The sequence below is a fragment of the Acomys minous genome (assembly GCF_964271855.1).
Source record: "Acomys minous genome assembly, chromosome: 1".
Taxonomy (NCBI): domain Eukaryota; kingdom Metazoa; phylum Chordata; class Mammalia; order Rodentia; family Muridae; genus Acomys; species Acomys minous.
Window position 1 is genome coordinate 28,264,586 of NC_140483.1, and position 135,415 is coordinate 28,400,000.

Here is a 135,415-nt window from a genome sequence, read left to right on the forward strand (position 1 = left end):
ATTTTTGCATTTAACAGCCATGAGGAAAACCATGAGCAGACTCAGGTTGAGCTTAGATCCCATTCTCTTCTTCATTACCATTTGGCCTCTACAATAAAGAACTGAGCACACTTACAATGTGAGTTCATAGAAAGCCTGTAGCGGGCTGATTATAGAAATAATTTTTTTTCCAGTTTGAATTCTTGGCTGTAAACAACCTACACTTCAGTCAGGAATAATTGCCAAGCTGCACTGAGGGGTCTCTCTGTGGATCCTCACTACACTCACCAGAGGCACAAGTTTGAATTCTTTATAGTATAGAAGCCATGTAGTCTAGGATTCTTACCACACCCACTTTAACAGATTCCATGTACTTAGGACAGTGAAAGAATAGACAAACACAGAGGAACAAACTAGGGAGTCCAGAACTAGCCTTACCCAAGTGTATTCAATTGATCCTTGACTAACAAATGAAAACATTCATTGGGGAATGGATAGTTTCTTCAATAAATGTCACGTTAAAAAGGCAAAAACATATACATAAATAAACAGGACACCTTCTACAGAAATTACCTCAAAATAGAACACAGAACTGAGTGTGAAGTGAAACCGCTGAGCTCCTAGGAGAAAACAGAAATCAAGGTGGTTTGGGTTTGGAGATGACTTTGCAGATGATACCAAATGCACCATCCATGGAAGAAGACTAGAAAGGACAGTAAAGTTGATACAACTGTGGTGAATTATGGTAGAATATTGATTCAGACCCATGGGAAAACATTATGAACAAAAGGAGAATTAATAGCAAAACCAAGAGACTCCCAAAAATCTAGTTAAAAATGAGTAAAGGACTTGGACAGACACCTCTTCAAAGGCAACATACAGATGGCCAACAGATACATAAAAAGATGGTCAACATTACCATGCATCCAAGAAATGTAAGTGAAAACCTCAAAGAGGTACCACTTCTCACCTCATAGGATAGTCATTATCAAAACAAAAGGCAGCAAGTTTGAGGATGTACAATGACACAATCATTGTGAGAAACAGAATGGAGTCTTCTCAGGAACAAAACAAAGCAAAACAACAACAACAACAACCTGAAAAAAAATACCGGGTGATTTTATTTGGAGAACATATTCCAAAGAATCAAAGACAAGGTTTTGAGGTGTCTTTATATTCCCAGGCCTCTATAGCACCAGTCATGATCTTGAAGGTACGGGAACAACTTAAGTGTTCCCGGGGCTTGTGAACAAATGTTGAGAGTGTTGTATACACGGCAGCAATTACTCCGCCTCGAACAGAAGGAAACCCTGCAATAAGGGGTAATATGGGAAATTATGCCAATCATAGGAGGATAAATATTACACGATTCTACTTGTAATTGGCATCTAAGATAGACTTGTAGAGAGTCAGCGGGATTGATCAGTGGGTAAAGATGCTTGACACCTGATGATGCAACTCGGATGACCTGAGTGCATCCCCATAGTCCATGGAAAGGCAGAATGAGAGAACTGTCGTCACAAAGCTATCCTCTGCCTCTAGATGCTCCATGGGAAGCACCCGCACAGACTATACAAAAGATAGAATAAAAACAGAAAGTTCAATGGTTGCCAAGGGCAATTGGAGGTATAGTGGAGAACATATAAGATGAATAAATTATAGATTTTTTCCAAAATATAGTGTCTATCTTTAATATTACTGTTTATGCACTACTTTTGATTGAGAGAGCAGATATCATATGAAATATCATCACACTTAACCAAAAGGCATAGCATATATATGAAGTATATAACATATACTACATAGCACATGATAAAATATGTATATAATGGATATAAAGCATATAATATATTCTCAATATCATATATATCATATATAAGAACAGCATGGATAAAACCTGAGGACACTATGCTACATGAAGTAAGTTAGCACATGTAGTAGTATTATATATAGCATGTATATATAAACATATATGTGGAGAGAGAGAGAGAGAGAGAGAAAGAGAGAGAGAGAGAGACTTGTGAATCCTAAGCAGCTAAGAGGATTATAATACTTTAAAAGGTCTTGTCAGGAAGCAGGTATGACTATATATTTACATTTATGGTTCATTATGAGAGACATTAAATACCTTGTGATAAATTATGGTAATTAAACAGAATTCTTAAAAGGAAGATAGTGACCAACACTTTGAATATTTGAAAAGCTACTCCCATAATGTCATTTCCAATTGGCAGGGAGTAGATAATGCTGGCTATCCCAGGCTCAGTGCACCCTGGCATTTGACTTACTTTGAGGTCTGTCGTGGCCAAGGGCATTGACGTAAGGGGACAACTAGACAGAAGGAAACTGAAGAGGTTTCCTTTCATTTTAAATTTAATTCAGTTTAATATTTTTATAGAGATCAAATCTAAGACTTTGTGCATGCTTAACAAGCAGTCTTCTGGTGAGCGTCCCTCTATCAGGGAGTCTGAAGGCGCTGGCGTAAACAGATAGTCCATGTCCACTGATCTTTTCCTTTACCCTTTTAAAGAGTGGGTTCTGTCTTCTGTGGCTGGGGGCGGACAGAGAACAGAGGCATTAATCTTCTCGTGGCCTAGAGATCACGTTTGGTGGAGGTAGCTTGTCCTGTTTTGCACTGAGCCCTGCTGATGGATGTGACAAGGCAGGCCTTTGTTTCAGGACACTGCCCACAGCTCTGTTTTGTTTACCCATTGATTAAAGCACAGTGAATTATCTGGGTAACTTCAAGGGCTATTGTAGCTCATATGCTCTGTCCCCCTTCTCCCCTTATAGCTTTTGGTGTGTGGAAAATACATGTGCAAATGATCAGTAAGTTAAAAACGCATAGTGTTTTGAACAGTGCTTCTGTGTCCGTTCTTAGGAGAAAGAAGAAAAAGGCAAGAAAATAGGTTTGCTTGCATCTAGTCAGTTTATATTTACTATGGCCCTGTACATGAAAGATGCGAGGAATTAGTGACGAATAATGTCTTGCTTCTCATAGACTTCAAAATTGTGTAGAGAGAGAACAGAAATCTATCAAACACAAACACAAGCTGTCAGCTGTGGATAGTAAGATCTGTGAGGTACATCAGAGCAGTTAGTAACCTTAGGGGTGGCACAGGGGCCACAGTTACTCTGGAAGGGTGGGTTCTGAGCTGGAGTGTGTTGGGGTCCCATTCAAATTCATTCAAGTGTCATATACTCTTCAAGGTAATTTATGTGCTCTCAGAATCCTAGGCTCTGTGGAACAGGTTATTGGTCTGGGGGCAACTAAGAAAACATCTGCCACCTGTGTTTACTATTTTTATTATGGGCTAGTGGGGGAAAACACTGAAATTTCTATCAAGATACAGGTGGAAGTGATTTAATTAATCTGAAAATTGGGTAATCCATGATATTTCATGGACTCATTATTCTACTGTAGAAAAACATCTTGTCTTTGTGACTGACCCTTTCGTTGGGAAGATGAAAATGTCCCTCAGCTTGAGGTCAAAAGTGTCCAGTGAGTGACACGCATTCTTAGTCTTCTTGGTATTTCAGAGATGGCAGGAAGTCATGTATGGGGAATTAGAAAGTCAAAGGGCTGGCCAAGACCAAACCATCAATCATTATTATTCAATAAGATAAAATCATAACCCCCAGTAAAAACCGCATGCCACACCCTTGTCACTGATGTCCCCATTTCAGAGTCTAATGGCTTCAGTGTCTATCTTTTTATTTTAATCACTGCTATTTGTGGAAGCCTTCCTAGAAATTAGACACATGGCATGTTCCATTCTTACGTGTGAGCTCTGAGACTGAATAATTTTATATTCTTCTGGGTACCACTTTTTCTAGCTGAGCCAGAAGAATACAGAACTCTGGTTTCACAGCTTTTGAGTCCCGAGATAATATGACTTCTCAAGCAAGGATATTGAGCACACTGTGTTAGTAACCAAGAACTCCAGCTCAGGTCCTGGTTGGTGCATTTGCTTTCCACAGACATACTGAGTGGGTTTGATTCCCAGATTAGGAAATCTAGAAATGGCTTTACTTATGTACCACAGTAGTTTTTTAAGTTTATGTGGCTGGAAAGATGGCTCAGTTCTTAAGAACACATGCTGCCTTTTCAGAGGACCAGTGGTTCCAAGAAACGATATCTGGTGACTATAAACTATGTAACTCTCGTTTTAGGGGGAGCCTCTACTTCTGGCATCCATGGGCACCTGTACTCAGGTATAGATACACAGACACGGATATATGCATATTATTAAAAATAAATAAGGAGGCTGGGCTGTAGGTAGTGGCCAATCTCAGCACTTGGGAGGCAGAGGCAGGCAGATCTCTGTAAGTTCGAGGACAGCCTGGTCTACAGAGTGAGTTCCAGGACATCCAGGGCTACACAGAGAAACCATGTCTTGAAAAGCCAACAAATCAATGAATGAATAAATAAGTAAATAAATAGAAAATCTAAAAGAAGCCCCACTTGTCTTCTTAATAGTATTAATTTCTTGATACCTGGTTGGCTTGGGGTGATAGAGACAAGCTGCCTTTCTTCCTCCACCCTAGTTTTCCCTAGATACAGTTGCATCAATCCTATTTGCTTCCCTTTCTGTCCAGACTCTCTATTGACCCCCAAACAGTAGACAGTGTAACCAACCCTGCTGTAAGCATCTTCTGGGTGGTGGATGCACAGCATTCCTTCCTTCTGTTCTCCTGAAATTGCTGGTTCCTGGTGCCAAGTAGTTGATGCCTACACAGGCAGAACAGTGTTTTCATACCCTCATAACCCGAATTGGTTTTTGGTAGCTGTTTATCTTTTATCAAGAAGTCAAGGTGAATATGAGCCCGTCCCATCAGCTAGGAGCTGCATGTTAATATTACATCTATTCACTAATGACAAGCAAATAATTTGGTAACAAATATACAAATAAATAAGTGCTAATAAGGAGGTCTGAAATGTGAGTGACTGCCTCTTGCTGAGTTTCTCATTCACCTTCCCTGCTCCATCACACACTTCCTTGTCTATTTCCTCAGCCATTTTCTTCTTTTTATGTATCTCACATCAGAGCTATGGGAAATTTTCTCTTTTATAGAAGTTCTTGGTCTAGCTCTCAGGCAAGAAACAAACAAACAAACAAACAAACAAACAAACAAAAATCTATATTTTAAGGCTGAACTTTTTGGTTAGAACAGACATTATTGAAGTTTGTTTTAAGAAACGTACAGTCTCGCTATTATGTGGTTGTGGGTTAAATAAAAAGGAACAGTGCGAGGACCCTTCAAACAGGGATGTGCTGTGTCAGAGATTATCTGGGCATACAGTATAACTTAGTAGGTTGGCACTGGAGTCTGGTGGGCCTGGGTTGATCTTCACTCTGCCTTCTTGAACTTTGCAGCGGTGTGTGGGTGACTTGGTCTCCTAACTTCTACAGGCTGCAGCTTCTCATCTATAAAACACAGATAGGAATTCAACTTAAGGCATCAAACTGCTTGGAGAATAAAACAGACTAATACCCTGAGCACAACGTCCCACACCCTGTGTGCATATGATAAATCTAGGGCCATTGAATGCTGTAGAGAGAATCGGATGAGCCATACCCAGGCATACTTAGCTAAGAGAAGTTTAGAGGAAGGTCCATACGTAATGGTAATGTGGTAACCTCTAGGAAATGTGATTTGGGTCAATGTTACTTAAAATCAAGGAAAAGAAATTCAAAAACTTTTTTTAGGGTTTGAGAGTTGGCTCAGTGGTTAAGAACACTTGTTTCTCTTTCTTCCAAGAGGACCTGGCTTCAATTCCCAACATCCAGGTTAGGTAGTTCACACCACCTGTAATTTCAACTCCAGGCAACCTGGAGTTGCACATGTTCAGCCTCTGCAGGCACCCCCACACACATGTTGCACACACACACATGCACATGCACACACACATGCATGCACAAGAGTGTGCGCACAACTTCTATTGTGTCTAAACTTTCTTCATAGTAATCATACTATATTTAGCAGAAAAGACAAAATCAGACTTGTGAGGAGTGCAACTAGCTATAATTTAATTGCTATCATACAGGGGTGTGTTTCAAAGAAAATAATGACCACGGTCATCTTTGTTTTTCATTTTTGCTCTTAAAAAAATAAACTTTAAGCACCCAGTTGAATTAATCATGTCGTGTGTGTGGAGAGCACAACAGACTATTTCCTCTTTGCTCAGGGCATAACTCTTGACTACAATTCCCAGCGACAACTCTTGACTACAATTCCCAGAGACACCCACGTTGCCCCTTCTCCTCTTCTGTCCGTATTTCTAGATGGCACCAGGTGAGCTCTTCTCACTAATGAAGTGTAACCAAGGACTGCATCCCACTTCCTGGTGGTTAAGATACGTGTGTTTTTACTCTGCTACCTTGATCTTTCAGGCAGCAAGAGATGCCACAGCCTAAGAGTAGAAGCAACCCGGCTTCCTGCACCTCTTCTTTTGGTGAGCCTTCACGGCAGACAACTGATGAGGAGAACTTGCTTTGCTGTTTGTGCCAGCTAATCTGAATTACACAACTCTATATACATCATCACCACTGGCCTCTCTGTGGCTTTACTTATTTTATTCAAGTAATGACATTGCACGGTGTACTGCCCGTTAATATATTTCCAATCAGAGCACTTGAACATTCAACATATTTTAGTGTGTTTCAACTTCAGAACCAGAAGCAGAATTTTGTATCTTGTAATACATGAATATTTGGCTTTAGGTGACAATAGTGAATCTCTCTCTTCAACTAGTATGCCAGTTTCTTTTTTTCCCCAGTGCATTATAAAAACATGTATCAATTTCTAATGCCCTAAGTGACATGCTGCTCCATATCTCTGGCATCATAGTGTGTCATGACTCCTCCAGTGGAGTCTGTGTGACAAACATTACTACAGAACCCGAGGCGATGATCCCTACCCAAGGGAGAGCCTCCTGGAAATGGGCGTGATGTCCCTGCCAGGAGTAACTGATTACAGCTCTTCTGTTTTCTCATTGTTTTTGAACACCCTGACTGTTTTCTCTTTCTGCCTTTGTTTTCACTTTCTTATCAAGAACTTTTCAGACGTAACTGTGTTGCTAGGAGACCCTTAACTTGACACTGCAGCCAAGGGTCATTCAGGTAAGTTTACCACTAAGTTCTGTTCCACTTGTTAAGAAAAACATGGCTAAGAATTAGTCATTGTTCATATTATGACTTACAAATAAAGTGTTAACGTTAAGCTCCAGATAGTGGCGAAAGAGCTAAGAAAAAAAAAAACCTGTCTTGACTCACAGATGTTTGACAAAGAGGGCACATGCACTGATACCAATCTAATGACTTATAAATGATTATTCAAGATTGATGACAACATTATTACTCTGCACCCTGTATTTTGAATTGTATGGAAATAATGTAACCATGAAAAAAACACCCCCGTTTCAAAATGTATATAAAAACCTAGCTCACTTGCCTGCAAAATATAACTCAGATTCAAACCTCTGGCTTTCTCTCTGTTTGTCACTCACCTATCTTCTGCCCACCGACGCTTCGAGAACTCCCGGCCCCAAGGACCTATACCCGACTGAGATGGTCCGCGACAATAGTGCTATTATAAATTTTTGACACTTGCATAGGATGATATGGGGCCACACTGTCACCTTGATTTCCGTTTTCATGACTGCTCTTGACAAGATGCTCCTTAAGTTTGATGCTTCCTTTGCACCCGGCTGCTGCTGTCTTGCTGGCTTCTCAGTTATTCTGTACTAGAGAACTGACGTCATGGCTTGGCAAGCAGCAAATGAAAAAATCATATCGAGAGCTTAACGAATTCCATTTTAATACGTTAAAGAAAAGTTCAGCCACTAGTCACGTTATCTATTTTTATTTTAAGAAGTGTGAAGCCACAGAATAATCTTTACACTTTGTTCCCATTTTTATTTACTTTTTTAACTTATGTTTTAAAGTGAAAGATACAGTTGCATATATTTGCCTTATGCAACATGGTTTTGAAGTTATACACTTCTTATGGACTGACTGCCTCAGTTAATTACGACATGTATTGCCTCATACAGTTATTTTTAGGTGAGAACACTGTATATTCCTGCTCAGGATTATTCAAGAATACAATACATTGTTGCCGTGCTCATCACGTTGTACAACAGATTGCCTGAAGTCCTTTCTCCTGTCAGCTGATAGTGGGTGTCCCATGACTAGTGTCACTCCAGTTCTTCTCAGTCCTTGTCAACCATCATTCTATGCTGTTTCTATAACTTTAAAAAATATCCAGCCTGTGAGTGAGGTCATAGAGTATTTGTCTTTCGGTGCCAGGCTTATATCACTTAACATTATACATTATTGCTCATTTATCCCATTTTCTTTTATTTTATTAATTTATTCATATTACATCTCAATGGTTATCCCCTCCCTTGTATCCTCCCAATCCTCCCTCCCTCCCATTTTCCCTCTACTCCCCTCCCCTATGACTGTGACTGAGGGGGACCTCCTCCCCCTGTATATGCTCATAGGGTATCCCATTTTCTAGATCAGCTCATGTACTGATAGACGTGGAGGGTGATTCCATGTCTTGGTTATTTCTAATCATGCTAAAATAAATGTTGAAGTGCAGATCCTCCCTCACAAATTATTTTTATTTCTTTTGAGAGCAATGGAATTGCAGGATTACACAGTAGTTTTATTTTTAAGTTTTCTGAGAGCCAAACACAGCATTCTGTATAATGATTATGCAGTAGTTCTACCTATCTACCTATCTATCATCTATCTCTCTATCTATCTTGGTTTTTTGGGGACAGAATTTCTCTGTGTAGCATTGGCTGTCCTGGAACTCTCTCTTGTAGACTAAGCTGGCTTTGAACTCAGAGATTCTCTTGCCTCTGCCTCCCCAGTGCTGGCATTAAAGGCATGGGACACTACCACTTGGCTCAGTAGTTTTATTTTTAAGTTTTCTGAGGGGCCTGGCACTGTTCTCCATAATAGTTCTACTAACCACCACTCCTATTAACAATGTGTGAGTCTAAGATGGCTTTACATGTTTATATTTGGAATTTGGAACAGAACACTAATTAGTTCATGTGAAGGAGAAGAAGCAGTTTAAATGGCAAATGTGTTCAGAGTTTAAGTGGTACAGTTGTGGAAATAGTTTGAAATACATTCTGAACGTTCAGAGTGAACTCTGCCTAGATTGAATGCTATTAATGAAAAATTTCTTAAAGATTAACTTATGATGTTTGTGGAAATATAAATTTATTTCCATATTTCCAATATTAATAACAAAACCTTATAGTACACACAGTATTAATAAATGCATTTTATTGATAGCCATATAAAATAAGAAGCAAACCCAAAGCGGAGTACCAGAAAGGTTGGTGTAACTGATATACTCAAGTTCTGCTGAAGATATTGCAAATGAAAACTATATTTTGGGAAGATTATACAAAGAAAACAAAAATTATAAATACAGTGATATGATTTCACCAAATATTTTATCTTCAAATTGTTAAAGGGATAGATCAGATTATATTACTGAAAAATAACCTTACAGATATATCTTAGTCACAGTGACAGAAGAGTGTTTAATGTGTGAATGTGCTTGCTCAAAGTAGAAAAGTGAAGACCCGAGAAACAAGAGAAGCTATTTAAATTGATGCCAAGACAGCAAATGTAATGATAGCAATTGTGTAAACATATTATACCAATAAAAGGAAAGCTACTGGAATTTTCATTTCATATATATGTATGTATGTACACACACACACACACACACACACACACACACACACACACACGAGTCTACCTGCACCTGTGCTCTGGTACTCATGGAGGTAGGGAAGAGGGCATCAGATTCTCCAGAGCTGGAGTTTTAAGTGGGTGTGGAGAGCAAGGCATGGGTGCCGGGAATGACGCTCTGATCCTGGTAAGAGCAGCAAACACTCTGAACCACGGACCCGTCTCTCCAGCCCCTCGAAGGGTACAATTCTCTCATGTTTTTTAAAGATAAGATTGCCGAGCAATCTTTCAATAAACTTTACTACAGCTCTGTGAGTTTGCCTCAAACAGCAAACATGCCTAGAGAGAGATGTGCTGCTGCCGTTTGTCCTCAATAAACGTAACTATCTCTGTGTGTGCTTCAAAGAGCAAACACACGTAGAGATAATGCTGTTGTTCCTCCTCCAGGAGTTTGCAGAAATAGGAATACAGGGAGAGAGGAGGAATGAGAAGAAAAGGAAGGAGAAAGCTGAGCAGCAGCTGTGGTGCTTTGGTTTCCTGGGCAGTCAGGCAGGAGTTTCAGGGGCTGAGCTGTGGTAGTGGAAGGCTTCTGTCACAGGAGGCAGGTGGGACAGACCACAATGGCCACACCACCTCATTTCCCTTGCCCAGTTATCACACTGAACCGTGACACTCACTGGCCTTCGGGACGGAAGATCTGACTTTAGACTCACAGCTGTAAAGGAGGCAACTACATTTCGTTTCATGCACACAGCCTCACTGACACATTAACCACAGCGGGGGGAGAGGGAAAGGCCACAAGGCCTCATGTCGGTATGAACACGGCAAAGGAACTTGTGCTTAAATAAAAAAAAAAAGTCATCACCATTGCAAAGACTTTCCATGGTTCCTCACCCACCTGAAAGCCCCCTCTCAACACAGGAAGTGTGCTGACCAGTAGGGGAAATAAAAAGGGGCTGCTGAGGAGGCTGGTCCACACTCTTTCTTGCACAGCTCAGGAAGATCTCAACCATGAGACTTCTCCTCCTGACGTTGCTGGGAATCTGCTGCCTCACCACGTACATTGTAGCAGGTAAGCCAAGCGCCTTTCAGCAGGATAAAGCACAGTTGGGCTCATATACTGGGGTTGACTTGGGTTTTGATTACAATGACCTGCTCGCCCCAGGGAAGCCTCAGACTTCCCACACGCAGAATGGGAAGACCAGTTCCAGCTCTCAGCCATTCGGTACTCATGCTGATTTATTTAAAATTGAATGTTATATTATGTCTATAAATGCAACACTGTGAGGAGAATTAAAATGGACTAAATCTGATTTTTTTATGATGACTATTTAATTACATTAGCTATTCTTATGATAATATTTTTTTTTTTAATTCTGGCAGTGATTTTAAATGGGTGGTTTGCTTTTGTTTACTTAATTTTGATTTGATAAGTTTTCAGACTCTTAGAGTTTTATCACAGTGGGATAGGAGCCCAAGGACGTATGATTGGAAGCAAATCAATGTTTTCTACTTGAAAAAGTCAAACAAGAAATGACCACAAGCTCATATATATTCCTATCAGGGAAATCAATATTACTCTCAGCTAAATAGAGGAGTTGGCCGATATTGCCGTGAATATCATGGTTTATGACAGGCATCTTGGGTTTGTACGACAGCCTTTGATAATGTGTAACAGACAGTCTGCACTCCTGACAAATGAACCTGGGTGATATTCCCAGGTGAGATGCAGAAGCGCTGTGCCATGGCTGACTGTTCAGTCAGTGTTTCCTACAAGGTCACCTTTTCCTACTGGCTAGAGCTAATTTATAGACCTATTTGTCTTCTGTTCTCTGCACTTAAGACTGTAATACCATAACTTTATCATACAAAGGCGTAAGGGACACAGTCTGGTGATCCTTGACATTGGGTAAAAGAAGAAATATGGATGAAGAAAAAAAACCTTCAAGAATAGTCAGTTAGGTCTCATGCTGCTAGAGGAATGGCATTTAGCTGAGCTGACAGGGGTACTGTCTGGAGGGGATCGGATCGGCCATAGCGGCGGTCTGCAGGAGCTGGAGAACTGTGGTCTTTGCTCAGGTTTCCAAATTTCCTACTTAAAGGAGTTTTGTAAACCTTGGTGGTGTTTTAGCGTGTGTCAAGTGGGGCAAAAGCTAATCTTTGCTTTGGCTTAATTTTGCAAATGCTTTAAACAGCAAATTTTTAGATGTGGAGGACAGTAGAGTTCTGCCGGCCTTGGGCAACAGTGTACACCTGACACAGAGAAATAGTGTTCCTAAGCAGTGAAGGAACGCTAGCAGAGGCCAGATTCTTTCTTTCTACTGAGTCCAGAGGAGCTCAGCATAAAATGATACTGGCAGGGTAGGGAACACGCAGAAAGGCATCCAGAACAAAGGAAAGGAGCCATGAAGAAGTGTGGTGAGCAAACAGCTTTTAGTTGTAGACAAATGGCTTCCTGTGGTGCCAACACTACGGCTCCAATTTGATTGTTATCGATGAAGACGAGCTCTTCTGCAGCCGTGAAGCACACAGCAGCGGCTCCAGCTACGTGGGGATTGACCACTTAGACACTTTGCATAGTTAGATTTTTACCAACTCCTTAATCTCATTGACTCTCCTAGTGCTTCCTTGTGCGTTGGAAGGTAGTGCTATAAATGTAAGAATTCAGCTGTCTGCCTTGGTCCACTCCTTTGGGGATGAATCCTGAGAAACTCTTTCCTTCCATGTTTCACAATGGACTATTAAAAATGAGAACATGTCTATTTGTTCAGTCAAAAGTGAACTGTGTTCTTCCCTTGAATATTAGCTGGCTCAAATCATTATCACACCACTTTTTTTTTTATCTAAGTTTCCTGACTACCTCGCTATTACACGTGCTCCATAAACAGGGTCGATGCCCATCTCTGAATTAGTGCCTTTGACATTTGGGACACAAAAGGACACCTAATCAAGTAGCTATTGAGAGTGTCCCTGCAAATTCTGCTGTCATGGTTGTATTAACGAAAATATGTAAAGATGGATATTACCTTGTTATTATTTGTTTGTTTTGGGGACAATGTCTCATTTACACTGTCCTGGCAGGCCCCAAACTCACTCTGTAGACCAGGCTGGCTCAGAAGTCAGAGTCACCCGCCTCTGATCTCTAATGCCAGGATTAAAGCAATGCACCACCATGCCGGGCCACCTTGTTAGTTTTACTATGAAATTCCTGAAACAATACTACTGATATAACTTTTAAAATTAGACAGACATTTACCACAATATAGAATACATAAGAGACTTGGGAGCTGGGCATGGTGGTGCATGCCTATAATCCCAGCACTCAGGGAAGCAGAGGCCAGTGCATCTCTGTGTGTTCGAGGCAAGCCTGGTCTGTAAAGTGAGTCCAGGATAGTGAAGGCTGCACAGAGAAACTCTGTCTTGGAGGAAGGGAGGGAGAGATGGCGGCGGAGGGGGGGGGGGCGGGAGACTTGGGGTGCCAATGTGAATTATTTCTTCCCCAAAGAAGCAAGTAGTTTTATACTCGTGTCACATTTTAGAGTCATTTAATAAGAGACTTTGAACTTGTTACTTGTCGAGTTACAGTTTTATTTATGTTTCCTTTTCCTTTTCCTAGGTGTGGGGACTGAAGTCTTAGAAGAGAGCATCTGTGTGAGCTTCAAATCCCGGCCGCTGCCAGTTCAAATCATCAAGACCTATTCCACCAGGGAGGGCATTGTGAAAGCGATAATGTGAGTGTCTGCTCTAAACTGCGGTTTCCACCTGGAAGCACAGTAGCTGCCCACCTCAACAAAAGTGGCTCAACTTGGAGGGCAGCTGAGCTTAGCCGATAGCCCATTCTGTCTATAGTAATCTTGTCTTCTTACTGTCCTACCTAATGACGATTGTTAAGAAACTATAACCCCCTTTTCTTCACTTGCTCAATTGATGAGTCTGCATAGAAAAATAGATGGACAGCCCAGGCTAGGACTTGCCTAAACAGCCACACTAATGTAGGAGGCTTACTGCATAGAGTGGCACACCTTATATGTGGCTATATGTGAAGGGAACACATCCAGAACTCCCTCACATGGTACCACTGTCTTCCGGAAGGAAAAAAAAATCTCTCTGTGATGCAAACCTACAGAGTACCACTTTTAGAAGTTCACCCAGGTCATCTCTGATTCTCCCACAGGGATGAGTGGCACTAGATTGGAAGGGGAAGGAGGTATGGAACAGGTGAACTAGATGGTCCTAAGAATTCAGGTTAGCTCCAGGTTTTGATATACTGGTGAACTGCAGCCACCAAGAGCTGGCTGTCACCCGGGGACTTCTCTCCCTTACTAAAGTAGACAGCAGAAGGAAGGAGCTCACGGATGGTTCTGAGAGGTGGTGTCTTCTGCTAACTTATGTATACATTCTCTTTCGTTGGACAGTGTGGCTAATGCTATCTTTTCCTTGCATTACAGTTTTGTCACCAAAGGAGGACGAAAATACTGTGCTGATCCACAAGTGAAATGGGTGAAAGACGCAGTGAAAAGCGTGGACAGCAGGTCCAGGGTCAGAAAGAGAATGGGTAAAACCATCCCCACGAGAGCCCAGAGGACCAGCAGCACAGCTACATCCCTGGCTGGGAAATAGCCTCCAGGACTAGCCGAGCAGCTCAGCTCAGCTCACAAGCTCAAGGACTAATTATGCGAGACTTACCTTTAATGAAAGTGTTGCATGAATAAAGTTATCATTATTTTAATGGCATCCACACTCATTTTAAATATAAGTAATAAATATTTATTATTGAGGATTGTTTTATGTTTGATTTATTATACAAAGGGAAAAGTAATAAATATATCACTTGTTTTATTTCTGTTTCATTGATCTCTCTCTCTCTCTCTCTCTCTCTCTCTCTCTCTCTCTCTCTCTCTCTCTGTCCCCCTGCTGTGCTTCTAGTGTCCACAATAGGAGACCCTTGGACCAATGTTCATTAAAGATGAAAGCTGCCTTCATCACTCTGAAGCTCAGCTTGTAACAGTTCTTTAAAAGTGAGCTGCAAATTATACCTGTGCCTGTGCCAATTCATGATTCATCTCAGTTTCATAGCAGAGTATTATTTATAAAAGCGGTGAGAGATCATCCAGTTGTCCTTCCATTCTCGTCCTGAGAGACAATAGCTCAGTAAGTGGCTCCACTCAGGCCTGACTTCAAGAGAATTCTCTTACCTCATGGTAGATTGTTCAAGTAAAAGCCAATATGTTGTCAATGAAGCAGTCATCACACTTCCTGGGGATGGATTCTACTGTTGGCAACACTCTACTTACCATTGTCTAAGCTCCACATTACTCGCTATGTGTTCTCAATACTCCTAAACATTCCCACATGGAAACTCTCCCAAGGAAATAAGAATTTACAGTACAGTTTTATTTGAATATTTGTTTGGTCACTCAACACCCCAAACTTATACTTTCTTGTGTTCTCATTAAATGGCTGATTTGACTCTATTTTATGGGTCTAGTATCCAATAAGCTGATGATATACACCTGCTTGTTGAGCTGGCTGAAGAGCACGAACTGGCCTTATCTTTGTAGTTGAGTTGAAGAATTCCTAAGGGGACAATGAGAAATATTAAGAACCACTGGGCATCTGTTGAACAGGTTCACTCCTGTCTGTGCAGAGAACCAGAGTAGAAACCACTAAAACATCACCTCCCAGCTAAAGGTCGGACCGCCTGTTCTTCCCCGTTGCCATTTGTCCACAGTGGGTTTCAAAGATATGTTAATGAGGACAAGAGCTTAATAAGCAGCAACACTTCCCTTAAGGGTGGAAAACTAACAAAGTCACAGAAGATGAGGAGTGATTTCTTGATTTTTAAAAATAATTTATTAACTCACTTTTAATGTATGTATGTGCACCTTTGTGAGTTTACGTGTAGCACATGTATACAAATGCCTAAGGAGATCAGAAAGCATCAGATCCTGTGGAAGTGGAGTTATAGGCAGTAGCAAGACACCTGATGTGTGTGCTGGCAAGTGAGCCAGGGTCCTCTGGAAGAACAGCTGGGGCTCTACCACACTGCATCATTTCTTGACCCCTGATTTTATGGTTTAATTATATATTGTGCTTTCCAAATGACTCACAGACCCTAGGGGATCATAATGACAATAAGATGAACAATGAGCTAAATATTATGATTTCTCAGTTTTAAAGAATTTTGCTTAACAAATATTTTATTTATTTGTTTTGTTTATTATTTATACAGTATTCTGCCTGCACGTGAGCCAGCAGGCCAGAAAAGGGTACCAGATCTCATTATAGATGGCTATGAGCCACCGTGTGGTTGCTGGGAATTGAACTCAGGACCTTTGGTAGAACAGCTGGTGCTCTTAAGCTCTGAGCCATCTCTCCAGTCCCATGTTTTATTCTTGTTAAATAGTTAAGGCTACTTTCTTGCTTAGCTAACAATGATTCACTTGATCACATGACAAATTTCAATTAAGGACAAAATAGAAGAGATAAAAAAGTGTTCATTAGCTTTCTCAAAGGCTGTTGATCATTGATAGGCAGAATTCGGGTTGAATAGTTGGAAATGGAGCTCCATGTTTGAACCGTTATTCAGTTGCACTCTCTTCAGAAGTCAGCTCCCCCAAGAACTTCTATTTGAGAAAAGCATAATGACCAGATGACTCAAGTAGACACAATATTCTTATGTAACCCCCTTAATCACTCTATAATTAAGCGTACTGAGGGGCTGATAAGTACTAGAGCTGAAAAACCTAGCAGCGAGCAGAACACATTTCTCTTCACTCTGATAAATTCTCTCCTTTTACTTTACTCAGGATTTGGAGGCTTCCTTCACCGACCCCTCCAGCCTGTGCATTCCCAGGGCTTCGCAGAACACAGCAAGGCAGAGGTGAAACCAGGCATCTTGTCTTTCATCCCATAAGTACAGGAAGCTTGCAGTGGAGATGACACAAACGTATGCAGGGTGACATGTGAGCTTCTAAGGAATGCAGAGCCTCGGGTGCGCAGGAGCAAATTTGCTTAGCTCTTAGCACATAGGCAAGGTCAGAGCAGCTTTCATTTGGAAGAGAATCCAAGACCAGAAGAATGAGTCGGGGTTGTCCAGTTCCAGTACATTCCATATATAAAAGATTGCTGGGGGGAAAGACCTTGACGTGTGAAGGAAGTCCCTAGCGGGGCAGGTTTGGATTCACCAGCAGATGAATAAAGACCCGGAGGTGTGTTGCTCTATATCTGGGCAGATTCTTAGCTTTTCTGACCCAGCAAATCCTGGTCTACATCCCGCCACAGGCCTGTTACCTCTCTCTCATTCAGTCCTAGCACCTGCCCTCTCTATGTCACACTGGTAAATCCCCATGTCTGAGTCTTCCCACAGAGACCCCTTCTCTGCCTGGAAGTCCCTCCTTTCCTCTCCTGCCTAGTTATTGACCATCAGCTCTTTATTAAACAAATCAAAAGGTGAGGGAAGAAGAGTGTTTACAAAACAGGTGTCAGGGGATCATGTATAAAAATCACAGTACTGAAGTCCGGACAGTACTCAGCCCTCTGCCGGGTTAGCAGTCAACGATTGCATATACAGAGAAAATCTTCCCACAGTGCACAAAAAGATTATCCCAACAAAATGCAAGCATTTACTCTATCTGAGGAACAAAATGGAGGCTACAAGCAATGCAAAGGGACAAAAGGGAGGCTGGGGAGATACTGGAGACACAGGAAGGCCCTGTCTCCCATCCTATTGAGCGTGTGCTTCATTTTAAAGTCTCTCTCTGTGTGTGTGATTCTACTGGTTGGTTGGTGAGAAGTGTAGCATAGAGAGCAAGACAAGGGATAAGAAGACAATAGCAGGTGACTCTGAGCTTATTGACTTTTGAGCTTGACCTGGTGGGCTCAGCTGTCCATGCCAAGTGTCCAGGTCATCAACTCCTCTCCAGTTTGCTCTGATGATGAGAACCAGGACCAGCATACAAGCAAATCACATTTACGGGTTTTTATCTTAAGATGTCCATTATTTGCTGGCTAGGCTAAGATCAGATCTGCAGACAAAAATCGGAGCTAACTGCCTTCAGGAAGTAGCCGTTATGAATGAGAAGGAATACGCCCAACATTAATGTACTTATAGAGAATCCTAACCCAAGCCTGTCTTGATTCATTCAGTACCCGAGTACTTGTTGAGAGCTCCTGCAAAGTATGTAAGAATAGGATTTTACTCAGCTGTCACAAAGCCTTCGACAGCCATCAAAGTTATTCAAGGCAGGCAAACTAAGGGCTTCTCTCATCTGATGCCATGTGTCCAGATGAGGTCCCTCCCAAGTGCCTGATTGACTCCTGGGCTTATCTCTGTTATTGCTTACATTTCCCAGAAGTATCATTTGACTTGATTTGTCTTAGTAGTTGAAGCTGGGGCTGTGAACTTGATATATACCTACTATCTACTATGTGGTATAATACTGGAACATGATAGGCTTCTAATGAGTTTTTATGAATATAAACACATGTGTGTGCACCCCCACACCTATCTAATAAATACTCAATGTTGAGTAGCTGAAAAACACAAAGATCTGGGGGCCTAAGTCAGGAACTTGTAATATGGCTCAGATTTTATTTACTTAGAAAATGACATAGGTAAGATCTGTAGAATAATAACTTATAGGAAGTTGTTTGATGGATGCACTTAAAGGCACTCTTGGAAAGTTAAAAAAAAGTTCTGCAGAAGAGCTGACATGAGAACTATGCCTTTAGCAGATGTGCAGCATGGTCTCCCTGTGGCTCCCCTAACTATGGGAACGGGGGCTGTCTCTGACTCTGTGGCCTGTCTTTGGATCCCTTTCCCCCTAGTTGGGCTGCCTTGTCTGGCTTCAGTGGGGACCAGAGAAGTGATCATTGCATTGGTCTGAGTTGGAGCAGGGAGAGGTGTGGGAATATGCAGAAGGAGGCAGGGGTCTGGCTACCTACTGGATGTGGAATGGACCTGAGAGATAAACTGAGGCTGCTCTGAGGTTTTCAGCTGGTGTGATTGGTTAAGAAACAACACCATGGACTAGCAAGATTTTGGTCTAACTTCTGCTGTGGGATCTGGTAAATCCATTGGAAGGTATAATCACCAGGAAGAGAGAGACAAGAAGGAAAGAGTCATGGGCAGAGAAACACTGTGTATCAGCTTGATATGCGAGTAATTAGGACAAAACCCAACCTACATTTTTATTCCCCTATGACGGGCAATCCTTTTTAGAAGAACAGGGTTAGAAATAGGCCAAATATCTGTGAAACTCTTTATGCCCTTTGGGAGGTTGGGGGAAAGGGACATATAAACGGGGAAAAAAAAGTATCCACTGGTGAGTCATCTGTGTTATTTTAGAAGGGATTTGTCATACAGCAGTGGGAGGCAAACAGGAGCCAAGAGAAGAATCTGTAATGAGGGAAAAGAGAAATGAGGTGAAAGCAAAGGTTCAGAAGGGACATCAGGAATGCTGGGGTTTGATCATGGGAGGGAGAGGCCACAGGACTTTCTAGCCCTGGGAGCTGGTATACATTAAAATGGAGACCCGGAGACCTGAGGGTGAAAGGCAGGGCATGTGTCTTGAATTCCTGTCAGACTGTGTTGCATGGCATAATTATTGAGACTGCACAATTATCTGTCTCTTTGACTCTGATATGCCCTCCTCAGCCTCCACAGGAAGGCTTGGTTGTTAGCTGGTAAGTTTTGGGGAAGTGATTGCATCCAGAGCGTTTTGACCAATGAATGGATTAACTCCTTGGTGATGTCGTACTATGATGACATTGGAAGATGTTTATAACTAAAGGATACATCTTGTGCCCTGACCCTTGTTTCTGTTTGCTTCCGGATCACCATGACATGATCAGTTCTGTCACTGCATTCCATTCCTGTACTACTCTATCTTACCTCAGACACCAGGTACCAGAGCCATGGATGATGTTCCAAGACCATGAGACAAAATAGTCTTCGCACTACATTATTTCTTTCAAGTATTTGGTTCTAAGAATTAAAAAAAAAATAGTAGCACACTCCTGAAGCTTGGGACATGGCTTGGGAGGGTTGTTTTTGACAAGATGGGCAAAAGAAATCTCTCATTGTAATATGAAGAAATAAAGATCTTGTGGCCAGAGTGAGGCAATAATTAGTCTCACTAAATGTGGTCAGAAGGAAGAGTGGAACTTTTCTCTGAGGACTGAACAGAGGGGATGAGTAGAGGAGAGGGGGATGGGAAAATTGGACAAGCTATATCATAGTCATAGGCATTGGTTTTTCCTCAACTTCCAGACCTATCTTTAGCATTCACTTTATTCTGTCCTGAATTATAGATATTTGTCGAGTTTTCATACTTCAGATAATTGGAAGTTCTTGGTTTAGTAATTTATACTTACAACAAGGCCTTTCCAATGGTCTTTGCTCAAACTATTGTTATCTCAGAGATATTAAAAGGACCATCAGTATGACCTCTGATAGCCATTTAGGTAGTAGCTGATTTGTGCGGAGACCTAAGGGCAAAATAGACGAAGGACACTGATAATCATATAGTAAGTGGAATGGACTAAGGATGATGGTAGATTTTTCAAAGACTCTGTTCATCTTGGTTGGTAGTGGATGTCTGGCTCTCTGTGTTGCCTGAGATCTTGTAGTTACTTTCTGGCTTGGTAGGAAGAATTCTGTGATCAATTGCTGATATCTGTCTTGAGCTGTGAGTTGCCTGTGGTGGTTGGCACTTAGATATTTCTTTGACTGATGTATGGGGCTCTGCAAAGGTTCAGGTCACTGGGGGATAGCTGGGTTGGTCAGCGTAACTTTGGATAATGAGATTTCCAGCTGGGTCATAGAAGATAAGTAAGATTTGAACCTAAGCAAATGAAAGAAAACAAAACAAAATGGTAGACATTGTGGAGTTAAAAAAGACCAAGACAGGTTTGTTGTTCATTTGATCACTCTGCCTCTCACACTATAACCTTCATAAAGGCAGGGCTCAATTTTTAAATCTGCTCATGGTACAATGTAAATATGTAAATATGCATTCAAGAGGGCATATGGCCAGCAGAATTAAGATGACAACTAAGAAGTCATTTTAAAAAAAGGACAAGTATTAATAGAACCAAGAGTTGCTTAGGGAAATATTTCTGAGACTTAAGTTAGCTTTACCTCATAAGCACTCTAAATATTACTTTTGAAAGCATGTGTGCACATGTGAGATTGCATGAGTTTATGTGTACCATGTGGGTGCCCAAACTCAACTTCTTTGCAAAGAGCAAGACGTGCTCTTAACTGCTAGCCACCTCTCCAGCAACTCCAAAGAGTTGAAACATTTTAGGAGGAAAACTTCAGGTTTTGACGTCAGTGGCAGCTGAACGGTCAGTCTTACAGCTGAAGTAGGAGAGGGATTTGGAATCACGTTATGTGCTTGGCTTCATCACAGAACCTCGTGTCTTTGTCTTCGTCAGTAAGACCCATGGTTGGAAGGAGTTGTGGTAAACTTTTGTAGATGTTCAGTGAGGCTGATATTCCGGGTACCTGAGGGAAATCATGTCTCAGATAAGCAGGCCGTTGTCTGGTGGTCTACAGACCTCAGCCATGCATTCATCAACAGAGAAACCTGGGGCTTGAATCCCATTTGCTGCCCTCACTGACAAAGATGCTGCTGTCTACTTTGGGAAGGAGGTTCAGCTTGCACTTCAGGGCAACTTGATACAAGAGCTATACTGGCGGGCTTCGAGGGGGACATCACTGCCTTAGTTCAAGTTGCTATTGCAGTGACGAAACACCATGACAGAGAGCAAGGCGGCGAGGAAAGGATTTATTTGGCTTATATTTCCACGTTGTTGCACATCACTGAAGGAAGTCAGGACAGGAGCTCAAGCAGGGCTGGGGCTTGGAGGCAGGAGCTGATGCAGAGGCCATGGAGGAGTGCTGCTTACTGGCTTGCTCCTCATGCCTTGCTCAGCCTGCCTTCATATAGAACCGGGACCAGCAGTCCAGGGATAGCACCACTCACAGTGGGCTGGGCCCTCCTCTATCCATCTCTAATTAAGACAGTAACCTCCAGGTTTGCTTATAGCTGGGTCTTCTGGAGACATTTTCTTAATTGAGATCCCCTCATCTCAAATGACTTTAGGTTGTGTCAAGTTGACATAAAACTATCCAGGACTATTACTAAACAGACAGAGAAGATAAAATGCTTGTTTAGACATGGTGCCATTAACTTGACACCTGGAGTGGAAAAAGTCCTGATGTTGTCACTTAACTTGTAGGATAGGAAAGTTGATGATTAGCTCAATGGCACAATTATTTTAGTTATTTTTGTGGTTCTTCTTACTATTCTTCTTTGACTGAGATTTCTCTAAGTTATTAGCATATTATAATACATTGTACGCCATGTTTATTTGGAAGAAGTTGTTTTGAGTCTCAAGGAATGAGAATCACTTTGATTGTCAACAGCAGAAGTATCTCGTGGCTGCAGCTATGCAGACCAGCAATCCTTCCGTATTTGCCAGTGGAGTTGTGCTTATTTGCATATTTGGTTTGTAACTTGTATTTACATGATCAAAATAAATATAGTGTTCCGTTTTGTAGCTGAAATGACTCTCAAATCTTGCACTGGGGGTACTAAAGTGAGTGAATCCTGGTCCCTAATGCAGCTGTGTTTGGAGATGACACCTTTTAGAGGGTGATGGATCCTGACGGCTCTGATCCCATCAGTAGATTAGTCCACTAATAAATAATCAAATGGGCCATTGAGAGGTGGTAGAAACACTGGGAGATGGGACTAGATGGAGGAAGTAGGGAATTGGAAGTATGCCTTTGCAGGGTGTATTTTATCCTGGTCTCTTCCTTTTGCCTTTCTTGGCTTCTTGTTCCTGTGAGATGGACAGCTTTGTTCCACCGAGCACTTCCCACCTTGATGTTTTGCCATATTGCAAGTCCAGAAAACGAGGCCCAATAGCCATGGACTGAGCCCTCTGACACCGTGAGACAGATAAACTTTCTTCCTCCAAGTTGATTTTCTCAGATATGTTGTCATAGTGACAGAAAACTGACTGGCACAACTACATAAGCTTGGGTTTTGTAGGTTTGTGTTAGTTGATACAGGAGATGATGAATGTCCAATTTGTTAGCAGATTGCATGGTGTGGTTTGAGTGTTGTGCATGATCTGAAGCTACTTGCACAGCCTGTTAACATCATACAATTCACCCATTTATGATGTATGTATGCTTTCTAACACGTGTGCTGTATTTTAACAAAAAGTTGAAAGGGATTCATTGCGTAACTCACTGTATTTTTTATTATGTTCAAGACTGGCATTCGTGAAGGACACAGGAGAGTTGAAGTTGACATAATTGAGGGGGTAGGCCAATTATTTTCAGGGTTTAGGGTGGTTAGAAATGTAGAGAGCTCATTTTGAGTCATGTTACTTTGAAAAAATGATTTCAAGGCATTAGCACACTATTAATCATAATCACCTGTGTGCTTCAGATAAAACACAGAATCATGGGGAAAGATGAAAGATTACGAGTATTTTTCATTTTACTTGCTGATGTATTTCTCCACCTGTCTTGTCAATATAGATCAAGGTCAGTATGCCAAAGAAAATTGCACACATCGGAAAAAGTCCCAGCACACCATACAGATACATTATCTTGATGCCCTAAAAATAAGAAATATCAAGTGCCCTTGCCTATAAGTGTCTGTTGGACTTGGATTAATACACCAAAGTGTCACAGCAAAAGGTAGGAAAGAGGAGGTGGGAGGAGCAGCAAAGGTTATGTTACAGATAAGGACAAAAGGACGTGATCAGCCTGTCTCAGGCGTTAGTGTTGAGATAAAAACTCACCCATGATGTATGTTTGGGAATGTATACTGCACCATGTATGTGCAGGCCAGGCCAGGGAGTAACATCTCCTACAACCTTTACACCAGTTTGGATGATAGAACTCATGTCATTAGGCTTGCAAGTGGCAAGTACCTCTCCCCACATCCATCTTGCTAGTCAATAGAGTTTTGACTATACTGCATTAAGTACTTAATGTGTTTTAAAGACTTATTTATTTTTTTTTTTGTGTAAGTGTTTTGTCTGCCTGTATGTAGTGCCTGGTGCTCATGGAATCCAGAGAGGGCATTGGGTCTCCTGGAACTGGAGTTACTGCTGTTTGAGTACTGGAACCAAACTCAAGCTTTCTGCAAGAACAGCATGTGATCTTAACTGCTGAGACATCTATCTCTGTATTTATTATTATTTTTTTAAGCAGAAAGGATGTGAATAAGAGTTTAGTAACATAACACACCATGTGCCTATGTTGAGTTGCCACTGTTTACAAAGCAGAATGCCAGGTGCCTTGGGCTGATTTGTGATCTCTTCTCTGTGTTAACGTTCTCAGAAATCGGGGTGGGATAGGCTTTGCTGGCTGGAAGAAGACCTACAACAGTTCTTGCGTTATGCTTTCTCTTGAGATACTGGGAAATGATTCTGTTTGAAGATTTGATGACCCTAAGCACGGAAGTTCATGTGCGGTGATGGGGAAGTCCCCCCACCCCGACAGATACCATAGCCAGACAAGGGCTGTGAGCCAATTAGGGCTAACCCAGGTGATATGAAGAGGCAATGAGTTCTGACAACAGGTACTACCAAGGCTGAATTCTTGCTCTCTGTCAGAAGGTAGCTTCTTTTACTCTCTTGTTTGGAAAGAACGCATGGCACAGCCTTTGCCTTCTTCATGGCAGTGAGACTCTGAGGTGTCCTGGGAGAAGAACCCTAGAGACTCCACATGAATATTCTGCAAAGAGCTTAAATTATTTTATAAAGATAGTTGTAGGTTAAGAACAGGAAGAATGATCTCTTTTGGCAGAGAGTCCCACAACTCTGAAATACATAACCAGCTTTTCTTTATGATTATGGCACGATGCACATGTATATTAAGCATCATGTTAGATTTGTGCCAAGCTCCTACTTAGGCTAGGTTTAATTGGTTGAAGGATGCTTACTCTTACTCCAGAGGTAACCATAGTGATGACTTTCAGCTACAGCTCCATTATCTTATTCCCTCCTTTCTAGAATTCAGAAGGTGGGTTGAAGGAAGATGATTTACCTATGTTTCTATGGAGTTGGTAAGATCCTGGCAACAGCACCATCTTCAGTATAGGACTGTCTCCGTAGATTCAAGGACAGCCTTTCCACAGAGGTGGCTTCCTAAGTGACTTTTCGGAGGTAGATCATGCTGTCATTGCCATGGGAGTTGTCCTTTTTTTTTCCCTTCATCACTAAAATGGTCAGGATGTCTTAAGGCCACTGTGCCTATGGTATATCAATATGTTGTTGCTATTGACTGGGGAGGCAGCTTACCATGCAATCAAGAAGGCTGAATTCAATCTCAGAACCGATCTAAGAAAGCCACGCATGGGAGTGATCTTGTAATCCCAGCACAGAGGAGAAGGAGACAGGAGGAGCTTTGAGGCTTTCTGGCTAGACAGCTTAGTCTACTCAGTGAGCACCAGGCTAAACAGAGAACTCATCTCCATAAGAATTGTGGTTCCTGAGAGGCATGAGCACACACCACACACATATACATACCTGCACACATATGAACAATATAAGTCAGAAGACACTGAAGAAAGGAAACCCAGAGCAGGCCCCTTCACATGTAACAAGAGCAGGTTTAAATAACACCATAATTTTCTTGATGACATTTTGTGCTTACAAATTTGAGCAAAGATACACTTTTAAAAGTGTGGTTCTCCACAGCCAACAGAATCAACTAAGCAGCGCTCATAGTGGTCACAGAGCTGAAGCAGCAATCTCAAAGCTTGCCTGGGTCTGCACTAAGACCCCCACATGCATACTGTGGTTGTTTAGCTTGGGTTTTTGTTGGATTCCTACAGTGGGAGTGGGGCTGCATCTGACTCTTTTGCCTGCTCTTGGGACCCTTGTCCTCCTACTGGCTGGCCTCATCCAGCCTTGATATGGGGGCTTGTGTGGAGGGAAGGGAAGGTGTAGTTGAGATGTGTTGTATGACAGAAGAATACATTTTTTTTCAAAAGTGTGGCTCTCTTCTGATTACACAAATCACACAGATTGCTGTGATGATATGTCATGTATTTGCCTCTAAAGGAAGAAAAAAATGTGAAAACTGGGTTCATCTATCTTCCTTATTCCTGACCATATAATCTGGACTTTAAATTGGACTTGTGAGTGTATGGGCTGTTTAATTCTTCTAAAGTGTGCTTATTTCAGGCTAAAAGAGAGTAGGGCTGGCTTCTTGAAAGGAATGGGTGTGAGGAAGCTATGCCATTGCAGCTTTTTTTTTTAATGTTCAACACAAATCTTGAAAACATGCAATGAATCCAGGAATTCAGAATCAGGAAGACCATTAATTGGTTTAGTGGGGGACAGAGCAACAGAACTTTGCTCAGTGGGAGCTGTTTAGCCAGTTTTCTTTGGATGCTGTTTTGGTGCAGTGCACATAGCACTCAATAGAGTGAGTGTAACCTATGGAATCAGCTAGCCCCAGCCTCTAAGTCTAGCCTGGATCATCTCTGGCTACTAATAAACTCAGGTCCAGGTCAGGGTCTTGCTGGCTACAGGGAGACTCTGAGGCTCATTTATAGTGGAACTTGAGCCCATTACAAAGGCGTTATATTTTCAGTGTATCCTTTTGCTAATTCTATGAAGAGTAGAACCTAAGGGTTAAATGATGGAAGCGGTTCCAGTTAGACTATTAAAATAACCTGGGTAAGAAATGGTTGTGGGCCGGGCGTTGGTGGTGCCTGCCTTTAATCCCAGCACTCGGGAGGCAGAGGTAGGCAGATCTCTGAGGCCAGCCTGGTCTACACAGTAAGTTCCAGAACAGTCATGGCTACACAGAGAAACCCTATCTCAAAAAGAAGAAGGAGAAGAAGAAGGAGAAGAAGAAGAAGAAGAAGAAGAAGAAGAAGAAGAAGAAGAAGAAGAAGAAGAAGAAGAAGAAGAAGAAAGGAAGGAAAGAAAGAAAGAAAAACAAAGGTCATGAATGGAGTGGCTAGCAGTGGACAGTCTCATAAATGAGCGTATTCTGGACCATTTTGTCTGTAGTTTAATATAGTCATTGAATTATGAGCTATAGACCACAAGATTCATCCATATTAAATGTAAAATACTGTGCTCAGGAAGTTTATAAGGTCTGCAGTAGGCACTGCAATTCAGTTTTAGAACATCTTCATCATACCCAAAGTCCCTTCATTTCCCTATGCACTTAATTCCTGTCCCAGCTGACAAGCACCAGTCTCCAGATTTGCCTTTCCTGGCTGTTGCTTATAGATGACTCTGTTGAGTCTCTCTTTTTCACTTAGCATTACATCTTCAGGGTTCATCCAAGCGGTAGCATGTGATAGTCTACTTTGCATGGATATACTGAATTTGCTTAGCTGTCCACCAAATGCATCAGCATTCGGGTTCTGATGACCTTTTCATGGTCATCAGGAGAGTTCTCAAAACTCGAATATCTTACCTTTAAAAATCCTTGCTGTGGCTTGGCATTTGCTCTACTCCAAATCCACTATAAGATTCATCAATGCGTTGGTATGTTTTTAGTGATAGTCTCTCTCAGGACATGGGAAACATGTGCACATTGCCCACACACACAGACACAGACACACACACACATACACACACACACACACACACACACACACACACACACACACACACACACCATACAAACACCACCACACCACTACACAAAAAGGGATCATTCAGAGTACTCACAAAGCAATTTAAAAATGACCATACCGCACCCCCCCCCTGCCCCGGGATTCTCTTTCTGTGACTTTGAACTTCCTTTCCTCTACAATATCACACAGAAGAGGGACAGAAAGCCATGGATCTTCCTTCCTGATGCTGCATTCTCTGGCACATCAGGAAGAGTCAAGTGTTTAGTTTTAATGCTGCTCCAGTAGATTGAGGCTAGCTCTTGATCCTGCGATGAATGCAATACCTGGGAGACCTCAAGATGTCCGCAGCCCTACAGGAATCCTTTGCAGCATCATGAAAGGCCAGTGCGTGTCTTGCCATGGTCTCCCCTCTGCAGAAACCCAGCTGTTCTGTGGCCAGTTGAAGTGATGATCACCTTTGCTCCATGAACTGTGCTCTGGCCAGAGGGCTGCTTTCTCCTGCAAGCTGCCTTCGGGGCCAACCTCCGTAGTTCCAAAGCAGTGAGTAAAGACAGCCTGTTAGCAAGTTCTGCATGTGTCTCTGTGCAACGTCACTTAGGGATACTGTAAGTTTGATGGCACTGTCCCGAATCATTGGATTAACATGTGTTTGGGGGAGCACATGAGAACACTACCTCCACAAAGTGCATTAGTCAGATAGTCTACCTCTGTTACATAAGACCAGATGATAGCATTTGACCCAAGCACAAACCCACAAGCCAACAAAAGCACTCACTATTACTACTACTCTACCAATACTGCTACCACAAATCATCCCCACCACCATCATCATCAGCATAATAATAATAATTAATAATAATATCATAAGAACCTTTACATAGAATGGGTAGATCTTAGGAATCTTTCATTTGATTGAATTGAGGTAAATTATTCAGTCTGTTTCGTAAGGCAAAGGACGCAGTTAATAGACAAGTGACAGTCTACAGAATGGGAAAGATCTTCACCAACCCTACATCCAACAGAGGGCTAATATCCAAAATAGATAAAAGAAACCAGATACCAACAAACCATATAACCCAAATAAAAAGTGGGGCACAGAGCTAAACAGAGAATTCTCAACAAAGGAGCCTTAAATGACTGAGAAACACTTAAAGAAATGCTCAATGTCCTTAGTTATCAGGGAAATGTAAATCAAAACAACCCTGAGATTCCATCTTACACAAATCAGGATGGCTATGATCAAAAAATTCAAGTGACAACACATGCTGGTGAGGTTGTGAAGAAAGGGGAACACTCCTCCATTGCTGGTGGGAGTGCAAACTTATACAACCACTGTGGAGACTAAACTGGTGGTTTCTCAGAAAATTGGGAATAGTTCTACCTCAAGACCCAGCTATATAACTCCTAGGCATATTCCCAAAAGATGCTCCATCATACAAGAAAGACTCTGCCCAATTATGTTCATAGCAGCTTTACTCATAACAGCCAGAAACTGGAAACAATCCAGATGTCCCCCAACCAAAAAAACGGATAAAGAAATGTGGTACATTTACACAATGAAATACTGCTTGGCTATTGAAAACAATGACATCATGAAATTTACAGACAAATGCAAGGGAGGGGCCTGGTGGGAGAATGGAGATCTGAGGTGTGGGGCATCTCTGGGATTTGCCAGAGATCTGGGATTGGAGAGGCCCCAGGAAGTCTATGGGGGGGGTCATAGACTTCCCCCATGGGGGTGTGGAGTCTGAAATCACCACCTCCTGTAGCCAGGCAGGACTTTCAATGGAGCGATAAGGACACCAACCCATCCACAAAACCTTTGACCCAAAATGTGTCCTTCCCACAAGATGTGCAGGGACAAAGATGGAGCCAAGACTGAGGCAATGGCCAACAAATACTGTCCCTACTTGAGACCCATCCCATGGGAGAGAACCAGTCCCTGAAACTGTGCTTGCAGAACAGGAGCCTAGCATTAACTCCTCTGAGAGGCTTCATCCAGCATCTGAGGGAAACAGAGGCAGAGATCCACACACAAACATTAGACAGAGCTTCAGGAATCCTACGGAAGAGTTGGAGAAAAGATTGAGGGATCCAGAGGGGTCAAGGACTCCACAATAAAACCTACAGAGTCATCCAACCTGGGGCCATGGGGGCTCACAGAGACTGAGCCACCAACCAAAGAGCATACATGAACTGGCCCTAGGCCTCCTGTACATATGTAGCACATCCGTAACTTGGTCTTTATGTGGATCCCCCAACAATTGGAGATGGGAGCCTCTCTGACTCTGGTGCTTCCCTTTGGATCCTATTTCCCTAACTGGGCTGCCTTGTTTGGCCTCAGTGGGAGAGGATACCCCTAGTTCTGCAGTGACTTAATGTGCCCAGGGTGGATTGGTACCCATGGGGGACCTCTGAGGACAAGGAGAGAGTAGAATGGGATGGAGGGGTGTTGGGGAGAGGACTGGGAGGAGAAGAGGGGGGCTGCAATTAGGATGTAAAGTGAATAAATAAGTACATTTAAAATAAAATAATTATGCAGTCTGATATATATCATCGATTTCTTACACTATTAATTCTTATTGATCACATGCCTCAGTAGTTCTGTGTACCCCAAAATACTATAGTATTTAAACGTGTGTGTGCGTATGTGCATGTGTGTGTGTGCATGTGTGTGTGCATATGTGTGTGTGTGCGTGTGTGTGTGTGTGTGTGTGTGTGTGTGTGTACAGGTCAGAGGTTGACACTTGGTGCCTTTCTTGTCACCTTATTTCAGAGTCGGTGCTCCCACTGAACTTGAGCTCATCGGTTCTGTGAGCCCGGCTGGCTGCCAGAAACCCTTGTGGCCTCCTTGTCTCTGCCTCTGGCACATGCTGATGCCTTAGACTTCCACGTGGGTCCTGAAGATGTCAACTCAGGCCCTATGCTTGTGCAGCAAGCGCTTTTATCCATGGAGCCATCTTTCCGGCCCAAGAATGAATGTTTTAAAACACATGATGGTTACAGATCTCTTTCTTTTCTTAAGACACAAAAGTCAAAAGTATTGCTATAATAGTAAACCCAGAGATCACACAAAAAGTAAAAACAAAAAACAAAAAGAAAAAAATAAAAACCAAAAAAAAAAACTAACCTAGAATCCTACCATCTATAGATATCAGAGTTACTACTATTTCTGTATTGCCATCTGACTATGTCTTTAGAATTTCTTAAAAATAGAGTTCACATCATACTTTAATCGTGCCCTCTTATCCACTGAGAGGTATATCAAGACAGCTAACTAGTAAATGCTCAAACCCAGGAAGTTCTGAATGCTATACACTACCATTGCTCTCTGGCAACAGCCAAGCTGATAACTGTGATGGCAACTAAGTGACCAATAGGTGAGCAGTGAATTCACAGGATAAAAGGCTACTTTATGTCTCAGGCAAGATGGAACAGGAGTTAATGAGCTTCATCAAGGTACTCGGAAGGATATGCAATTTAAAACTTGTTTCATTTTAGAATTTTTTTTCCATTTAGTATTTGTAAATCATAGTATGCTCAAGATTATTGAATCTGCAGGAAGGAAAAAAAAAGAGACCACTGTATTTTTAAACTTATAACTACATATTTCCTTAAAGTCTTACTACTATTTTTGATTGAAGAATTGCAAAGACAAAAAGTAAGATTGTACTATAGGTAACAGAGAAGCCACAGCTGCTCACCTTCTCTTTGAAGGAGCCCTGAAAACCCTCAGAGAATGGCTGCTGCCTGACCTACAGCCATGAGAAAAATTAAAACAATAAAACACAACTTGTGAGTTGATGTTTTCCCCTTTTCATCCTTCCCCAGTGTAATGGGAAGCCATTGCCGTCAGTTCTTGTGAGTAAGTGGCTAGTTTTTATGATTGGTACGTTCTCTCTGACCCTGGGTTATTGGGAACGGGAACAAATCATAGATGTCTCTCAATAATTCTGATTTTACCAAGATTTCTATCTCTATCCAGAGATGTCTACAAAGTGATTCGTGGCTAACCTGACTGGGTTGACCGGCTCCTATTTTGAGAGAATTGAGAAAAAAAGGGATTTATGGTGATACCGTCTGCCCATTTTCCAGGCTGATGGTCACAGTATGGTTTGAGAGCAGGAAGTCCGACTGCTCTTCACCCACTGGCAGGTCTTTGCACTCCGTGTGTCAGGATAGCTTCGTGCAAGAACTTAGCTAACCAGCTATAACCGGCTTTATTCGGGCAAGAGATTTAGGCACAGAAATCTGGTGTAATAAGAAAATGTTAATGGAAATTTTCCTCAAAAAACATATGCACTTTTGAAAATTATATACTAACGCCAATAGGTTTATTAACAGCGCATCCTGCACACTGGTCTCTCGAATGCCTGTGGTCCCACTGGCCCTGGACATTTTGCTATTCTAACAACTCCTCTGTGCTCAGGTGGGAACAGAAATGTCAAATTAAGCACCACAGGTGCCATTATTCATTTCGTTCAGCAGGAGCTGAGACAAACAGTGCACTGACAGTCTGACAGGTGAAGCTGGCTGCCCTTCTGAGATTTACCGCCCAGTTCAGCAGCTCAAATTGGATTCGGCCAAATTTGTACCAAGTTCACTTTGGTAATAATAGAAAAATGTTCAGACTGGAGTTCTCTTCCTGTGCCTCGAAACTTTCTTTTTGTTTTCCCTCTCCTGCCAACCCTCAGGCGTCTCACAAGCCAGACTCTCGTGAGTCACATGCACACAAAGGCCTGGAGACAGTGCTACTCCTGTTTTCCTCTCAAGCCTGCAGACCATACTGTTTGTGAGTTTGCCATTGTTTTACACACACACACACACACACACACACACACACACACACACATGCATCTTAGTTTCTCCCAGAAATGTATGTGAGCAACAACCGCCTCTGTTTTACAATTATCTACTTAACGGCAATGCCAAGAGCGCCTCCCCAGGAACAGAAAATTCCACAATCACTTTGGAGACTCCTGCCTGCTGTCAGTCCTTCCAGGAGTGAAGGCTAATTTTAAAGAGTTGTGAGTACAGTTGACTCACCAGGGGAAGACACTTTCAGACCTTCATTCACATGGTACCCCCTGCTCCCCATAAGTCACCATGCAGCATGCAGGAATGGGATCCCTGGGGCTTGCCTTCTGAAGCCCTGCATATTCTGCTGCTTTGGTGCCTCATCAGGGATCCCAGAACGTCTAGCTGGGTTCCAAGGATCCATTTGCGTATCATGACACTTCTCAGAAGAGCTATCTGGAAGCTCATCTCAGCATCCACGGTCTAGTTCATACACCAGGAGGCCTCTCTTGCAACTCTGAATGCAGTCATCTCTAGCAGGGGTTATGCAAGGGTTTTTTTTTTCTTTCTCTTCCCATGAATCTCTGCAGGAAATTTAATTTAGAAATTAATCTTATCTTCTTTGCATTCAGGTTAGCATTGACTTGTTCCTAAATAATCTAGTGTTGCATTTTAAAAGCAAATTCACTTATGCTTTCTCAAGGAAGCGAAGAAAGCAACTGTAGCTCATAGGAAGTGAAGATGAGCATGTGAAAACTTGTCCTGTACATTCTCTCTCTCTCTCTCTCTCTCTCTCTCTCTCTCTCTCTCTCTCTCTCTCTCTCTCTCTCTCACTCACACACACTCACAATTTACCCCTAGCATTGTAAGTTCAAAGGCAATTGTTTGCATCTTCCGCATATTTCTAGCAGCATAGCGTCCAGTGGCTCATCTGATGGATGGTACCTCTGCTGTACACTGACCTAACTCTAAAATACAATGAAAAGAAAATTAAAAACTAAACATAAATTCCTACCAAACATCTTTCCTGAAGATGTGATCATAGAACAGTTCGGTGAAGGCGACTTATGGGGATTGCAAAGAGTAGATTCCCCTGTCATTGCTCCCTTAGTTACCTAGGGCAAGTTCAACTTGTTTCACTAGAAGTTCATGGCATTTCTACAGATGTGTGCGGCATAGGCCTGAAGATGAACAGAACAGTGGGTCCTGCTATGAGGTTCCATTTGAAGGTCTTATAATTTCATATCAGATGCATATGCTCTTTAGACAGACAGGAGCAAGGAAACCATCATTTTCCCAAATACTGCCTGACAAGGACGTTCTTGAGAAGATGCCCCAGCTGGATGAAGACAATATCACACCATGGTCATGTTAGTTGGGCTGGAAGTGTCAATCACTCAAGCCATAAATTCAACCACAGAGACAAAAACAAACCAGTGGCTGTTCTTGGGTCATGAGAGAGCAGCAAGGTACAGATGTCTATTAAAATCCAATGGTGCAGTGCTGTTTGCACAGGTCTTGCATAAGATACACATATGCACATGTGGCTGTCTAACAAAGACCTTCTGAGAAGGAAGGCATTATTCATAATTATGGTGTGCCAAAAGGAGATACGACCCTGCATGTGGGCCACTGTAGTCTTTTAGGACTTAGCATTTACAGGCTAAAATCAAACAATGTCTTTCCTGAACGGAGACATTAAACATCAGCTTGGTCTGTAGGTTCTCTTCCGTCTTCAGTGAGTAAAACACTCTCTCCAGACTCATCCACAGACTCATCTTCCCCTCTAGAATTCACCTTTTGTAAATTTCCCGAGCTGCGGCTTTGTTATCTGTGATGTCTATTTGCTCTTCACTAGGTGGGAAAGTACTTTGGGAAAATGGTTACAATTTCTATGATGGGGGAAACAGAATTGGTTGAATATGTTTCTTTTCAGGAGGCTTTGGATTTGTGAATGAATCCGGGTATTGAGTTTACACTTAAGTGACTCTCTGTAAGCCGTTTTACTAACGTTAAATTTATGCTTTCTGTATACTAATACTTACATGCTCATTGTAGATAATTAGAAAAACACAGAAACAGTGCTAAAGAAAATGAGATTGTCTGGGAACTCATTACTTAGCGAGACCGTGTATTGCTGAAGAAGTTGCTTATGGATACGTGTGCTCAAGATACTGTTATAGTTCCTCAAGTATATCTTAGGTAGTTACAATTATGCTTAGTATGTATTTTTCTTCCACATATCTAATTTTTAAATATTCAACTATGACACCTTGTGTTTGTTAATGAATGGATATATACACATATACATATATGCACATATACATTAAACACACATATATCATTGATTTCATCCATGTGACAGTCCCGTGAACTAGGCACATTTACCAATCCATTTTACATATGAAGAAACTGGGATAAGAAAGAGTACGCAGGGTTTTGTTTAAGGTCTCCTTACGTGCAAACACAGATATTGCATTTGAACCAGATCTGAGTAATATAGTAGTAGCCCCAGGTGCTTAAGCTTCAGGCACTGTTATCTGACTTTGGTTACAAAATCAGACTCTGCTGCATTTCTTTTTCTTTTTCTTTTTTTTTTTTTTTTTGAGTCATGAATTCATAAAAAGAAAAGGGGCTTATGCAATGGTGGTATTGGCCTTCCATATTATTCTTTTAAATGTACATAATAATAAACGGCCTCCTAACAGTGTAGCTATAGATCTGCACATCTCTCAGCCCTCATCAGAGAAGCTTCTTTTTATTCAGTGCATGTTGGTTATGCAGAGACCCACGACTGGCCAACTTACAAGGAATAAATACACAGGCTATGGAACGTTTATCTGTAAAACTAACAGCTATATCACAAGGGGTGTGTGTGTGGAAAGATTATAAGAGCCAGGGGTAATGGACATATGCAGTGAAACAGTAGTCACAGGGCATGACGGTGCTGCTGAGTGCAAGAGCTCATACCACTGTGACTGCACGCAGAAGACAGCCCAACTCCCATAGATTGGAGGGAGCTCTGGAAAGCCCACCTTAGGCCTAGTGAGGAGCTAATGGCTAAGTGGCAGCTGGAGTAGGAGGAGCCAGTTTCTTCAGGGATGTAGCCCCTGAGAGATAACACATGTTCCAGTAAATCTCCATGCATACAAGCACACATACAAATAGCACTAAGGACTCAGTGGGTTTAAGAACAGAGCGGGTGGAGTTGAGAAGGAATAGTGTTGAGGGATAGAGGAGGGACTGGAGGGGAGGGAAAGGGGTGTGGATTTGATCAGAAAGCGCGTATGGAATCCTCAGACAATAAGCAAAGAAGGGAGCAATGATAATGAAGAGCTTAAATTAAGAGACACAAATATTGCAAGTGCTGCCTCTACAGGTGAGCACAGCTGGCCGCTGGACCTTGGAGGAGCTTCTGCCCCACCCCCCACCCCCAGCTGTGTTCCTCCTGTACTGACACTCATTCATATGGGTAGGGATAGGGACAACGGCCTGTTGTCCTTCTGCCTTGTGAACCCCGCAAAGCATCACTTTCTGATTATACTCAAATGGGCACATGCCATGGAAATCTGAGAGATGATGGTTCAGGAGTAAAGCTGAGAAGACTAGGGCGAAAAACTGAAAGCATGTAGATAATAGGCAAACGTGATTCCCTGAACCGTCCCCTTCCCCAACCATAGGTCACGTAGGCTAGAGCACTTGTTGCTACAGGGTTTAATTGGCTGATGACTTGTCTGCATATACCTTAACAACAATTCTTTTTGATTTAAGCCAGGGAACCCAAGCAAGCTCTTGAGGAATCTTGTTTTGTGGCTTCTGGCCCCTTAAGCATGCGTGCTGCCTGCAGAGCCACGTGGGGGCAGCACCCGCTCACTGCCACTGCCACCGGGGCCCACCACTGCAGTGCTGGCTAGTTTGTCTCCCAGCCAGGCCGCTCCATCTTCTCATAGCTCCAAATCCCAGGGTTGCCAAGGCATATCTCCATCTACCAGTGGTAAACCAAAGCGAGCTTTGCCCCCCAGAGGAAGACGTCTTTACACTGTCTTTAATTCACTACTGTGCACTGAGTGACACTGCAGTATCATGGGGAATAGTTTCTTTGGACTCTGGGTAATTTTCTCTCTGTTGTAGGAAGACTGCACTATGGTCTGGGTTGGAGGCAAGTGCCCTGCGGCCTGCCATCCTCTCATCTCAGTTTCTCTTCCATCCTCTTATAATCTCTCTCCATGAAAGCCAACTCGTGGGGAAGGAGGATGCCAGTTAGCCGCAACCCAACACTTCTGACAGATGTATTTATTGATTGAATCATTACGTGCAGAAACTGTCTTCCTACTGAGTGCTTCAGTGAAAGTTTTGAGTACCACTCCTCCCTGACCTGGTTTCCTCAGAGCAGACCTCTAAAATTGCCATATAACAAAGGATGATCATTTTAAAGCTGTGATGTGTACTGTTAGCATGTTGATGCCAAAAGTTGCACTGATTTATCCTTCATTGATCTTGAATTTGTTCCTTAGATTGCTACATTCTGCACTGCATAGTACCTTACCCATCTACCTAGACATCATGGTGTGTGTGTGTGTGTGTGTGTGTGCACATGTGCATGCGTACTCCTCAGTCTGCATTGCCAACTATATTAGAGTGGATCATTTCTCAATCCTTACGTATGTGTAAGTGTGTATCTGAGAATCAAAACCACTTGACCTTCCATAAATGTGAGAAAGACAATAGGCCTGACATATTGTAACCATTGAATGAATGAAAAGCTTTTTTTTTCTTTCCAGAAGGGATCTATCACCAAGGGATAGGTTTATCTGTAAATGACCTAAGTCCAGAGGAATAGTGACCCAAACTTATAGTTCATTTTCCTCTTTTCTCCTTAGCAATGTAAATCAGAGACAATCCAGGCCATGGTTGGTGTGAAATCCTTGGAACCCAGGGTTTTCATTTTCTTTTCCCGAGGACATTTTTCAGAAGTTGCATATGCATTCTCCAAGTGTCGTCTTCTTGGTAGGCTCAGCCTCACAGAAGGTTGGGGAAGGCAGTCTTTATTCCAAGTGATCATTTTTCAACTAAAAATGAGAAAAGTTAAATAAAGAACAGATAGCAAGGAAAAAATAGAAATTCCTATTCTAGAATCATGGAAGTACAAGATGTGATATCTGTTCTTAAATTACTCATGATTTCTTTTTTTTCCTGAAGTGCCCATGTCCCCGTTTACATAGTAAACACAGTGGTGTGGATGATGGGCTATTTTCCCCTTTCCTTTAATTATAGTCTACTTTCCCTTTGACATAGATTATAGTTTCAAGATGCTTAAAATTCATCTTGGACTTCAAATGGCTGTACGTCCTCACACACTGCTTTCTTTTCCAGCCACGCGCCTGTGTGTGGGGAATCAACTCATCTGAGAATAAACACTCCAAGGCAGCTGGTGAGTTGGGAGCCTGGGAGTTTGCTTTACCATTTTTCTATGACAAAAGAAGAATGAAAATGCACCAGTGTCTCAGGAAGTGAAGAAAGAAACCTAGAGATGAGGAATAGAAGACAGGCGGGCTCCGTGATAAACATGTCAGTTATAATAACCCGACTTTCATCTCACAAATCACAAAAGCTTATGTGTCAGCCTGGGGTCGGGTGGGGTGGGGGATTTAATGGAAAGACACACACCAGTGGATCTAATAGACTCAGAATTTCAGCCTCAAGTGCACAACTAGCAAACAATTACTGTAATATAATTTCCCGTGTTACTGTCCAAATGAATAAAGAGTGGTGCAGGCTTTATAGATTAGCACCATGTACAAAGAACAGATTTAGATCCCAGGAGTCTTGAGTCCTTTCTCGACAGCCACAGTTACTGGCAAAGGTATTTCTGCCGTTCAATTAGTTGGGTCAAACTTTCCTATCAAATTCCACACCCATCTTTACCTCCAGCTTTTCCACCTCTTACCTGAGCTACACAGACAGGCTATGTGCCTTCCTCAGAATAATTTTATGAATAAAGTACCCAGCATATAGTTGATTCTCAATTTGCACGCGTCTATTGGTTGATAACTTTCATCTCCTTGCCTGATTGCATGTGTTAGTGTGCCTTTAAAAATCTGTGTACCGTTCATCACCATACAAAGCAAACGCAGAAAGTAATAGTATTGGTGAAGGAGTGGAGAAAGTGGAAAGCTCTCATTGCTGGTGGGGATGAAAAATGGTTTAACTCCCATAGGAAATAGTCTGGCACTTTCACAAAGAGCACATAGAATTACCATACAGTCCAGGAAGTGCACCTGAAAAAAGGATTGAAAGCAAAATTCTAACCGATGCTCATAGTTCACCATAGTATATTTGTTTTAAAAAAAAATCCCGAAGGAAAACACAGTTCAGCAACCAAGACTGGAAAAGCAATGAAAACATTAGGCCAAGCAAAGTAATTCAGACAGAACGTAACCTACCTTGTTAGTCCGAGTCTACGGAATAGCTACAACAAGCAAGTTTCTGGAGACAGAAAGTAGGTTAGAAGTACCTGGGGTTGTATAGAGGAGCAACTAGGTAGTTTAATTACAGTGAGTTGGTAGTTTTTGCTTGGGGTGATTGTGAAAAAGTTAAGGGAAAAGACATTTGAAGAATGTTCAAATGTAATTAATGATACCACTTTATACTTTAGCAGTAGTTATAAACTTGTTATAGATAGCCACAAAATTATTTATCTTGATATTTAAAAATATTTATTTATGTTTATATGCCTGTTATGAGTTATGTGTACAGGTGTGCAAGCCCGTGAACCCACCTGTGGAGGCCATAAGAAGGTACTGGGTGGTCTCTCTATCACCCTTTGCCTATCTTTGAAATAAGGTTTCTGAGGAACTAGGGACTCTGGTTTTCTCAGCTAGAGTAGAAGCCAATCTACTGTCTCTCTGGTCCTACTCCCTTCAAAGCATGAGTATGAGATGTCGGGCTTGTTACATAGGCACTGGGATTCGAACTCTGGCCCTTATGCTTCTGCAGCTAGCCCAAGTGCTCTTACCTGCTGAGCCATCTCTCTAGCCCTCCATTGGTCTTCCCCACATAAGTGGGATTCCACTGAGTCATTTTACGATGAACCACGCACCGTTGCGCTATCTCATTTAATCCTCATACCCTCTTGAACTGGACAGAGTACTTAGCCTTCCTTCCACACACCCCACCCAAACCCTAAGCTGAAGAGACAGCCTACAAATCCTTTATATGCCTTATGCAACTTTTGAATACTGATCTTTTCTGGGACTCAAGGCCCTGAAAATCTACCAAGGTCAACTGATGTCTGCAGGTGCCTCTGCTGTAGCCATATAGCTTCTGGTTATGGATGGCCACCACCCCACCTTTATTGGGTATTTGAAGACCTGGCTGAACATGGCTTAGAGTGTGTGAACTCAGTGCACAGAGGCATAGGAACAGAGTTAATACCAGAACACAGAGTTTCTTATTTAAGAAGATAAAGATGTAGAAACAAGAAAATGCTCAAAAACAATTAAGGATTTACCTACAGTAGAATCTATGACTCCCAAAACAGGGACAAAACCCAAGATGTCCAGGAAAACAAGGACCTGAAGTTACCCTGGAAATTGTTGGTGATGGTCTCTGGCATTACAACTTATTGGAAGTCAATCTTATTTCATTTAATCCTCACAGTGAGTGGAGAAGAGGCGATGGAAAACATTTCCCGCATTTTATTGTTCATTTGAGAAGGTTAAGAGCTTGACTAAGGTCCCCAGACAGAAGGCCCAGCCTGGAAATAGCACTCAGGTGTCTAACTGTAGGCCAGGGCTTGTTCCGTGATGGTGCATCTGGCGCAGTAAATGCCACACAGAGGATGATGGTTGCTATTCTAAGTCCCAGGTGGGGGTAGCGGCAGCCAGGGGCATGTGTGGGGATGCCATCCGGGATTTGGAGTTCTTTTTTATGCCTGTGCCACTCCAACTGGCATAAACAAGGCATAGCTGCAGATTAAATGTCCTGAACCTTAGTAGCCCATTAGAGGTCTTGACACCTACTTCTAGAATCTTGCCCTGTTTACGGTCCCCTTCAAGTTGTGCTGATCGAGTTTCTAATACGCCCACGGAGCATTGTCTTCTGTCTTACAGTAATTCCTCTGAGACAAAATACTCTCATATATTTTGGGAAAAGAAAATCTTTTCAATTCAGAGCTCAAGTTTCCAAGGGGAAGATAAAATCCCTTTAACATCCTCTGCCTGTCTTGGGTGACTGACTTGTTCCAGTCTGCCCATGACATTACAGGCTGAAGGTCCTATGTCCTTTCCTTAATCCAGGGTAAACTGGGCAGCCCTGATTTTCTGTACCAGGTCCAAGTTCTCCCTATGTGACCCTGCTGGAGTAGAGAGCCTGATAATAGCAAATAGTAGTCCTAATTCTAACAGAGGGATATGTTGTTGTAATTTTTAATCAATTGATGGTTTATGTATGTATGTATGTATGTATGTATGTATGTATGTATGTATGTATGTTGTGTGTGTGTGTGTGTGTGTGTGTGTGTGAGAGAGAGAGAGAGAGAGAGAGAGAGAGAGAGAGAGAGAGAGAGAGAGAGAGAGGAGAGAAGAGGGCATAGATTTATTAATTTTATTTAATGTATGAGAGCTTTAGCTGCATGTATACCTGCATGCCAGAAGAGGGCGCATGCTCATGTGCGTGTGTGTGCGTGTGTGTGACAGCACAGATGCACAGAATCAGAGAACAACTTGTGGGAGTCCAGTCTCTCCATGTGGGTCCAGGGAATAGACCTCAGGTTGCCAGGCTTTGTGGCAAGTGTGTTTACTGCTGAGCAGTCTTGGGTGGGCGGGAGGGGAGTTCGGCGGCGGTTGCCTGGGGGGGGGGGTAGGGGGTGGGGTGGGGGGGGTGTTGGAAACAGCATTTTTATGGCACTCCCTGCCTAGGCATGATAGTATTGATTGAGTGGGTCTCTTTATTCTCCTTGGAGGGCATGGATCACACATCTATGGTTTGCTCTGTAGCCTAAGAAAGGAGGTGAAAGGTAAAAATGGAGGTGAAAGGCAGAGGATCTTTGGGTTTGGGCTTCTTGGGGTGAGAGTCTAAGTCTCCTAGGTGTGGGAGAAAGCAGCTGAGACTGGCTGGGGATGAGAGGAAATGCATAGTGCCACTTATTTTTGTCAGCATGAAATCGGGACTGGCCTATTGCCCCAGGGAAAACTCTCCATGCTTCCACTGAACATTCTAGAAAAGCCAGGAGAGAAGGGTAGAGAAAATACCTACAAGGTCAATCAGTAAGTGAAGGGAGGTAATTAAAAGGATCCAGCACAAACCAGTTTGTCCTTCATTTCTCTCGGCAAACTGGGTTTGATGCCCTTGGCTGGCTTTAACCCAGCGGGTTAGAGGAAGTGGCATTATCAGAGGTCAAAGAACACACCGCCACGCCAAGTATGGCTGTTTTCTTAAGAAGAGTTCGCTGTCCCTGGTGAGATGTTTTCTACCCTGTCACGGGGTATTTCCTGCTCCTGCTACAGGATATGACCATTTGACAGTTCCTGGGGGCGTGTGTGTGTGTGTGTGTGTGTGTGTGTGTGTGTGTGTGTGTGTGTGTGTGTGTGTGTGTGAGTGTGAGTGTGTGTGTGTGTGGTGGTGGTGGTGGTGGTGGTGGTGTTGCTGTGAGGGGTGGTGTGGTGAGCAATCCAGTAGCAGTTCAGCTTTTACTGTCTCTTGGGAAGTTTGCATTCCGATCCTCCAAGAAGGTGAGCTCACCGCTGTGAGTGCCAGGCTTATGTAAACGGCGGGCTGTGGCGCAGAGGCTGCGCAAAGCTGCGGGGGTGGCGGCACAGCGCCCAGTTCCCGGAGCAAAGAGCTGCAGGCGCTGCTGCAATGCTGCAGTGCTCTGGGGGAGCCTGTGGCAGGTGCCCACCAAGACAGCGATGGAGCCCAGAGAGCCCTAATCCCGCAATGCTCAAGCGTGGGGGATGAGGAGGGCTGCCTTGTTGGGGGGGGGTGGGTTCTGCTTGTGACAACGGGTGGGGTGTACAGTGTGGGAGAACGCGGAGGACTGAGTACATTCTGCAGGAAGGACTGGGCTAGGTCCTTCAGGGCGAGCTGCTGCCCTCTAAGGAAGGGCCTAAAGCATGACAAGACATTGCAGAAGGCCCGGATGATAAAGCTCCAGTCGAACAGGTCCCTGAGAGCCTTGAGGGAAAGGCAAAGCTGTGTGTTTGTGTTTTTCTGTAAATCCGCACTCTTTCCCTGTAGCTGCTTTTCTGTTTTAGAGAAACAAGGTGTAGCTGATTTCGCCAATCTGATGGAGTTTTCAGTAGTACATGTCTGCGTTATCCAAATCAATATAGCTGTTCTCTTTTTAATGAGGCAGAAAAAGCCTTTAAAAAAAATCACAGCCTTGGCTACAGCAATTTGTATGGCCTGGCTTGCTTGGCAAGTGGCTTGGCTTTACCACCCACTGCCTCTTCTGTGAAATGACCTTTCAACTTTTTCTGGCACTTTCTTTTAAGAAAATAGAACTGAAGTTGCTATAGCAAATAACTATTGGTGCAATATAACAACTGCCAATAGTAAGTGGAAATTTTGTACTAAGACATAAGTTTTAACAAGATAAAATCATGACTCACATACAAATGTAATATGGCTACATGAAAGAGATTTTACATAACCCATTAAATAATTAGAGAGTGAGTAGGATGCCAAATGAGTTCAAAGAAGAATTATGAAGAAGACACACACACACACACACACACACACACACACACACACACTACTCTACAGTGGTATAAAATACAATATTAGAGAATGCATTTTTATTTTCACAAGATGAAATCAAATCTGTACCAGGCAAAATAGGCATGTTATAGACAAAAGCCCTTTACTTTGCCTTTTTTTTTTTTTTTTTTTTTTTTGAGACAAGGTTTCCCTGAGCCCTGACTGTTCTGGAACTCACTTTGCAGATAAAGCTGGCTTCAGACTCACAGAGATTTGTCTATCTCTGCTGAGTGCTAGTATTAAAGGTGTACTACTATGCCTGGCTTTTTTTTTTCTTCCTTTTTTTTTTTTTTTACATAGGGTTTCTCTGTAGTCCTGGCTGTCCTGGAATTTAGGCTGGCCTTGAACTCATAGGTTCACCTGCCTCTGTTTCCTGACTGCCAGGATTAAGGGCATGTCCCAACACTGCCTGTTTGTAAAAATCAATAGGTAAATCAAAGCAGTCAAGGTGCACAGCCTATAGAAATCTGTCCCAGAAAATCTTCTTGGCCAGGGCCCACTCTGTCACTGAAAAGGCCTTCATAGTTAAAGATGAGTCAGAAGACAAAATGGCTTTGGCCTTGGAGATAGGGAGATTGTTACAAGTGAAAATCCTGCTGCTTGTGTGCCTGAGGGGAATCTGCACTTGTGAAATCACCAAATGAAGCCTTGAGCATATGTAGGAGCAAGACCACCATCCTTAGGGTGTGGGGCACTGCAGAAATCCCTGAAGTGATGGCTCGTGCTAGAAATTGGGCTTTGCTGACTGGCTGCTGACTGTAAGCATTGCAGCCTCCAGAGGGATTATGCCATATGTATTGGGGACACCCAAGGGCTTCTAGACCCCAGCTAGATGAATCAGTGCTGTGCTAGAGGGTCACAAAATAACATAGCGTTTTCTTCTGAGCATCCCTGAGCCATATTTATGCCAACATAACCAACATGTCCAGTTCCCAGCAGGAAGACCCCGAGCTGTAGGAATACCAACATACTGTCTCCACCCCTGCCCAAGTATTTATGTTAACATCCCCAGTCTCTGTAGTGGGATGGCAGACAATCAGACAATCGTTGTGACTTTTGCATACTGCTTTGACAATAATTACAACAGGGGATCCTGAGAATTAGACCAATTAAGCCCCTTGGGAAAGTTTTCTCCTAGCTTTAAAAACCAAGCCACAAACACAGTGTCAGCTACAGACTGATGGGCATGGTGCCATTCTAGAAACCAGTCGGCCAAATTCTTGCTTATTTTTCCTTGTTTTGAGATAAGACCAGCTAGCTTCTCAGAGTCACCACTGGGAGGACTGGAGGTAAGAAGGAGGAGGAGGAGGGGAGGAGGAGGAGGAGGGGCAGATTGGCTCCTGGGTTGCACGGTGTGGCAGGTGGGGGTGGGGGGGGGGGGAAGGTGGGGAAGAGCTGCGCAGAGGGAAAGGGAGAAGTTATGGAGGACTCAGTGAGATAAATCAGACATGATTTATGCACGGACAGGCAAGGCGATCTCTTTTCCTTGCTTGGGTCACATAATTAAGTCTAATTAATGGGAACTGATCATGGAGGGAGTTCAGAGCCTATTTTCGGTTATCATTATCCACAGGCAGCAATCAAAATGCAGATGAGCTATCTCTGTCTCACCCCAGGAGAGAAACAGGCTTCTCACTAATGAAGGGAAAATGGCAAATGGATGCTTACCCTGCCTTCCCTGTCCTCGGTGGCTTCTTAGGGTAGCAACACAGGCACAGAGAGCTGAAAGACATTTCATGTTTTGAAATGGGTGCCACTCAGTATCGAAGCCTTCTTCCAAGAGAGTCCGAATGCGGCCCTAACGCCCTAATGCTGTCTTCTCTTGCTGTTTGGGGAGTGGCAAGGGGCCAAGGACTCTCTCTCTCTCTCTCTCTCTCTCTCTCTCTCTCTCTCTCTCCCTCTCCTTTGGTTCTAACCTGAGCAGAGATGAAGAGTGTTGGAGGTTGGTGTGATGTATTTTGATGGTAATTACTGCTTGCAGGTTTGTGCCCACCTGTGCCTTGCCTAAGAGCCTAACCTGCATGACCAATAAAAGGCCATCACACCTGGGCAGGGCAAATGGGATAGGCGTGGCTAAGGTTCCAGGGCTGGCAGAGAGAGAGAGAGAGAGAGAGAGAGAGAGAGAGAGAGAGAGAGAGAGAGAGAGAGAGAGAGAGAGAGAGAGAGAGAGAAGAGAATCTTGGGAGGAGAAGAGACTGAAGGTAAGACCAGAGGGGAGGGAGAAGAAGGCTGCAGCATGGGTTAGTGGAGGAGAAACACATAGCCGATGTGGATGGAGACTTGGCCCAGATGATGGTAATTAGCAAGTATCTGGGATCGTGGATGGGAGTGGGCAGGGATCCCATGCTTGCTCCACTATGGGAAGTAGTTTAGAGGATTAGTATCTACCCTGCCCCAGGTTAACTAAGGCTATTTTAAAACATAACAGGTGTCTGTGTCTTTATGGACTGCTAGAGGGTTAGAAAATAGTGCCGTAATAATAATTATAGGCCTAATAATAAACATGATTAGGACACACTGATAAATTAACCACAACAGAAGAGCTAAGTGACATTCCCAGGGTATGTCTGGCCTCGGAGGCTCTTTAACCAGAAAGGGTGCTTGGGGGCATAGAGTTTGGCAGCCTTGGCGATCCACTCTCATTCTGCCCTTCAGCCCCAATCGTCAGAGTCTCCTTGTCTAACCACACCCAAAAGATCTGGGGCAGTGTGAGGAGGATCAGAAATAACCCACCAGGGGATCTAAAGTCACCCCAGTGTGGATGGTTCTGAGTTGTAGGCCAGTGGAGAAGACCAGCTGGCTGGAGGCAGGCAAGGGCACGCTCAGTTGCCTGCTTGTTTGTTTTATAAACAGAACAACGGCTCCCAGCACACGGTCTGACAAGCAAATCATCCCTGGATGAAACTGAAGTGCACCCCTTTCCCAGCAGGGTGGATAAATTAGCCTGCAGCTGTAGCAGCTGTGGGGTCACAACTCAGTCTCCACGCAGTCTGTCCCAGGAGAGTTTCCCTTGCCCCTCCATGCCAACACTGCTATGTTTAGCTCTTCCAGCATGTGCACTGTCTATATTTAGTGCCTAAAAGTCAGAGTTGAGCGTACCAGTCAGCAAGCCATCCGTCACCCCTCCACTCACTCCATCCACACACGTAGGAAAACCCTTCCAAGGGACTGCCTTGCTCTCCACTGTGGGGTGGGGGTTTGGTGAGGGCAATGGAAGTCCCTGGCATGCAGTGCACGCCTGAGAGTACCAGACCCAGAGCCAAGAGCCAGGGCATGGGTGTGGCTCCAGAGAGCAAAGGGAGGGTGGAGTGCACTGCAGGTTCTATTGCGTTCATTCGGTCCCTGCTGAAATTGCAGAAAACTGGCCATTGCTCATTAAGCCTTCTGTTTAGATGTTACCTTTTGGTGGGAGATTTCCGCGAAACGTCTTTAATAAATAAGGAGACCCTCCACCCCCACCATGTAGGCCGTTTGTCCTACATCACCTTGTCATACTTCCGTGTGCAAACAAATGGCTAAAATTTAGGCTCCCTCCTCTTGGTCCTGCCTTTCTAATGAGCTCTTAGGAGATTCTTGTGCCACAGGCCAAGCCTGTGGTTCAGCTGTAATTACCTGGCTACTACCTGGCTACTATGGGATGTCTTCCTGTCTTACATCATAAGGCAGCAGTTCTCAACCTGGGGGTCTCATATATATATATATATATATATATATATATATATATATGATATTTACATTACCATTCATAACAGTAGCAAAATTACAGTTAGGAAATAGCAACAGAACTAATCTTATGGTTGTGTGTGTGTGTGTGTGTGTGTGTGTGTGTGTGTGTGTGTGTGTGTGGAATCAGTCACCACAACATGAGGAATTAAATTAGAAAGATTGAGACCCACTAGAGAGGAAGCCAGAGGGGTGTTTTGAGAAGAATTAATGCCATGGTCCCTGAGTGGCTGCCACTGGTGACTGCATTCCTAGGTGCAGAGCGGCCTTCCTTTACCTGTCCCTCCACTATTGCTGTCACAGCTGTAGGCCAGTGTGACCATGTGTATGAAGGGAAACCATCCTGGCACAAGGCAAGAAGACTTGGGTTCCTAGGTGTCAGTCCAGGTCCAGGAAAAGTGCTCACATTTTCCCACCTAGAGACCTCCTTTTCCTCAGAACAAACACTGCTGCAGAGACTCCCCGCCTGGAGGTGGGGTGGAAAGGGCCACGTTTTCCTACACTTTTGTAATGGCTCAAGAGAAAGCTGGGCAAGTCTATGAAAGCGTCAATATTATAGCACACCAGTAATTGAGTGAGACAAAAAAAAAAAAAAAAAAACCACTCCCTTGAGAGATGCCCTGGGGAAGGTGGTTGTCTTTGACTTTTCAGACCTCCAGAGGCCAGGGCCTCCTTTGGGTTGGAGATAGCAGGAACATGAAAGTTAACAGATCAGGATTTCTTCCCCTTTGCTGTTCCAAGCACCAACTCACAGCCTCATATAACTCCAGTGCTAGGGGATCTGGTGGCTTCTTTTGCCCTCAGATCTTTCTGGGACCTTTGGGTAACCCCTCAACACACAAAATAAATCTTGGGGCTGGAGAGATGGCTCAGTAGTTGAGTGTATTTGCTCCTCTTTCAAAGGACCTGGGTTGGATTCCGAGCATCCAAGTAAACGTTGTAGTCTCGAGGTGATTATTTCTGAAAATGTGTGTACTTATGTTTACTTCCTTTCGAATAGAAATTTAAATAGATTGTCACGCTGCATCATTCAAACATAGACCACATGGTTTGGCACAAGCATGAAGAGGCATGTCTGTCTGTCTCACCAGAGCAGGAGAAGCAGCATGTCCAGTGCGCTTCCCTTTTGGAGGTCGACGTGTGATTCAACTGATGGCCACATCCTTTCCCTCCAAGTCTTTACATCTCACTTTTCTCTTCTACAGAAAAAAAGCACTTTAACTGTTGTTCATTTTAAAACACAAACTGTGGCATGAAGAGGAAGTCTGTGCCCGCTATTGACTCAACAAAAAGCCTCCCCCTGCCCTGTCGAAAGTACATATCCAACTCTGAATTCTTCTTTGAAGAGTCAAGGAAGGAGGGATGAACCCAGTAAAGAAAACAGCAACTGCTCCTGCGTTCATTGGGCCACACAGCACCTAGATAAGTTTCAGAGAAGGCAGAGATGAGATACAGTACAGCAGCAGTGCGAGGTCAAGCCAGACATGGTTGCTCTTGTAGGTTGCTCTTCATTGCGAGTTTGAGCTCTGCCCTAAGGGCTGCAGAACCTGACAAATGATTGAAATTAGAGCAGTGGGAACAAGGTGCTCACAGGAGGGACGAGGATTACAGGAGAAGGTGACCCTGGGAGAGACAGTAGTGCGGGGAAGTGCTCCGAGAGCCTGAGAGGCTAGGGTGTGAGCAGGAGAAACAATGGAAAAATAATCCACAGGTCCTGGCATTGTAACTGCTCCACTAGACATAAAAGTTGAGAGAGAGAGAGAGAGAGAGAGAGAGAGAGAGAGAGAGAGGAACAATGAAAAGTCTCAAGGGCTTTGGTATCTAAAAGGCTGGATGTATGTGATTTGCCAAGACGTTCTTATGAGTGTTTGGGATGTGTACTAATGACATGTGCCTGATGGAGAACATCTTGGAGGAAACACGCGCCTGCTTCTGGGTCCTTATGTACTCAGTGAACTTGCTGGAATTCTGTTGGACTGCCCTCCCAGTGACATGGAAGACATGTACTTTTTGGAGCAGAGAAGTGACACAACCTACTAACACCTCAGAAGAACACTCTGGCTACTGAGTAGAAAACAGACGATAAGTGAACAGGGGTTGGGTAAAGGAGGTCAGTGTTTTTGTCTCTGAAACATCAGGAAAAACTAGAGTCTTTGTGAGGGTAAGTCATGAGCATGGACTTATCATGTGCATAGGTCAAACAATGGATGTTTCAGAATATGTGTACATCTGTATAATGGTGAAAAGCTCCATAATTCAGCCTTATGCACTGAGTCTGCAGCATGCTCATCTGAATACCATGCTATACAGGTTTTTTAGTACTTGGGAATGCTTAAGTATCTGTTTTGCAACTGAAAATATTGATCATTTTGTTCCTCATTTTTTCAGCCTAACATTGTAAACAAGGCTCTGTAATTCTCAATAAAATGGATCCACTGGTCATCAAGGTTTTGAAAAATCACTCTTTTGGAAATGTTGATAGTTTTTACTGTACTGGAGACCCCATACTAAATTAAAAACACACACACTTTACTGTCATAATATTGAAAAATATATTTAATAAAGGAAAATCTGTTCAGAATTGAATTCTGTTTTAATGTAATAATCTTTGCTAAGAGTTTGCTATGAATTCTAAAGACATTGGGTTATTAAATGAATACAATCAATATCAGAAAAACTTTCAGATCATATCTCTTTATTATCTCTGGCATCTTCCTCTATTATGAATTATCGATATTTCATCAATCCTATTTCCATTTCAGCCTCATTCAAATGCATGCCCTGCCTCCTGTCTGAAGCAGTCTGTTTCAGCCAGCCTGCAAGATCTTCTGCCTCCTCTGAGGTTAAACAATAGCTCCCTATACTCCATCACTAACCTCTCACTTTATCTTTCACACAAAGAATGATCACTTGTTTTGTATCTTGTGCACGAATTCCCTGTCAGCCCTAAGCCACTGTCATCAGCTACCCTGTTCTTTAACTTCTGCTCATGGTCACATTTCCTGAAATAATAAACTGTCTCCTTTAGATTACCTCAGATTAATTCTTCAGTACTTAAGATTTCTGGCCCAACTACCTTTTGAATTTATGCTTATTGTGGTTATATTCACATTGACAAATTCCTTAAAAATTCTGGTCCTATCACCCCTATGGATTTATGCTTATTATGGATTTATCCATGTTCGCCTGTTTGTGTGTAGTAAAGAACCTAGAATTTTCTCTGAGATGGGAAGCTATCGAAGGGTTAACAACAAGAATGGCACAACTACTTACAATTCCGTACTCACTTTTAGTTAAGGTTACTCTGAAATCTGTGAGTGTGTCCAAGCAGGACACCAGCAAGGAGACTATTAAAGCAGCATTGATGAGATCATGGCAGCTCAGACTGAGGTGATGGAGATGCTGAGAAGTGGTCAAATCTGTGGGATGCTCTGGAGATATAGCTGAAGGGACTTGCAAATAGAGATTAAGTGTAAGAGAGGAGACATGGCAAAATTTGAGCAAAGGGATAAAAGCAGCATATGGCATTTTTAAAAGCTAGGCCACCACATAGGAAAAAAAAACCCTAAGATTATGTTGTTACCAAAGGTGTTACCATCACAAATGATAAGAACATTGGATTTTACTCTATGTGACATGTGATAAATGAAGGCTTTTGAGTACAGGAATGGCATGACTTGACTTTCATTTCAGAAGATCAGTCTGGCTGCTCACCAGTAAATGAACTGTGAACAAGGTTAGAAGGAAAGCGTGAGTGAGGCAGTTCCATAGTGGTGTAGGAAGGAGACAGTGGTGGGAGGAGCTAAGGCAGGAGGAGTGACAACAGTCAGATGTAGTCATGTTCTACAGATTGGAGAGAGAAACTGGCTCGTTCCTCTGTGGAGGGAAGGAGGAGGCGAGAAGCCAGGAATTATACCAAAGTTTTAACTTGAGCAACTGGAAGACCGGAGCTACAAGTCACTGGAACTGAAGTGTTTATAAGGACAATCGAGTTTGAGGGCCACGGATTATGAGTTCATTGTTTTTGGTATGATAAATCTGAGATGTTTTTTTACAAGTCATTGACAGTTATATTTATGAAGGTGGTGGCTGGATGAGTTATTAGAATTGAGCTATAAATCAGAACATCATTGGGACAGATGCAGAGCTTAGATCCAGGAGAACAGAGGCAGATTGCAAAGGGAATAAGTCCATATGCTGAGTGCTGAAGGCCTAGAGAGGAAGTCTTGGCCTCATGAAGCAGGAGCCAGTAAAGCCCGGGAAACATCAGCTAACGGAATAGGTAGAGGACCAAGAAAGAATGGTGGTTCAGAAAACAAAACCAGCAACCTTAGGAATAAAACCATGGCCCTTGGGGTCAAATGGCACTTCTAGATCAAGTATGGAATTAGTTTCGTAGTGTGTGCATGTGGAGGTGGAAGGAAAGGGAGGAGGAGTGAGAGGGTAGGATGACGTTTAAATACTGACAAGAGCATCTTGAAGGTTTGACAGGAAGGCCGGTCTGAGTGGTGTGAGCTCAAGAGATGAAGGAGAGTAGAGACAAGCGCTCATAGACAAGTCCCGATAGTCATCATTATCTGGGGAACAGAGAAACAGGAGAGGAGATAGAGATAAAGACCAAGTTAAGGGATGGACTTTGAGCTATGATAAACAGTCTGTATTTTTTGCTCATAGGAAAGAGGTGATCCATTGGATGGAACAAAGTCCCTGAATGGGTACCAGCAGATTGATGCTTCAACATACAGGTTGGTGTCAGGTCAAAGCACAGAGGTCCAGCCTGCTCATTTAGATGGAGCTGTGGGTAGACTGGTAAGTGTGAGCTCGCGGAAGCTACTTTTCTGATGCTTTCTAATTCCTATGGGAAACCAGAAGCTGGGTTAAGAGCTGAATATGAGATAAGGCATTGTAGAAGGCTTGAAGTAGAAAGTGATGTCAGTGGAGAGGGAGGGTAAATGATCTGGAATAAGATGGAAGGACCCCACTCAGGGGCCCAGCAGGTTACTCACTCACTGGCAGTGGCTGCAGTTAGCTTACTTAGGTGTTTCTTCCTGCAGGGCTAGAGACACAGGAAGGAAAGACTGCTCTCTCTGCTCTCCTCCTCTCCTTATTTCTTTATACAGAAAACAGAACCCCTGAGGATCTTGGATGTTTATTCTGACTCTATCCAGGATGAGAGCTGAGGGTCAGAGGCAGACAGCATTTTCTTCAGAATGCCTTTTCTTCCTGCCAATCAGCACTCATTTGGAAGGCTGACCTCTGGCCGTCCTTGCATTTTAAGCATTCAAATGTGTCCTAAGTCAGCCGGGCAGATACTTTGTGTGAGATGACCACGTCTCCTTATACCATAGAGAACTTTGGGACTCTCAGAATCCTCAGTATGGCAGAGCCTGGTGTGAACAGCACTAGTTCTGTTTGCCAGAGGGAGGTAGATATGGAGCTTTCTAAAATAATAATAATAATAATAATAATAATAATAATAATAATAATAATAATAATAATAATAAAGTATTAGTAGAGCGTCTGGAGATAAAGCAAAGTTTACATCCTCCAAGTAAAATAGGCTTGAGGTAAAGACTGCCCATTCTCCCCTCCAGTCTCACAAAGTACTTAAGACAGATCAGTGTGTGATCTGTAATCTGGATGTACGCTGATGTCTTCATCTCTCTAAGCAGGAACGGTAGGGGTAATGGCTTTGCACTGTGGCATTACCAAATGCACACATGCAGTAGCATGTAAGATGACAAAGCTTCATATATCCTAGAAAATGTAACTATGCTGATGAATTATTTTTATTATGATGATATGACTAGGGCTGAGCTAATTATTGTTATTTTCTGTCAGAATGTAAAGAAAATATTTTGTAAGTAAAGAACAAGATTTAATGGAATAATTAGTGCCCTTTCATGGAGGTGGCATGTGAGCCTAGGAGCATATAGCAGAAGTGATGTGGCAAGAGGACACGTGGTGTCATATGAGATCCCTCAGCCAGTCCAGGGCCCACACAAGTCACTTTACCTTCAAGGAACTGTATTTCTTTTTATTTTCCTAAGATAGGCAAGACAGAGTCTTGCTATGTAGCCCAAGTTGGCTTTGAACATTGGATCCCCTTATCTCTGGCTCCCGGGAGCTGAAATTACAAGCATGCACCACCATGCTTAGTTGGAACCTTACTTCTCGATATATGAAATAGATAAAGTAATGTCTACCATGGAAATTGTGGCTGAAAGGTTAAATAGAGCAGGGTATAGTGGGCGCCTTGTATGGTGTTTAGTGCATAGTATGCATAGAGCAGTGCTGACTGTGATTGATACTTTCTATTTTAAAAGTGGAGAAATCTTTGCCATTCTTTGTGTTCATAAGTTCTCTTTATCTGCGTGGGGCCAGTTTGCTTGTAGCCTCTGCAGCGCTCTGTTTAAGATTATTCCAGTTTCTTCTTGGTGCCTATATTGCAATTTGCTCATGCGTCCGTTGCTTCACTTCCCCCTCAATTAGTTTTGGAACTGTTTTTTCTTGGATGTCTGTGTCTTGAACTAGAGTGAAGGTTTTTAATAAATCTATTGTTCTCGTGGAACAAAGCAGATTTAGTGAGCACCCCACAAATGTTTATAGAATTGAGAATTCTTTCCAATTTTCAAAGCAGAGAAAGCAGCCAACATCTGGAAGGCACTCGTTTTTCTTGTCCTCTCAATTTTATCTATGAGGACGCTAGAGTGATATACGGAAGAGACTCCGTCGTGGGTAGAACCTCTCCTAGCTTCCTGTTTCTGCAGGCGACACGGCATATATCATGAGCAGCTGAAATTAACGTATCCATTTTTGTCTGTGCAGATGTCACCAGCATCAGTAACACACAGAACCTGTCTGCCCTGCTTCGGATCCAGGGAGACAAGGGACACATCCAGAAAGTGACACCTGATGTCACAAGACTGATACTATTTAGCAACCATCACTTAATTTCACAGCACAAGGTTGGCACACTCAGCTCTGATTAAAAGAAAAAAATTCAGAACCTTGTCTAGGAATGGAAAGAGAGAGAGAGTTGAGTTGCCTAAGAAACCCTGCACTGTTTTCTGCAGGTGATGAACGTAATAGAGCAAGCAAGTGTCCCTCAGAGGTGTGAAGACAGTGAGTGATGCTTCCTTCCTAGGGTGGGGCAGTGTGTTAGAAAAAGGTTCATGGGACTCTGAGGACAGGTGTTAGCCACTGGGTCCCAGCGTCTCAGACTTGGTGCAGAAAGTGACCTGTGAAAGGGTGGGTCGCCCCAAGGAGATCCTCTCTGGTACCTCTGCTGCTGCTGGGCTTTTAACTGATACCAGCTGAGGCTCATGCTACCAAAAAGAGAGGAGTGGAGCACACGTGGCATCCCGCTGCAGCGGAAAGAAAAGGGTGTTCGCGACCAGGCTCTGGCATGCGCTAGCTCTGTGGCTTTTCCAGGTGAAGCTCTGTGATTGTCCGTCTCTTAATGGTGGGTGATGAGAGTGGAGACGAAGTGGCATATCTACTACATGTCGCTGACTGGCAGCACCATTAAGCACTGGAAAGCTACGCAACACATTCTTTCAGATCACAGTTAAAACAAAGCACAACAAAACAAAACTAACCTTAGCCAGGATGTTTTGGCTAACGCGCTCTAGTCACCGTATCTAGTTTTGAGCATTGGCCTCCTAGGACTCATCTTTGCCTGCATCAAAATCTCATGAATTTGTAACATCAGCTTCTTTTGCTTCTAAGTCCCTGGCTGTGTCTCAAACCTCAGTTCAGAAGGTGCTTGAAATCATCCTCATGGGCAGAGCTGAGCCGGAACTAGGTTATCCGCTTGTTCCTACTGTGGAGAAAACTGATCAAGGGCACATGTCCTCCAGACAGTGGGCCAGTGATGTCATCTGCCTTCACAACGAATAACTTATTAATGTCTCAGGGTGACTCACACTGTGTGACTCTCCAGGCATTTGCTGGAGGGTAAGTGCGAGAACAGATGAACAAGAAGACACAGAGACTGAGGTGGAAAGCATTTTAAATGGAGCAGTGGCTCTCTTAAGCTTGGAGAGAGGAGAAACACTGAGGTCAGCTACGGGAAAAACAGGAGAGAGGGGATGTGAATGAGGAGAAAAGAGGAAGGAAGAGGAAAGAGAGCTATTTTTTAAATGGTGTGTGTGTGCGTGCATGCATGTGTGTGTGTGTGAGTGTGTGTGTGTGTGTGAGTGTGTGTGTGTGTGTGTGTGTGTGTGTGTGTGTGTGTGTGTGTGTGTGTGTACACGAACATTAACTGAGAAAGGAAACTGTGACCAGGGTAAGAGAGGAAGGAAGTGTCATTATTCAGGATGAAACCTGAGCTATGGGAATGATCAAGTCAAGGTAGTTGAATTTGCAACTATGTCTTCTGGTCAGAAAGAAGATGTTTAGGGATATCTGATTTAGGGGTGAGATGTTTGGTGAATCTGATAAAATCCATGGTAAAAAAAAAGGAGGGGGCAGGGGATGAGTTTAAATTCCAACTGTTCTTTCTGATCTTGTCCAGGAGGCTTTGCTTTGTCAGGCACAGATAGTCATCTGAGGTGGTGATGTGCAAATCACTGAACCTATCCAACTGGGTCTGAGATTCAAAGAATCTAGTTTTCACATCTTCTCTCTCACATGAATGTCATTTTTTAAGTCTGACAGAGGTAATGTGCATTTAGACAATATACTGACTCTTCTGATAACAGGAATTATTGTTTGGAATATACACATACATAACACATGCACATATGCATGCAGGCGTGCATGCACACAAACACATGCCTGGTATGGTGGTGCATGCTTTTAATCCCAGCACTTGGGAACTCAAGGCCTGTGTCTGGTTTACATAATGAGCTATCCAGAGTGACATAGACTGTATCTCAAACAAATAAACAATGCCAAATCCTGCACACACACACACACACACACACACACACACACACACACACCCCTACATACAAACACACATGCCTACACACAAACACACATACTTACATACACATGCATGCATGCATACAAAAGCATAAATAGTAAATGCCCACACAAACATACATGAACATAAACACAGAAACACACACACAAATCCATACATACAGTCTACCACGAAAGGAAACAAATATATGCACTTAATAAGCATACACATAAACACATGTGCAAACACTCACACACACAAAAGCCCATGCACAGACAAACATGCATATACCAATATACACTTTAACACACACATGGAAAAATCATGGGAATTCCAATATAAGTACACAAACATACATGCATAGACAGAGGCAGAGGCAAATAAGCACCAGCACACAGAGAGACAAAAATAAACACATATAATACATGTGCATACATACAATACATATTTAGAGAAGCACAAACACAAGCATGTGCATACTAATGCACACACAAATATCACATACCCAAAGACACACATAAATGCATAAACATGGACATACAAATAAACATACATACAAATATACACATGCACACATACAGACAATAGACATTGCATACAGTCACACACATAGACAAGTGGAGCCAAACACTAGATACTTATGCATAAACACACACACAAACATACACAGAGGCATGCAATCACACAAATATGCATAGACACATGCTGACACAGGCATACACGTATTCACTAACACTTGCACACATATACATGTGGTCACAAAATACACACATAATCACACATGCAAATACATGCATGCACACATAGAAATAGACATATATGCACAGACACAAACACACATACATGAACACACTAACAAACACAAAGTCACACTCATCACAACTCACAATCACACCCAAAACACACAAATAGCATACACGCGTTTGTACTAAAAACCACACTCAACAAGCACACATGCAAATAGGTTCATACACTCATATATGTGTGCATGTGCACACACAAACCCACACAAACCCACACAAACCACATGAGCATGTATATATGAACAAACAAGCACATAAACATGCATGTATAATTAAATACAAGGAGACATACACACAAACAAATATACACACAGTATACTTTAAGGGGCTCAAGAGTCCTGGGCCAAACGAAAGACTCATTTTTAATAACAAAATTTACCATTTTGGAGTTAGGCACCTCGAGGTTGCACAGCAGTAGCTTACCGGGGTCTCCTCGGGTGTTCTAGGTTTTTCAAATATACCCTCGGAATTAAGGAAAGTAAAGCTTGTGTTCCGCAGGGTTTCCATGAAGAAAGGCATGTGTCGGAATAGCTGAGCATGCCAGACTGTTAGGGAAGGGGGCCATTTAGAGCTTAGTGTAGCCCACATAACCCAGCTTCTGGTCTCCTCACAGTGGCAGGCGCTCGCCTGTCCATTTCCTCTCTCCTGCTTCCCTCTGCAGGTCCATGTGGCACAGCTTGTCACCCCTGGGTGGCCATCTTTCCTCCTAACAGATTCTGCCAACTTAGCATTTTCCCCATTGCTTCTGAAGGACTGTCTGTGGCCGCCCTGTGTCCACCACCACTCAGCCTCTGTGTCTGTCATGTATGATGACATCAGATCATGTCAGTTTCTTCTGTGCAATATACATTGGACTTGAAAGTTTTACAGGGCTTGGATTCACATACATTGTATCTGTGTATATTGTATGTGTGTGCTTGCACGTGTGTGTGTATATGTATGCACACGTGCACGCACACACATGTGTGTATGTGTGAATGTGGGCACATGTATAGAGGCCAGAGGTGGATGCGGGCATCTTCCACATTTACTCACCATCTTTTTAAAAAATGTATTTTATTAATTATTGTGATTAGCTCTGTACGAAGTACGTAGGTGCGTGCATGCCATGATACTCGTACAGATCAGAGGACCATTGTGTGGAGTCAGTTCTCTTTTTATATCTTTAACTGAATCCCAGGCATCAAAGGCGGGTTGTCTGCAGGTGCTTTTACCTGCCAAGCTGTATGGCCGGCTCCATCTCTCCCTTCATTTTTAATGGAGAATCTCTCACTAACCCTGGAACTCACTGCCCTCATCAGGCTGCCTGGCGGGTGAACTCCACGGCTACACCTATGGCCGCCTCCCCTGCACTGGTATTTCATGAACCTGCCATCATGCCCAGCTGTGGGTGCTGGGGATCCGACTTCAGAATCTGAGCCTCACGCTTGAAGAGAAATCACTTCACCAACGGGGCTGTCTCCCTAGCACAAACATGGTATCATTTGATCCCTGTACCAATCCCGTGCCTGTTAGCACCGCGCCCATTTCGTACAAGGCCATTTAGACCCAAAGAATGGAAGTGGACCATTTCTGGGGTGGGGGTGGGGCAGCCATCCCAAATAACTTCAGTGATGGAATACCTTAAATCTAGGTCTTCTGATCCCAAGAGTATTTTTAGAAAAGCGTCTGGAGATTATGTAGGAGCAATTTGAGATATGCCATGGAAGTGAAATGACTATTTTGGAAGATGAAAGTGTTCGGGCTGGCCCTGGGCAGCACCTCGGAGGAAGAGAGGACCACATGTAGCAACTCCCTTGGTGAAGGACACAGGAGCCCCAGCCATGTGCTCTTTCACCCGTGCACAATGGATCCCAGAGACTGAGCAGTTTCAGGTCAGCCGCCCGCGACTTGGTACATCTTGGTGAGTCTGAGCTGGGCTCTGAAGAACCAGGCAGGCCCTGCGTCTCTGGACTGAAAGGGAGAGACTGGGGTGCGTACAACAGCGGAGTTTGTGTCATGTGCATCCTGTCGCATCGTAAAGCTGCGATTGAAAGCATCATGCAACAGTCCTAGGGCACAAAGTTCCCACAGTTGGAGGAGACTAGCTGACTTCTGAGTGTGCTGACAGGACTCAGGTGTACACTTGGATGTCTCCGGCTATCATGGCGGCTGGGAGAGGCTCGGACTTTTGGTATAATATTCATCTTTCATACCCATAGCAACTAGGACCATTCTACCCATCATGGAAAACCTAACCCTTTGACGAATAAATCTTTCATGGCCTCCTGAATGACACCCAGGAAAAAGAGATGGGCTGTTCCAGACACCATCTTCCTGGATGCTCCAGAAGAAATAAGGCAGCTTTAGTTCATTTTAAAAGGCAGCCTCAGAGGCTTGACACTCTATAATACCTGGAGATCCTGTGGGCTGGTCTTACAACCTTTTCTTCTAGAAAAAAAAATAGGTTAATCTGGGGAGCTATTAAGATGAAATGTTGTCTCTGACACACAGAGCCATCATTTGACATTGTACAAAATGAATATGGATCCCTTAGAAGCAATCACTACTTTTAAAAACCGAAGCAAATAAGGGAAAAAAGCCCTTAATATTGGAGTCTCTTACATTGGAAAGGATTTGCTGAGCATCTGCCAAGAGACGTTCTGTTGGGAGTCGCTTCTCCTTGAATTCCCCACCTAACAGGAAGCAGGATGCTCACTGCTTGAAATGTCAGCAGTACTGGCTGCACCTTCCTTTCGGCAATTAAAATGTACACTCTAACCCATTGTAGGGGTATCCATCTGGCTTAGTGATGCATGTGTTGCTGCATGAGAGAATGCATAGCAAGCAGGGGAACCTTAAAACTTCTCTAGGTTTCATCTTTACAAATAAACGGTCTGAGGGAGCCCAGAGAGGCTGCAATTGTGCTAAGTGTCTTACCGTGAAGCCTCACCTATCAGTACCTTATGAAATTATGTTGCAACTGAGTATCATTTCAGTTCATCTAAGGGAAGAGCTTTTGATGATGAATGTTCATCTATTTCCCCAGTTGAGGTCTTACTCTAAATAAAGCATCTGCAATGTGATCTGTCGAGTCTTAGTTAATGGATAGACATAGCGAAGGATTTAATTTTTATCACTGCTCTCTCCAAGATTGGGAACTGTCTTTTCTGTCTTCTCTACTTTGAAAAACTACCCCAAGGCAGATTTTACACTTTGTATTCCTGAAGAATCCTTGCTAACATTCTCCATGGCTTAAGAGTTTTTCTAGCTCTTATGAATCTGGGTTTATAAACTTCTTCCCTTATGCTGTCCACATGTTCTTCCTAACTGTAGGCTGTTCAGAGACTCCTGTTAGTGCCCAGGTGAGATACGGCAGGGGCAGATGGATGCTGGGAGTTCAAGAGATGGGGCCAGGCTGACATCCCAGAGAGACACCCTGGAAATGTGGACAAGGCACTGTTACTCTTCCGTCTTTGAAGTGTTGTCCCAATTTGCCATCAGCAATACCGTTCCTCAGATTGGTCTGTCTCAGATAGTCTCAGTTCCATTGGAGGATCCCTCTTCCTTCAGCTCCTCTGATGTCACTTGTCCATCATGTCTGTCTGTCTTACTGTACTGACTGTTGCTTGGGATCTCATCCATGTTATATGCCTTTGCTACCTTTTCATATACAATGCTCTAATGTTATCTGACTTGGGCCTCACAGCCTGTGCCCCAAACCTAGTTTAGTCACCGGTTCTTAGGAAGCCAATTAAAAGAGCCAAATTAATAATGGAAAGAAAAAAAGGGAGATTTATTTAATATGGTCAAATTGGAAAGATGAACAAGGAGAGTCAGGAAACCCTTCCCCTAAGTTTGTCTTCAGTTCTTGATATAAGATTAAAGTTTAAACAGAAGGCCAAGGATATGCACATCTAAATGGTCCTGGTCAAGGTGGGGTCACACCCACTATTGGCCCATCCTCTTTCCTTAATTTTTTTTAATCCTACTTATTTTTAATTGGAAGCATTAGGACTCTTTTGATGTTTCAAGTGTCCTCCAGGGAGACAAGCTTCTTTTTCTGAGTGTTTCTTTGTCCAACTCTTAGGTACTTGCAGACACATGGTGTTATGTACTGACTCCTTTCCAAAGCATTAGCAGAGAGAGAGCACATGTGTATGTACTCACTGGTTGCAGATGACTACAGATGCTACCATAAGGATGAAGGAGAGGAAGTAGCTGTTTCTAAACTTGACAGGTAAGTATTAGATTTTCTCCCATTTGTCTGTCCACAGTAACCTAAGGCAGTTTCTGTCCACATTCGTCACAAAAGGTCAAGCTGTTTTGTTTTTGTTTTCTGAGTAGAGATGCTTTTCAGGATCTTAAAGAACACTGTTTGACAGAGGTGCTTCCTGTCACCCCAGCTTTCACATGAAAAATCAAACATGTCACCAGCAAGAAGGGACAATGTTCTTTCCCCCTTATCCAGGTGTCCAGGTTCTGAGATATTCAGAGTAAATTATGTTGATAAAGATGTTGAGGGTTAGCGACCAGTCACAGGAGAATCATTTGTATAAAAAGATGGTTAGACTGAATTAGGGTGCACCAAAGTGGGGTTCCTCATCATTTAATGTTTAAAAATCATGATAAAAAGAGCAAGAATAGAGGTTTTTAAAAATACTGTCTGAAGAACAGAACTGTGAAATTTATGAAAGGTAGATGTTGGTACATGGTGAGTGAATGGGCTTCCTGAAGTAGCCAACTCCTCTCCACCTGTGCTCAAGCACACGCAGGACCAACACCTGCAGGCTGGTGTCAGTAGGACTCCTGTGCCACCAGAAGGACAGGCTGAGAGATTCTGAGTGTTTGTTTGTTTTTCTGTCTTTCATGACACTTTCTTTTGGGTACATTTGGGGTAAAATATCTTCCTTTCATCTTGTAGCACTAAGGGAGGAGGCAGGACATTTTTCTGTTTGCTCTGAGTGCCAATAACTGATACAGCCTTGTGACCTCAGAGTGATGCAACCTGGGGGACAATGTGGGACTGCCCTTCTGGCTCTGTTTTCAATTTTGAAAAGTCCATTTTCCACATTGATGTGCATTCTTCTCGCGCTTTTCCTCCCAGGACACTGCACTTTCCAGTTATTTCTGAAAGTGGCTCGAGGGGACTTTTTTGTTGTTGCTTGTCTTGGTGAAGCGTGCCATGGTTTTGTTGGATGACTCCTTCCTCTTCTTTCAGCTACCCTGCTCTGTCAGAGAAAGCAGGCAGGAGGCTGTGTTGAGCCAGTGTTTTACAAGTGGGAGTCAGGGAAGCGGGGCAAAGGAAAGGCGAAACCTCCTGTTTCTGTGGTTTATTGGGGTTTCAATGTGTGGTCTTTGTGGAGGACACAGAGATTACTCTTAGCTGTGTCCTGGGTTCTCTCCATGCTGGACCTAAGCTGAGGCATGGCCCTGCCCTGCAGCACTCTGTGTTCCTCCCGAAGACTGAGAGCATGCAGAGTGGTGCTGGTGACCTGAATGCCAGCCATCAGGATCCATCCCTTTTCAAACAGCACCCTTTCTCCTCTGTGCATATGGCCAGTCTGTGTCGTTTAATAACATTCATTAATAACAGTCATGTTTCTACTGAAGCCTTCTGAGGTTTTCATGAAATATGGGAAGAGTCCCAGCTCCCTTTTAGGCCTTTCAAATAGTGAAGGTTAGTCAATATAGGCCAACGAACCCAGAAGAGATGGGTCCTATTCCCATGTCACTTGAATACTTCCTAGCTGACTGATCTACTCTGCCCTGTGTAGACCTAGTTCATACCTGAAACTAAAGACAACCAAAGAATAAATACTAGTTATGATGCTCAACTCCCTTGCTGCTTCAGATTCAAATCTGTCCTGAGTAGACAGAAGAGAAAAACTGATATTCATATGAAAGAAAAATGATTTCATATCTGTAAAAATTAACTTCATATGGATCTTTACAGTTTTAAAAACATAAGACTGAAATCCACAAAACCTTTAGCATAAAATATTAATGACTTGGGTTATGTCTGGAGCCAGAGAGTGAGGGATAATACAGACTTAGATCTGATGAAGAAGGGGGCAGGGTGACCATGTTTGGTACAATTTATTTATCAAGAATATTTCATGCAGCAGTGAGCTGTGCTTTGTCTCCTGAGCTCCTATTGTCTGGCACACAGCTCTGCTTATCTTCCAAGAAGTCCTAAGGGCTAGCTTGTGTATTCCTGGAGCCCTCTGCCTGCATCTCAGGTGGCCTTCTAGCACCACAGATAACCAGATGGCTAAAGGCCAGCATAAGAGCACAATCAACAAGAGCCAGGGCAATATGGCAGCACCAGAGCCCAGCTGCCCTACTACAGCAAGTCCTAGATATTCTAACAGATGACCTTAAATCAAATCTTATAAAGATGATAGAGGACTTTAAAGAGGAAATTAATAAATCCTTTAAAGAAATACAGGAAAATATAATAAAACAAATGAAGGAAATGAATAAAACTGTTTAAGACCTGAAAAATGGGAATAGAAGAAGAAGAAGAAGAAGAAGAAGAAGAAGAAGAAGAAGAAGAAGAAGAAGAAGAAGAAGAAGAAAGAAAACTAAACTAAACCAACCAACCAAACAAAACACCCAAATTACAACTGAGGGAATCCTGGAAATGGAGACCCTAGGAAAGAGAATAGAAACAACAGATGCATGCACACATACACGCACATGCGCGCGCGCTCGCACACACACACACACACACACACACACACACACACACACACAAACAGTACCATCACCACCATCTAAATAACAGGAATGAACAATCATTGGTTATTAATAATCTCTCAACATCACTAGACTCAATTCCCCAGTAAAGAGACACAGGCTAACAGAATGGATGCGAAAGCAGGACCCATCATCCTGCTGCATATAAGAAACACGCCTCATCAAAAAAGATATTACTTCAAAGTAAAGGACTGGAAAAACATTTTTTATATAAATGGGCCCAAGAAACAATCTGGAGTAGCCATTCTAATATTTAATAGAATAGACTTGCAACCAAAATTAATCAAAAGATACAGGGAAGGACACTCCATACACATCAAAGGAAAAATCCACCAAGATGATGTCTCAATTTTGAACACCTATGGCCCAAATGTAAAGGCACCCTCATTAGCAAAAGAAACGTTAATAAAAGCTTAAATCACACATTGAACCTCACACTTTAATAGTGAGAGATTTCAATACCCCACTCTCATCAATGGACATGTTATTGAGACAGAAACTAAACAGAGAAATAATGAAGCTAACAGATGTTATGAATCAAATGGACCTAACAGATATCTACAGAACTTTTCACCCAAACACAAAAGAATATACCTTCTTCTCAGCAACTCACAATACCTTCTCCAAAATTGACCATATAGTCAGTTACAAAGCAAGCCTCAACAGATACAAGAAAACTGGAATAACTTTTTATATCTTATCAGATGACCATGATTAAAGTTGGACTTCAAAAACAACAGAAACAACGGAAAGGCTCCAAACTCATGGAAACTTAACAATTCCCTACTCAATGACCACTGGCTTAAGGAAGAAAATAAGAAAAAAAATTGAAAACTTTCTAGAATTCAATGAAAATGAAGGCACAACATACCCAAACTTATGGGACACATGAAAGCAGTGTTAAGAGGAAAATTCATAACACTAAGTGCCTTCATAAAGAAACTGGAGAGATCTTATACTAGCAACTTAATGGCACCAGGGTCAGAGTCAGATGGTTTTAGTACAGAATTCTATCAAACTTTCAAAGAGATAATACTAACACTCCTCAAAGGATTCCACAAAATAGAAACAGAAGGAACACTGCCAAACTTTCTATGAGGCCACAACCACTTGAATACTCAAATCACAGAAGGAGTCAACAAAGAAAGAATATTTCAGACCAATTTCCTGTATGAATATTGATGCAACTCAACAAAATACTTGCCAAAGGACTGGATGAGTAGGTGACAGAGAGTCAAGATTCAGGGAAGATTCTGGATTTTGCCTTGAACCATCACTTTATAGAACAGGTTTGTTCCTGAGATGGGGGAATATCAAAATCCTATAACTTTAGGAGTCACAAAAGACTTTCAGACATGCTATCCTACGGTGTGCCACATTTACGTCACCTACTCCATATGAGGGAGTCAGGACACAACTCCCATTTCACAGATAAGTCTCTGAATGAGTAGCTTTTTATATGCACATACTGTTAACTGGAAAGAAGTTGCTGTGTGAGCTGACTCTACCTTTCAATGTAGCTCTTCCATGACGACACCCCCCATGTGAGCATCAGATCCATTTCCATGCACAGCTGCAATCTCTTTTCTGCCCCAGATCTATTTTCAGTTCATTTAATGTATGGGCAGCTTCCATGCTCAAAGGGTTTAGCAGCTATTTCAGACATCTATTTCTGCTAAGAAGAACCACTGCCCCTGTTCTCAGAAGCCAGATGATACAGAGAGTAACCGGATACAGAACTTTCTGCCCCTCATAAATCATTGACTAAAACCATAATCAGAGTACTAGGGATCCAAATATGTGAGCTGTACTGGCACCTGGAAGGATGACACATGAGTTAAGTCCGTCTTGGATGCTTCTTTATTATTTACATGGAATAAATTTACATGGCATTATATTCACTACTTTTCACAGTGATTCAAGGCTTGCCAATGCTCACGTCTCCAAACTTCTACAAAGAGAGTTAGGCCAAAGGCCTTTTGTTTCTATCATAATGAGAAGCCACATTTCAGTAAAGGATTTGTATTCCAGAAACACCACAAACCACTGTGCTTAACTTTTCTTGTAGATGACTCTCACAGCAAGAATTTTTAGCCTTCTGAAGGTATTATTTCTATTTATTTTATTTTATATGACTTTTCTATTCTTATCTACAAACAATATCCGGGTGGCTCTGCTACATAATGTAAGTGAACTAAGGTGACGTTTTGCCATTTGTCCTGGTTAGAAATTTTTGTAAATTCTCTGCAAATTTGTAAAGCCAGTGGTCTATATTTAGATCTGTACTATTCACCATTGTCAGCTGGACAGCTTTCTCAAGAAGATGGACATTAGTCTATTGAACGTCTTTAAAGTTAGTTAGCAAAAATAACGCAGATCAGCAATGAAACCAAGAATGGGATTCACTCATGTTCAGGAGGAAGATCTGTTTATCATCCATCTATGTCATATCATATCTATCTATCTATCTATCTATGATCTATCATTTATCTACCCATCATGTGACCAGATCTTTATAACTTTTAAAGACATTGAAATGTAGCTACTATGATTAAAGATACTTTATTTTTATACATACCTCTTTTGGGGATTTGCTTTTTAAAATCATCCAATAATAGCAGTTAGTTGGTTTCAGTGGTCATTGTCTATTTTGGAGCACTTAGTCTTAAGTGGGATGTCTTTATCAAACCCTCAAGGTTCAGGAATCTATGCAGAAGAGGAGGTGGAAAGAATATAAGAGCAGAGGTGGTAATTGACTCCACGGAAATAGTGTCTTCCAGACTCAGCAGGGTTGATGAACATATGAACTCATAAAGTTTTCAGCAATGCACACAGAGCCTACATAGCTTCAAACCAGACATAATAACAGCATTGAGAAGTGGAAATGGACACAAAGTTAACCTAGCTAAGAATCTATTTGCAATTGATACCTTCTGGGATAGGAACATCAATATTCTCCAATGGAGAGTCACTGTCAGTCTACCATACTCCAGGGCAGGTCCCATGCCCAGGAGTAGTTGACCAGCACAAAATGCAGTGTGTGAGTGTGTGTGTGTGTGTGTGTGTGTGTGTGTGTGTGTGTGTGTGTGTGTGTGTAATTTTTTATCTTATTGTTTTCTCTCTGGTTTGTTTGTTTGTCTCTTTTGATTTCATTTTTGGTCAATTTATTTTTTTGAGAGAGCAAACATGAAGTCTGGCAGATAGATGGGGAGGAGTTGGGGAAGGGAAAAGAGTGTGATCAAAATACATTGTGTTAAAAAAACCTTTTAATAAAAATTAAGCAAAGAATACAGAGGAAAAGGTGGCAGTCTCCTCTTCCTTTAAATGTCACATTTGGAACCACTGTGGGATCCTGCAGCCACTTGGAAAGCTAACCTGAGGGTAAAATGAGTCACCTCCAAATGGTAGAACAGAACAGAGAAGAACCTAGATTCTTAGTTCTGGAGTTGGCTAGTCAGTCAGTCAAGTTTGCAGCCACCTTGCCTCCCTGGCTTCTTCTTTGTGGTAATAAGCTATCGTCTTATTGCAGCATTAGAGGGCTAGATGGTACATTTTCCATGCCTTTAAGGTGCGTAGTTTTGCATTTTGGATTTTGGAATATACATATGCATTGTGAGCTGTTCATGGAGACCAAGCTACTTAACATCTGTCACCCACACCATTATCTTTTTCTTTTGATTAAGAACTTAAGATGTACCCTCTTAGGATACAGTGCAATATTGCTAACTGGTTTATATTTATTGAGGTTTATTTATACACATTAAAATATATCCACCTGGCTAGGTGGAACACATAAACCATTCTATCACTTAAGGGGTTGAAGTAGGAAAATTATGAGTTCACGGTCAGCTTAGGTTACCTAGTGATTTAAAAGTCAGCCTGTGATATGTAACTAAACTCTGTCTCAAACTAGATAGGATAAATAAATGAATAAATTAATAAATACATCCTCCCTCCTTAGAGTTCTGAGAGCTTTGGCAAGTGTTGTTGAGTTGCTCCCTTGTCATGCATTGCTAGAACAGACTCCTGATTAAGTTATTCATTTTGTTCAGAAAATATTTATTGTGCACTAACCACACCAGCCAGGTCCTATGTAGAATTTAAAATGAGACAGGCATGGTTCTGTGCCTCCGGGAATGTTCATTTATTTTATAAGAAATATAGAAATTAAGGATGACTCCATACTAGCATTACTTTGAAAAGCAAGTGGCAGAAGTTTAGTTCCTTCATTTTTCTTCTCCATCAGTAAGCATTTGTTAAAAGCATCTTACTTGTCTGCTCTGATGATACCTAGATATATTAAACCACAATATCCTCATGAAGGCAGAAGTGTATGTTAAAACTTAGACCAAAATAAAACCCGACCTGCTTAGAGTCCCTACATATCTTTTAATCAGTACATTGGTCACATTCCAGGTAGGCTTACACTTTGTAAGTAGAGTCTAGTTCATCAGACCATGAAGGAGTTAATAATCAATGTCTGGCTTCTCTTCTTTGGGATCCCCCAGTAATTAGGGTATAATCTTGCAATAAGAAAGGCTCAAAATAAGTATTTGTTGAATAAATTAAATATCTATTATATAAATGAAGCAATTTTAGTGAGCCTTGAAGACTGCAGCACATTTTCCCTCAAAGCCTACAGTCTCTGGCTAATGTAATATGATCAAGCAAACATCAAAGGCACAAATACTTATGGAAAAGAATTTAAATCAGAAAGTTGCTATTCACAACTATTTTTTACTCTGACCTTCTCAGCCATCATTTAAAATAATCAGGTACTCCATCTCTTTCTCTTTTTGTTTTTAGAGAATGGAGAGAGAGAGAGAGAGAGAGAGAGAGAGAGAGAGAGAGAGAGAGAGAGAGAGAGAGAGAGAAGGAATAGAAAAGAAATGAAGAAAGGAAAGGAAAGAAAAAAAGCCATCTCTACTTTCTGAAAAGGAGAAATCAATGTTCTATCTTATTGACTTTTGAGCAAATTATAATGATATCACATTGACTTTCTAGGGATCATATCACGTGAACCTAACCTTGTCAAACATCCACATACATGCCCATAACAGCATAGTCTAATAACTATTTTGGTAGTCACAATCTCCCATGATTTCCTATGGTTCTACATAGTTTTAGGAACTGGTATTTGAGCACCTTTTATGTTGCTAGGATATGAATAATATGATTTGATTTTCATAACAGTTTTGTTAAATTTGTACTATTCCCAAAAATATTTCAAGAGTTAGCAGTGCAGACACCACACCTCTTTCTAAATGGTATGTACACTCCTACAGCCTGTCTTTCTTCTACAGGCATTTGAAGGGGAACAATGAGATGCGCTTCACTTACACAAGTCGTGAACTGAAGCCATCTTGTCCTTACAGTAGTCTTGAACAGCTAGAGCCCTCCTGTTTTCCCATGGGTGCCAGCAGAGGCCTCCAGATAAAGTCAGAGTTCCTGGATCTAGAGTTATAGTATTTATAAGTGGCCATGGTGGGTGTGAGAACTGAACTCAGGTCCTCTGCAAGAACAGAACATATTCTTAACTGCTGAGCCAACTCTCCAGCCCCAAAATGCCCCAAATTTTTACTTCTAGGGCCTTATTAGGCAGAACCCAGTTCAAATGCCAGGTTTTCTATCACTATCTCCCCCTGTCTTTGTAAGAGGCTCAGAGGACTAAGAGTTGAAAAGGTTGTAAAGCAAACAGTCTCTGTCTTTTCTGTTTATGGAAAGGACAGTTGTACAGCAGTTATTAAGTTGTTGGTCCCAGATACACACCCAAAAAATCTACCTGAACACTGCAAACACTAGGAACTGAAGCAAGAAAGAACGTACAGGCATGTCATTCCTGGGTTCTGATTGGCTATCTGACTCTCTGAGCTGTTACCACCCAAATAAAGGAAGGAGAATTGAAAACAAAACAAACAGGGTATAGCACAGTCTGCCAAAGATGGGTGTATGTAGATGTGGCCCAAAAATTCTCAGTCCAGAAAATATGGTGCCCAGAACACACTGTGGCAAAGAGATGAGACTGGAGAGCCTAAGTGCTGGTGGGCTTTGGAGGCAGGAGGGGAGGCAAATATGTGTGCCCAGTGAAAGGCTGAGGCATAAAGGTAGAGGTCGATTGGTAGAATCCATCCTTATATACAATGGCTAATGCTCCCACACAGGAGCAAGGCTGGTCAGTGGGACTGGCCCTTGGGGCTCTGTGGTTGAAGCTATCACACATGACAGTGCAGCCCGTATAACAAAGAACTAGTTCAGCATAGACACATGTGACCTCTTCCAGGTCACCAGGTGCTAAGGGTGGGTAGATAGATTGCAGATAGATAGATAGATAGATAGATAGATAGATAGATAGATATACATACATACATTCAAATTAGGCAAGCAGACAGACAGACAAACTTTTTGTGTACAAGAAATTGGTCCATAGCACTATGGAGGTTGTGAGATCCCAGTGAAATGCTGTCATCTGCAAGCTGGAGAGCCAGGAAAGCAGGCAGTGAGCCAACCTCAGTCTGCAGGTCTGAGAACCAGGGCACCTCCAAATGCTAGTCCCAGAGTCCGAAGGAACTAGAGCCAGGAAGATTGATGTGTAAAGGAAGCAAAGGGTAAATTTTCAGGGAGGTGTGAGTGCTGAGGGAGGAGGGAGAGTCAAGGGGGTTGGAGTGAGGGGACGAGAATATGAGGACGAGACAAAGGCGAGTCAGATTTCTGCCTTCGAGCTCCATCTGTTTCTCAATGGATTAGATGGTGCTGCCCACTACACTGGCAAGGGTGGTCATTGCTCAGTCTGCTGATTCAAATACAAATGTCTTTTTTAGCATCATTGCTATCAAACGGGTACGCTTGGAAATGCTGTTTTACCAACTCTGCCTGGGCATCCTTTAACTCCAGCAAATTAATATACCAACTTGACCATTGCGAGACTCCCAATCACTTAACCTCTACTTCAAGGCTAAAGGTTTAGAAGAATGGCAATGAGATCATACCAGCTGACTTTAACTGGGCAAGACTGGGAAGTGAAAGGGTAGAAAGAGAGGAGGAGGGTCAGTGTCCCTCCTTGTCCAGGCTTGTTGTGTCATCATGGGTTTTAAAATGCACAACACCGATGCTGGGATGGCCTCTTGCTCACATTCCCGGGAGGTCTTCCTAATCAAGGAGCTTTGGGGGCATAACTTCAGGGGAGGGGGAGCAGGGAATCTGGTTCCTGACCAAAGCAAAACAGTTTCCATAATTAAAGACTCATGGAAGTGAAAAGGCAGTAGGGTGGAAAGAAAATCAATAAAGCAGCCAGAGGCATTGCCACTTTCTCAGAATCCCCCCCAAACAGATCCATCACAGCCACGTGCCTCTCGGAACCTGGCTATGGAGGATTCTGTTAGCAGAGAACATAGATGATTCCCGTCCTGACTGTAGAATGAAGTCTAGCCAATAGACATAATTTCATTGAAGGGCAATGGTGGTTTTATAATAAAAGGTCATGCAAAACTTTAAGACAATCATTCATAAGACTGAACAGAAAGGCCGGGCATGGTGGCGCATGCCTTTTATCCCAGCACTCAGGAGGCAGAAGCAGGCAGATCTCTGTGAGTTTGAGGCCAGCCCTGGTCTACGAAGTGAGTTTAGGACAGCCAAGCCTACACAGAGAAACCCTGTCTCGAAAAACAAACAAACAAACAAACAAACAAACACCAACCAATCAACTAAACAAATAAAAAGACTGAACAGAAAGCTATTTGGTCTGTCTTTGTGGGACCTTGAGTTCTCCCATGCCTGCAGCTGGGACAATTCCAGCTTTCTGCACTGGGCTCTTCTTGACTTTTACTTGTGTTTATCTCACAGAATGATCCTAGGACACACACACACACACACACACACACACACACACACACACACACACATAGTCCTCAATCACCCATATGTCAGATCCTTCCTGGGAGGGGCCAATGAAATGGTCCTCCTCCGAGAGCTGCCATGGATTCATTAGCTGTGTGTGAAGTGTTTAGTAACGGCTGCTGGAAGGAATCGCTATGACTGAAGGCCTGGGCGACTTTGTATACAGCAGTCTCCTCTGCACCTAGAATGTTGCTAGTTACAAAGCAAGTACTCAGGACATAACCTCAGACTGAATAAAAGCTTGATGTGGTGGTTTGAATGAGAACGGACCCAGTAGCTTATTTGTTTGAATGCTTGGAATTGTTGGGGAAGGATTAGGAGGTGTGGCCTTGTTGGAGGAGGGGTGTGACTGGGTTTGTGCTCTCTCTCTCTCTCTCTCTCTCTCTCTCTCTCTCTCTCTCTCTCTCTCTCTCTCTCTGTTTTATTCAGCATGTTATACCTGTAGCCAAATGTGTGCCACTGAATAAATGTTCACAAAAACATATAAACAAATGTCATACAAAGAACATACAGAAGCAAATGCTATGTAGGATTGTGCCCATCTGGTTTCCAGGGCAATGGTCTTAGTCAAGATATTTAGCTTCTTAGAGTCTTGATTTTTGTTATTCAAAAACCCTTCTGTCAAGATCAACTTGGACAAAATATGTGACACTATTCAAAGAGTAGCTCTCTCATGAACAGTGTGAATCAGTTAATGATCACCATTACAGAGCTGCACAACACATATCAAGGGTAGGTCATGGGTCAGAGATGACCCAGGATAGGTTACCAAGGTTTAAGGGGCCCCCAACATGAGGCAGAGTCAGTGGAAGCAGAGAGCATGCTGCATTGACCTGAGCACTCAAGCATGGAGGAGCCACACCATGAGTAATAGAAGCAGGGCCCAGGCAGAGCTGTGTTAACCTTTGATAACTGTTATTACAGAGACTAGCTGACTCCCAGGGCAAGACTAACTCTCAAGGCCCATGGCTCTCAATGTTATTCCCACATAGGAAAATAATATCTCAACCCTACTAATAGTCTTCTCCTGGACAATCCAAACACATCCATAGAAAGATGAAAGATGACTTGAACAAAAAATGAAACAACAACAACAAAACCCCAAACTCAAACCCTTAAACCAAAAAGGCTCACCAACAAACAAATCCAGATGTCAAGTACCAGTGCAGAAAGAAGACCAACATGAAAAACCAACACACATCTCCTCTGAAAGTTACCAATTCCTCAGTAAATCCCCCTAGAAGAATGATTTAGACTTCTGGACCTAACATTAAAAAAAAAAAAAGATTGTAAACACGTCCCAACAACTCAAGGAAGACACGAATGCACTCCAAGAGAACAAAACCAAAGAGGTTAATAGATTAATGTAATAAAATGTGATAATTATTGTAAGGCTGGGCAGCAAGATAAGTTACTCATTTATCCATTTAGAACAGGCAGTAATCAGCAAGCAGTTGATAACATCTGTTTCCTTCACTGCACTCTTTAATGGACCTCTGGCTTTTTTTTTAAAAAATTAATTTATTTATTTATTCTTGTTACATCTCAATGGACCTCTGGCTTTTTAAAGAAACTATTCTCCCCTCCCTGAATTAGTGATAAAAAAATGATATTAGTATAAGTTTGGTAAATGGGAAAAATAATAATATTGGAAATGTATACAGAGAAGGCATGTGAGCATAAGAAAAATGCCAGACAAAAGTAAATGATGGATTGTTCTTAATAGCCTTTTTATTTGTGGATGGATCTGTAGAGGAGTCTTTGAATAATCTAGAGCTGCATTGTCGTTTGTTTCCTCTCCCAGTTACAGACGCTGCTCTAACGCCCTGGCTGCTTTACTTTGAAGATGCCTTCATCTATGCCTGGATCTGTTTCCAGTGCAGTGTGACTCAGCGAACGCTCGACTGCCTCTGACTTAATGGTACCTGTGACCTGTGAGTCACACATTGAAACAGCAATTTTTAATGATTAGATTTTAGAGATCACAGAAAACACAGTTAGATGATAGACACTTAATAATTGATTTGTGTTTTGTCATTACAAGCAACCAGACACAGGAACAGTTCTTTCTGTTTCTCTGTTGTTGTCTCCCTATTACAACAATTTATCTTTGTGAGTGAGTGAATCAGACAGATTTATGAATGAGGGAGAGTTCCTTTCCAAAGTTCTCAGCGCTGAGGTACCTCTAGAGCTACTGTGTATGCTGGTCACCTTTACCACTGTTTTCAGAATCTGTTTTGCATGTGTAGAATTAAGGCATTATTATTACACTACAGGCGCTTAGCACCTTATACTGATAGTGAGTTTCTTATTAGGTTTTATTTTCATTGTTTCTTTTTAAACGGATAGGTTGTAACCATTTTAAAGATGAAGAAAAATGAATCTCAGCTCTATAAAGAAACCGCCCGCAATCTGACAGCAAAGATGTAAAAGAGATTGGTGCGGCTTGTAACCAATGGATGGCCGCTTGCTAGCAGTCTGGACGGTTCCGTGCTTTTCTGTAGAGAGAATATCATGTGCATTGCATGGATTCGTTGCCTGTCAATTAAAAGAAAATGCTATGGCCTCTATGGTAGGTAGAATAGAAGATAAGACATCCGGAAGGCAAAAAGGATTCTGGGATACAGCAGGCACTAGAGATTCACCTGGGGAAGATGGAGGAGAGCAGACATATGGATCCTGAGCAGAGGTAACCAGCCACATGGCAGCACGTAGCTTAGAGTAAATGGGTTTTTTTAAGTTATTAGCTAGATAGCGAACAAGCCTAGCTATATGGCCTGGGTGTTTGTAAATATATTTTGAGTCTCATGAGTCGTTATTCTGGGAGCTTGGGACCAGGAGGGAAAGCTTCACAACACTTTTCTAATACAACATATAAGCGTTTGTTGGAGAGAGACAGAGTTCAACTAATTTCACATAATTGGCACCAGTGTAGGCGTACTAGGTCCTTTGGTGTTTCAATGACCACAATACCTGACAGAAACAGCCTACAGGATTAAAGGTTCCCAGTTTCAGAGGGTTTCAGTCCATCATGGAGAATTCATGGCTACTTAGTTAAGGGGAGGCCGCTAAAGAGCATGGTGGATGCTATTCACATTATGGCTGACCAAGAAGCAGAGTGTGAAGGAGGAAGTAGGGCCTGGAACAACCTTCCAAGTCCCTACCTAAGTCACCTACCCTAGATCCCACCTGCTAAAGTTTCACAGCCTCCCAGAACAGCGCCACCTACTGGGAAACACTATCTGATATCCCAAAGGTCCTTCATGGATTTTCTTAATTCAACAGGAGCTTGTGGCCCAGTGGTGAAATTAGCTTCAAAATATGAGCCTATGAAGATAATTTTGGACTGGAACACTAAAGTAGAAAAGCTAAATTGCAACTGTTTTTCATTTGTAAGATGCTTCCAATGTTGTGTCTCTAAAATGACTATATCATCTAGGATTTTTGATGCCATATGGCAGATTGAGCCATAATGAGGAAGAGGTGAACATTATTTTGAAACAGCCTGAAGAGTTTCTGTGGGAGAGAATATGGGGAGGAGGAAAAGATGCTTCAACCCAGCTAACACCTTCCCTTTCTCTTTCTTCTCCAACATCTAGAGAGGAATACAAACAGCTTTTCGCAGCTGAGTCGGTTGCTGGGACTTGGCTTCTACCTTGTCCATCGATTAGTTGCTTTGTGATAGTGACCAGTACATGTGGGAGAAGAAAGGTTTTCCCTCTAGTCCTGCATTAGGGCAATTTGGGAGGAGACCCTAGCAGCCAAAGCTCCAGCAAGTAAGTAAAACTAAGTAAGTACACTACCTGAATGCTGGGACAGGGAGCCCGTGGACCTATTATCAGTGGCAATGTCCCACACATGGCCTTTGAGGCCAGTTTAGCATTCATTGCTTCCTTCCTATTTTGTACTCAGGTGAGGTTGGCTTAGGTAGACCAAATTCTGTCTTTGAAAAAGAATGTTATTTTAGTAGCCCATCTGATGTCTCTTTGTATGGCACAGGTGCTGGTTTTTAATTCTATTAAGTATATATATAGTTAGAAATTAATCAGGAGAAGCAATTGAGTTGCTTTTGGAAGAACGAACACAGGGGAACAAAGAAAAAGAGCTCTGTCAACCAGAAGTTAATTGTAGCACTCAGCAGCAGCCTCCAGTGGAATGGAGAGAATTCGTGAGAACATTCAGATCTGATTTTTTTTTTTCAAAGTGTAACTTTCCAGGTAATGTGAATGCTTGGGTGAATGTTTTCCTACTTCTCAAATTTAGGCAGAGTTCGTGTTTGAATAGGGTCTGGTTTTGAAAGTATATCTTCAGTATGTTGCCATAGTTTAAGTGTAAGTCTGTAAATGTTGAATTTAAAGTTTAGAAGCCAGTCTTTCCTGGGTGAGGTGGAAAAAAATCACTTCCAAAAACCATATCCTTACAGAGAAATCTTTTATATAGAAATATGTATTAATTTTTGCAGTCAAACTGGAGACTCATGTTATCTTTACCTGAATGATGAAATACTTTCAAGGGAGGCTCGATGGTTTGTCTAAGTGTCCCTATCTAGAAAGTATGCTGTCAGGGCTTATCCAAGCTATTTTAACTCTAGATCCCTCTGCCCTGATGTTACTCCTGATTCTAAGTAATCTGACTTTCCTAGTGGTCAGAAAAGAGAAAAAGGCCCCACCTTTTCTATCTCATTCAGTGTTATACTTTCTCCAGGTTGGAAGCAGTTCTTTGCTGAGTTACGATCTGATAATTATGCTACTGAGAAAAGGGACAGGCATTTAACTTATTAGCACGAACCATTTTTCTTAATTAAAATGTACAGTGTTCAATGTTATCCCACATATCTTCAAGAAGGCTTTCAAAGACTTGTTGACAACTGAGTATGGAAGAATTATAAGAGCACAGAGAGGCTTTGGAATTGAATCTTATCTTCAAATCATTTGCTATTAATCATTTATCTAACTGTCTGAGTTAGGACTTTATTGCTGTGAAGAGATAACATGACTAAGGCAACTCTTTTAAAAACTCATCTGAGGGCCTGGCTTACAGTTTCAGAGGGCTAGTCCATTACCATGATGGTGGGAAGGAAGCATGGCAGCGTGCAGGCAGACCTGGTGCTGGAGAAGAAGCTGAGAGTTCTACATCTTGGTTTGTAGACAGCAGAAGGGGACTGAATGTGTTTCACATGGGGTACAGCTTGAGCACTTAAGACCTCAAAGCCCTGCTTCCACAGTGACACACTCCTCAATCAAGGCCACACCTACCCCAGTAAGGCTACACTTGCTAACAGTGCCACTCCCATTGGGCAAGCATTCAAACGCTTGAATGTATGGGGGGTGGTAGGTACCTATTCAAACCACCACACCACTCCACCCTTCTCTGTTTCGCTCAACAAATATTATTTTGAGGACCTACCAGAACTGTGAGGGTCATGATAGACACATCAACAAACAGGACAAGGTCTTTCTCCTTCTAATATGTGTAGACGCAGAAGTTTTTTACCATGTAAAGCAGTATGTAAAATGGGTTCTGGGCATCGCGTTATGGAAATTACCCAAGTTGAAGGGACACAGAGTGTTGGGACCCACGAGCCTATAATGTTCTGTTGGTTAGACCGGACTCTTCGGCAGTGGTGGTGCTGGAAATGAGGAAGCATCTACCATGACAAGATGGTTTCAAAATGAGTGAACTGCAATATCTAAGACTCAAATAGATGGAAAGCTTAGGAATTTAAAGAATTGCAAAGTGGTCACTGTGAGCAGAGGGGCTGGCAAAGAGATCATGGTAGGAAGTGGAGTGGGAGATGAGAGTTGAGATAAGCTCAAGGTCACTGTAAAGCCAGGGGCTGGAGTTGTTCTGATTTTAACAGTATACTTTATTATTATTATTATTGTTGTTGTTATTATTATTATTATTATTATTATTATTATTATTATTATTATCAGAAATTGATTGTTGTTTCAAAGGGGTTACAGTTAAAAGAATGACCTACGTACATCAAAGAGTTGAGTGAGGGAATCTATTTAAGAGAGTATGTATATAGTAAGGGTGAAAATGAAAAAAGGTTTAGATTAGGGCAGAAACACAAATTATGGCCCAGGGACCAAATATGTATTTTTATAGATTTTTTCCTGATATTTTGATTAGGTATTGGGAATTGTAAAAGATGATTAAATTCAGAAAAATTCAGTTGTACAAGTAGCAAGACTGGCAGATAGATTGGATGTTGCATGAGGAGGTTAGAGTGAAAGAGAAGGACCCAGGGCAATTGTGTTCTGCTCGAACAACTGGCTAAACACTGACGTCATTACCGAGGTGGGAAAGGAGGAGCGATAGGTAGGAAATTTTAAGTGCCGTTTCACTGACAACTTAAAGTAGGAAAGATTTGTCTTGGCTCCCACTGCCAGAGTTTTCAGTCCATTGTTCACTTGTTCTATGTCTATGAACCTGTGGGGACCAGGCTATGATGATAGACACTGCAAGTGGCTGTGGAGGCTGCTCACATGAGGAAGCCAGGTTGTGAAGAGACCAACTGACAAGAAAGAGCTAAGCAGACCCCTGGGAGTGTACTTACTCCAAGTAGGCCCCACCTCCTAATAGTCCGTTCCCTATGCACTCAATGATGCATCAATCAGTTGATGATGGATCAACCAGTTGATGAAATTAATGCCCTCATGATTCAACTCCCTCTTGGTGATTGGATCTACTAGCTGGGGACCAAGCCTTCAACACTCACTTGAGCCCTTTTGGTGGGAGCAAGCCAGAGACAAACCATAATAATGAGCACAATGGATCTTGTTATCATACAGAACTATTTTTATTTTATGAATACCTAAATTTGCATGTTCTGAAGCTTGAGTGAAACAGACCATGCATCTGTAAGCATCTTGCAGGCTGCCACGGTGTAAGCATCCTACATGCTGCTGCCACAGTGTAAGCATCTTACATGCTGCCAAGGTATAAGCACCCTGCATGCTGCCATGTATAAGCTCCCTGCACTCTGCCACAGTGTAAGTGCCCTGCATGCTGCCACGGTGTAAGCATCCTGCATACTGCCACGGTATAAGCACCCTGCATTATTAATGCTGTTGCTATTACAGTCCAGCCCCTCTGCTGAACTCCATTCCCTAGGGATCCATGTGAAGAACGTATTGCATCCCTTAGCTTTGCCCCTGAAGCTTTTTGGAAACAAGTATTTAACTTCAGATGACAGTGGCCTACACATCCAGTTTTCACCTCCCACAGAGCCCTTAGTCTTATTCAAGAGTTCTTTTACGTTTCTCAGGTGAACTCTGATGGGTCAGATGAAGCAATCAAGTCCTATTCTAGCTACCTTTTGAATATTTATAACCTTGTTTGAGCATCCAGCCCTTACTTTCCCCAGGTGGCTTCAGTCCTAACCTCAGAGTGCACTATTGTCCTCAGGCAAAGGCATTTCCTTCCGAGGAGGACACAGTCACTGCTGGAACAGGAGGCCTTAGCCGCTCTCCTTCAGCGTCAGATCCCCCCACGCTAAGCCACAATCGTGCTCATTCTATTTCAGTTTCCCGCTAAACATATTGGGTCCTATCCCTTGTGACTCTTTGGGGACCTTGTTCCATCACTTTTAATTAGATTCAAACTCACAATAGGACCAGAAAGGAATAAAGAAGAAAGAAAGATGGCTAGGCATGTGGCTTGGTGGTAGAGCCTTTGTCCCCCACACGCAAGGCTCTGAGTTCCAATCCTTAACATCACAAAAACAAACAACAAATGATGCACCCAAAAACCATCTGTCTCCCCTCAGCCTGTCCCATCTCTCTAGTTGCAATGGTCACTTTTTGTCCCCGTCTATCTTTATTCCTTCCCCAGTGTGTCCTCAATCATTGGCAAAATTAGTTCCTCAGATCAGATACTCCTGGCTCATCAGGTGGTTTAGTATACTCATTAGTGTCTTTACTCCTGCAGACATTTTCACCGAATCATTGTTATCCTCATGTGCTAAAGAAAGGAGCTCAGTATGAGGAAATGTAAGTTGCCTCTTGTCTCCCCTAGGATGCAGAAGACCTAAGTTCAAACTGGAAGCACATCCCACCTTCCTGGAACACAAGGCTGCACACCAGGAACCAGGTCCATTGGCTGCCTTAGTAAGTCGGACGCTTTGTAATGTGAGTATACATTTTCGTTGGATTTCTGTAACATGACCTTTGCCGTTCATTTACTTTTCACACACTAAGCTGAGTTTTCCCTATACTATCTAGGGTTGAATGTAAGTGTGCCCCATGTGGTCGTGTGCAGGAAGGCTTCATCTCCAGTTGGTGGTTCTGCTTTGGGAACTTGTGGGAACTTTAGGAGGCAGAGCCTCACTGGAAGAGGTTGGTCATTAAAAACCGGCCTTGGGCTTTTTATAGCCTGGACTCTCTTCCTGTTCACTTTCTAACTACAGAAGCAACGTGGCCTGTTTAATCACATTCCTGCTGCCATGTTTTGCTTGTTTGTTTATTTTTTCTTTCAGGATGGACTGTGCTCTCTTGAAGTGTAAGCCAAAATAAGCCCTTCCTTTCTTCAGTTGCCTCATGTCATGTATTTCGACATAGCAGCAAAAGCCATGTATACAAAGACATAGCAAAGCATGGCAACACAGGCCAATAATCTGAGGGACAGGAGACTAAGGCAAGAAGATTGCAAGTTCAGGGGATGCCTAGGCAATTTGGTCAGACCTTGTCTCAAAATGAAAGGTAAATAGTGGTTAGGAATGTCACTGAGTAGTAGAGCACTTGCCTGTGTGTATGAGACCCCAGCTGCAATCTCTAGCACCTGCAAACAACTAACCAAAATGAAAACAAGTCTGCCTTAATGGTTCTATGAGGGGAGGTTCTCTAGAGCGGTGGTGCTCAGCCTTCCTAATGCTGCAACCCTTTAATACAGTTCCTCATGTTGCAGTGACCCCCAACCGTAAAATTACGGCATTGCTACTTCACAATTGTACTTTTGCTACTGTTACAAATCTTCCTGTAAATATTTTTGGAGGTAGAGGTTTTGCCAAAGGGAATGTAGTAACTCACAGGTTGACAACTGCTGCTCTAAAGGAACAGAACCTATAGAATGAATGTATATTACAAAGCATGTTGATTAGACTGGCTCACAAGGGTCACCCAACAATGTCTGGTTAGATGCTAGAAGGGGTTGGAATCTGATAGCTGCTCAGCCCATGAAGCTGGATGTCTCCCCAGTTCAAATCTGGAGCTAAGGCCTAGAGGATTCTGGAAGAACCATTTGTAAGTTCATTCTGAAAGGCTGAAGAACCTGGGTTCTGATGTTAGCAAAGGATGACAGCAGTAGCAGCACTAGCAGAGTGGATGCACTCACTAGCAAGAAGTAAAGGAGAACAGGCAAAAGCTATACTGGTTATATGTGCATTGCCATGGAGGGTGCTGCCTGTTTGTGGGGAGTGCATATTCTCCCTCTGTCAATGCTTCTAAGAAACACTCTGCTAGTCACACCCAGAAAGGCACTTTAAGTGATCCCAGATCCAATCAAACTGACCACCAAGATTAACAGTCACTATGGTAAGGCGTCATGGTCTAGGATTCAAAGCTCTAATTTAATACTGATCACTCTCCCACCAGAACTGATTCTTACTAGTGAAGTCATCTCTTGGTGATGTACCCTGCACCCAGCTCTGCTGAGGAGCAACAGAGAGCTCTATCTGTGAAGTTTATAACATACCTTAGAGACTCCTGTGGGGCAGAATACTCCGGTCAGTGTGCTCTAGCCATGTATATGGGAATATCCAGACCGTGCTCCCCTTCTGGGCCTGAAGGATGCAGCCAGGCATGCAGATGTGTCCACATGTCCAGATAATGTCTTGATAATGTGAATTACCTAGATGCAGGGTCCCAAATGTTAGATGTTGGGGAGTTTGGGAAGAACTTATTATGGCTCCCATTTCTTTTTTTTTATTATTTATTTATTTATTATTTATTTTATTATTTATTTTTAATTTAATTAATTTGTTCAGATTACAACTCAATTGTTATCCCATCTGTTGTATCCTCCCATTCCTCTCTCCCTCCTTCTTTCACCCTATTTCCCTCCCCGAGGTCTAATACCGAGGGAGACCTCCTGCCCCACTATATGGTCATAGGCTATCAAGTGTCATTTCTACAGGCAAAAAAGTTGAAGCACCAAGTGATAACTACATCTCCAAATCTGTTTTGATAGAGCTGGGCTTAAACCAGATCTCAAGACTACACATGCAGTGCTCTTTGGTCTTTTGAGAGTCACACAAGGTAGCTGGATCCTGTGCATGGACCAGAGTCCTGAATAGTGGGCAATGTGGGAGCTGAGAAATCCACAGTTCCCTCATTTTTATGCACCATGTTACTGGCAGCCAAGCTAATGATTTCCTATTTCCTCAGACTCCCCTGGGGATAGGGAGATCTGAATCCCCAGAGGTTCTTCTTTGATTCTGAGCTGGTTACTGGAATGCATCCTGTTACCCTGGTGAACTGGCAAGTGCACGGGCAATATTCTCTTCCCTGGCAGGTGAGTTGAGGCCTTGCTGAAGATTACCTGATGTGGGTGGGCATGGTGAGCCTGGGAGCAGCAAAGCATAACTCAGCCACATTCATCATTTTTTTTTGTCAATTAATTAACTCCCCAGCTTAAAGGGGCCATTAATCTCTATAGACTGTACCTGTCAAACACCAGAGTCTTTCTTTGGTTGAAAAGTTGCTGATCTGCCTGCATATTTGAATCAAAGACAAAACGGAAGGAGCTTGCTCGCTCTGTGTTCTTAGGCAGCAACGCTCACTGCTGTGAGCTGACTCACGCTCTTGGCTAGAGGTGTGGCTGCCAGCTCAGTGCCATAGAAACCCTGCTCTGCTCCCATGAAATTCAGGGCCCGGAAGCTGTGACACATTTATGCCAGTGGGCGGGGAATAGCTTCAGTGAAAGTTTCCAATATGTCCACCTTATAGCCCCTCCTCTCACATCCAGTATCAGCCCTTTAGTGTCTAATACAGATCCCATCTCTCTAAACATAGAAAGGATGCTATAAAGATAAATACTTAAAATGCTGTTTTCATTTTATGTATATGGGTGGTTTTTTTTCCTCCTGTGCACCTCATGTGTGCAGTGTGCCCTTGGAGGCCAGAGGAGGGCATTGGATCCCTTATGGGCTAGAGTTACAGACAGTTGTGAGCCACTACGTGAGTGTTGGGAGTTGAACCCTGATCTTCTGGAAGAGCAGCGGTCTTCACTGATGAGCCACCTCGATGACCCAATAGATGTGCTTTAGCGTTTGGTGTCACCTCATGATCAACTGGGAATTCTTAAGTCAGTTAATCATCAAGGGCTAGTTTCCTATGATGTCTACAAAACCCGCTACAGACTAACAGCTCAAAACAAGGAACTAGAAGGCCAGGGGCTAGAAGTCTGAACTCAACAGCACGGTGGTGAAATAGAGATGTCGGCAGGCTGTGCTTCGTTCAGAAGCTCTGGTGAATCTTTTCACTGTCCCACTCAGTTTCTGGTGGCTGCTGGCCTTCCCTGGGTTGCAGCTTTGTCACACACACCATCATGCTCAGCAGTTTCAAATCCTCATCACTGTATGTCCTCTTCTCTCCTGTGTCCGGGTGCACAACCTTTTCCTGCCTCTTTCTGTTACGGCTCCTCAGAAAACTGTTACCTACCTCAAGACCCCTTCCTCCCTTCCCCTGTCTCTTCCCTTTGCTTTCTCCTCCCACTTCCTTCCAATCTTCCTGTCTTCATTGCCTTTTGTGGCACTCATAGATCCCAGGGACCAGGCTATAGCATCTTTTGGAAACAGGATTTTTCAACCTGGAGCCAACTTTTTATTTGGATCCTCACCTCCTAAGAGTCCCATGCGTGGCTCTTCTGACAGAAGTTTGTAGCAGAGACAACTCGGCATCTACTAGCCATTTCAACTCCTTTCTCCATAGCAGACATTGAAGGGAGCAGTCACCGGGCTATTGAGCTATGTTCCCCAGCCCCCTTGCTCCTGGGTGCAGCCATGTGTCTAATGGAAGTTGGATGCAGGTGTTGTCTATGATTGGAAAGCCTTCCCCACCCAAAGGAACTCCCATATATTATTCATGCTCTCTTTAATATTCCACTCTCTGGATGGCAGCTCCCAGAAAAGCCTCAGAAACCATCCTGAAGTTGGCAGAGGCTTCATTAGCACAACTCCTAACTGAGTGTCTTAAGTGGACGTGTGGCCAGTTCTCCTGGTGATTGGGTTTTATGTGTTATAGAAATAGATATATATTATTTTATGTGTTAAACCGCTAGCACTTTAGAATTTATCCATTATAAGCATTTGTGAAATGTGTTCAACATCATCACTGCCCATTAATTTTCCTTATTGTTAATACATGGATAAAATAGCTACAGAAAGGACTGGTAAGAGGGCTCAGTAGGTAGAGTGCCTGCTGTGCAAGCATGAGGACCCAAGTTCAAACCCCCAGCACCTATGTAAATGCATGGGTATGTGAACATGCATGCACATACACACAGACACACAGACACACAGACACATAGACACACAGACACACAGACACACACACACACACACACACAGACACACAGACACACACACACACACGCACACTGACTGACATGATACAGTGTCTGATGTTCTAGCACTTACCGAGTCCATTCCATTGGTGAAGCTCTCCATGGAGATTTTGTTTGTTTGTTTCTCAACTTTTCATTTCCAGTATTTCAGACTGATTTTTTCTTTTCATTTTCTATGTTGTGCTTGTCAGGGGCTGCAGTGTGTGCCACGGCATGTGGTGGTGGTGGAATCAAAGGACAATGCGGGTGTCAGTTATTTCCCTCCACTGTGTAAGTTTTACGAGTTTCAGATCATCCTGCTTGGCAGCAGGTACCTTTGCCTACTGAGTCAACTTGCCAGCTCTCTTTACTGAATCTCATTTTCAAATCTTGTATTGAATTTCTTATTTCATTCATCTGTTTGTTCATAATCTCTTTAAATCATTTCAGGAGTTTATAAGCATCCTCTGATTTCTCCGAACACATTTTCTAATAAAAAAAAAAAGTGTATGTGTGAATATACATTTGGGGGTGTGCATGCACACACACACACACACACACAAACACACACACACGTGCATGCGAACCTCTGTGCATGCATTAGTATGCTCAGGATCAACAGCAATTGTCTTCTTCTATATTCAATCTCTACCTTATTTTTGAGACAGGGTTTATCGTTGAGGTCAGAGCGCATCAACTTGCTGGGCTGGCCAGTGAGGTCTGTGGCTCTGCCTCTCTCCCATCACCAGAATAAAAAGAGGAAGGGGGAAAGAAATGCAATTAGCCAACCCAAAATAACCCTGGTTCTCAGGAGACCAAGGCAGGGAGACTAAATCCCAACACACACACACACACACACACACACACACACACACACACACACACACTGGATTACTGGCTCTTGTCCCTATACCTGTGCTATTCCACTGATGCCAGTCACAGCCCCGGGCAATTTTTTGCAGCTCGTGGGAAGATGCTGCTGAGGCTGCTGGGTGACCTTTCACTGGTTCTGACTGAGTTTGCTGCTCCTGCTCCTGGGCAGTCCTTCCCACTCGTGGGCACATGTTTGGACCACGTCCGTGTTCCTTTGCGTCTGTGGCTCAGATCACTCTTCCATTTACCCAACGCTTCTGACTCAGCATCTTCCGTGCTGTCTGAAGGGCCTTTTGCAGGCCAGGTTCCAATAATAAAGCTCTATGACATTTGCTCTGAGCTCCGAGAATGTGGCCCAGGGAAAGTCTAGATTCAACAAACTGACCCCCTTCTCCTCTGCCCGTGTCGCTGCATGTCCTGTCTGCCTGCCCTTCCCCCTTTATTATATTTCTGCTCCTGAAAGTACAGCGAGGGCTCCTGGAGGCTGCCTCTTGTGGACTAGGGTTCACACTGTCTGCTGGCACAGCCCCTCTCACTCCCCAGATGCACCAATTCCACCATGATGGGCTCTGGGTTTACTCTATTTTGATCTGCAAAAACTCCTATTTCACTCTGATACAATTTTGTTAATTATGTATCTGGTTAGTTGAATTGTTTGCTTGTTTGTTTGTCTACCTTCTTCGTAAGTGTTAACGGTTGGTTGGCTTACTGTATTGGACATGAGGGTCCCTTCCTGCCTATCTTTTGCCCACTTCTTTCTCTCCTGAAACTGACTCTCTGCTGTGCTCTTGGGGTGGAGGCCATCTTTCCTCTTCCTCTGAGGGCAGTCTTGTGTCTGCAGTGCTGTCTTGGTGGTCAGGAGCTGCCTTGGTCTGTGCTTGCCTTGAAATGGCCTTGTTTTCTCACAGCATTAGCTTTGCTGGAAGTAGCCATGTTGGCTGGCTGTTGACTTTCAGGGAAAGAAGTTCATCAGTTCTCACTTTCCTGGCTTTTCAGATAGTTGAAAAGAGATCTAATGTTATTCTGCCGTGCCTGCCTTGTGAGTTAGCATTCTTGCTTATTGCTTTTATTTATGTGTTTATATTTGAATTTAAATTTGTTTATATTACTTTTAAACATATGAGAGAACGCTCAGCCTCATTCAAAACAAGATCCAGATATCATAACTACAATTGGATATCACTTCTTGTCTGTCAGATGCAAAATACAAAAACCTGACAACATACTTGTTGGTGGTAAAGGGGCTCTGAGACACACTGCTGGTAAAAATGCAAAATAGGTGCATGGAGTGTATTCATCAATTGCTGGTAATATGCATGCAAATACCCTTTGTCTCAGCAATCCATCTTCTAAAAATATTGTTTCCAAGAATAGACTGGCAATATATATATATATATATATATATATATTACCTACACAGGTACCTTGGCAGCAATGCAATGAGCTACACTTGATATTTTGATCATTGTTACTTCTTGTTGTTGTTGTTGTTGTTTTGTTTTGTTTTGTTTGAGACAGGGTTTCTTTATGTAGCCTTCGCTGTCCTGGACTTGCTTTGTAGACCAGGCTGGCCTCAAAGTCACAGAGATCCGCTTGCCTTTGCCTCCTGAGTCCTGGGATTAAAGGCGTGTGCCACCACACCCGGCTGATCGTAGTTATTTGTAATAGTGACTAGACCCAGCCGGGCGTGGTGGCGCACGCCTTTAATCCCAGGACTCGGGAGGCAGAGGCAGGCGGATCGCTGTGAGTTTGAGGCCAGCCTGGTCTACAAAGTGAGTCCAGGACAGCCAAGGCTACACAGAGAAACCCTGTCTCGAAAAACCAAAAAAAAAAAAACAAAAACAAAAACAAAAAAACCCCACAAAACAAAAACAAAAACAAAAAGAAAGAAGTAGCTGATAGACAGACAATTCTCCACATTGGTGGCAGGGAGAGGACACTGCTGCTGAACCTCTGACATGCACTCTGGGGCCCACAGTTTGATCACTGCCCCTTGGCAGTGCAGCTTTGCAGGCACACAGAGGAAGTGGTCGCAGGCTATCCTGATGAGACCTGATGGACTGTGGCCAGAAGGTGGGGGAAGAGGGCCTCCCTGTTGGAGGCCTGGGGGGAGGAGAATGGGGTGGAGGGGGAGAGAGGGTAGGAAGGAAAATAAGAATAAGGAAATAACAATCGGGATGTAATGGGAATAAATTATAATCAATTTTTAAAATCAATTAAAAAATAAAATATTTGCCATACCTTAAAAAAAAAAGAAAGAAAGAAAGAAAGAAAGAAAGAAAAGAAAAGAAAAGTAAGAAAGAAAGAAAGAAAGAGAAAAGGCACACATGTCTGTCAGTGGAGGCTTGGTTGAATAAACTATGATACAAACACATGATAGTTCATGTGTCCATTAATAAATAGGGAAGGGGGCTTGAGAGGTGGCTCAGCCTTTAAGAGTACAGGCTTCTCTTCCAGATGACCCAGATTTGATTCCCAGCACCCATAAAGCAGCTCACTACTGTTGGTAACCCAGTTCCAGGGGATCCAACACCCTCTTCCGACCCCCACAGACATACATGTCAAACACCCACATATCTTATTTTCAAGAATGCCAAATGATCAGCTTGTAAAGAGGAAAGGCCTTTGGAAATCCTGTACATTATTACTTTGTTTGTTCTTTCAGTCAGCTTGCAAGACAGAACATGTGACCACAGCATGTGTTAGCGCAAAGACACTCACCTTATGAGAAAAACCAAGAGGAGGCCAACATTTTACAACCCCCTCTAATGGCAAATCCCTATGACTTTATGTCCTCCAATGAGTCTATACCCCTTAAAGGTTCCGCATATGACTATGGAATAGACCCCACGACTTCATGTACAGGCCTCTGGGAACACTTATCCAAATGAGTTCCTGTGTCCAAATATGTTCTCCTATAGAGAAATAACTATGAATTGCTCAGTCACCAAATCTGCCTCTTATTTTAGTAAGTACGTAAAATCAACCATTTATTTTTGGGGGTCTTGGGGAGAACCACTATTTTCATTAAAACATGAAATCAGTAAGATGGCACTTTGTAAGGACAAGGCCGAACGTATCCTAGCTAAACTAACACAGTTCACTTGCAGTAAGACTACATGTAGAAAGAAAATGGAGGGGCATCTCTTTCTTAGGCCATAAGTTCCAAAAGTCATTAGCTATTATCTACAAGCCCAACATCTCTAAGCATTTTATGCCCCAGTAGAGGAACCACTTTCCTTTTTTTTTTTTTTTTGGTTTGTGCACTCATACATCAATCTGTGACATCAAGGTGCTTGTTTAGACACCAAATGAGTTGCTCAAAACTTACTGATTCTAGGTTTACATTTTCCTGATCTTTGTTCTGATTGGGTGGGTGCTAGCACCATGACCATGCATACATCATGCAGCATAGTGAAAAGTCAGGCCCATCATGTTTACTTCTCTAAAGCTGACACTACAACATTGATGGCATTGGCCGTAGATTAGGGACTTTATAAGAATACAAAGAGACATGAGCTACTATGTTCTGCCATGTCCCTCTGCTATGTCATAGCAAGTAAGCACTTCCCAGATGCCTGTATTTTGTAGCCCCTAAAACCCATGAGTCAAATAAACTTTTATTTTTTTAAAACTGATTTTATCTCAGATATTTTGTTATAGTAACAGAAAGTAGGCTAAGACATTGATTCCTGAACAAAAGAATATATCCATGAATTGTTTTTTGTTTTGTTTTGTTTTAATTTGTAGGTGGTTTTCTTGGACTAGGTTAAGAGTTAGTGTAATTTGATAAATACATTTGAACAAGCTCTGTTTCTGGTGAGCGGTAATGGGTATTTTATAAGAATCAAGTGGTCTGGCTTTTGGATGGATATAAGGCAGTCAACAAGTTTGGGGTTTTAGGTTTGTTTTTGCTTTTGCTTTTAAATCTTTATTGGTGTCCCTACTGTACTCATTGTCATCATCATGGAAAGCCATTTTTTTAAATTAAAAAAAGAAGGTTTTATCCTCAGAAACAGTGCTTTGGCAATTCTGAGATTGAAGTACCCTAAACACCACATAAAAGTGTAAGAGAAGGTACTGTTTGCAAAATGAATGTTTGGAGACAGGGCTCTTTGAAGCAATTGGGATAATAGTCTGTTTAAAAAAATAAATGAAAAAAAAATAGTGGTGAATCAAATGCCACTCTGTCAGTTAACTATTTGGTTGTCTGTCTCTCCTAGGTATGCTAGACAGTGAGCTTAAGGACATGCGTGGGAAGAGAGGTCACACCCCGGCTGTAACTGGTGCAGGACCTGTTTATGGAAAAAAAATGGGATATTCTTATTTACACTAGGCAAAGGAAAGTGAAGTTAAAAGGAAATATACAGTTATAAGAATTGTGAAAATCAACGTCATGTTTCAGATGTGTCTTTTTATTTTCTTTTAAGCTCCAGCCTTAAGATGTCACTTTAGATAGTTGATGTCTCCAGTCTCTATTGCTCGCTCCCAATGCTGTGACATCACTATTCTCTTCCTTGGACATTTTGACATTAATACTTTGTCTTTGGTTATTCAAGATATTTTCTTAGAACAAAATGCCCACTGAGTCACTCTGTAACCTCAGAACCTCAAATAATTTCCCTGCTAGGAGCAAGATAAATTAGGGTCTATGCTTATAAAATTTGGAGATGTGATTCAAATATTTTGAGGTACCAGATAAAGTATTTACTCCCTCATCCTCACAGGCCCTGTGTATGAAATGGAGATGCTGAGCTCACTTCCATGGTACGAATTTGGCAAGGGCACATATCCAAGTTGATAACAAATAGTGAGTAACGGACAGTCTTTATCTCTATTAAATATTGCTTGCAGGACCTGATTCTTTTCATGCACCATTTTTCAGGGAAACAGATTTCTTGCTGGCTGAGAGAGTCTAAATGCTTGGAAAATTGCCCTATAATTTAAGATCTTTCAAGACCCTTGGCCCTCCTGATCTTAAATTTGTAATGTAGTCATGAAACAGTAATGCTTAAAGTGTAAATTACTGCCTAAGTTAAAATAATCCTTGACTCATCTTTCAAGGCTGCAGAGTGGCAAGGGAATAGAAGTTGTGCCTTTTGCAAGCTGCCAACATTGGCTGGATGCCGAGCAGTGAGGTGAAGGACTTGTTGACTTGATGGTGACGACTTTCCCGAGACTTTCATCTCTGCTGTCCTCTGTCCTGAGTGACTGTTATTAATAGCCCCAATTTCTAGAGCTTCTGAGTAATTCACCTCAAAGAAACTTAGCAGAGGAAACCATGAAGCCACAAGGTAACATTTGCTAGTGTCAGGCTTTTACATATACTTGTGATTTTTGAACAAAACCGCTTGGAAATTACACATTGAAGGAGATGTGTGCCTTCATTACACTTCTGAATAATGAACTGTCACTTTCTAAAAGTGACAAATAACATTTCATGTGTCATTTTTATCCAAAATGTTTACAAATTTTCTCTCCATATGTGTAAGGAACTGACTTTGCAACTTGATTAATTGTTCTTATGTGAATAGTTCCCTCCAGAGTGTGTTTTCTATCCTTTTTCTCTCTCAGACTGATGAGAAAGAAATGATGACAATGATGATGGTGGTGGTGGTGGTGGAGGTGGTGATGTTCTATCAGAAGAAAGGGGCACGAAGAGCTTTGAATGCCCTTTCTTAACTATCTTTCATGCACAATGAATTATACTTCACACTAGGCTGAATCTTTAATATGACAGAACCTCCTTAATAGAGGGTGTGAATTGATGGTCACATTTGATGGTTAGAGGAGAAGTTAATTACACACAATATAGCAGGAGCCAACCTGATTGTCTTACAGGCCTATGTAAGCTAACCCAAACAACTATTAAGAAAAACAGATGAAAATAAAACACAGATTAAATGTATTCCCCAGGCCCTTCTTGGTTATTTTAATAAAATCACATAGAAAATAAAACTGTTTTGAAAATTTGAAATTAATTACCTATATTGACTAGATAAGAGTATTTGTGGCAATTTGTACTCTATCTACAAACTTAGGGTCAGGTGGGTAAGAATTATAAATGCATGTATAATGTGTTTATGACTCTATAGATAATATGTTGAAACAAGCCTCAGTGGTGAGTTTTCCAAAAACTTTGGAAAACGGAAACAAAAATGTCATGAGACATAACTCAAATCTCACAGATAAGATATATGATGTCATCTTCCTAGATAAGATAGAAATGGTGAAAAACATTTCTATAGTGAAAAACAGTCCCAAAGTCTCCAGGGCTAAAACACCAGGTTTGTTTTTTGTTCATGGCATGTGTCCTTCACAAATTTGATGGATACCTGTGTTCCATATTGTTTGCACTTTGGGACCCAAAGCAAACCCCAAGTAAGAGATGGCTGTGTTGTTTTGGCAGGCAACTGTCCCTATCCAGAAGTGACATTTAGCACTTGAAAATCATTGGCCAGAAATTATCATGAGGTCACACCTAACTCAAAGAAGTTATTAAAAAGCAATTTGGTTTTATGTCCAGAAAGAGGCATTGTCATAGAGACTTTGATATTAAAAGAAATGACTGGTCCACAGGCCAATGTGAGTCTTTATTCTAGAGAGATGGAAATGAATATGTCAGCTAAAGTATATGTGAAGGTTATGCCACTGATGAGTGACATGAGCATTCCCACAGGAGATGGCAGTGTGCTTTGTGAAGGCCTCAGTTGCCCTCCCTCTTATTCTATGGCTATTAAACGTATGTAATGCCTTCCCAGTCAGAATTAAATAAAAGACTTTCATACAAAAGCATACCATGATATGATTCTTCTACAGTAGTTTTATCTTGATGCATGGTTATTCTGGCTTTGGGAATTGATTTTGTAATGCTTACTGAGCTTGAACAAGCCTCTTAGGTCAAAATAGTTTTAGTGCACTGAAAAGATGCATCTTTAAACCAATGTGGCATAAGTCAACTCTGAAGGATGAAGGATTCACCAAAGGGAGTTTGTTTTTGTTGATTATTTTTAGATTTGTCATCATAGGAAGTTAGCAGTGTGATAGGTGGCTTAAAAAATGAGCAACTCAATGCTCTTTATTGGTGTTTTAAGAAGAGGGGCCTCCACCCTCAAGGTGAAGACTGAGCAGGCAGAAGCAGCACTCTCAGGCTGAGTATCAAGAAACTTTTCTGCCTTTGAGTCTCCTGGATCCCCATTGCTGCCATCACATCTTCTTCTAATGTCTTTAGCTGCGGCACATAAGTTCCTTCCAGAGCATCTTCCACTGATGTGTCCTTAGGGCCATTAGTTCGTGTTTCAGGGACATTGGCATCTGCTCTAGGACATTCAGGTTTAGGGATAATTCTCCGAGATCTTGTAGAGACTTGAACCCACTCTTCTGTCTCAGTAAATCTCCACTGGGTATCAGTGGGTTTCCTGTGAACAGGGTCCACTAGCTTGACTTTGTGATGAAGCAAGGGGGCATCATTAGCGATCATGGTCCCTCAGTGATCCTTGGTCCCACCAGTGTAGTAGTAATGCATGTTCAACCCCTCCAGGACAACCCAGTTCTGCTGTCTCCTTGCCTTGCTTCCCAGCATCCTTGCCTTCTAAGATTTCCACCATGTCTCCACAGAATAGGTGCCAGTCTTCACTGGAGATGTGTTCTACCACTATTGGGCACTGCCTGCTCCACGGAGGATTCTTCCTCTTATCTGCTAGGGAGCCTGGACAGCTCATCCCGTATCGGTCGTGATGGAGGAGGGGGGAAGAGGTTGGCTTTGGATGCCATGGCCAGCAGGGTTGAAAGACACGTTCCTAAATGTGAGAAATCTCACCAGTGAAAGACTCAAAACTTTCTTCATCAGCTTTCCCAACCTTTCTTTGCACGTGTGTGCTCTACTCTGGCCTAGGTGGCCCTTTTTAATATAAGTTTTCTATGTTATACTCTTGAACAATGCCTACATAAATATATCAAGAGCCTGTGTGTAGCTAATGCATTCTATATTGATAAGAAAATTAAAAATTAGATTTAATAGTATGACCCAAGTAAAACTACCTAAGAAAAATTCACAACTTGAGAAATACAGGCATGTTCCCTCTGTGTTGTGTACTTGGATTTGAAGGAGCATTATAATATGTGAGGAAACAATGCCAATGATATATCCTTCCAGCTTGGGAGCCAACTCAAGGGAATGATGGGCAAAAATATGAGTCTATCCCTCACTCCAACTTCTTTTAATCAATTACTGGCTATTCAGAGAAGCAGTACAAGGCTATGCTGTAGGTAATAAATCTTTACAATGCAATATATTATTCTATAACAAAATCATAAAATATTTACTTCCATGTATGACTGCGGGTGTATTTTCTACCTCATGTGGTAGTTGTGGTGGTTTGCATGAACATGGGCTCCATGGGTTCTAATGTTTGAATACTTAGCAGCCAAATGATGGAGCTGTTTGGGAAGGATTAGGAGAATTGGCTTGTAATAGGAGGTATGTCACTCAGGGCAGCCACTGTGGTTTCAAAAAACCATTTGTGCCAGTCTCAATGTGCCTCTGTCAGCATATTGCTTGTAAATCAAGATGTGAGCTCTTAGTTTCTTTAGCCACCATGCCTTTGCTCCACCATCATGGGCTCTAATCCTCTGAAACCATAAGCCCCATTAAACAATTAGATGGTTCCCTTTATACATTGCCTTGATCCTGGTGTTTTGTCACAGAAATAAAAAAGTGACTATGGCAGTAGTCAAATTATTTTTGTGAGCCAATAATTTAATATTACTATACAAAGGTTCAAGCCAGAGAGATCTAATTAATTTACTGTAAGTATTTATTCTCCTTGGTTATCTAGGTTGGACTCATCCAACCAATGGTGGAAAAGACTTAAAGGAAAAAATGAAATTTATCACAGTACAAGTGACTTTTCCTGAGGACTAGACCATCAGCTCCCATTCAAAGGTTCCCAGCATCCTGGTAATCCCTAAATCATATAAGACAATCTTAAAACAAACCCTAATATCCCTTTGAAACCATTCTGTTTCCCTTTGTAGAGCTGACATGGATTTTTTAATACCAGGGAGCAAAGTGTTGCTGCAATAGACATTTAAAAACTTTAGAAGTAGTTCTGGAATTAGGTAATTGGTACAAGCCAAAGAATTTTAGAGGCATGATAGAGAAATCTGACATTGAGCTTTCATAGTACTGCAATGTGCTATTGAGTTGCTAGGGGCAAAGAGGAGTCATCGTCAACCTTGTCCCCATGTGGACCCTGTGATCTACAGTAATGGTTGGTTTGGCAAGATACGCCCATGGTACAATAGTGGCAAGAACGCATAGCATCCATGGTTGTCTGCAGAATGTCTGCAAGGATTAAACCAAGTCAGCATTCTAGCATGGAGTGGGAAGGGGTTCATGAGCCTCCAACCACAGCCAGGGAACCACAAACAGCTGGTTGTTTCTGGGGGAAGAAGGATACGTTTTCTTTATGAGTGTGGTCCTGTCCCTGGAAGGTTGATCACATCCCAGGGGATGGACTCATACCACGAGAATATGAGGAACACCAACTAAACTCAATGGGACAATCTTTTTAAAAGGGAACAAGGACTTTTGGGTAGTAGAGATGTAGAAGTGGATCTGGATGGGTTTAGAGTGAGGAGGAGAATGACTACGATCAAAACACATTTTATAAACTTCTTGAAGAATTAATTAAAAACATAAAAGACGAAGAAATATCTGATATTATCTTAAAGAAGTATAAATATAAAGGAATTTTAGGTCAGGTCCCAGAAGGAAATGGGGAAGATCACATTGGAAATCAGAGAAAGGCAATATTTTTTTTTAAAGTGGTAAAAAGTTTGGCTAAAACATGTTGTGTTAGGTGGAAGCTATAAATGATGAAGTTGGTCATTTAGCAGAGAAGATATCTAAGCAAAATGGAAGGTGCAGCCTGGTTTCTCTTTCCCAGGTATAGTAAATGAGAGAGGTAGGACAGAGTGAAGAAGAAACTGTTAAGTAAGAAGAACCAGCCTTTGATGATTTGGGAGATTTTCATATTATCCAAATTCTAAAGAATGCTGAAAAGATGAAATGCACTGTTAAGTAAATGTGATCTGGGAGAAGGCCAAGGGCACATGAGGACAATCTTTAAAGAGATTAGGCATTCAACTCATGGATACACACCCTCATGTTGGAGGAAGCCAGGAAGAGTGAAGGGCTGGCCTAGAGAAGTATATGTGGGAAACTATTGTGTATTAGAGTGACTCCCTTGGTATATACATAGATGGCCCATTAATCTTGCAGGATTATTGTACCTCCAAAGCATTGGCAGTTTCGTCTGAATTTGAATAGAGGGCAGACAAAATTAACAAGGCGTCTTCAGAGTCTTTTAATCATATAGGGAGGAAATGAGGTGAAAAAAAAATGACACAGCTGTACACATGTGCTGGCCTTCAGGAACAGGAGTAACTCATTGAGTAGAGCTGTGGACCCAGAGGCCTAAGGATGATGGAGCTGATGCTGAGGGCACAGGCACTGGAGCTAAGGATGGATCAAAAAGCCAAAGAGGAACATTCATGGGCACTGAAACCCAAAGGGGGTTTCCTTGCTTAGTTTTGAATGTGGGAGAGAACAGAGTCCCCTTAATTCCATCTCTTGTCTTCCCTCTGGGATAAAAACATATATGTTTTACCTGTGTGTTTGAGAAGCAGGCAACTCATTTTCTGGCTCACCAGTCCATCACGGATCCTCTGTTCTAGGAGGAACCACACCAGGGTCTTATTTATATGTGATTTAGATGATCTAGGTGATCAGAGAGAGGATTTTTGAGGTGTCATTTAGATACATTTTTGTTGTTGTTTAGATTTGTAGTGGATTAAAACATTAAGGATTGTGCTGGCCCGTTTGACATCACCTTGACACAAGCTAGAGTCACCTGAACTAAGGGAACCTCAACTGACAAAATGCCTCTATAAGGTCCATCTATAGGGCACTTTCTTAATTAGTGATGGGGGCAGGGGGTCCAGCCCATTGTGAGTGAAGCCAGCCCTGCCCACAAAAAGGTAGACTAAGCAAGCCATGATTGGCAAGCTGGTAAGCAGCACTCCTCCATGGCTTCTGCATCAGCTCCTGACTCCAGGTTCCTAGTGTGATTGAGTTCCTGTCCTGACTTCCAGGGATTGACTATGATGTGGAAGTGTAAGACAAATAAGCTCTTTCCTCCCCAGTTTGCCTTTGGTCATGGTGTTTCATCACACTAATAGTAATCCTAACCAAGGCAGAGACAGTAGGATAGAGATAACATATTTTTCATGGGCGACAGGTATAAATTAGGGGGAGAGGACAAAGTATAGTGAGTTGGCTAGTGTCTTTCAGAACAAAGCTTTCCCTTCTATGCTATTCAAAACAGCATGGTTCTGTTGACACTTCAAGCCTCCAGGACTATGGGCAATCATACTTCTGTAATTTACACCACCAGACTTAAGACAATTTCATAGGGTGGCCCTAAAAAAAATCAATGCATAACCTTATAGTTCATGTTAGTTTGTACTCAACTATGTACTCAATATACATAACAGTGATCACGCAGCTGCTTGGTATGAAAGGATCTGTCCTAGGTGCTAGAGAGATACTGACAAACAAAATATATTCCAGGGCAGCAAAATGATTACTATTCAGCATACGCTCTCTGATAAGGGTGAATCAAAGATGTGGGAATTGAGAGCAGAGTCACAACTCTCTGGGTTACTCAGAGAAGACCTCTTTAAGGTATGAGGAGTTGTCTGGGAAAGGGAGGGCTAACGAGAAGAGCAGGCACACACCTTAGAACCAGGAGAATACAGGGGCTGTTCAAGGCTCCATATGGCTGCACTCCATATGCTGGATAGACACATTAGACAAAGAAGAGGGAAATGGGGTCTGGCACTGTGAATTTTAGATAAGTGTGGACAAAGTGACACAGAGAGAGTGATATTTACCCAGGCAAGGACAGAGTCACACACACACACACACACACACACACACACACACACACACACACACAGAGAGAGAGAGAGAGAGAGAGAGAGAGAGAGAGAGAGAGAGAGAGAGAGAGAGAGAAGAGAGAGAGAAAGAGAAAGAGAGAGAGAGAGAGAGAGAGAGAGAGAGAGAGAGAGAGAGAGAGAGAATGACAAGAAGAGTCCAGACCCCAAAACTGATGGAGCACTTTCTGCAATAGAAAGAAATGTAGGAAATTTAATATTTAGTATTTTGAGGTAGAGATAAAAAGAACATCTCATATGAGATGTGTGACTATCTTCTGGAGTTCAGTTTATAGAGTTTAGGTAAGATATAATTCATTTTATTAAAAAAAAAGAGGTGGTATGATATTTTTAAGTTGAAGTAGAGGAAACCAAGACAATTATTTTAAGAAGCTCCACTCTGGAAAGGAAGAGATGAAACAGAGAAGTCACTACAGCAGTGGTTCTCAACCTTCCTAACACTGTGACCTTTTAGTACAGTTCCTCGTGTTGTGGTGACCTGCAACCAGGAAATTATCTTATTACTACTTCATAACTGTAATTTTGCTGCTGTTGTAAGTTGCAATGTAAAATTCTGACATGTAAGTTATCTATACAAAAGCCTCCCAAGAGGGTCACAACCCACAGGTTGAGAACCACTGCTCTAGAGCACCATTTATGGATGAGTGATTGTAGGAAAGTTTTAAACAACCTTTTCGGGTTGTAACCATAGAGACAAAGAAAGAGATGACAGTAGCACTGTTATCATAATAGGCAATAACTAATTAGCAGATGATGTCGGTGAAGAAGCAGAAGGAGAGGGATTCAGAGCAATTATGGTTTTGGCTAGTTGGCACATCTGTCATGTGTGACAAGAATGAGGAGGGAAGAGACAGCTGAATGACAGGAAGAGTTAAAGAAGGATGCGCATTGTGTTCATTATTGGTCACTTAATCTTGGCAGCTCAAAATGATGAGTTTAAATGCTCCATTTCCCATGGTACTCCTAGAATACTCCAGCCAATGCCTCTCCATCACAGGTTAGTCATCTCAGCCCTTGTCTGAAGGAGAATCTACATCCAGAGGTCCTTACCTGCCTGTCAACTGGATTCAATATGTGGGGCTTTGTATAATCTTCCTGGAGTCCTCACAACAACCAGCCGGCTTCATCCAGAGTAGGGGAGTCAAGAGTGAGAGAGAGCAAGAGGGCCTCCAAGGTGAGAAGAAAAGAATTTATATAACAAAATGATGTCTGACACTCCTGCCATCATATTTGCAAAATGAGAAGTAAGTATAGTCCATGCACATGGGGAAACAATCTCCCTCTCTACAAAGGAGAGCACCAGAAGAGTCCTGGCCATGCTCTTAAAATTACTGCATCCATATCATCTGCAAAAGTTTTGGAAGGCATGGCAAAATATTGAAATGCTGGACAACTATAAAATGGCTTTCCCAGACCCATAACAATATATACATTTTTTAGAACACACCTCTTAAGGAACTGTAAGTACATATGGGATCACGTTGTCCAGAATGTGCATTTGTCCCACCTGCTAAATATGTAAATAGAGGAACAAAGTGGATTCTGTGATTCCATTAAAATCCATATAATTCAGGGCTAGAGAGATGGCTGTGTGGAAGAGAGCTTGCTGCCAAGGCTGAACACCTGAGTGTGAGTCCCAGAATATGGTGGGAGATGAGAATGGGTTTCCACAGATGAACTACACACACACACACACACACACACACACACACACACACACACAACACACACACACACACAAACTATAAGAATTTAAAATATTCATAGAATTTGCGATGATATGAAAATTGAGATCAAAGTACAGATTATCTGAAGGCAGGTAGCTTGTTTCTTGACTTAACACTTACTTGATAAAGTCCAGAACTCACGCTCATTGGTCAGCTTAGTTGGGATCAATTCTACACTACAGAGGTCAGTATATCTATTAATCAGATTTTACCCTTTAATTCTCCGATGGCCCTTTAGCTGTCTTGACCTCATGGGGGAAATCAGGGGATGGATGGTGATGCACACATATCTGTTGGGGATGTCCAAGTTAACTCAGTGGCCATTTGATTATGTCCTATGGGAGGACATTGTAGTATTTCTTTGTTCTTTTCTGGAAATCCTCTTTCTAGATAGTAATCTTATGATCTTTGAGGCAATTTAAAATATTGTATGTCCACCTATGGCTAGAGCTGGGGCCCAGACTCCATTCTTTTGAATGGTAATCAAATTCCCTAAGTTTTATTTCCTGATTTTACAAGTTACTGATTGTGAGGGAGGACTCCATTTTCAATGACCTTCAAGCATATTGATACCTAACTGATGTTAACAACCATTAACTCCAGTTCACAATAATAGATCATCCACTGTGTGTTCCTCCAAACCACAAGCTGTAAACACAGTGTAATGTACCATCATTATGAACATTAGTGTTTTGTTGAGATAATGTTAGTTTCAGTATTCAGACTATTCAAATCATGTTTCCTAGATGTTTAGACAATAAATATAAAAACAGTGATAGCACCGGCACCATCACAAACTGAGCAACTCCAAAAGAGAAGGCTAAAGGACCGTGCTGTTTTATTGTTAGACAGAAGGATGCGTTCAACAGCGTGCACTGACCAGTGAGCGAAGAGAATGCACACACGATGAAAGCCAATTGTGATGAAAACATGGAGTCTTTGCTCATTGCTCGCTCTTGCCCTTGCGAATTCCTTATACCATATCTGTAACGAGCCCTGTCTACTCTGCATTATTATCCCCGTGCCTGGTTTTGTGTCATTTGACGGAGATCATAGAGACCTGGGAACTAAGGGAAAGCTGGGCCAAGATCGCAGGGACAATGGGGCTAACACATGCCTTAACTACCGTTACAGAGAGCAAGTAACCTACGTCACACTCAGTTGTTTCTGTCATTCGTTTAAACCACTGTGAGGGTGTTGTGCACTTTCCCTTATTTGCATACACATTGCTGTAAGGACTTTCTGAATCTCAGGGAAGAATTCTGGAGAAGTGAAGTTTCCAGTGTCCAAACTGAAGTAACCCACGTAAATTGAGATGATAGGTCCTCTAACACTAAAAAGAGGTCTTTGTACTTCAAAAGAATGGGTTTCATTTCTTGGCAGTTGAGTATGCTTTGAGAGATAGCCCTGCGTTCCTAGTTACCAACTTCGCATACCTGTCCTTACTCATAAGGAGTCTGCAGCAGATTCCTAGGTGTCTTGTTAGGATTTTATTGCTGTGATACATGTGAGACACCATGATCTTATGAAAGAAAGCATTTCATTGGGTCTGGCTTCCAGTTCAGAGGTTTAGTCCATTGCTGTCATGGTGGGAAGCATGGCAGCACGCAGTCAAGCGTGGTGCTGGATAGGTAGCTGGAGTTCTACATCCAGATTGGCAGGCAGAAGGAAGACAGAGTAATGTTGGGCCTGGCTTGAGTTTCTGAAACCTCAAAACCCACCTCTAGTGATACACTTCCTCCAACAAGACCACACTACTCCAAAAAGACCACATCTAATTGTGCCACTCCTTTGAGCCTATTTTCATTCAAACCACCACACTGAGGTAGACCTTTCTCCCTCTGCTCTGATCCTCCCTTTTTCTCATTCATTCCCTTCTCCTCCCTTCTCCATTACTGGGGTATATGTAAGTTAAAGTTGAAGAGAGAGAGAGAGAGAGAGAGAGAGAGAGAGAGAGAGAGAGAGAGAAGAGAGAAGAGAGAAGAGAGAAGAGAGAAGAGAGAAGAGAGAAGAGAGAAGAGAGAAGAGAGAAGAGAGAAGAGAGAAGAGAGAAGAGAGAAAGGGAGAGAGAGTTTTCTGGTCCCCAACTTCATAGCAGAGAGGAAGAATGTGAGTGCCATCTGAACAGTCTAGACAAAGATGCCCATTGTCTCTGTCACTTTGAATGTAACAGAAACATGTGACGGTCATGGATAATCTGCTCATTACAAAGCTAACACTCTGGGATTCCAGCCCTTGGCATTGCAGAATGCTGGAGAAAACCGATCAGTTGGCTGCCAGGAATGTTCTCAGAATCAGACAAGGGTGCTTGCCTCTTCCTCTCTTCGTGTTCCTATTTACTTAGCAAGGATTTGCAAACCGAAATCTACAGGGCTATGTTCCATGTGCCGTAACTAGACTGTTCAGTGCTAATGTGTTCCATCACTGAAACAGGATGATGAAAGTTACTCCCCATTTCACCGAGAAAACACAATTGCAAAGTGAAGCAATAAGTGATTTCAAAGATCCTTCCATAAGTGTTTGCAACCCTCCCACATCCAACAAATGATTAGCTCATAAAAAGAAAAAAAATATCAATTAAGGTGATTGAAAACATGCCTCTTAGACTGCTAAAACCACCATTTATGTGGTTAATTTAATTCATTACTGTCTGGCTTCAGCTTTATCATTCATGAAATGTGCATGTAAAAGTATTTAGCACTCAATGGTTTTATTAAATAATATAATCTATGTAAATATTTTAGTAGTAATTTGCACATGTTACACACTCAGAAAAGTCTATAATTTTTTTAGCAACATGGATGCTTCAGAGGGATAGGACAAGAGAAAGAAACAGGAGAGATTCAAATAGGAAAGAGGTAAATTATCTGCGGCCGAAACAATCCTGAACTCAAGGTGAAGGTGCGTGCCACCAAGCATAACCTGGGCTTGATCCCTGTCCCCACAGAGAGAAAGGAAAGAGTTATTAGCTCCTGTAAGAGCTATGCACCCTGGCATGGCCCCATAAGAAGACAAACCAACAAATAAAGCATGGCACAGTGGCACACTCCTGTAATCCTAGCACTGAAGGAGGCAGAGACAGAGGCAGGCAGATCTCTGTGAGTCCGAGGCCAGCATGATTTACAAAGTCAGTCCAGGACAGCCGGAGCTACAAAGAGAAACCCTGTCTCAAGAAACTAACCAAAACAGGCCGGGCGTGGTGGCGCACGCCTTTAATCCCAGCACTCGGGAGGCAGAGGCAGGCGGATTGCTGTGAGTTCGAGGCCAACCTGGTCTACAAAGTGAGTCCAGGACAGTCAAGGCTACACAGAGAAACCCTGTCTCGAAAAACCAAAAAAAAAAAAAAAAAAAAAAAAAAAAAAAAAAAAAAGAAACTAACCAAAACAAAAACCTAACTCACGCACGCACTCACGCACTCACGCACTCACGCACTCACGCACTCACTCACTCTACAATGTTAAAAGCCTGCAGCTTTTCTACACTGTTTCAGCTCTACCATTAGCAGATGTGCTGAGAAAGCACGCATGGGGAGAGTCTCACTCATCATAGTCACAAAGTAAACCAAGCGAGGAAACAAAGGCCCCAAAAGACACCTAACAAAGGAGGTGCAGAACCTCTGCGGTGCAGGACCTCCGCGGTGCAGGACCTCTGCGGTGCAGGACCTCCGCAGTGCAGGACCTCCACATAGAAAGACTTCCCGTGCTCAGGGAACAGCACCATTACCACTGTGAGATGACTATTCCCCGGCAAAGTTTCAGGAGCATTCTTCTCAGAAATAGGAAGAGGACTCTGAACTTTACAGAGAAGCACAGAAAGCTCCAGGCAACCAATGTTATCTTGAGAGAGAGAGAAAAAAAAAACCAAGCAAACAAACAAGCAAAAATCAGTATTGGAGGCATCACAGTATCTGATTTCAAATTATGCTGCCAATCATTATTAACAAACATCATGGTCCTGATAGAAAAACAGATAGGTAGAGTCACTTAGCAATCTGATTTTCAACAAAAAGGCCACAAATCTACAATGGGGGAAAAGTAGACTCTTCCACGAATGGTGCTGAGAAACTTGATAGCCACATGTAGAAGAGAAAATTAGATCCCTGTCTCTTACTCACACAGAGAAATGTATCAAAAAAAAAAAAAATTAATGCAAACCCCAACCTTTGGCTTGAGAGACAGTTGTGTGTGGGCAGCAACCCAATGCTGGGCCTGAGGGAGACAGAGTTTTTTCGCCCTTCCTGTCCAGTCAGTGTAGCTCTGGGCAGGTGACTCAGAGGGACGATGATCATCTCTCCATACTCTACGGAGCTGTTGAGGATCGGTTGGAGTTTGTTGGAGTACGCTAAGACACGCTACCATGCCATACGCTGACCTGTTGGTAGTATTAACTCCCCGTTCTCACTTGCCACTTTAGAACACCTCAGTAAAGCCCAAGTTCCTTCAGCTTTGACGGGTGAGGAGTCTGTAAGGCAGGGTTCACTGCACACTGAGTACGAGTCCTGTTCTTGACCAGGAGCTTTGAGGGTGAGCTGCAAATAAGGAAAAAAATACACATGGTGGTTTTAACTTTAAAGACATCATAATCTAGCCATAGAGAAGATACTGGTGCAAATTTAATCAAGTTTGGGGAAAACGCAGAACAATGTAAATGATTTGGGGCCCATCAGGTAAAACTATTGCCTGGACTCATATAGATATAAAGGGGTAGAGTATAAGGTGCTCTGGACTGGGACAGCAAGAGAGCAAGAGAGCAAGGCTTTGTGAGGAGGGACACAGGATGTGTATACATGCTGGCCTTAGCAGATGTTGAATCAAGAAAAATTTATCCCTACTGGGCCACCAATGAGTTGAGCCTGCAGAGAAATGATAAAAATAAAAGGAAACAAATAAAACACTTAAAATTTAAATCAATGAAAAAAATCCATTGCTTTCTAGAAAAAGGTGGAAATGTTGACCAATGTAAAAGGAAACACTTTAAATTTGACTGCAAGATTAAGGAAATTCAAGTGTTTTCATCGGATTGGTTAAGAGAAGGGCACTGTGGAGTGGCATTCACTCGATGAGACACTCATGCACGTAACACTCACACAAGTTAGGAAGAACTGGATAAATCAAACAACTTATTCCTGCTGGCCGACATTTTCAACTGGAGTAAATTCCTACTGTGCAAGCCCTTTTTAAAAATTTGTTTCAAGTAGTTTACTTCTGTGAAAACCATTGCAGCTTTCTTTGAAAAAAAATTTCTTCTTTTACAAGATATAATGTTTTCCTGAAAGAGTGGTTTCATTTGTTCTTACAGTCTTTAGAAACCACAGAGGAAGCAGTTATTACAACTGCTGAAATTTCACATATACTGTGGTAATGGTCCTCAATTTTCAGCCCAAAGCATGCATAAGGTCTTGTCTGCTTGCCAATCACAAGTTTCTGTTCTCCTGACACCTGTTTTGCAATGTACAGTTCAGTCTGGGTCTGCCGTTCACCCTGACTCAAGGGCTACATGTAATAACAGTCGGCCCTTTGGTTTGTGATGTGCTCAGATAAATTACATGGCAATTTCATGTCACTTCTTGGCATGCATACTCCAAACATATTTGAGTATTGGATCAAACAGGAAGCAAGGTGAGAGTATGAGGGGCCCGTTGTGACACTTGGCTCACATTTGGACAGCACCTTCCATTTCATTATACTGCATGGACTAAAGCAGTTTCCTGCTGACTAATAGGAATTTGGCTTTAGATATTAGTATGTTTTAGGACAAATATCCAAGGACAAAGTCTTCAGTTGAATAGATCTGAGAGACAAAATGCTTAGTTTATTCAGTTTCCTCTTTTGTCATCTTTGACTAATGAAATGTATATGATTTGTAGTCCTGATTAGGAGTAAGCTGTTTTCATTCAAAAGACCATGCTGTTTTTCATAGGGGATATTTGTGTTGGGCTATAGTGACTATATCACACAGCCAAGACTTAAAAGTCAGATCAAGGTGGAAACAGATGGCAGATTCAGGTGAGCTTAGTGGTAACCACACCCCAGCAATGGCCTAAGGACAAATAACAAGATGGCATCCATCAGCTGTATGCAGGGTATCCTAGGAGGTCTCTTGGTGTGACATTATTATGAATAATGGTTTGATAAATTAATCTATGATCCATGTCTTCTAAGGGCATCATTGGAGTACAGGAGCTGGATGAAAGGTAAAGTTTTGCTTCTAATAGCTTCAAGGGACCTGTGACAATTCTCATCATAATGATTTGGGCCAATAGCCTACGGTATAATTAGTGCTACAAGAAAGTGCTTCTTTGAGAAAATCAACAGGATAGACAAATCATTAGCCAAAACTAACTAAAAGGCAGAGAGACACTATCCAAATCAACAAAATCAGAAATGAAGAGGGAGACATAACAGGAGACACTGAAGAAATACGAAGAATCATTAGGTCCTACTTTAAAGTCTTATATGCCACAAAATTTGAAAATCTAAAGGAAATGGGCAATATTCTTGATAGATTCCACTTGCCAAAATTGAATCAAGATCAGATAAACAAATTAAGTAGTCCTATTTCTCCTGTAGAAATAGAAGCAGTCATTAAAAGTCTCCCAAGCAAAAAAAGCCCAGGGCCAGGTAGTTTCAGCGCAGAATTCTACCAGACCTTCAAAGAAGAGTTAATAGCGATACTCTTCAAGCTATTCCACAAAATAGAAACAGATGGAACATTACCAAACTCATTCTATGAGGCCACAGTCACTTTGATACCTTAAACCTCACAAAGACCCAACAAAGAAAGAAAATTTCAGACCAATTTCTCTTATGAACATTGATGCAAAAATACTCAATAAAACACTCACAAACCAAATCCAAGAACACATCAAAGATACCATTCACTATGACCAAGTAAGGCTTCATTCCAGGCATTTAGGGGATGGTTCAATACATGGGAGTCCATCAATGTAATCTACCATATAAACAAAGTGAAAGAAAAAAAAACCCACATGATCATCTCCTTAGATGAAGAAAAAGCATTTGACAAAATTCAATGCCCATTCATGTTTAAAGTTTTGGAGAGACCAGGGATATAAGGCACATATCTAAACATAATAAAGGTTATATACAGCAGGCCAATAGACAACATTAAATTAAATGGAGAGAAACTCAAGGAAATTCCTCTAAAATCAGGGACCAGATAAGGCTGTCAACTTTCTCCATATCTTTTCAATATAGTTCTTGAAGTTCTAGCCAGAGCAATAAGACATCAAAAGGAGATCAACGGGGATCCACATGGGAAAAGAGGAAGTTAAATTATCCCTATTTGCAGATAATATGACAGTGTACATAAGTGACTGCCAAAATTCCACCAGAGAACTCCTACAGCTAATAAACACCTTCAGCAAAGTGGCTGGATACAAAATTAACTCAAAAAACTCAGTAGCCTTCCTGTACACAAATGACAATTGTGGTGAGAAAGAAATTAGGGAAACTACACCCTTCACGATAGCCACAAACAATATCAAGTATCTAGGAGTAACTCTTACCAAGCAAGTGAAGGAGTTGTTTGAAAAAAACTTCAAATCTCTGCAGAAGGAGATTGAAGATGACATCAGAAGATGGAAAGATCTCCCTTGTTCGTTGATCAGGAGAATTAACATAATAAAAATGGCCATCTTACCAAAAGCAATTTACAGATTCAATGCAATCACTATGAAAATACCTACACAATTTTTTAAAGACATTGAAAGATCAATTTTCAACTTCATATGGAAAAACAAAAAACTCAGAATAGCTAAAACAAAAATGTACATTAAAAGATCCTCTGGAGGAATCTCCATACCTGATCTCAAGCTGTGCTATAGAGCAACAAACAGAGTAGTACAGCCATAACAATAGGCTGGTTGACCAGTAGAATCAAATCAAAGACACAGAAATAAATCCATACACCTATTTACACTTGATTTTTGACAAAGAAGCCAAATCTATTCAATGGTAAAAGGATAGCATCTTCAACAAATGGTGCTGGTTTAACTGGATGTCTACATGTAGAAAAATGCAAATAGATCCGTATTTCCTGCACAAAACTAAAGTCCAAGTGGCTCAAAGACCTCAACATAAAACCAGGCACACTAAATCTATTAGAAGAAAAAGTGGAGAAGAGCCCGGAACTTATTGGCACAGGAGACAACTTCCTGAACAGAACTCCAACAGCCTAGGCTCTAAGGTCAACAATTAATAATGGGACCTCATGAGGCTGAGAAACTTCTGTAAGGCAGGAGACACTGTCAACAGAACAAAGTGACAGCCTACAGACTGGGAAAATATCTTAATCAACCCTACATCTGATAAAGGACTAATATCCAAAATATATAAAGAGCTCAAGAAATTTAAACACCACCAAACCAAATAACCCAATTAAGAAATGGGGCTCAGAATTAAACAGAGAATTCTTTTTTTTTTTTTTTGGTATTCTATTTTTTTTAAATACATTTTTATTAATTTATACATATTACATCTCCGTTGTTAGCCCATCCCATGTATCCTCCCATTCCTCCCTTCCTCCCACTTCCCCCCTACTCCCCTCCCCTCCCCTAAGTCTGTGTCTGAGGGGGACCTCCTCCCCCTGAATATGCTCATACGGTATCAAGTCTCTCCTTGGTGACCTCTTATCTTTCCTCTGAGTGCCACCAGGCATCTCCGTCCAAGGGACATGTTCAAATATGGGGCACCAGAGTTTGTGTGAAAGTTAGATCTCCTTCTCCACTCAACAGTGGAGAATGTCCATCGGCTAGTCCGGGTAGGGGTTCAAGGTTTTTACTGCCTATTTTTTCCTTGGCTGTTGCCACAGTTTGCGGAGGGCCCCAGGGCCCAGACTCGCCTGTAGTTTTCCAGGACCCACTGGGTCCTTCCATTTCCTCTTTCTCCCAGGCTTCTCACACCTAAAGTTTCAGAGAATTCTTAACAGAGGAATATTGAATGGCTGAGAAACACTTAAAGAAATGCTCAACATCCTTAGTCATCAGAAAAATGCAAATCTAAACGACTCTGAGATTCCATCTTATACCCATCAGATTGGCTCAGATCAAAAGCTCAAGTGACAGCACATGCTGGCGAGGATGTGGAGAAAGGGGAACACTCCTTCAGTGCCTGTGGGAGTGAAAACCTGTACAACCACTTTGGAAATCAATCTGGCGCTTTCTCAGAAAACTTGGAATAGGGCTACCTTAAGACCCAGCTATTCCACTCCTTGGAGTATACCCAGAAGATGCTCCACCACACAACAAGGACTGATGCTCACCATGTTCATAGCAGCCTTATTTGTAATAGCCAAAACCTGGAAACAATGAAGATGTCCCTCAGTTGAAGAATGGATAAAGAAACTGTAGTACATTTACACTATGGAATACTACTCAGCTATTAATAACAAGGAAATCCTGAAATTTGCAGGCAAATGGATGGAAGTAGAAATGATCATCCTGAGTGAGTTAACCCAGATCCAGAAAGATACACATGGCATATACTCATTTATAATTGGACACTAGGCCAACAAGGATGTCCCCTGAGAGTCTTCACTTAGCCGGAGATTGGGATGGGTACTGGGACTTCCTATTGAGACTCCAGGTGAGAAAGGTAAGGGAGAATGGGGAAATAGGAGGATCCAGAGGGTCCTAAAAATCTACAAGAAGACTATTAGGGCTGGTGGATCTGGACTCAGGGCAGTCTACTCAAACTACTGTACCAACCATAGGCAACACATGCAGTAAACCTAGAACCCCTATCAAGATCTAGCTAATGGACAGCACATTCTCCACAGTTGTGTGGAGAGCAGGGACTGACTCTGACATGAACTCTGGTGCCCCCTATTTGACTACTTCCCCTTGGTGGGGAGGCCTGGTGACACTCGAGGAAGGGTAAGCTGGTTACCAGGATAAGACCTAACAAGCATTGATCATACGGTAGGGGAGGAGGTCCCCTTCTGTCACAGACCTAGGGAAGGGGAATAGGGCGAAAGAGGGAGGGAGGGAGGAACAGGATGATACAAGTGAGGAGATAACACTTGAGATGCAATCTGAATAAATTACTTAAATTTTAAAAAAGAAAGTAGAGAACCCTATGGATATTTAATGTACATGATATTCAAATCAAAACAAATAGTCCCTGCTACACTCAGTAATTATATAATTGAGGAAAATATTGTATATGAGCATGAACATACAAAGGAAGCTAGAAGAGACTCTTGAGTGTTTTTGTGTCATGTAAACAAATTTAATTAGGACATCTGATGGGCAGAATGAAGTTTTAAGGAGGACATGATGCTTACAATCAGGAATCCAGCATTTTAAATACGATAACAGTAAGGATGAGGTAATGTAAGCTAAGCTAAATAAGACTCGGGCTTTGTCTCACTCTCAGTAGCCCAGCTAATGTGCTTAAATCCTCTGATTAAATAAATCGGTTGCATCATTTGTACCTTTATTGCTCCGACGTGCAGCTAGACAGGAAAAGTCAGCTGCGGCTGAACTGATGGCGCCAGTGGAGACTAGAGAGGGGGGTGTTCTTTCCATATTACAAGAGGTGCTGTATAGGTTTTCTAGTCAATGTGTCCAACCAAATGTGCCTTAACCAAGGTAGTCTGTAGATTTGTGATGGAGAGGATTGGAAGGATGGCTAGTTTCAGGGAAAACGGCATTGCGTGTTCAAAGGCCCTGGGAAGCTTGGGTTTTACCTTCAGAAGGCTTGAGTTCAAGTCTTGGTCCTGTTTCATACAGCTTTGTAACTTGAGCACCATCATTTCTAGGTATCTGATTTATTTATAAAGTGACAACCGACACCATACAAGTGTGTGGAAGAATTATATAACGTTTTTGTTTGGTTCATTGGTAAAATTCATGTGCAGGGCACGTTGTACAGGAAACAAATTGACTTTTGGAGATGGAGATAAGTTTGCGTTGGACTCATAATTCTGATGCATATTTAGAAAACGAGTAAAGCCACAAGTTAACAAAACCTGCGTTTTAACACAATGAAAACCATCATTGCTGGCTATTCAAACCCTTCCCTGAGTTCCACTTCCTCCATCTAACCTTCCTCTCATCAGATGTATGTGATTAGTTTCTGAATGTTTGTTTATCTATTGTCTCTTACTGCCCTTGACTGTCTCTTTGGTCTGCCTAAAGAGCTTGTGAGCTGTTTGAGTCTCAAAAGTCTCATTCCAGTATTTCCCTACTACAGACAATATTGTAGCATCCTCCTGAGATGTTTTTAATAAATATATATTGATCAGTTGACTGAGATTTTGCCTTTCAATAGGAAGCATTGCATGGTAGCTGATGTGGTGGAATACAATGAGTTGCTGTATGTTACATTGATAAACACAATGATGTCAGTGTTGTGTATCATGCACTCTGGAAATGGACATTGAAAAGCTGCTTTGTGAAATTAGCTGCACTTATGAAATCTTTGCATATTTTTTTTACTATTATCTTTTACAATATCATGAGATTTGGGGTTGTACCGAACAGTATTGGAACATTGTCTTCAGTTGAGAACTTCTAATAAGAAATGTTAAGGTCCAGTGAGATAGATTAGTAAGTAAAGGCGCTTGATGCCAAGCCCAAGGGCCTGCGTTTGATCCTTAGAACCTGCGTGGTCGAAGAAGAGAACCAACTCCCACAAGTTGTCCTCTGGTCTCTATCACACCACATGGTACACACACACACACACACACACACATTACATACTTGATTTCTACTTCAAAGTTTGTTTTCCTTTGCAATACTTTGAAATATTTTTTCATGCCTATCCAGTATTACACTGTCAGATACCATTGGTTCAATGGGCGGCATGAAGGAGTGCATTATTGGGACCTGTGTAGACTATGGGGGGGGGCAGGGTACAAAGGTGAGTCTGACTCAATCTTTTTCCACAGTAAGTTCATTGTCTGGTGATTAGATTTGAAAGATGCAAGCAAGCATGGAGATAGGAGACCAGAAAGAAAGCTGTTGCCATAGTCTGGGGCAAAGAATTGATAGTGCCGGCTTGTTATTTCCCATGATGCCACAGACCCTCATTGTTCATTCTTTAAACATTTGCTAGTTAATGAATACCCACTATATTCTGTGTACCTTGTACAAAGGGACAAACAAAGAGAACATTTAATCCCTCTCCAAACAGGAAAGTGAAGACATGTGACAAGTGTTTCAAGTTGACATCACTAGGTGTTTGACAGCACAGGTAAGGTACTGTTAATTTGCCTCAGGAACCAGGAAATGTAGTCACTGATGCAGAAAAGGGGTGAGTGGAGAGGTACCCCGGCATGCAGAAAGCACAGGGGGTAGATTTCTTGGAGACGAGAGGGAGCCTGGGATGCAATGAAAGCCAATAAAAAGCTCCACTGTGGGAATTCCTTAGTGGGTGAAGATGGTAACTACTGACACCACAGTATCCGGACATACACATGCATTCAGGATGCACTCAAGAGGACCCCAGGGCAAGGCAGGGCTCAGCTACAGTGAGGAGGGTCGGCATGAGTCTGCTGAAAAGTAAAAGTAGTAAAATAACTTCCATCTCTAGAGTCTGTTATTACTACCAAACACAAGCCACCAATGTAGTTTGTGACGTAGGTAGCCTGTGTGCTTGAGATAAGCTTGGAAAGAAAAGTAATGGAGCTTTGATTGCCAGAACAGCACATTTCTGCCAATGGACGGAGCATCCCGGGGTTTCATCACATGAGAGAACAGTGGAGTCCATTGAGAGTGAAGATTGCCTAGGCAGAAAGGCTGGAAGTGCACACACGGCAACGATGAGTAAGGCCGTGAGTCTGTGCAGACGGCCCGGGAGACATGCAAAGGCAATTCACTGTGCTGGTTGACACTGTTGTTCTGCTTGCTTGGGCTACACTGCGTTTCTTGTTTCTTATCAGAAATCGTCTTAGAAGGCAAACAATCTGAGAACTGCCTCCAAAGATGCTGAATCGCCTTGGTGTTGGTGTGCTGGGTATGCAAAGTCCACATGAATGTGAAAAAGCCAGGATAGCATTGCTACGGTTTGCAGACCTCCCCCCAAAGCTGGCTCTGTAACCGCCCCCCAGCAACATTCTCCAGATGACCTCACCACACCAGCCCTTTTTTTTTTTAAATAGGGAAAACATTTACAATATTAAAATAAGCATGCCAATCACTTCTTCCTGTTGTGTGTTTGGCTACGGAACTACAAAGCAGTTTGAAGCTTGAAGCTGTACCTCTTTTTTATTCCCAGAGGAAACCCTCAGCTCTAAACAACACAGCAGAAACAGCTGAGCTGTAGGTTTGAGTTCAAGTCCCACCCCCACTGGCGTGTGACCCTGGGCAGGTTGCCTCCTGCTTCTAGGAACTGTGAGTCAATTTTGAAAATGGCAGTATGCCTACCTACCTGTCTGCAGAGGCTGTATTAGATGGAAGACCAGCTAGGTCATGGGGGCACAAGCACCTATGTGTGGCTCACCAGACAACCAGGTAGGGACTCGACAGATTATATTGTCACTCTCAGATCCTAAAACCTTTTATGAGTGTGTTTGTATGTATGAATGGGTGCATGCGTGTATGTGCTTTTGAAACGGGGTCTAGATACACAGCCTAGACTGGCTTCCAACTTGTAATCGTCTTTTCTCAGCCCCCTGAGTGTGTGAGTTCACAGAGGCACGTCCCCACCCCTGGCTGTGTGGAGATCTGTGTCCCCTCCCCTGGCTGTGTGGATATCTGTGTCCCCTCCCCTGGCTGTGTGGAGATCTGTGTCCCCTCCCCTGACTGTGTGGAGTTCTGTGTCCCCACCCCTGGCTGTGTGGAGATCTGTGTCCCCTCCCCTGGCTGTGTGGAGATCTGTGTCCCCTCCTCTGGCTGTGTGGAGATCTGTGTCCCCTCCCCTGGCTGTGTGGAGATCTGTGTCCCCTCCCCTGGCTGTGTGGAGATCTGTGTTCCCTCCCCTGGCTGTGTGGAGATCTGTGTCCTCTCCTCTGGCTGTGTGGAGATCTGTGTTTCCTCCCCTGGCTGTGTGGAGATCTGTGTCCCTTCCTCTGGGTGTGTGGAGATCTGTGTCCCCTCCCCTGGCTGTGTGGAGATCTGTGTCCCCTCCCCTGGCTGTGTGGAGATCTGTGTTCCCTCCCCTGGCTGTGTGGAGATTTGTGTTCCCTCCCCTGGCTGTGTGGAGATCTGTGTTTCCTCCTCTGGCTGTGTGGAGATCTGTGTTTCCTCCTCTGGCTGTGTGGAGATCTGTGTTTCCTCCCCTGGCTGTGTGGAGATCTGTGTCCCCTCCCCTGCCTGTGTGGAATACTTGCATTCTAGATCCAGTCCCTGTGTTTGGGGTAAGTCATTTCCCTCACATGGAGGGCTAGAGGCAGAAGGCACAAAGTTGCTTTTCCTTATGAGCATGAAGCATACCCTCCCTCCCCTGGCTTGCTCAAGCACCTCAACTACTAGCAGGGACCGTCTTCTTTCACTGGTTGTGTTGTCATCTGTTCACCGGCCCATAGAGACCTCCTACCTCTGAAGTAGCACACTGTTGCCTGTGTTTCATTCCTGTGAGCGTGATGGCCTGTATCCTTCTATCATTCAGTAACCTCTCTGGTTTTAGTCCTTGTGTCCCTGTTTAAGATTTTTAAAAAAATTCTCTGCAAGGAAAAAAATATGCTATGTGCTTTTTGGCCTCTTTCAGTTTGAACCAGGAGCCATGGCAGTCATTGATGAGTGACATCTTGCTGTCATTCCATATAGGAAAGCACACCCATGCCCAGTTGTCAACTTAGAACAAACAATGCTGTCAGCATGGGAAGGCCTGAGTTGTCCACCTTACCCCATTTTTGACCCCTGTGCAGGGCCCTGTGAGTTTTCTCATGGCTTACCCTTGAGAACCTGCCTGTCCCTTGTGAGTTCTCCAGCACATGCTGTGCTGTTTTACGCTGTGAGAGACTTCCAGTTCCTTCCTCCGGTAAGCCAGTGAGCAGAACCAATCTGCATGACATGTTCTCTCGTGTCAGGGAAAAGGCAGGTGTGACACGGGGCATGTTTGGCTTCCAAAAACAGCTTTCTATGGGGCCCTGGGCTAATGAGCTCATCGGTGAGATTGCCAATGAAAGAGGCCTGCAGACACAAAAATTAATGGATTGATTTATGTGGCTCTTGGACAGGGGTGGGGTCTCCTGCCATGACGCACCACAGATGAGACACGAAGCTAATGCCTAGTAGTGGGATGACTTGTGCTTCTGAGCCAGAGATCCCTTGGGAACCCAGACACCAGGCTAAGCATTTTGCTTACAAGAATTTTGATCTTTAGATGTGTGAGATAAAAGCACTATTTCTTTTGAGTTAGCATGGTTGAATAAACCCGCGTGTGCGGTGGACCTGACAGCACTGGGTACGCAGAATGCAGATAATGATGGTGCGAGTGGATGTTGGTTTTGGTGGGACCTATGAGTGGGATTCCCCGCCCCTTTTAATCTGAGTCGGAAGTTCCTCTCTACCAGTCAGGTGTGGGGAATCCACTCCAGTACTTCCGGGCATCAGGAAGCAGGAGAGGAGGAATCACAAGTTCAAGGGCAGCCCGAGGGATGAATGAGATCCTGCCTTGACAAAGCACAGCCAAGTGAAACCAAACAGTAATTGCAACAACAAAAATAAACAAAGAAAAAGATCCCTTTCTCTTTTCAGAGCCAGCCAGGACCATGCAGGACCATGCAGGACCATGCAGGACCATGCAGGACCAGCCAGGACCAGCCAGGACCAGTCAGGACCAGCCACTGTCCCACCAGTCTCTGCAAGAATCCTCTCAAGGTTCCACAGCCTCTTCTTCCAGTCTTGTGATACACTTTGTCCATACTTGTCAGCCTGAGCCCTGCTGGCCTCTCTCTGCAGTCTATTTGGGGATTGGCCAATGACGTTTGGTTTCATCATCACCAACGGCTGCTCAGATACTCAGTTCAATACGGCTTTTGATTCATTAAAAAGAAAAAAAAAAGAAGAGGCATTCAGTTACCTAGGATGGTGACATGTTTTCAAGTATGTGACAAACTGTCATGTTTTCCATCTCACCTGTCATTAGTGAATAGCTTTTGAAGGGGTCTAATAAATGATCATCGTTTCTTAATGATGCTGGAAAAGAGTAAGAGGTGGGCATTGAACCCCCAGAACCATAGCACCAATGTAGTGCCTCGCCTCTTAATAAAACTTCACAATGGTTTTCAATGGTTGATTGTTTAGGTCTTCTCAGAAAAACTGATAACACTCTAGATTAATGTTCTAACTATCATTCGCAGTGGTAATTAAATTCCTTCTGGGGGTGTAGGTTTACAGTCCAGTAGCAGATGAAGGAGATCACACGGTGGCAGAGTCAAGCGCTTAGCAGGGCTCTGTGGCACGATTTAAAGTTAACAGGGCAATTTAGTTGGTTTTCCATTTGGGGCCCTATTTTATTTTGCGAAAGGATGTAGCGTCCATGAAAGCCACTCTGTGCCTTGGAGACGCAGGAGATGTGCCAAGTAAAGGGAAGGTGGAGACAACAGGCCAAAGACCCAGGGGAGGACTCCAGATCTGGAAGAGTGTACAAGAGCTGTAGAAGGAAACTGAGTCTCTGCTCCGGAACTGAACTCTGGTGAAGCAGAGAAAAGGTTTCTAGTTGCTGCCTGAAATGCTAGTTTCTCACTGGCCACAAGACATACTGAACAAGCATGCTGTTCTCTTTAGGGTTGAGGAGAAACACTGGAAAAAGCAGGTAATTCTGTATATTAAATTACAGCACACTAGGCGGCTGCTTAGATGAAAGGGTCTGGTGTTTGTAACCTCATTCTTTCCATGGAGTAAGCATATGGCCACCTTGCAGCTGGAACACTGGCCTAGGGCTGACCTGCTTGGCAGCCAGTGGCAGCTTTTGTTTTGTAAGATTTAGAATTTTTTTTTTATTTTGATGGTAAACATGATGCTAAGTGTTTTAATTGGGGGAGGAAGAAGGGCATAAGTAGAACAAGGCAAAACAGTAATGCTACATTCTAAGGAGTATCATAAGTTGCACTTTCATTTTTTAATGTATGGTGTGCATGCATGTATGTGTATGCATGTTTGCATGGGTGTAGACTCCCATGTGCGTGGACTCCTCACATGTGTGTGGAGGCCTTAGGTGGAGGTTTTGTGTCTTTCTCAACTGTTCTCCACTCCGCTGAGGCAGGATCCCTTGTTGAACATGGATCTTGACAATTTTAGCTTCTGTAGATTGCTAGCTGCTCCAGGAATCCTGTTTCTGCCACCCAAGTGCTGAGATTAAAGGCAGGCAGTCATAGCTGCCTGGCATTTACATGGGTTCTAGGAGTAGGAGCTCTTGTCCTCATACTTGCTGGACAAGCACTTCGTCCGCTGAGCCATGCACTCATGCATTTTGCAAAACTTCTGTTCAGCATTTGTCACTGACACCCATTCATTCACATGTATAACTCACCGAGCTGAGTGAACAGACGTGTTTTGTGGTGAGGAGAGCAAGGAGGCCACGGAAGGGTGAGAGGGGACAGTTAGAGAGCGCAATGGCATCTCCTAAGTACATTTTACATTTAATAGAGTTTTGGTTAGTTTTAAGTTTTTAAATATATGAAAAGCTACAAGTCTCATGGTAATCTTGGCCGTGTATGAATAGATTATTATTCCTTATAATGACTTGAACTCAAACGAGGCTGGAGCCTGAAGGCAGGAGCTGATGCCAAGGCCATGAAGGGGTGCTTCTTATTGGCTTGCTCCCCATTGCTTGCTCAGCCTACTTTCGTATAGAACCCAGGGATTGTCCCCGCACACAGTAGGCTGTGCCCTCTCCTATCAGTCACTAATTAAGAAAATAACCCCCACAGTCTTGCTTACAGCTGAATCTTATGGAGTCATTTTCTCAGTTCAGGTTCCCTCAGCTTGGGTCCAGTTGACATAAAACCAACCAGCATACACAGGTTCTGCAAATAGCTCCACCTGCCCCTGCTCAATGACTGGGGATTCCGGGAAGATACTCAGGCTCAAGTCCTTAACTGTGGCTTCAATAAACAGAGTGGAGCGGAACTAATTAAAACTGAGAGAGACTACAATGAAGGTGAACGCAGTTTCTCTAGTCTGTGTGCCACCACAATGGGAGTAACTGCTTTGGTGTGGGCTTCACTGAACAGTATTTTGTCGGGTAAACAGGAGAAAAGATTCCATCGGCCTGGAGTTCGAGAGGCCCCAGTAGACAGAAGAAAAGCCTTGCACAAGAATGTATGCAGAAGACAGACAGTTCTAGAATTTGAAGTCTTTCTTACTTTCTTGGACTTCTTTTTTGTTATTTTTTTTTTCATCAGAGTGCATCCTTCAGGAGGCATTAAGGAAATGTTGATACTCAATATTTGTTTCCATTTTACTAGCATTTATTAATTGCACAAATAATGACTTACATTGTGACATTTCATGCATATAGAATACTGTGATCGCCTTCAGTCCCCTATCAGCAGACCCTGGTCCCTATCCCACTGTTCCCCTGCCTCTACATCCAAGTCCACCCACTTTTATCACCTCTATTGCTTTCCTTTTTCATTAGTTTTTGTCATATATTTACACACACACACACACACACACACACACACACACACACACACACACACACAAGTATATACATACAACCTGCTGCACCGAGTCCACTTAGTGTTGCTCGTGTGGGTATGTTTTTAGGGCTGACCACTTAGTATTGGATAACTAATTAGGGGATTCACACATGAGAAAGACGGAGTCTCCATCCCTCATCAGTCACAGACATCTTTTAAAAAATTTATTTCTAGATATTTGAGGTTAGAACACAACACAAGGATTTTGTTATAGCGTTTTCATATATATTACATATTATTTTATTCTCATTTCTTCCTGCCCCTACTGGACTGCCTCTTTTGTTCTGTCAAATATCTCAGTCAAAGAAGTAGAGCCTAAAGATAAAAATGTGTGTGTGTGTGTGTGTGTGTGTGTGTGTGTGTGTGTGTGTGTGTCCATTTCCTTAGGTATCATGGCCCAAGCATTCAGGGAAATACAATAAATCTCAATAACATGAACAAATAATGGCATGCCGTAGGTGTTGGTAAGAGCTACCAGTTCTTGCTTATGGCTGCACACTGGTCCTCCAAGACTCCCTTGGTAAGGCCCATATCTTGGGAAAGTCTCTTTACGTTCATAGATTGCTTTATATCCATCATTATGTTGTTTTCATTATCTGAAATGCTACTTCCTCAACTTAAACCTTCACTACCCTCTACTGAAACGCCACTTACCTTTGACTTATGAAACTACTGTTCACATGTTTTCTTTTTTAACCTATTTTATTTGGGTTCTTATATCTAACCCCCTTCTCCATGCAAACCCCTCCAACATCCCAACACCAGGTAGGAGAGACAGAAGGTTAGTGGAGAGAGAGGCCTCTGGATCTTTTTAGACTGCCTGCTGCTGACTGGGGCACTGGGTTCCTTGGGGCGAGTCCAGTCTTTGTCTCATCAGGATGTCTCTGACTTCTTCTTGTCTCTTTTCTCTCAACCACTTGACAGAGCAGCAACAGCAGGGGCAGGGAGCCCCAGGAGGAACAGCCGTACCCCTTCTCTTGGGCTCTAGTCTTTTTTATACCCTCCCTAGAGTCCTCAGAATTAAACCATCTTCAGCTGGCAGAATCACACCCCTGCAGAGCCCACAAGAGGCAAGCAGTCAGCTGCCGTGAACAATCCAAAGCAGCCCCATATCCCACACCTGGGATTAAAACAAAACCATGCTTATATAACATAACTGGTTTTTTTTTTTAAAAAAAACACCAAAATTCTCACTACACTGTACTATACTGTTTTATTTGTTTTTCTGATTCTTAGAAGGTGGCTATGCTAACTACTATACCATAATGACACTTATGTCATTCTTTTAGTTCATCCTCTGAATTTTAGAGTCTAAAACATAGAAACTGCGCCTTATTCAGCAGCTGGTCAATAATAAACGTGTGATAAGTTATTGTCTCAGTAACCAAACAAATGGATGAGTGAGAGACAAACTTAAGTCCCACCTCTTTTTCCTGTCATTGGAAGAGTTGCCACGATGCCTATTAAGACCCCGCTTTCTGAGAAATTCTACCTCTGTGTATATATGCACACTAGCCCCTTCTTTTCCTGAGTTTACTGGGTTCTCACATGCCAACTATTATGTGACTGCATTTATTTTTTTGTAACAAGTCCATATTGCAGGTATTATTATCTCTATGGATAGAGAAATAGAATCAAGAAGGGCAGGTAATTTGGGCCAAGATTGTGATGCTGGGAAATGACAGAGCTGGGGCGGGGGAGGGTGATGCCCAAAGCCCATAGTGTTTCTTCTCCTTCTGTGAGGCCAGAGCTGACTTGGCTCCCTCAGCTTCGTCTTCCTGCCCCACTGGCCTGCATTGCCTACCATTTCCTTAGTACACACAGGTCCTGTGAGATGGGAATCAAATCTCGTTTCTCTTTGTCTGCCCACTTTGTTTTAAGTGGCAGCATCTTGTGAGGTTCCTGGACCTCACACAGAAAGGAATTCTTTCTTTATTGGACACAGAAAACCATGGCTTTGGAGGATTTGTCTAATATTATATAGCTCTATTTTGCTACATCTTGGGGTAGAACCTATGTCTTCAACCACAATGCCAGGCTATTTACCCAGGAAAAAAATTGCCTCAGGAATCCCGTTATCAGCCGTTTGGGAAAGAAGGCAGGAGAATCTGGAATTGCAAAAAGTGTAACAATCACCTAGATCAGTGGTTCTCAACCTGTGGGTCAGGACCTCTTGGGAGTCGAATGACCTTTCATGGGGGTCACCTAAGACCATCAGGAAGCACAGATATTTACACTATGATTCACAGCAGTAGCAAAATTATAGTTATGAAGTAGCAATGAAAATGAAGTTATGGTTGGGGTCACCTCACATGAGGAACTGTATTAAAGGTTCTCAGCATCAGGACACTTGAGAACCACTGGCCTAGATAAATGTCTTCATTTTAGACAGTTTGCCTTAAAAAGGCAGGTTTCATGTCAAAGACAGTAGAGAAGGTTCGTGGACAGAACGGAGCTATGAGACCGGACTCCTCAATAGATCTTGGACTTGTTCTTCTCTCCGGTACTCAGTTCTTGATGATCGACAGATAATATAAAATGTAAATGATCCATATCCGAACCAAGCTGACAATGTCTTTCCTGTCCTGGTCCTTGTCTTGCGTACAAAGGGTACTTTTTCTTTTTGTAAAAGTGTCTTTTATACCATGTGACATAGTCCCCTCTCACTGGATGGCTGTAGTGGAAGTTTTGGTGTCTTTGCAAACTCAGTTATGTTCTGTAAACATGTTTTTGCTTTAATCCCAGGGGTAGGATGTGGGGCAGATTCTGATTGTCCATAGCAGTGGACTATTTGCCTCATGTGGGCTCTGAGAGGGGCTCTTTGCCAGCTGCGAATTGCTTACTTCTGAGGACTCCAGAGAGGGAATAAATGTGGGAGCCCAGACTGGGGGGCTCTGAGAAAGACTAAGGCAGATGCTGCTCCCCCCTGCCGCTCCCCCTGCCGCTCCCCCTGCCGCTCCCCCTGCCGCTCCCCCTAATGCTCCTCCTGCCACTCCCCCTGGCTCTCCCCCTGCCGCTCCCCTGCCCCTGCTTCTCCCCTGTCCCTGCTGCTCCCCTGCCCCTGCTGCTCCCCTGCTGCTCCTGGTTGCTCTTGAAGCAATTCTACAAGAGGAAGTTGGAGACATCCTGACTGTGAAGATTGGATTTGCCTCAAGAAATCCAAAGGCCCCAAGAAGCCGGAAGTAGCTAAGGAAAACTACACCCCCTTCCCCCATTAATCTTCTTTCTCTCCTACCTGGTGTTGGGGTGTTGTAAGGGATCAGGGTTGAGAAGGGAGAAAGAAGTGTAAGAACTCCAGTGGAATAAAAGGCGGTGCGGATGGCCCTCTGTTCTTTCCCTGACTTCCTCCTCCTGACAGCTCCTCCCAGCCACAGGCCCCTGCACCCGACATCCCCACCAGCTCTTCCTTGCCACCGTGGATGTGGATACTGAGTCAGCCCATCAGCACTGTTTGTCCCGCTTCCTGCTGGCCTCCACACGTACCCAACAAAGGCCATTTGCTCATTGTCATCCTGCACCAGTACTGTGATTGCTAAAATATTAATGACACCCTCTGTGAAAAATAACACCAGGAAGATTCTCATTATAAATTAAAACTGCAGAGGATCAGCAGCAACGAAATAGAGGAACTCAGCAAAACCACGTTATTAAAAAGTTCTTAAGAGTTGCTGGGCGGTGGTGGTGGCTCACGCCTTTAATCCCAGCACTTGGGAGGCAGAGACAGGTGGATTGCTGTGAGTTCGAGGCCAGCCTGGTCTACAAAGCAAGTCCAGGACAGTCAAGGCTACACAGAGAAACCCTGTCTCGAAAAAAGAAAGTTCTTAAGACTTAAAACAAAAGAGTACATCTTTAGGTCTGTCTTGCCCATCACAAAGCTGGGACCTCACTGTGGGGAATGCAGCTGCTGTTGGCTGAGACCTGCTATTTCATCACCTAGGTGGGGTGTATAGCAAAGTGTACCCCCTGGGGGTTTGCCCATCCAGCTTCTTTCCTGGACCCACCCAGAAAGAAGCTGAGGGAAGGGTAACAGAGTTAAAAGAATAAGCAAGTGGTGTAGATAAAGGGAATATGAGCTCCCTAAGGCTACAGTGTCTTGTCATGTATTGGGGTATGGACAACTGGAAGATGCTAAAGGGAAAGTAGCTAGATTCAAAGCCAAGGAAACGTGCTTTCATCCTTTGTTTGATCCTTAGGTGACGCAAGCACGTGTCAATTTGTGTTTTAATGATCTCGTTCCTCTAATCACATAGTATCATTACCATCACTATATTCTTTAACCCTTGTCACAAATGACAATGTGAAACTGTATTTTCAGAATGAGTTAATGAGTAATCAAAAGGGGAGGGGAGGGAACACGAATTGACCTTTGATATTTGTGGCACAGAGAATATTGGTACTCTTATTATTTATTATTGTTGTTGTTGTTGTGAAGAAGAAGTACAAATGGCTAGGGGAAGAAAGACAATGTCATCTCTGCAGAATTGACTTCCAAGCTCCATGGGAAGCAGTGGAGGATCCTTCAGTACCAGGTAAGTGCAAGCAACGTCCCCTTGGCTTGTGGGAATACGGTACTCTTCCTAAGAATATTGGGAGTGTCTCAAGATGCTGATGACCCAAGATCCCTTCTCCCCTGGCCACTCTTGTGTCCCCAGCTTCCCAATCTGAATCCTATGTGCTCATCTTCCTTTCATTATTTCCATCTTGAGGCAGATTCTCATAGGTTCTCCTGGCCCTCAAATTCACTTTCATTAGTGGGTATGCTGACATAATCTTTGAATTGAGGAAGATCTTTCAGCCTAAACTCTTTCAGCTCCTTCCTCAAACCCTCCCACCTCCCCCTTCACCTCCAGGTGCCCTCTCTTCTGGGGCACATAAATCTTTACTTGGACTCCTAAGTATGTGTGGCTCTTGCTGAAGAAGAGAATGGGTACATGTTCCCTCAAGACAGAGAGTGCCCCTCCCAATCCCGCCTGAACTCCAGGTGAGGTCTCTGGGTGTTTGTCACTCAAACAGACTTAACTACAGAATACAATTCTCACACCGCTCTCCAAGTTCACTAGGCTGAATTTGAAGCCCAGGTTATAGTGAGAGCAGCTTGAAGGCTGTGGCAGGTGCTCTGGGGTGCAGGCTGTCAGCATTCAGGCACTGGCTGTATTATGTGCCTTGGTTGTATTATGTGCTGTGGAAGGAAGTCAGCAGCAGCAACTGGAGATGGCTGTTATTGAATGTGTGGAAAGTGAGAAACACGGCTTAGTTGTGGGTTTATTTATATGTGTAATTGTGGTGAGAAAGGCCCAGGCAGCTGACACCATAACTCTCATCCCAAGGAAGAGAGCGAAAGAAAGAACTACAGATGTTCTCATTAATATTAGCATGTATGACATGGCACCCTCAGGACACCTGGCCCTTTACCCTTCACCTGGACTTCTCTACGTGGCTAATCTAAACATTTGCAAATTCACAGTCGTAATCGGTCATCCGGCACATTATGAACTTCCATTGGCGATCCCTGTGGGAGGAGCCAGAAGAGAAACATCAGTGAGAACAGAGAGTCTTGGCTGGGGAAAAGCAGTGAAGAGCTATGGCAGGGTTTCGGGGCTTAGGGTTTATAGGTCACGTGGAGGCTCTCATTCACGGCTGGTGGATAGTCCTCCATGGCTGAGCCTCCTAGGTGTCTCCAGAACTAACAAGTCCAGCATTTATTAGCATCATCTCCATTTCACTGTGAAGAATCGTCCTTCTAAGAGGCCATCCATTTCTCTGCCAGCACTTCCCTTCTACCCAGCACTCTCTATGTGCCAGGATCCAGGGGATACACTGTGGGTTTTCCCTTTGAAGCCACAAAAGAAGGTGAGTGGGGACAACTCAAAACATCTTAAAGTGTGGAATGCCCTACCTACCAGAAATGGAATGGCCTGTTTAAGAGATGGGATAGATTTGAGAGGGCACAGAGTTGCTCAGTTTTGAAAAATGTGTTGTGGGTATGCGCGCTGTTCACTAAGCTTTGTACCATGTTCTCTTAGTAGAGACACAAGGAGTTATCTACTCTGCATAGAGCTCCTGTGGTCTGATACTACTTAACCATGAGAGTGACCACTGTTAGCATGGAGCTCCTAGCACTTCCACCATGCCCGGCCCTGCGGAGACACTCTACAACGTGTTCTCTCAGTAGTCCCCACTATGACTCATTGTTTTGAGAAGAAATAGGCTCAGTGGACTAAGACTTGCTTTAAAGGATTACAAGTGATAGGTGATGACATCAGATTTCCAGTGTGCTGGACTCAAATCTTGGTCTTTCTCTTGTGCTATGCTACTTCCCTTGCTAGGTGCCCCTAATGCCACCTGAGGACAAAGCTGTCATGCTCTTTGCGTAATCCCAATAAAACGCTGGAAGACTTTATCCGTATCCAACCAAGCAATTTCTTCCAAAGTGCCGTCCTTTCTCCTCCTCCTGTTTGACTCTACCAGGTTTCTTTCAGTGTATCCTAAACACTATGGCTGACTGTCTCTGCACTGCTTCTGAATGGGAAATCTGTGGGAATGACCGGGCTATCCTGAGTGGGGGATGGGGGTGGCAGGCATGGTGAGCAAATAGCCCAAGGCCAGCTCCCTAATTCTAGTCTGTTTTTTTTTTCAGTTTGTCTATGCAGAGCCACCGAGCATAGCGCTCTCCAGCACAGTCTTTGAGGGCCTAGGGCAATGAGCTGTGCGTTGATATTTGTTCTTGTAAAATCACCCACAGAGGATACCGCTTGCCTTAGATGATTAGCAAGCTGGTGCTGTGTGTGCGCGTTTTTTTTTTCAAGAGAATTTAATTATCACAGCTAAGCAGGACATATCTATGCATGAAGAAGGTAAGAAAGATGTTGAGGCCAAGTACTCATGTTGTTCATTTAAGAGGCAGTTAGTGGGCACTGCGAAAAATTCAGACTTGGTCCTAAAGGAATGAAAGGGTCTAACCAGTTCTGTTTTCCGTCCCAGACAGTAACTTTTAACTAGGGGCTCAGGGGTTCTGTGGTATATTTGGCAATGGCTGCAAAGCGTTTTGCTTATCACACCGGAGGCAGATAGCAGTGGCACGGAGTGGGTAGCCCTAACACCTAGAATCACAGGAAGGACCGTTTGCAACAAATCACCGTCTGGACCCAGGATGAGACGCTATGCAGGAGGAGACGTCCACAAGTTAGTAGCACATGGATGGGAAGCCCTTGGTCTGGGTATTTGGCCAGTGGGGTTGGCGGTAAACACACCATGTCCAGCAGAAACGAAGAAACTAAAACAACATGGCTATGCTAATTCTATTTTATCTTGGGGGAAGTGGAATTCATTTTAAAACAATCTAGAGATACTACATGCCAGTCTCCAGTGATCCTGTTCAATTGATGTAACTAATTATTTCCAAGCCAGCAAGAACTGGCCATTTTAACTGCCAAAACAAAATTTATTTAGCACCAATTTTGGGTGCCATTCATTCACTCTTTACTGTTTTCTTTTTCCATTAAAATTTTTAACCAGAGGTCTTCAAACCAATTTACCCTTTAACCTGGGAGAATCTTTAGGAACACTGGATACTGGTACAACATTCTGAATTTTGATGGACACTTCGCTGCTCGGTGATACTAGATTTGCTCACTCTTTGAGTTCTTGGGTCTTTCTCTCTCTTCTTGAATTTATCTGCGGTGTGAGACACCACTCAATTGTTTCTCTGCATTAGGATGAGTTGTTCCAAAGTACCACTCCCTTTCTCAACTGTACCTTTTAGAAAATGGGTAACTAAACAAGTTAAAATCCTCTCTGTCTTTCAAACAAAAGTCACATAATGAAAACCGAGGTGTTCTCCTGTGGAGAAACCAGAATCTTAGTCCGTGGGAACTGGAACTTACAAATGCTTTTCCAGAACTAGTTTTATGTCTTTAAAAATTGTATTCCCTATTAAATAAATGAACTGTAGCTAAGTGAGATGCAACTTCATTTGGAAGCACATACTCCAAGAATAAATGGCTCACAGTCACAGTCTGTTCACTCATGAGGTTTTTACCTTCAGTTTTACTTGTTTTTCAGAATGTGTGTGGATACTCTTCCCAGAATTCATTTTCATGTGACATTATTATAACGGGAATACAAGTAATCAAGTCAGCTCTCAGCTTCTGAATTTCCCCATACTTTTCTCATGCATTACTAGACAGATAGCCAAAAGGTCCATATGACAATCATGTCTACAGGAATTTTTGAGCCTTGTCTTCTTACGTTTTCAGTGTATTTGGGAGAAGACCACAAAGGAATAATGGGGAAAATGGGGGCAGGGTGCAAGTTAGTGCTCTTTTTCTGAAGTTACTCGAATCTTCTTTTCATTCAGGAAAGAGTCTAAGTTCATCATGGCATGGCTTCCCCCTTTTAATTTCTAGCTATGATTGGTTAGGTCCTGAGGTCTGAATGTTAAAGTCTCTCACAAAATCTGTGTGCTGGAGACTGGTTCCAATATAACCGTAGTGTTAAGTGGTACTAAGAAGCAAGGGTGGTGGGAGCTGATTATGTCAGAACAATGCTGCCCGGGCAGATGGTAGTAGTGCCCTTTGTAACTAGGCGTGGCCCAGCTGTGTGTGGGGGAGGGCGGGGGACACAGAGAGAGGCTCCACCTTTGAAGCAAAGAGTGGTCTTCACCACATATCTGCCACTGGCCTCAATCTTGAATTTCCCAAGAAATTCAATAGATGAGCAATGGATTTCTGATTGCTCTGAGCTGTTCACTCCCAAATGTTGTGTTCTAGCTGAGTGAAAGTACCAAGAGGATGGACTTTGTGTGTTCTTCCTTGTGAATCCCCTCCTCTTCTTCTCTCTCTTCCTTCCCACAATTCTAAGTGGGGAACACATAGAGGCATGGGGACTAAAGGGGGTCCAATTTGGCAGCGAATACTCTTTCAACCATCCCAACTTCTCCTTGTCATGTCAAGTGGTTCCTGAGGTTGAGCCCAGGCGTTGCATAGAACATCAAGGGATGCCCGTGCCAAGTTGCAGACTCCACTATGGAGTATGTTAGTGTTTGTCCTTCTTGTGCAAGGTTACACTGCCTGGGGAGGCAAGTTCCTGAGAACTCTTGGTTCTCAGTTGGTTCCTGCTGCCTAACCACACCCACAGTTAACCTTTAATGAAGCAGGTAATTAAATTATGGAGGTCACCAGGTAAAAGTACCCATAGTCAGAATCCCAGCAAGGAGTGAAGCCACACAGCCCTTAACCCGGAGTCCCCCAGGAAGGGGTGACCCTTCTCACCTTTCCACTGCAGAGAAAGTGGTTGTTGCTCCTCGGATGTAGTAATCATAGCTATAGGAAATCATGTCCATATCTTCCCCATAGTGGCCTGGGTACTCTGTCGTCAGCCTGTGTGGAGAGAACAAAGGGTTGGAGCAGACAGAAGGTTAGTGTGAAGGAGAGAGGAAGATCTTGAGAAAACTGAACTGGATTAGATGCTCTCTGCCAAGCCAAAGTGATCGGTATTTTTTTCCATTTCTCACCTTCCTTTCCCTGGCCATTGACCTGTACACTAAGCACATGCAGCAAAGCAATTGTAACTGCAAAATATGCAGAAGATGTCCCCTGCCTTTGAAGTCATGTTGAATTATTTCCCTTCTATTCAAGTAAGCCGGGACAGTGTTTCAAATTGGATCCTGACTTATTGTAAGATCATAAAATCAATTGAACTGGTTATGATTGGCTGTCCACTTGAAAGCATCTAAAGTCATCTTGGAGACAAGTCTTTGGGCTTGACTGTAAGGGAATTTTCTAGATTAGACTGAATGAGGTGGGAAGATCCACCCTAAATGTAGCAGGTACCATCCCATGAGGTGGGGGCCTTGCACTAAATTAAACTGGGGAAGCAGGCTAAACATCAGGAATCATCATCTTCTGACTGGGGACAATCTGGAGCTGCCTCTATCCACACATGACGTGACTTCCTGCCATGTGGATTGCACCCTTGAATTGTGAGAAAAAAGTAAACCTTTCTTTCCTTAAGTTGCTTTTGTCATATGCTTTGTCACAGCAACAAGAAAAATAACTAATATAGCAGCTTGAGAAAGAACACGACAGAACAGAAAGTATCGGGTCAAATGGTACATTGCTTGCAATAAAGTCTGTGCGTGAGAACTCTATTCAAATGTATGTATGCATTTATTATGTGTACACATTATGTGGTAGCTTAACATATTTCTTATCATGACTGGTAACAGCAAATGTGTTTAAAATGTGAGCTCTACAAAGGCACAGTTCTACCTGTCCACTGTTGTTTCATTTCTCTGGCAGCTGAATAGTAGTTCCTGCTAAATGGCAAATATTTTGTGAATAAATAAATGGCTTTGAGGGATTAATTTAACTGGTTTCCTGATCTATTAAAAATGAAGGCTTTTGTGTTCATTCCCACTGCAACCAGTGAAGGTATGTGCATGTGATAATAATTATACAAGGCAGGTGTAGAATCATTAACCAATATTTTCCTCCTCCACCGGCATCACCACCTCCACTCCCTTTTCTTATTCTTCCTTCTTTATTCTCAAAGATCAAGTCAATCCTGGGACAAATTTAGAATCCCATGGTTCTCATAAAGATTTGTCACCAGGATTCTTTGGGACCAAAACAGGTCCTTTCAGGATAAAAAAAAAGATTGCAATGACTTTCCCGAGACAGATCTCAGATAGCCTAAGCTGGCCTTGAACTCACTGTGTAGCTAAGAAAACTTCCAACACCAGATACTTCTGGCTTCACCTCCCATTGGCCAAGCGTACACATTTATACCACCACTTGCCTTTTCTCTTAAGATTGTAAGAATTTTCACAAAGTCCTGATTTATGAATTAGAAGGGCTGATGGGGGGGGCGGGTCTACAATGATTGTTAAGATGCAGCAGGACCAAGATTAGCCCAAGACAGGTGAGACTGAATCAGAAATCTAAACTGTCTCTTTGGGCTTTTCTTAGTCATCCCTTTGCCTGCACAGCTCACTCCCTCTTATGATTTGTCTCTTTTGAAGAAGTCACTAGGGCCATCCTCGATACCAAGCTTGATCCCACATGGTTGCATGCATTTTTTACTTGATATGTTCAGAAAGGGAAAAATTTAAATCTCTTTTGTGCTTGTAAAGAGACCCCGAAACAGAATTTCCTTTGTCAAACAAACAAACAAACAAAAGTCTAGCGAAGTACTTAATAAAAGAACTAACCGGGCCCTGCTGGGATCCCACTGGCTTGTGACCTGAGGACTCAGTGACACTGGCTGTACAGCAGTTTACCCACAGAAAGGGGGACTGTTGAGAACATGCATCACCTAAGTAGGACTTTGAAAGTGTTTTCTTTACTTCATAAAACATATTCTAGAACTTTAAGAGGAAGCATTTAGATACATGTTTATTTCTGCTATAGCAACATCTGTGTTCAGCACTATTGATTAGGCCACACCCACGTGCCCAAGCTGGTTGACTCTTGTTTCTATTGACCTGCTGCTCTGTCCCCAGATCACTTGAATAGTTAAAAAACATTTGGGATAATCTGGGGAAAACTTGCACTTAAAATAAACATCAGTAAGTCTTAGGTTCCAGAGGGGCAAGCAGCCCTCTAATGTTTTCTCTGGTGAGGGGCCTTATGACCAGTGGACAGGTTTTTTTTCTAGGACTTTATCTCTTTTTTTGTTTCAGAGTCAGCTGTCGAGTTAATTTCTATAATTTTCCAGAGACAGTGAGGTATTTGTCATTGATATATTTCCATCTTGGTCCAAATTAGTTTTAGCTTTGATTTTTGGCTGTGTTTTGTTTGGTTTTTGTGATGAAACCACTAGATCATATTTAGGCTTCCTTTTAGAACCTTGGATTAAGAGTAATGGTGAAGGAGACTTAGAAACTAAAAACATGGAAGCAGAAACGAAATCATTGGTGGAATATGAACCTTCCAAACACCACCCGCACCAAGAACTTCTGTTTCAATTCAGCCTAGGATTCCATATTTTTAGTCCAAAATATACCATATTTTCCAGCATATAAGGCAACTGGGCATATAAGGCAATCCCCAACTTTTCCAATTAAAACATAATGTTTCAAATATACTCACCATATAAGACTATCCCTCTTCCATTGCACACCCTGTGCAGCAGACTTGGGCATGGGCCTATTTACAGGCAGGACACAGACAGCTAGGCACTTTATTAAATGCCAGGAGACACACAGTGCCAGTCTACACTGCCCCTTTAAGGCACGCTCCACACTCAAACAGAAGACAGGCAGCCTGAATGGAGAGACAATCCATGCTCACATTCTCCTCCTCCTCAAGGTACAGGAAGATGTGTGCAGCTTGCTCTTCCCTGCTTCCTACTCTCCACACAGAGTGGGGAATTGGCCACAGCACCCCCCCACACTATATGCATGGAACATATGAAGCAAGGGGAAGCAAACAGCAGGTAAATACCCAGTGTATAAGGCAACCTCGATTTTGGCATGGATTTTTTTCAGGGTTAAAAAGTTGTCTTATATGCCGGAAAATGTGGTATGTCCATTTATTTCTTTATGAACACACACACACACACACACACACACACACACACACACACACACACACACACACAGTCCTAATGAATAAAGGCCTTAGCAATCATTCTTTGGAGAGATAAGCGGCTTTAAACTTAGGGTTAGAACTGAGACAAAATTTAAATACTTTTCAGAAAACTAAAAGAAGCCAAAGGAAACTAGATGATAATGCTTTATTGGACATGGTGTTGGCTTTCTTGAGGATAAAAGGGGAGTAATTTAGTGTGGTTTCAGCTTTCTTGTGAATTACTGTGCAATTTCAGACAGCTTTTTGGCAGAGTTCCTCATACAGAGCATTGCCACACATTTCTAGCCCAGTTAAATAATCAATCACTGCATAGCAAGGTGAAGGGACTGACAATATATTAAAGAAATGAGTCTATTTTGAAGTGCTTCTGAGAAATACAGGAGGACATATTTACTTTCTTTCCATTAAAGAATATCACAGGGTAGTGTATGTATATGCATGTGTGTGCACATGTGTACCCACATGCACGTGTGTGTGCTTATTTTCCCTATCACCTTCAACAAGTATCTTTTGGGTTACAGTTTCTTACTTCTTGTTCCAAAGCTTAGAGAACTGGATCACAAGCTTTGTACCACATCTTGTGTCAGATAGGGATGAATAAGACGGAAATAATTATATCTTAATTATGGGCAGCTGAAGATTAGTTTGAACTGAAGGAACATTGACATAGAATTTTCTCATCTGTGATACTTGAACTGTGGAAGTTGTCCGTAGGTACAACCGGACTCAATTTGCTGACTACATCATAGGATGACTGGTGTAGAGATCACTTTGAAGTATCATTGGTACAAGGCACCACACACATCTTTTATGAGTTGGTGTTTATGGGGCATAGAGGAGACACGGGGCCTGCTGAGACTGAAGTACAAACCGAGGATCTTGCATGGACTGGACCTAGGTCCCCTACAGAGATGTAGCTGATGGGCACTCTGGCTTCATGTGGGTCCCCTAGTAAGAGGAGCGGGGGCTCTCTCTGACATGGACTCTCTTTCCAACTGTTCAGTTACCTCCTCCTGGTGTGAATGGCTTGCCAGGCCACAAGGGAGTAGGACAAGCTCAGCCCTGATGTGACTTGATGAGCTGGGGTGAATGGGAAGAGAGGCTCCCCTTTCTCAGGACTAGGGGAGGGGGACAGAGGAGAGGGAGGCAGGGTGGGGCTGGAAGGTGAGGAGGGATGGTGCTATGACCAAGATGTAAAGTGAATAAATAGATACATAGATAGACAGACAGACAGACAGACAGACAGACAGATAAGAGCATTATGCTGAAATATATTTTTAAATGTATAGACTTGACGTACAGAATTGGCTTGTTAGATTTAAATAAAAGAAGATGATAACTTTGTGACAGGTAAGTCACCGGGAACTCTCTTGCATAACCCCAGTCTGTTCATGATCAAGCTGCATGTGTAATGCCTTTCCTGACACACAATAAGAAGTGAGGCCCCTTCAGGGTAGATGACTTTGTTAGTGGCCTGGCACTCTTAGCGCCTGTGACATCAGAGCTTGTTTGAACTGCTTTTCCGAAGGCAGAATGATTAAAAACCCAAATGATTTATATGCAAAACAAACAAATGAAAACAAAAAGACACTGGCAAAGAAGCAGGTATTTCGACTCCTCACCCAGAGAGCTGGGCATTGGCCAAGTAGGACCACACGCCATGTCCTCTGCAGTGACAGAAGTGCCCTTCTCTGTGTAGGCAGACTGAATTCTGGGAACTTGGGTTGTGACTAGGGGCATAAAATGTGAGTGTCTATCCTCTGTGGCATTTGGGGGTTCATATTTCAAACGGTTCAGATATGCATCACCACGCAGGGGAAGCATAGCTCCCGGGGTGTCTGTGACTTAAATTAGAAGAGGAAAGTCCCTGAACTTTTTTCAAATTGCTCTTTTGGAAGAGAGCCTCCAGCTCTCGCTTCAGGCCCAGGGCTGGTCGGCAGCGGTCACATTTATCTTGATTACTGTTGACAGCCATCAGCTGTATTATCTCCTGGCTATCCCAACCTGCACAGCAGCAAGGACGGCGTCACCTCCAACTTCTCCCTCCCTCTAACTAAAGCAAACATCCCCTCCACCTTCACTTTGCCATTAGATGTCTAGCGTGTATCTGCCTAATGCTTGATTTGTATTGTTCTTCTTTTCTTCCCGTGTTGAGAGGTAAGTAGCTGAGCGCTCTCCAAGTAACACGGGGTGTGGAGGTAGCTGGATCTCTTTGAATCATAGTGCAACTTTCGTAGCTCAGGTTTTCCGTGAGCACAGGGAAGGTACTGCTAACTAAAGCAATAGAGTCGCCACTGTGAGGAACTTATCCCAAGTCTGTGAATTGTACTTACTTTATATCCTGTCACATTTAGTAACTGACTGGAGAAATGAATGAATGAATGAATGAATGAATGAATGAATGATGCCTTCTATAGTCCTGAAGATGGGAGTGGACTTGATCTGTAATTGAGAGGTTTGCTTTGTTCTAAGTAGCTCACAGCTTGGGCGAACTGACACATCAGTGTCTGAGGATCAGACACATCTGTGACAATGTCTGGTTTTGAAGTCTGAACACAAGGGAGGCATCTCCTCTCTGCAGGCAGCAAATAGACATCAACAGTATAAACAGGGGTCGGTAACTGTGACAGCCACTCCAGCTGATGAAAGGGACAATTGATTTTGCTGAAGCTCGGAGGAACTGTGGCCAGCCAGAATGGGTGACGTGGCACTTCTTAGGGACGCACGGGGACATGCAAACTCAGTGTGCACTCTTTTAAATGGTAATATCTGGATTAGTTTTCCTCAAGAGATGAGGAGCTTCATCTCTGCAATAATAGCTCCTCACTTACTCCGGGCAATCAGTGTGGAACGTCCTCTTTTCATCAGGCCTGTGGGAAATGCGCTGCATGAGACCATCCAACGAGGGTGGGATAACAGACTCCCTGATGGAAGGCATATGAGCTCATTTCTGACACGGACACAGCATCACAGGAACGGTCTTGCCAACAAGTGTCATCTTGTGTTAAAATCTGGACAACAGGTCACGGGTTAACGATTGTCTTTGGCTGGATCATTCACACTGGGAGAGAGGAGACAAATGTGCTCCTCAACTAAGTTTTATTGTTGTGAACTACAAATGCCCAGGAATTAAGCAAAGTGACTCTCTGCCTTATAAACTGGATATGGGTGTGTGTGTGTAGGGGGGTGGGGGATAGTGGCGGAGAAAGCTGAGTTTGATTGGCAGGGAAAGCCAGGCTGAAAGGTCATCAAACAGGTGACCTTGTCCAAATAGATCGTTCAACAAACCTACTGAAATGTCATAGAGCCAGAGAAGAATCATTTGGGAAAAAAAAAAGTTGCTCAATTCCTAACCCTCCATTTCTGTAGTCTCCACCCAGCTGGCAGACTGGCTGGGATGTGACCTGCAGCAGCTGGAGCTGCTCAAGGCCAGGGATGAGAGCAGAAAGTCTCTGAAGGCTTGTGGTTCCTCTGGTGACATGTGTTTGTTGTTTGCAGACCACTGGACGACAAATTTGGATTCTCCTAGCTAAATAAATATGTGCTGTATTTACATATTCCTCCAGTCCGGTGGGAACGGATTAGTAACAGCATGTCTGTATGGCGCAAGAATTCACTTTCTTGCCAGGTTCCAGTGGTGCTGGGATAGCCAGAGAGATGCTGCTCAGCCTGAAATCAGAACAGCACTGTGGTTCCCACCAAACAAATCCCACACATGTCTGCGAGCTGGTCATGATTGGTTTTTTGTTTTTGTTTTGTTTTGTTTTGTCTCTAGTGCAGAATGATGATCTTTCTGAGTCTCTGAATGCTTGAGAGCACAGAGACACCAGACATTCATTTGACAGGCGTCACATGTACGCTGCAGAGAGCTTTTCAACATAGAAGGGGCGGTGGGGGTGTGATCCTAGCACTCTGAGGATACAGAGGCACAAAATGTTTCCTAAAAGTTTTTAGGGAATCCTGGTTTACAAAGTAAGTCACAGACCATGCAGGGATACATGGAGCTTGTGCCAGACAAACACACAGGACTGGAGCGGCGTCTCAGTGACTGAGAGCATCTACCGTTCTTGCAGAGGACCAAAGTTCAACTCTAAGCACTCACATAGGGTGGTTTATAACCTCTTATAATTCAAGGTCTAAGAGACCTAATAATCTCCTCTAGGTTCAGTGGAACACTCATGTGCAGAAGTGCACACACACACACACACACACACACACACACACACACACACCCCAAAGTAGGAGGAAAGATCCATTTTTTTCATGTGTCTAGTTTTACCATTTAATTCAAGGCAGCTAAAGCGATGTAAGAGAAGGTACCAGATGCGGAAGTGGCAGCATTTCCGTGTGGGAAATGTAGAACACGGCTGTTGGTTCACTATGCAGGGCTGTTAAAAGCATCGAGCAGGATAATGAGCACAAAGAAAGGGTTTTTTCTTTTTTAAAAAAATCAACTATTAACACACCACTCTATCAATGTCAATTTCACTGTGGTTGCTGCTTTTAGGAGCTTGCAACATGTACTTATTCTTCTGACAGCTTTTATATTAAGGGCCAGGCAGTATGCCGAGATGCTAAAGAGTTGAAAACGTATAACCTTGGGGGCTTCATTCAGTTTGGAAAGGTATAATGTAGCACCATGACTCAGGAAATTTAAAGAGCCCACTAATGTGTCTAGACAGCCTGGGAACAGTGAGTCATAGGCCGTGTTGTATGGTGTTCAGCGCACACCCATCATGCCACTTCTCCAGTGTTTCCTTGGGAAAAGTGTCATTTCCATAGGCTGTGGTATGAACTCTCAGATCTGACGTTATGCTGTCTGAGCTACAGCCAGTCATGTGCAAGCACTCACTTGTGGGCCCTGCTTCCAAGTTGAGTTCGGATGTCATTCTTCCTCCCTGTGGTTCTGACGAGTGGTGATATATCTGGACCCTGAGGTGAGGGTGATGGAGAGTAAGGGGCCAGGGGGTTAGGATGCAAGTTGGAAGATCACTGAAGACCAAGGCCTGGGAGTAATTTTTTGGAAAGCTGAATGTCTCTGTCAATTCAAGAAAAGCTGCCCATCTTATTTTGTCCGTTGTTAAATTAACTGCGGCTGTCTACTCCTGTACATACCTTTCCATAGTCATTAAACTCTTAGCATGATGAGCCGAATGTAAGGGGACGTTGGGAAATCACTTCTAAAGAGAGAGAGGGCACGTAATATTTGTGGGGAAGCAAAGCGGATGACCACTTGAGTCTGGGGCATCAATAGATCAATAGTGGAATTCGGTACAGAGAGATTTATCTTTGTCGGGCCTTGGCACCCAAGGAAACAGGATAAGCTTTGAGTATCAACGGTCCAAGTGTTGACACACAGTACAGACATGCTTAGAAGATGGGGATTGTGGAAGATTTAGATGCTTTCTCCTTTGTCCCAGCCTTCTCTGCATTCACTCTCAAGCTCTGTTGTCTGTCAGATTTTCTAAAACCAGCGAGCCGCAGGCATTTGTCTGCCTGATGGCTGAAAGCCTTGGGCCCTAAGCCCATTCGCTATTATTCTATTTGTTTAGGACCCTAGGCAGCAGGCATGACTGTCTGGCCGCAGACACTGCAGGCTCTCTCATCTGTCCTGGCAAAGACCCCAGGCTCTCACTGTGGTGGAAAATGTGGCTGTCCCAGAATATTCCTCATCTCCCTGGGGAAGCATGACTCAGTGCACGGCTGGCTCACCCCTGTTCCTCTGTGGAGCCAGCTCTCTCACGTGTTCTGTTTTCTGCAAGACAACACTGGAGCATGCTGGGTGTTTTTGGATAGGGTTCGCCCTTGAAAGGCCCATTAGATGGCCTGGCCTGCATTTGGGAAAGTGGAGGGAACTCTGCTTTAAAAAAAAAAAAAAAGATTGATTTATTTATTATTATCTACACAGTGCTCTGCCTGCATGTACACCTGCAAGCCAGAAGGGGGCATCAAATCACATTATAGATGGTTGTGAGCCACCATGTGTTTGCTGGGAATTGAACTCAGAACCTCTGGAGGAACAGTCAGTGCCCTTAACCTCTGCTTTAAGACAATCCAGCTTTGTGTGA

General features: G+C 42.8%; 2 protein-coding genes, 5 long non-coding RNA genes and 1 pseudogene across 8 annotated transcripts in view; 5 read left to right on the forward strand and 3 right to left on the reverse strand.

The window, feature by feature from the left end:
• Positions 1 to 10,423: 10,423 nt before the first annotated feature.
• On the forward strand, positions 10,424 to 14,436 carry LOC311596731 (lymphotactin-like). Its single transcript, XM_084780473.1, has 3 exons — positions 10,424 to 10,779; positions 13,324 to 13,438; positions 14,156 to 14,436. Exons 1-3 carry the CDS (start codon positions 10,719 to 10,721, stop codon positions 14,325 to 14,327), a joined length of 348 nt encoding a protein of 115 aa, XP_084636599.1. The 5' UTR covers positions 10,424 to 10,718; the 3' UTR covers positions 14,328 to 14,436.
• Positions 14,437 to 36,657: 22,221 nt separating this feature from the next.
• LOC311600717 lies at positions 36,658 to 44,756 on the reverse strand. The gene is made up of 3 exons (XR_014780326.1): positions 44,570 to 44,756; positions 36,994 to 37,212; positions 36,658 to 36,954 (listed from the first exon to the last, which is right to left on the reverse strand). It is a non-coding gene; the product is annotated as an uncharacterized lncRNA (long non-coding RNA).
• Positions 41,419 to 49,070, forward strand: LOC311600704. Its single transcript, XR_014780320.1, has 2 exons — positions 41,419 to 41,607; positions 47,838 to 49,070. It is a non-coding gene; the product is annotated as an uncharacterized lncRNA (long non-coding RNA).
• Positions 49,071 to 73,570: 24,500 nt separating this feature from the next.
• LOC311600709 lies at positions 73,571 to 88,758 on the forward strand. The gene is made up of 6 exons (XR_014780324.1): positions 73,571 to 73,661; positions 74,572 to 74,748; positions 78,998 to 79,110; positions 79,458 to 79,680; positions 81,364 to 81,490; positions 88,618 to 88,758. It is a non-coding gene; the product is annotated as an uncharacterized lncRNA (long non-coding RNA).
• Positions 88,759 to 89,119: 361 nt separating this feature from the next.
• LOC311600722 lies at positions 89,120 to 98,043 on the forward strand. Its single transcript, XR_014780329.1, has 3 exons — positions 89,120 to 89,204; positions 89,459 to 89,688; positions 97,413 to 98,043. It is a non-coding gene; the product is annotated as an uncharacterized lncRNA (long non-coding RNA).
• On the reverse strand, positions 91,447 to 93,009 carry LOC311596779 (large ribosomal subunit protein uL24m-like; annotated as a pseudogene). The gene is made up of 2 exons: positions 92,991 to 93,009; positions 91,447 to 92,193 (listed from the first exon to the last, which is right to left on the reverse strand). The product of its transcript is annotated as a large ribosomal subunit protein uL24m-like (transcript).
• A 12,077-nt stretch (positions 98,044 to 110,120) lies between the features above and the next one.
• On the forward strand, positions 110,121 to 114,116 carry LOC311596706. Its single transcript, XR_014778941.1, has 3 exons — positions 110,121 to 110,360; positions 111,049 to 111,122; positions 113,867 to 114,116. It is a non-coding gene; the product is annotated as an uncharacterized lncRNA (long non-coding RNA).
• A 7,026-nt stretch (positions 114,117 to 121,142) lies between these two features.
• DPT (dermatopontin) overlaps positions 121,143 to 135,415 on the reverse strand; it is a 28,387-nt gene continuing 14,114 nt past the window's right edge. Inside the window, exons 3-4 of the mRNA XM_084787681.1 lie at positions 126,027 to 126,134; positions 121,143 to 122,266 (exon numbers count right to left, since the gene is read on the reverse strand). Of these exons, the coding sequence (XP_084643807.1) occupies positions 122,200 to 122,266; positions 126,027 to 126,134 (175 nt within the window). The 3' untranslated portion in view covers positions 121,143 to 122,199. The remainder of the gene's footprint in view (positions 122,267 to 126,026; positions 126,135 to 135,415) is intronic.

Excerpts from the sequence above, each read along its gene's own strand:
- LOC311596731 (XM_084780473.1), top strand. The coding sequence starts at position 10,719 with ATGAGACTTCTCCTCCTGACGTTGCTGGGAATCTGCTGCCTCACCACG. Across the intron at positions 10,780-13,323 it reads CACCACGTACATTGTAGCAG|GTGTGGGGACTGAAGTCTTA; the intron begins GTAAGCCAAGCG and ends TCCTTTTCCTAG. Across the intron at positions 13,439-14,155 it reads GGCATTGTGAAAGCGATAAT|TTTTGTCACCAAAGGAGGAC; the intron begins GTGAGTGTCTGC and ends CTTGCATTACAG.